Source organism: Lepisosteus platostomus, chromosome 2 (genome assembly GCF_059453375.1).
Source record: "Lepisosteus platostomus isolate fLepPlt1 chromosome 2, fLepPlt1.hap1, whole genome shotgun sequence".
Classification (NCBI taxonomy): domain Eukaryota; kingdom Metazoa; phylum Chordata; class Actinopteri; order Semionotiformes; family Lepisosteidae; genus Lepisosteus; species Lepisosteus platostomus.
The window spans coordinates 59,073,507-59,208,050 of record NC_142612.1 but is presented as its reverse complement, the minus strand read 5'-3'; the positions used below and the strand labels follow the sequence as shown (position 1 = coordinate 59,208,050).

At 35.7% G+C, this 134,544-nt stretch overlaps 1 protein-coding gene across 3 annotated transcripts; it reads left to right on the top strand.

Annotated features, from left to right (window-relative positions):
* Positions 1–27,024: 27,024 nt before the first annotated feature.
* frmpd4 (FERM and PDZ domain containing 4) lies at positions 27,025–134,272 on the top strand. 3 transcript variants are annotated; one of them, XM_088609800.1, is made up of 17 exons: positions 27,025–27,285; positions 92,051–92,167; positions 106,513–106,673; positions 108,771–108,873; positions 111,877–111,922; positions 114,718–114,822; positions 117,276–117,383; positions 119,292–119,423; positions 121,909–122,028; positions 123,391–123,527; positions 124,343–124,469; positions 126,445–126,534; positions 127,383–127,565; positions 127,668–127,806; positions 128,794–129,819; positions 130,189–131,463; positions 132,163–134,272. In XM_088609800.1, the coding sequence occupies exons 1-17, from the start codon at positions 27,242–27,244 to the stop codon at positions 133,500–133,502; spliced, it is 5,253 nt and encodes a 1,750-aa protein (XP_088465926.1). In that variant the 5' UTR covers positions 27,025–27,241; the 3' UTR covers positions 133,503–134,272. The 3 variants fall into 3 exon arrangements, with proteins under 3 accessions (XP_088465926.1, XP_088465937.1, XP_088465945.1); XM_088609811.1 differs by lacking the exon at positions 27,025–27,285 and adding an exon at positions 44,980–45,540; XM_088609819.1 differs by lacking the exons at positions 27,025–27,285; positions 92,051–92,167 and adding an exon at positions 92,265–92,552.
* The last annotated feature ends 272 nt before the right edge of the window (positions 134,273–134,544 follow it).

The window sequence follows — 134,544 nt, the reverse complement described above, 5'->3', positions numbered from 1 at the left end:
AGGTTGTAATAATTTCTCTGGGATAGTTTAGTCAACCCCGGTATGTTAGCAGTAGTATGCTTTTGCTCACATTTGTTTTAGGTGTTACATCTGGTTCATCAAGTTTATTGTCATTATACTCATATACAGGTATATGGTATAATGAATTGCTATTTAGATAGCTCTCAGATGGTAAGCAGTAAAAATAAAACAACAATACAATTGTATAAGAAAAGAAAGACAGAGACAGGCAATGTGCAAATGGGTAACACACTAGATTCTTATGGGATAGGAGGAGTCTTCACAAAATACATTGGGCCTCCTGAAGCTTTCAGTCATGGATGCTCTTTATTGAGACAACAGTATTTTTGATAATCCTGGTGCCTAGCTTTGCACTCTGTCTCAACAATTTAACCCTAACCTTAGCAGACATAGACAGCAGAGAAATCTTCACCTCTTGATTGGCTTCTCGCTCCTCCTCTCTCCCAGCCTTTGTTCTCCCACTACATTACCTTTGCTTACTGCCTTGTCTCTCTCACACCTGAAGAAGGCTCCATGGCCGAAACGTTGTGTTTTCTTTCTTCTTTTTTTCAGCATGGAATAAACCTATTACTTGTTCCTTTGCAGCCTACACATGCTGACGCAGCTACCCACCTGAACTACTACAGCAGAGACATCTGATTGGTAGACACGCAGAGAATTCCAAATTCACAACAGAAAATGTTACATGAATTCAACCAAAAAAATCAATCAAAATTGATCAGACATGTTTTATTTAAATCCTTTTTGTACGTGATTTATTATCGTCATTGACATAATACTTGATGTTTTAAACATTTTCTTTTCTCCTAAAATTCGTTGTCATTACTGTCGGGCCAAGACTGCCAATAACCCTCAATTTAAACCAAGATCTAAACCAAGATACATCTTAATTTAATCTAACTGTAGGTTAATCCAAATCCACAAACCTAACTCTTAACCAAACCGAACCCACTTTGCAGTTTTGGAGAGTATGCAGGTTATCCACACCCTAACCTCATTCTTAAGAATGAGCAGCTAGACAAGTTCTGAAAACTGTTTCTCCATCTGTTAAAAAGTTTGATTTCTAGACAGTCTGTGGACTTTGGTATTGTTTTAAGATGTAGACTTTATATTACATATGGCAGGCTGCTCATGATCTTGAGGAACTGGGACTGGTAGTCAAAGCTAATGTAATTTTAATGTCAGAGAAGACCTTAATCGAGCACTTAGAAACAGCCCTTGCTGGAAAGCAATACTTTACGGTATCAGATTTGTAGTAGGCAGAACTCTGAAATGCAGCTGGCCTCAATGTATTGATTTTGTTTGTCTTTATATCCATTTACCGTCGTTAACTTCAGAAGAAAGTCTTCTCTAGAATCCTAATTTCACCTTAGAAAGACAGACAGTCGGTTCGCTTTCTGCAGGGCTGAAGTGAAAAGCTGAACTCCTCAGTTTAATTTTGTTTATATCATGGAGTGGAATCAACGACAAGATGAAGACTTGGAATTAGACGGTAATCATCAAGCTCTGCAGGCAGCCTGGGATTTCAAGGTCATGGATGAGCTGTTTATAGACCAGCTGGAGTGAGTTTCTTTACATACTAAACACAATGCATACAAATCTATTGCTCTGATAAATGTGCGTTATACTGCATTTAAACAATTGGATGCTATTATTTTTTTCAGTTAGAAAAGTAATGGGGATTTCATATCTTTGTGTATTCCACTATGAGAAAGAAACAGATATTTAGATACTCGGCTGTTTTCATTGAAGGGGGTCTTTTCATAAATAAGATAGTATGTATTTTCCTTCTATTTTTACATCTTCAATTAATCTTCTGGGATTTGTTCCATATTTTTCATATTGACACTATGTAATCAAGTTCCAGTTTTTATTTTGCATTGTAATTAAGATTATTCAGTTAATAACTAATATAGTGATGAAATTGGGACTATATTGTATATTGATGTTATGTACAGTAACTGTGTATCGACTAGATAAACCAAAGAGGAGACACTATAAAGCACAAAGAATAACAATATATTTAAGTGTTACAGCATGTTCATTTTTGACTTCTCATTCTAACATTTAATTAACTGTGTCAAGGATATGTTTATTTTGAAATTTGATGTTTACTGAATATTGTATGTTTCATTTTTATTTGTATTTCATTTGGGGCTACAAAGAAAATGAATGCTATCACCTGTTCTTCAACAGATAAAGTTAAGTTCATATAATTGTTCACATATCTTTTCAAAAGGGTGATCTCTAATATAGTTTCTAGTATACATTATAAATTATTTCTTTCATTTATATATTTTACATATTAATCCTATTTTCTGGTTTGGCATTATTGGAAAGAAACAACACCTAAGGAGGTAATTTTGATCTATTTTCTGAAAAGGTATCAGCAGCTCCATTCCAGTAAAAATCTGAATTTACTAAATACACTCCAGGTTTGTCTAGCTTTTTTTCTTGGTGCATAAAAATTCCTAAATTACAAAATTAACATGTGCCTATGATTTTCAATATTCATTTACTCACCCTCAGTCACTGTAACGCACATTTCAAGAAGAATACAAATGCTTATATAGCACATAAATATCAAATTCAAGTTTTCAAATGTCCTAAAAATGAATAATGCATGTTATACGTTGGAGATAACCCTAACCCTAACCCTCACTGAAGGACAAGGCAAATGCATTTTCACTTGAATAAGACACTAAATTTTAAAATGGTACATGATTTTCATATACTTTACTTATCTCAGTTTATAGAGAAATGTAACAAATTTCTGGACTTTATAAAGCAAATGCGATGAAAAAAAAAGTTAAACATCAGACAGTCTGTCCTGCATTTTTAAGTGACAGAGATTGCGTTTTGGCCTTACAGACATACCATCAGAATATAGATTTTTTCCTGTGTTACAGATAATTGATGATTACAGCAAATTCAATCCTCCCTATGCTGCAGTGTATAGGGAGGCAATACATAGGAGTTAAGATATCGGGTGTCTAACATGAGGTACAGGGAAACCGTATATTTTCCAAATTAGTGCTGCAATCTATTGTACGTATCAGACACTGCAGAGCCCAGTGAAATGTTTATTCTAGGATGTCCTAGCAAAAGCTGGTATATTTCTCTAAAAATTACTTAGTGCTGATGCTACTAGAATTAAAAGATTTGAGTTACTATGTTTTCATTTCAATTGCATAAATACATAATACAAAAAATACATAAAAATGTATAACACTGAGACTAAAATCCAAGACTACACCTACCATTGCCACTCAGCATTATTTGCTTTTAAAAGTGAAAGACCTTAAAATAAAATGATCTTGGAAAGAACAGTATTAATCATTCATCTTTAGAAAACGTTATACCCTTAAACAAGAGTAATAAGTGAACCTAAGGCACAAAAGGGAAATGACTTCATTTACTGTAGGTAATTAAGTACTCATTCATTGACTTAATTGAAGATTTTATTTACTAATGAGATTAAACAACAGAACTCCCAATCACATAGGGCTGTTACAGTATACAGCATATTTTGGTTATATGCTGTTATATTCCCAGCATGTGAGAACATTTTTATCGAAAAAATCTTTTGATTTGACAGACTAATGTACAGTACGTATGACATACTGTATGTAAAGGGTGACCCAAACCCTTTTCTACCTCCATAACCTTTTTTCAGTCTAGAATTATAGACGACTGTTCACACAGCTTTGCAAAGTCATCACAATAGATCACACTACCTCTCATACTTACAGAATTCCATTTCTCATTCCCAAGTGGATTGTCTTAACTTTTTGTGTATATACTTGTCTCAAAGTATCTGCAAAGTAATGCATTCTCCGTTATCTGGCTTTTAAGGGGACACAATGTATACTACCTTAATCCTAAGTGGTTTCTCCTAGTACTTTGCTCTCTGCTCCACATTACAATGCAGGTCATGTTGCATTGTTCCTTAGGGCATTTTATATAAATCGCGACATGCTGTTCTGCTCCATGCTGACTTGGAGAAATTTCTCCTCAGACTGTATCTCAGGATACAGGATAGGATAGGATTTGTAGAATGCATTAGAAATGGCGATTGAAATAATAGTCATTTTACTGGTGTTTTTAAAAAAACTGCATGAAACTCAGTTTAGATACCATTTTCCTTGATCACTAGAAATGCTCCTGTTTTACTGTACATCTCCTACACTTTAAATTATTCTATTTTTATTCAACACTTCTTACTGGTTGTTTTATTTATATGGATGCAACATCATATAAATGCATGAGACTACATGATATTCAAGATATTAAAAATGATAGACAGAAAAATTGGTTAAAAACTAAATTATTTAAGGTGACTTTTAATTGTGTAATATTCATTAACATCATCAATGTTCATTTGTATGCTCTTCCCTGATGTTTGAATCAGAATATTTTTAGCCTCAGTCATACAAGTTTGTTGTTACTGTAAAAGGGCATTCATTTTTTCCTCAATAGTGTTATATTTAGATGTTTGCATCTGGTTATATTTTAAATTTTGTTTGTTGCATTTAACTATAGCACAATAGCAGCATGTTATTAGTTGACACTGCTTTTCCACCTCATGTTTTCTAAGGATCCATTTGTGGTTACCTGTACCTTCAGTACTATTCAGTAGAACTTAGAATACATCTTAGTATTTTAGTGTGTTAGATACAGCATATTGCAGGTTTCTGAAGTATTTAAAAGAAAGAAAAGTGAGATAAAATACCATAATTATTATTGCACAATTCAAGTTCCAATCATCAAAGAAAAAAAAGTGAGATAAAATACCATAATTATTATTGCACAATTCAAGTTCCAATCATTAAATGAACATTTTCTTATGGGATCTGCTGAAAGTTAATGCTTTTGGATCATTTGTTCCAACTGTTTTACAGAGCAAACTGGGTAAACAATGTTCTTAGTTGCATAGCTTTTTTGATAGGTGGTATAATACATAATGAATTATCTATATTACAAAGACAGAATATCTATGTATTATTTATGCTAATTCTTACTAAATATAATCTTAAAAAATGTGTAGTGTTAATCTTAAAGGTACAATATCCCATATGAGAGCACGGCACTGAAAATCTCCTATCATACATTATATCCAATATCCCCAAATGTTTGAATTATATCAATAAGTTTAAGCAAAAACAGTGATATAATGCAACATAGTAGAAGAGGGGATCACCAGGCATAATGAAGTTTGGATTCTGAAACAAATATGTAAATGTGAAGGTGTCTTACCATATTATCCTGGACTTCTAACTGTGTGCTGGGAAATCAAGGGAGCAGCACATTTGAGAAGTTCCCAGAAAAAAAAAACATTAAAGGTGAATATGTGACATGCATGCCTTAAAAGAAATGGGTGCGGATGAAATGTAATTCTCCACTGTACTTCCCTGCGCTGCTTAAAATGTCTCATTTCAGTTTTAAACTTACAGGTCAGCAGAATGGTTCAATCTTACGCTCTTTGATCCCCTAATATTATCAGATCTTTTTAAACCCAAAGATCCGCCCATTTCCAATAATTAATCCAAACCTGAAAGATAATGGGTGCAAGGCAGTTCATGCCCTGGACAGGAAAGCAGTGTATTACAGGGTACAGCTCAGACACAACAGTGAATGTACTGTAGGCATCATGTCTCTGGACTGCGAGGCAACTAGACAACCCAGAAAAACCCACATGGCCATGGCTGCCTCACCAAGGTCCCACTCGAGCTCAGGGATCCTTATCTGTAAGTGTGGCTGAGATGCAGCATTCGGCATCCTCAGTGCTCTCCCTGCAGACTGTGGAAACTGCTAGACTGCACTAGAAAGGTGACTTACCTGTTATAATCTTATTTGTTCCCTTCTTCCCACATTTTGGACTGTGATTGTATTGTCCTACACGCGCTGGTGCAAGTGCTTGAAGAACATGAAACAAGAAACAAGCATGTGACAGTCACATGAGTAATTAGACACTATGTCCAGATTATTTTAGGATGCATCTCTCATACAGATGTTTGACAAAAGGAAGGGGCAAATGATAAAATAGTTCCTTAAACATTTTTTCCATTTTTTTATTTTAAAACTATTGATAATCTACCAAGCCTATTCCCTGATTTGAACAGTGCTTTGTCTGTTGGACATTTGTCTGTCTTATCTGCTCATAAAGCAATAACAGAGATCTAACAGTGAGCTTTTTCACTTGACCTATTGCTGAAATTTTGTTTTTGAATATCATACAGCTTTGAAATGAGAGTGGGTAGGCATCCCAAATGCTCCTCTGGTCTAAATGTGGGTAGACTAGAATGTTCAGGTACTGTTTTATTACTGATCAAGAAACTGCATTACTGGAGGGATGCCCAGAAACAACTTCCATAACAGAGTGAGAGCACTTTCTGTATTGTCTTCCCAAGGAAGATATTTCTGCCTATACTGTAAGCTTTTAAGTCCACTTTACCGACCGTAAGGGCCAATTCAGAAGCTCCACTACTCCAACTCTGTACAGAAAATGCATCCCTTGAGGTGGAACAACTTGTCCATTATCTATAGAGCTGGATAGATTGATATAATTGTTCCTTACAAGCAAAACAGGGATATTTGCCTGATTTTGTATCAGTCTGTGAAAATCTTGTATTCTCCAAAGCACAGTCAGGAAAACATTTTTTCCCCTCAGCGCTGGCCTTTGCATGTCATAACCCCATTTTTTAGATTTATAGCTGTTAAAATACCAGCTGTGTTGATGTTACTGAGAGGGAGAATACATGGTCGAAAAATGTCCCCATGGGAAATATTCTTCCTAAGTGGTTGTTGCTGCAAATGAGCATTTATTGTATCTATATTTTATGTGGGTTACTGCTGTGGGATGGTTCTTTGAAATAATGGATGTAAAAATATCTAAAGGGGTTATCATCAAATATCACGTGGTACAGATTTTGGACAATCAACTCCTCACACCACACTCCACTGCACCGACTGTTCCTGGATTATTCAATTCATTGATACATGACCAATGACAATAAGTTTATATTTTGATGCTGTATTTAAATAGAAATGACCATTTTCATTGGCACTTAAAAATACAGGAAGCCATCATTTAGAAAACAGCTAGCAACCCTAGAACCTCTTCCATCATTTCTGCTTAGACATTTCTTTCTGCGTTTAATTCTTTGTGCTATCTCAAAGCATATGTTTTGTCATTATTGTATTATAGAAACATTTAAACGAAACAATCTGTTGAGCTCATCATATCTATCAGAATTAGATCAGGTACACACAGAAATAAATTAATGTAGGAAGTAAGGTAGATGTAGGATAACCCAAAACAACTGTGTAAGACAAATACTCATCTGAATGATTTAAAATTGTGTAAATAAGTAAAAGTGGTGCGTGTCAAATATGCTAGCGTATATGATGTTAGTGAATGAGACTGGAGCTTGAAAGGGTCAATGTGTCTTTTCTAAGTCCCTGTATTTCTATAAAATTATACTTTATCAAGATTTTGTAAAAGCCAGATCTTTATGATAGGCCTACCTCTCAAGAGGTGTCTCTCCAGGTCTGAGCACATGGAAAATCACAATAGACCACTAAGATACCATGCAAGAAGACATCATTTTAAGAAAGCTCTTCCCTACTGTATGTACACACAAACTACAGTACAAGTCTAAATTAATGTGAAAGTGTGGCTCTCAGGTCTTAACCAATTGATTAATCAATTAATGCACCACATGTGATTCTATACAAACAATATTGGCCTTAAGAACCTCTAGTGGCTGGTCATTTGAAACCATTATCCTCACTACTGCTTGCTGCCACAATCTGCTCTTCACAGACTCTGACTGAAATTGTGGATAACAGGCCTTTATCAGAGTTAAACAGGATTCGATTTAAAATAGGGTAAAAACTCTCTTGGCAAGATTCAATACATAACTGTATTAGCAAGAAAAAAATTATTGGAAATAAAAAAAAACTCAGGGACTCCAATATGGCCAGCAGCCATATCTCCCTGCAACTCACAACTGACAACCCACTGAAGCTAAGCAGGTGTGAGCCTGGTCAGTACCTGGATGAGAGACCTCCTGGGAAAAACTAAGGTTGCTGCTGAAAGAGGTGTTAGTGAGGACTGCAGGGGGCGCTCACCCTGGGGTTCATGTGTGTCCTAATGCCCCAGTAAAGTGACGGGGACACTATACTGTAAACAGGTTCTGTCCTTCGGATGAGACATAAAACCGAGGTACTGACTCTCTGTGGTCATTAAAAATCCATGGGCGTTTCTCGAAAAGAGTAGGGGTGTAACCCTGGCGTCCTGGCCAAACTTCCCATTGGCCCTTACCAATCATGGCCTCCTAATAATCCCCATCTATCAATTAGTTTCATTACTCTGTTCTCCTCCTCCACCACTCAATAGCTGAATGTGCACTATGGCGCACTATGGCTGCCTTCGCATCATCCAGGTGGATGCTTAGTGGTGGTGGAGGTTTACCTGTAAAGAGCTTTGAGTGGAGTGTCCAGAAAAGTGCTATATACTGTAAGAGTAGTCAATTATTATTATTATTATTATTAATAATAATATTAATATAGGTGCTCACTCAGAGCTCAGGTAAAGCCCTGTGGCCAAACTTTAGTGGGTAGAGTGTAGACAATCACTAGCTGACTGTGACCAGACACAGTTACAGTTGGCACTGGAATAAGATGAGCGTTAGTTGGACTAGGTCCTGTCAGGCACTGGTGAAACACTCAGCACTGTGACTTTCTGGGTGCCAGTAGTGCACAATAAGAGATGTGCAGCTCTCACAAATCTTGTGAACGTGTAAAGCATTGTGGAGCTTAAGGTGCATCAACAGACAGCTATGGCAAGAGGGTGTGTCAGATGAGTAAATCTCTGTGTGGCTTCAGAAGGTAATGCTGAAAACTTAACTGAAAGCTTCCAATTGGGGTAATACAATTAAACTATAAAATGTAAATATCAAATAAAAATGTGAAAGAAAAAAACATACAGACAGAAAAAGAAATATAATTGCAAGCTATGGTACAGAGGGTGAAATAATATGTTGAAATCTATCATGAATCTTTTTAACAAGATCACAGTTTTCTGCAGTTAAATAAAAAGCTTTATTCCATGGGTTCAAGAACAAAAGATTATGTTTTTTTCCCCTGTACATCGAACAGCAGTCTTATCCATATAACTGATCCAAAACTGAGGATTTTGAGGTTAGCAGCTGAAGCGTGGGTGTTCTGCAGTCCAGTATTAAACAACAATAAAGGCAGAATGATGAAGCAGTGAAGATGAGTTCCGAGTGCCGTTAAACCCTTTGTATTCAAACAACATCTTTCTTGACATGGAGTCTAGCTATGCAAATTATTCCCTATATGAACATGCTTTACATTTAAAGTATAGTATAATTGGTTATCTATGTTAAGCTTTATAAAGCTATTGATCAAATATAAATCTGAGAATATCCACTGTTAAAGTATGAATAGGAAGAAATTTTAAGTACAATACAATTGGATTTATAAGATAGCATCTTGCATGCTTCTGCAAATGAAATTGATTTCCTTAGGCAATATTAGATATTAGTAGCAAATGTGGTTGAGGATCAGATTTAATATGAAATGATAACTAGAAAGATTAAGATATTTAGTCATGCTATAGAAACACAAATGTCAGTCTACTTCAACAGAGTCAAGTGTGTATTAAAGAGTAAAACAATGACATGTTTGAACCTCTGTGCATAAGGTTTTTATGCGCTTTTATGCATGCAACAGGAGACAATACATATCGTATCAGTTTTGGATTTTGCAGAAGCTCAGTACTACTGCAGCTTGTCCATTTATTTTAAACATTTAAAATGTATAATTCATACTGATGGCTTTTCCAAAGGTGCTCATGAGATATTTTATTGCAATTAGATGTGTGCTTATTTCTCACAAACTAGTCTGACATTTTTTGGGGGAAATGCAGTTGCCAAACCTTGTTAATGCCTGAAGAAAAATGCCCCGAAAAAGCTGTTCTTTCTGACTTTATTGTAAACCATCCATCATGGACTCAGTATCCATTGATTAGAGAAATGTAGCTGGCAGAGGACCAGAGCTACCTGGGTGTTAGTCAGCTTGGTAGAGATGACCGTGGATGAGCAGGCTTCTGTGCAATTTTCTTTATTTAGATGACGCCGTTGCCAGGAAATTATGCTGGGGCTGTACAATGTTATTCATATAAGCTGAATGTTTTGCATTTCATCAATGGAGAAATTTCGACAAGCCACTTTCAAGTCAACAAAAGCTGATTTTGTATGTGCTTTGTTTTCATTACTTGCAGAACATGATGTCTCATATTGTAGGTCTGTGGAATTTTGCTTCATGAGGTCATGGTATTTGATAAATGAAATGAAAAAACAACCTTGTCACTGCAAGACCCTATGGACAGTGATTGGACTCATTACTCATTACTAGATGTAGAGTAGGAGTGAAAAACAGAGCATATGTATAAATATACATACAGTATAAATAAAAAGATCTGGAAACAAAAAAAATAAATCAAAAAGATATATTTTATTGGAGACTTTCATTTTCTCTTAATCATTTAATAGGACATATTTAAAAATATATGACGTGTTTTCATTTATTTCAATTTTTTTATTATTATTATCACATAGTTTTTTTTTAAAACCACTTTCCATATGCCCCAGTTAACAGAGTTCAGAGGTGTAATGATTAAAAAGGCTAGTCTATTGGGTTTCATATGTAAGGTTTAGTGACCATGCATATGTATATTTTATTTAACACCGCTAAATCATTAAACTAAATCCTATAAACAAGTCTGACAAAAATACTGTTGGTCGTTAAGGATAAAAACAATGGATAACAAGGATTTGCTCTATATTTTGTTTCCTTAATTGGATTCTAGCCTTTCAACCAGAAAACACATACAGTATAGTATGTAGTAGTATTTTAATGCAAGACAAGTGCAAGAGTTTGTATGTACAGTAGGTAGTAAAATATAAACAATAAATACAATATGGGAAACACAGAGGGAGAAATTAAACAGACTTGGGTATTTTCTGTATGTTGACATATCCTTTACATTTTCAAGACAATGTGGGGAAGTAATTAAAAAGTAAAAAAAAAAATTAGTTTATACAGTTAAAAACATTTAAATCAAGGAATGTTATTTTAAAACTAATGCATTAGTAAGGTCTCATTTAAAATAGTATAATTCACAGTGTTACAGAAGATATTTCTGCTCTCAAAGTTTCAGTCCAGAAAACAAAACCAGACACATTCCTAGCTCATTAATTCCTTTATCACAATCATATGTTTGAAGTATTAAAATTTCTCACTTTTTGTTTTGAAAATTTGCACAGATTTTTTAAATTCAGTGAAACATCTTTAATGCACAATATGTGCTTAAAACTAACTATTGCATGAATAGTGTACTGTAGGGAGAGAAATCTGATTTGGCAGAGGCCACCTGGATGAGGCTATCTTAACCCACATGCAATTGGCCTGAATTCAAGCTTCTAGTAAGGGCAATAAGTGGGTAGAGGGAGTGATACTAAACATTAAACCCTGGGAAAGGTGTTTTTTTAATTACCCGGAATTATATTCAGTTCGACATTCTAGAGGCTTAGCACTTTAGCCTAGAATGTCATCTACAAACTCTGTATAACTTAAATTCATGATTGTCAATTATGTAGGCTATTGAATATTTAATATTCTGGAAATGTGTTAATGAAAAGTTTATTAGCTTTAGTGGATATCCATGAATAAATAAAATATTCAAGAAAATGTGGATATTTCCTTGTTATGCTCAAGTACCCATGAACTAATTAGTGAGTTTTCCTAAGCGGATTATGTAAATGTTTTACTATTTCGTTTTCCCAGTGGTGAAGAGAGATGTGACTTATCCAGCTAAACACATACATGTACATATAAAGAGGGTCAGGTGGGGAACTGTCAGTGTCCACTGGTTGCAATGGAACAGGTAAAGGTTAATTCCTCACTGAAACATAGGACAATTTGGTTAGTTAGCCTTCTTCAGGTGTGACACCTGAAGACACCTGAACTACCCCTGTTTGTTCGTTGCATATCAACAGTATCCTTGCACAGTATTTAATTATACAGTACCATCATTATTGTTAAACATGAAGTTAAAATCAAATTCAAAATCTTTTGTGGTAATTCAAAAAATGTACTGTATAGCCATACTACAGTCAATTAAAACAAAACCATTTAAATGAAAACATGTACTTTTCTGAAACACACATATTTAACCGTTTATTTATGATGATAATTATTATGACAGGATGAATTGCTTTTTTTATTTTTTACAGGACATTAGTACTGTAAATGGGTTTGTTAATTATGTCTGTCTGGTATGTGCTCTGTAATTAAATGGACCTGCATAATGCTGCTGTCTACTCCTACAATGGACAGAGAAAGTGTACTGAATGTCGCCATGTATGTAAAATATATATATGTGGCTTGTAAATAAAATATTAGATTGTTGCTTTTGAGGTTTCTTGTGTTCTTCAAGAGATGTCTTATACAAGTAAATTAATCATTAATGTGGAAAAAAATAGAAAGATAAATACAGAATGCAAATGCACTTTTTGCAACACATAAATTGAACATTTCTAATTTAATATTAACATCACCGCATGTATACAGTAGTTTCTTACTTTCTAGGTGTATAAAATCTTTGCACATTTCTGACTTTCATGTAATGGACTGCTGTATCTTAAGACTTCTAAAAGACCTCTGTTCAAAACTTCAAAATGAAAAAAATATTTCATATCAACTGATTATTCAAATCGGGGTTCATACATCAAATATAAAACCACTTTCAAGAGAATGAGTAAAGATGAATGTGGTGTAATGTGGTATAGTAGCATATTTTATTTGTCTGAAGAATACTACTGTAAATACTATTTACATCAGAAAACTGATATAAATAAGCTAAATTTTCCTGAAGCTATTATTCATAGACTCTAATACTTTGACAATTAAATTAATATTTTTAAGAGAGCCAACAGGATTCCAGATCAATATAATTGATTTAAACTTCACATACTCTACACATATGGTACATGTATAATAATAAAAACACATTAAGTGAAATAAATCATTATTAATCAAGTGAAGTAAGTATTTTAAGCACATTATTTACATTACAGAAATACATTTCATGATAACAAAAATATTCTCAAGGTTTGCCTTTACAGTATCTAACCTCAGGAAAGTTATTTGTGGGTGATAGCTTTAATAATGTCTCTAAACTCACAACGAATAGACTATCAGTTATTGTATTTAATATTGGTGACATAGTGTATCACATTCATATTAAAATAAAAACCAAATACGTTTTTGAAAATAAAACAGGTGATTTTGATAGTGAAAGAAAAGAAGTCAAACCGAACATGGCAGAGAAAGGCATGCCAAAATCAACCATCTGGAATATGCTAATGTAAAAAAGATTTAAGGAAAACCTTAAAACAATTGAGAAAGTTTGCAAAGTGCAAGTGAATACATCAATTTGTTTCTAGAAGACTTATTCAGCTGAATAACAAAGGTCACCACACCACAAGATTAAAACCTCCCATCAGCCCTGAGAAGGGTTTTGCAATCATATACTAACTTCAGGTGGGTAGCTGCGTCAGCATGCATAGGCTGCAAAGGAACAATTAATAGGTTTATTCCATGCTGAAAAAAAGAAGAAAGAAAACACAACATTTGGGCCGTGGAGTCTTCTTCAGGTGTGAGAGAGACAGGGCTGTAGGCAAATGTAAAGTAGCGGGAGAACAAAGGCTGGGAGGGAGGAGGAGTGAGAGGCGGGAGCAGGGGACAGAAAGAGAGGCCAATCAAGAGGTGTGAAGTCTGAATGGGTGCAGAGAGGTGTGAAATGAAACTTCCAATGAATGGAGAAAATTTAAAAGAAGAGTAGTCTGTCGTTAAGAGAAAGGGGAATGTGTGATCCTAGCTGCAGGATAATTTTAGTTTCGGTGGTCTTTCTGATGTATGAGTTCGGAAAACCGTCTTTGAGAACACAGATGGAGAGATTAGAGTGGTCGTGGCCGACAGAGGTGAAATGAAAAACAATGGGCTTGGAGAGATCTTTAATCTTCACAGCCCTGACATGTTCTCTGAAGCGGTCTCCGAGTCCTTCCTGTTTCTCCAATGTAGATGGCTGGGCATTTACTGCAAGAGATTACTGCAAGAGATATACTAACTTCTACACTCTGAAATGTGCTTAAAGTGAATATGTTGTATCGTATGGGTACTTGCGAACATGAGGTTGAACACAAAGTATGTTTTTGCTCTAATAATATCAAATGAATGAATGGACCTACTGAATTATTAAATGTATATTATATTGTGCTTATAATGCCATTCATATTAGTCTCATGATTATAATTGCAAATTGCTTGACTATAAAACAAAAATAGGTTTACTGTCCCAACACTTTTTGAGGGCACTGTAGCTGTTGCTGTCCGTACAGCTAGGATGCTGTACATCCTCCTCATTTCTACTTGTCCTTGTTCCACTGCTGGTTCTGACTTTGTTTGCTTTGTCTGAGATTTTCAGGAGCTGAAATACTTGCTTCAATTAAAAACAATCTTCCGTGCAAACTTAATGAAAACTGAAGAGATTCGGCTCCATTCTTCCAGGTTCAGGCATTGCTTTACCTTCAAGAATTCACTTTGATGCTTTTCTTTGAACTGACTCCAGAGCAGGAACATCAAAGCAAATTGCGCAGGATGCTCTGTAATTGTTTGTCCACATTCTGTAGCCACATGTATGTTATGAGCTACACTGGGTAAGATGTGCAAGGTAGCAGCTTTCTAGTTAACAATTTAATTAATCTACTGTATACACTGTAGCTGACATGATTTAAAAATGCAAAGTAAAGACAAATGTACTGTAAGTGAGAAGAAAGGCTTAATGTTAGAGATTAGGTTTTGAACTCAAAGACTGCTCAGCAGTTATCTTTTTTTCTTCAATAGCGGTGTTGCTAGGGTGCTGGTTTTGAAAAGAATAAATAAAAAAACAGTGGTATTATTTATGTGCTGTCAAGGCAAAGTTTTCAACCCAGAATTCATTTCTCAGCTAGGCAGAGGTTGGCTAAAGTAAAGCTTGTGCTGTTTCCAGTCAGTGATAGCTGCTGATTATGTTTCTCTGGTGGAAAGGGACATACCTGTTCCTGTTAAGGGAATTTCACAGGAGACCAGTAAGTGGAGCATTACATTGGTAGGGACAGGAAGTGATTAAGGTTTAAAGCAGAATTTTGTCATCTGACAATGCGTTGACCAATATGTTTCATACATGGTGAGAGAAGTGCTGTTTTCATGCCTCGAATTTTAAACAAGGCCACATGAAAGCACACTATATCTTTTCATTTTCTGATAAATGTGCTAAATGTTTAGTTACAGTATTTACAATTCAAGTTCAAGATTATATACCATCTCTTTTTAATGTTTTAATGAGAGTAATACATTTTTGTTTATTGCTTGCTAATTAATGCTTACTAATATCCATTCCTTCCTGATTTTAGTATTTTTTATTATGTAGGTGCTTCAAATTAGCACAGCCTTGTTGGTTAGAATTTCAGAAAAAAAATATTCGGAAACGTTTTTAACACCTGAACTGTTTCCACAAGAAACCCCAACTGGCACTTTTTAATTAGAAGGAAAAGCATACCAAAAACTAATGTTCTATATATATTTCAGTGATATAGCATGTATGCATTTTCTGATAAATTATGAGTGTATTTAATAGATTTCTGACATTTTTTGAGGCTTTTATTTGAAACATCCACTTTTTATATTATAGAACTTAAAAAGCTTTGATGTTGAGGACACACTTACCTCGATATTTGGAATGTGTGACTCAAACAATTCAGTTTACCTCCTGCTATGAAGGCATTGGTCATATCTATTGCAGCTATGCACACTGTATAGCTCATATCAAAAACATGAAATCAACATAAAAAGGTTAGCATTGTAGTTTGAAGGCTCATGAAAAAGATTCTTGATGAAAATATGTTGCTCATTATAATTGAGTATCAAACTGAAAGTAATCTCTTTTATAAAATAAACTTTGTGCTTTTCTAGAATAGATTTTTTCTCCTGATCTTAAACTGAGAACTCATTACCAGTTTGTATAAAATTAAAATCAGCACACGCTTCATGTGCTTAATAATACATGCTGCACTAAGCATATTTACAAATTCTTGGTTACTAATGTTCTGCATGGAGCAATTTTCATCATTTTATGCAAATTTTCACAGCAGCTCTGTCTTGCATCATAAACTCTGGCATTCTCTAACTGCAAAAACTCCATGAACAGCAACATAAAATAATTTACATATAGAAATTATTACAAGACAATTTTTATGATAAGAAATTACACATCTTATTGAAGAGACATTAAGTTAAGTTTCATATTTACCTATTTGTTCCTAACACTCACATTTAAGAAATTGGTTGGATTTCTTTCTCAAAAAAGTAATATATTATAGCAGTTAATACAGTATGTATTATGCAGTTTTGTAGAAGACAAGTAAATATTTTGAATTCCTGTTTTTTCAGTGATTCACTTCAAAGTAGAATGTGAAAAAAAAATATTTAAATTCTATTTTCAGACTTCATATTGCCTCTTTGAAACTTTTTTGTGCTGATCTGCCTGCAGTGTGCACAGTCTAAATTGCACTACATATTTCTGTATTGCTGTTAAAATTTTTGCCTTGTGCTAAGTGGATATTCTCACAAACTCACCATTGAAATATTAATTGTATTGGAAACAATGTAAATTATTTCGTGAATCCTTATTACATTCTCAGTTTATTAGTTAGTTAATTTCTTGGTCTTTGACACAATTTATTGATTGAGAAGAAGCTTACTTTTTTTTCTGAAAGATGAGGGTGCCTTTTTAAAAAAAATGAAGTTACGATTCTTGTGTAAGTTTGTGGTTAATTTATACATTTTCTTACATATACAAATGTCACTACTGTTTTTCTTATTTTCTGTTTGCACCATGTAGCATTTTTGTGTATGAACAGAACACTATGTTAAAGGATGTTTAACAATGTGATTTAAAGGCATTCATGAAAAGTACTGTATCTGAAAAACTAAAAAATACAGTAACTCAAAAAATTACTAATTAGGAGCACTGTATCAACAATTTAATAATAATAATTCCTTACACTTACAGTATAGTGCTTTTCTGGACACTCTACTCAAAGCACTTTACAGGTAATGGGGACTCCCCTCCACCACCACCAATGTGCAGCCCCACCTGGATGATGTGACAGCAGCCATAGTGCGCCAGTGCTCTCACCACACATCACCTTTCAGTGGGGAGGAGAACACAGGGATGAAGGTAGTTCATAGATGAGGATTATTAGGAGGCCATGATTGATAAAGACCAATGGGAAACTTGTCCAGGATGCCGGGGTAACACCCCTACTCTTTTTGAGAAACACCCTGGGATTTTTAATGAATCAGAGTCAGGACTCCGGTTTTACGTCTCACCCGAAGGACGGTGTCTTTTTACAGTATAGTGTCCCTATACTGGGACATTAGGACACAAACAGACCATAGAGTGAGCGCCCCCTACTGGCCCCACTAATACCACTTCCAGCTGCAGCCTTAGTTTTTCCCAGGTCTCCCATCCAGGTACTGACTAGGCTCACATCTTAGCTTCAGTGGATTGCCAGTTGTGAGCACAGGGTGATACGGCTTTTTATACTTCAAACACTTTTTACTCAGAGAATTATTTGTGGAATGGATTATACTGGGACATATTGTGGATGCAAATAATCTGGTAACATTCAGAACATGGTTGAACTTTGTAATAAACTTGCTAGTTCTGATGTACAGGAAAATGGAAAACTAATTGATTCTGTTCTGTATAGCAACATTTCCACATACAGTATTTTCCTCATTTCTAAGTGTGTGTCTTTTCACATATTATACAGTATAATGACTTTGATCAGCAATCTCTATGATAAAAAAATACCCCAGAATTAAAACGGAATACCTCAAAATCATGAGTGGATATCACGAGTGAAAATATATTTCAGTCAGAACATAATATTTAAAAATTTGATTGAGAAAGCACTGTGTTCCACATAATTGGACTTGTTTTCTGTCATCCAAGAATTTATTATCTTTCCAAGCCAAAAAGGGAGGAAAGAAGCTTAAAATACAAAATTGTGTTTCATTAGAGACTCTAGAAACTGCAACATCGTAATTACATAACCAAAGCCTGCATAGTCTATTTTATTTATATAGTAAATAATTTTTCATTACATCAAGTGCTGTTAAGAAGATTTAAAATACTTGTGATGGGTATTATCTTGGGGAAGGCCAATTCCTTATACATTGCACTTATACATTTCGTTTTCATAGTGTTTAACAAATTGCTGGAAAAAGAATAATCTTTAAATTAAAGTAAATGCCTGATTATTCATGTCATGTAATATAAATTTGCATAATACTAAAATTTCCATATCAATTATCAGTTATTTCCTGACAAAAATAATAACTGAATTCTCAGATAGATTAGAAATATGCATTGTTTAAATGGATGTAAGACAAAATGCTATACCAGAGTCCCTAATGCATATTCCATCTTTTTGTAAACATTTCTTTTAATGAAAACAAATTTAATTAAAAATTAATTTAAGTGGATACTGCAGTGCAGTAGGTAGTAATGATGTATGTCATTTAAACACATCAAGGTGTAAGGATCAGGACTGAGTATAAATCTCATTATACCACATGGAACTATTGTCCTTGGTTTGAAACAGGTAGACTGGAGTCTTTAACATTCAGAAGGCTATCTTAGTGCAGCAGAGATAACTGCAAGCTCTCCCTTGTATGACATTTAAATTGTTTGCACAAAGCAGCATTTTTATCTTACATGATAGGACTTCATACCTCCTCAAACTTCTGTCTGAAGAATTAACTTCAACAAACAGATGTTCTTGAAGATTGTGGTAGTTTAAAAGATCCTGCAAATGTTCTATGAATTTTAGGTAACACATATTGTTCATTTGTTTTGCAGATTTTGATGAATAACTTCATGACTGTTGGCATGCTGAGTCACATGCTTGGACATTTACATAATACAGTATATGGGAGTTTCTTTAAGCATCACACATGTATGTACAGTATGTATTCCAGTAACAAAAAAACAGTTGAGACCATAGTCTTACTTATTAGGTTGAGCTAGCCTGTAGGGGGACTGGATTCCTGTCCTTAATTTAACATCTAGAAGAAATTGAAGTTAAAGTTGAAGTATTTTAATTATTTTTAATGTTTTCAGTTACTTTAACTTGAAAAATCAAAATATGAAAAGTTTACCCATCAGTGAAACACACAGGTTCTGAATACAATACAATGAAAAAAATGAAAGTTAAGCACAAAATCCTGCGTGAACCACATACAAAAATATCATAGTGTTTGTTGTGGTGCTTCCACAATGCGAACTTGTTCTTTGGGAATATTCTCGTCTCACAATGTTGTGAAAATGCACAAACCATCTGTGTGACCTCCAAGGCTAAATGGATGGTACAGAGTGGATGTTCTTCATTCAGCCTTTCAGAGATAGAACCTCTGTTGTATACAGTGCATAGCCAAAGGATACCTAATATTGCAGTACTGTGGTTATACTGTAGCTATAACTATCTAGTAGCAACTTGAATCTATTAATTAAATATGTTAGCTGTGTTTATATTTTTTCACACAATTTGTATTCCTATGAAATACATTTAGAAACCCTTTTCTAAATGTGATTGTCACTCCTTTTCCTTGTGGTGCACTTTTGATAAAATAAAAGATTAATATTTTAACTTTGGTATCCATTATATAAGTACATTATAAAACCAAAGCCCTTCCCATGTAGAATTTTTCATAGTGTCAAGACCTCAGAAAAAAAGTATTCTTTCCCTCTGTTGTTTTGACTAGTGGAAGAACAGTCCAGCAGATCAGTGCACTGCTTCCCAGCAGTTTCCCAGCAAATTTGTTTCATACTTCGCTGCTGTATTAGTCTCTTTGAAAAATTCATGATATACAGAGAGAGTAACAAACATCACTATGTATTGACCTGTCTTGCTGTTGGTTGCACAACTAAAGTATTTGAAGTATTTTGCACCTCAAGAAGAAAGAAAAGAGATTTAAATTATTCACTGTATTACATAGTTCATATTTAAGTCATGATAAATTGTTAATGTTTTTGTACCATACTCTGAATGCCATGATATACAGAAAGTTGTAGGTTATTCAACAAGGCCAATAACAAATTTTGTTCTTTGTAATAAGTGCTGTAGGAGTTTCTTGTACAAAGTTCATTTTCATTCTCAAAATGTTAATGTATGCAAGTATCTTTACAATTATTTTGATTGCATCTTATTAAAAAAATTATGCAAAGCAGACAGATGTGTTCATATTAGGACTTCATGTGGTGGAGTCCTTCAAGTTCTTGGACATTATGATCTCTAAGAATCTTAAATGGGAAATGAATATCACCTACTGTACATCACAAAGTAAAGCACAGCAGAGAATGTAACTTTTGCTCCTGGAAAATGTTGGTGTCTCTCAACCAATTCTGATACAGTTTTACAGCCATTGTTGAGAGCTTTCTGACTGCTTCTACAACTCTTTTGTTCAGCAACACATCTGCACACTCCAAATACGAACTATACTGCGTTGTTCTATCTGCAGAGAGGGTCATTGGCTGTCGTCTAATCTTGACGATTTGTACAATTGCAGAACAAAGAAGCAGGCAAGAAAGATTGCTGATTACCCCTCCCACCAAGGTTTCATAAACTATTTCAAAAACGTCCCTCACAAAGACACTACTGGTCTATAAAACCAGAACCACATGGTATCTAGACAGCTTCTTTGCTAGGGCTGTCTTTTTATTTTAACAGTATACCTACTTATATGTGTACTGTCTTAATGATGTACTGTATATTTAATTAAATTAACCTTTATTGTCTGAAAGGTTAATAGGACAACAGTACAATACCATAACACAAACCAACATTCAGCAACATCTCTCAATCAGAATTTGTCTTGTTTGTGTTCGATATATGTAGAATGTTTTTTTCCACCACCAGATATCCCAGAATTAAATGTCTTATACATGAAATAAAAGTGATTCTGATTAAATATGTACCTCTGCTGCTTAGTTTGTTTTAAACTGTACAACCATACATATGTACTGTACAGTATATAATTTATTTTTCCAGTTGTTTCAACAACATGTCCAGACAATAGCAAACAGAATAAAGATTCACAAGTCTGATTTAAGTCATTATGGTTAACAAAGGTTACAAAATATGAATACTTCACCTAAATCATGAACTAGTGAAAATGCAATGACAGAAAATTAAAAGATTTTAATGGAAAGTACTCTAAAATTAGCATCAGCAACATACAACATTATAAATAATATTATAAAATGGCTGTGTGAGTATTTCAGAGATTTAGGATACATTTGGCCCACTTGGAGCAGATATAAATCAGATCTGGCTGCCATTGCAAACGAGTTTGACACTACTGGTCTAGACCCCTTCACTTTTGAAGAATTAAATATCACAGCATGAGAAATTCTTCCTTTTTGAATGGATTAGGCTATTCTAGTTTTTCCACAGTCTCTCAGAATCTGTTACATTATCTCCGAGGTATTTGTTGAAATTAACATCACTCTCAAATAAAAGAGTAGGAACAGAGCATGGATGGAATTCCAATTGCGATTTATTAAAAGTTGATCTAGTCAGCAACTATTTCAACATCTTTGTTTATCTGAGATGTATATTAAAGATGCTGATGTTAATGCAAATGGTGCTTTAAATTGGTCCTCTGTGACTACGGTTTCGAAACTGTTAACAATATTAGTTATACACTAAACAATTCAGTAAAATAACTTCAGAAGAATATGCCATGGGAGTGCAATGGTAAAATTAGCTAGGACTTAATAAAGATTTCTTGAATAAAAATAGCTCTATATGTATACCTCACTCTTGGGTTACAACCAAAATTCCTAATTGCCCAATGTAGGTTACAGGTTAAGATTTGGGATTCATGACTGAAGGTTTCAAAAATTGCCTGATGTTTGGGCTATAATTGTGCAAAACAAGAAGTGCAAAACATCCTGTTGTAACTCAACTGACAGGTGGGCTTTCCTTTGCTGCTTCAGTTTCTGATAAATCTAACTCTGCCCTTAAGCAACCCTGGCTGTAGGTATACTTTAACACTTTTTTTTTTACCAAATAAAATCAAATGTTTTGCCAACTCCCAGTAGATGTGCAATGCAATCAATAAAAGGCAACAGTTATTAAACAGTTGAAATTTAATGTGGAAATTCAAGGCAGAATTCAGCATTTTATGCCTATTAATTTTGGTTAGAATACAAGAGCAAGTTATTATATTATATTTATAATTTATATTATATTTAGCAAGTTTTTCTTGTTACTATAAAGTGTAGACCATGGATTATTTTATCCAGCCATAAATTCTAATGACATCCTAAAGTATATAACACTGGAGGAGCTGAAGACAAGACCAAAGTGTTGAGAGGGCACTTATTTCCACACTATGAAACCTTTAGTTCTTGTAGGTCCCTTGTTGGCCACAGACATCCTTAATGGACAAGGTCACCCCTTTAATTTCATCAGCACAGTCCCACTGACACTCATTCCCAGCTCAACATGACAACATTATAATGGATGAATGACACAGCCTTTGTTTAGACTTGGATTTTTCAAAAAATAAGGCTTGGTGCTCTCTGTTTACTCCAGCTGTGTTTTTTAATTAATAAACTGCTGAGGCTCTATTATTTTTTTTCAGCACAGCTTAAGGCAAACTAGACATCTGACCACAACAATTGATTCCTGAATGTGTGGCATATGACTGGTTACATAAATCATTTGTTTCTAATAATGGACCAATTCCCTACGTTCTTTCCTGCTTCTCCTGAAGTTCCAGTCTGGTGGAACTGATGTACCTCTCAGCCAGCTTCTTAGCGCTAAGATACAATACTTATACAGCACTAATATGTCAATCCACCCCCTGACAGTTTTCCGTGGTACTTTCTATGGGTGTAAATGGGTGGAGTTTTCTAGTGAAGATTTTAAGACTGGATCTAGAACTTGCTGCAATCAAGATTCAAGCCAGACAGTCCTGTGGTGCACGATTGACTTAGTAGAACTTACTGAATATTTTAACTAGTTGAAATTCCATTTCAGCTGATTTTACACTACTTTGAGAAATAAAATGCAATTTTCTCCTTTTAAATTCCATCTTTCTCTGACAGTCTAAAAGCCTGAATCCCTTTAGTCTTGAACAGAGAAGACTACAAGGGGACTATATTCAAAGACTCTTATAGTATAAGGTTTACCCTGTGGACTGCTTCAAAATCAACAGTGAAACACAAATCAGAAGAAGCAAATGGAAACTAAGGGGAAGTGTTTTTTAACGCTGATAGCAGGAGGCACTGGGTGGTGGGACTATGGAGCAAGGTACTGTACCCAGCCATGTTGTCAAAGCCAATGTGATTGCTTCTTTTAAGAAACAGCTGTATAAAATCCTTGAATAATTGAGATATTAACAACAGATTAATTTAGATGTCTGAATGGCTACATCCCATTTGCAGGTAGCCAAAATAACTTTCCTTACAGATACTGTAGATGAGTTCACATGCTTAATCTTATTATAACAGCTACTTTAGTTAAATTTGTGTTGAATTTCTGTGATAGCTTAGCCAAGGACATTGTAGCTAACCAGAGAGGTTGACTTTGAGGTGTCTGTGAATAAACCCATTATTTGACAAAGGTGGTTTCTTTGTCTTGCACAAATATGCACCAATGTGCTGCCTACATCTTCTCAAACTCTTGTCATTCTAGATTCTAGTAGATTCCATTCCTACTATCTCCCTACTGGCAACTATCAGTCTCTGCCTCTCTCTTCTCTCTTTCACTTATCTCATTAAAGTAACCCTGACCTTTTCCATCCTCATCCTTTACACAATGTCTGTTTCTCCACTGTGTTCCCCCACCTGACTCTGCAGGCTTGGAAAGAATTATCCATTGAAATCTGTCCCTCCTACCCACTCCCTGACTACCTTTTGGCATCCCCTCAAGACTCCTCTGTTAAGAGATAACCTCTGATCTCTCTTATGCAGCCATGAATTATCACAGTCTGATATTGCACTGTGCTCACGGGCATGCCTCCTTTGCTCTAATCAAAAATGTCTTCCCTACATGTTGTTTACTGCTTGAAGAGCATTTTCAACCTGCTGTGTAATGCTCTCCTAACCCTAACCCTAAGACCACCCAGTCTTGAGGGTCACACCTGAAGACGGATCAACAGACAAAACATTGTTTCTTATTTCTGTTTTTCATATCTCACATCTCTGAATGTGAGATTGTGTGCTATAAATAGTGTAGTAACAAACAAATAAGTTCTGGAACCCAAGATGACATTTACATAACTGAGTTTATTGTATGCAAGGAAAAATAAGACCAAAGTATTGTTCAAAATATAGGTACAAAACGTCCAGTTTATACAGCAAATTTCAGTTGCTTCTGATGCAAATTGTTACCATAGTAATGGGGGCTCCCTATGTTTGGACATTCCCAAGACACTTTTGATGGTCGGTTTTATCTTTCCTTAGTTAGGGGGGTCTTTATCTTGCACTTGGAATTTCACATCAATTAACTCCCATAACTCAAAGGTTCCTAAGCATTGAATGTCTTGTGTTACAAGAAGTCTTTGTGCAGAAAGAAATCAGTTAACCCCTTTTTCACATCTTATATCTTTCTTCATTAGTCATAGTCATATTTTGTTTTACCAAAGGTCTTATCGCACTCTGTTTAAGAGGATATACTTTTTTTAATATAAGCTTTAAAATATACATGTTACTGTACATTTAGTTAGTGCAGCAGGTCAATTGTGCTACATGTGAGTACAGTTTCTATACAGAATGATAACCTAATACAAGCCCAGAACATTATTTTACCTGGTATGCTTTCACATAGAAAACTAATTCAATATAATTGATAAAGCCACACTAACCATTCTGGCCTTATGCTTTAAGCCAGGCTACATCTAAATCCTGAAACTCAGAAATACGAAAGACAGATGTATGCACTAAAGAGCTGGTGTTGTCAGGCTCCAGTGTCGATCTGAGATGCCAAATCTTGGGCATCACCCAGACAAAAAGTAAACCCCTGGCAAACAGGCAAATCTGCAGAACAAACAGACTAATCAGTCCAGGGAAACTCCAAAGCGTCATCACTTAATGTATTAATTTATAGATTGAACCTTATAACTCTGGAATTATTATTACTCTAAAGTAAACTTATTACTCTAAAACTCACTGAAATGTTGCAGAGTGAGCTTGATAGAAGAGAGAAAATAATCCTGCAGCTAGCATGAATTCACTACGGGGTATGACCAAAAAGACAGAAACAGACAAACATTCTTAACTGTGTGATAACCTGCCGATCTGCACATGTTAAAACTAACAAGATACAGTAGGACTGATTCCTGCACAATTTCATCTCATCCAGTGGTTTATAGTCATACAACTGTACAGTAGGCAGAAGTTATTTAATCTACTTATTGCACTGATAAACTGAACCAAACAATGTATTTGCAATTTGAACCTTCCTGGAGTCACAAAATGATTTCACTCAAGATACCGCAGTTTGATTGCCCCTCAGGATACTTGATAAAGAAAAAAAAATTGAAGGAAAATGGTAGCGGACCAGGTATTCAATTGCTTTTTCAGTTTTGAAGGTTAACTGTAAAATGATCACCTTTGATAGATTAAGCACTGTAGTTCAAATTGTATATTGTTTATCCTAATCTTAGCCACAAATCCTTAATTAAAAACCCAAACAAACAAGTAATTAAAGTTTATTATCAGATGGTTTTAAATTTGCTATATGAAAATCCAGTCCATCTGAAGAAACCTTCTGGGTTGCATTTTTCATAAAATACAATTAAGTGTGCAATTTTCAATGACTGCTCCCTTTGCTGTTTAGCTGTGAACATTATATTATAATGATAACAGGAACACTTAGTGAAACTCATGATAAAAATACGGGACCTTTTATATTTTAATTAAACCCCTAGTGCCCTAGGCAATCCACTCCATGGAGCTGTGTCAGCTGAAAATCCAGTCAATTGAACTTCAGTTATGTAATCTGTGTTCATTACACAAAGAAAACCTGCCCTACCTTCTCTGTAAAAGGGCAGTCAAATTCATTGTCGTTGTGGGAGTCGTGGAAATCTGTAAAAACTGCTCATGCAGTTTGCTGAATAAACACAGAGTGTCTCGGCTTCATCTCTGTACAGTAGCATGGGGTGTAGTCCACTGTTGGCGTTCCTGCCATGATTATGTAATTCTATTTTAAGGATTATTAACCTAACAAACATGGAACCTAAACATGTTATGACGTTGGCTGTGTAGTTTGTATACTTATACATACAGTACATTTATTATTTTCAAAGTACATGTTCTTATTAGAGAGAGTCAGTAGAAGTATGAGTTATCCTAACAATTATATTTTCAGTGTTGTTAGTCTTCAACAACCAAAAGACTAATTTAGAAAGACTCAGTGCTTGTTAAACTGTAATGGTTTTCATGCAGGACTCATCTCCTCTAATAAGGAATATACCCTGTAAACTCAAAGTAACTTTTTGCACATTAGAAACACATCCTATAATCATAAAAGTGTTTATGAGCAATTTACTTATTATACTCAATTGAATAGGGGTGAGATGGGGTGCAGGCAACTGGAGTAAATGCAGTTTTGCCATTTTCATTTTGTTCCATGTCGTAAGCTTTTAGTGCACTGGCTGTACCAGGCACTAGAGGACAGCTGTTCGTACATTGATCCCTCTCTTGCCTGATGATGCAGTGGCCTGGAATTTTATCTTGTTTCATTACTGAAGCAGAAGAAACTCGTTTGCTCCCCCCCCCCCCAGGGCAACAGCCACTGACTCTTCCCGGCAGCAGCCCTATGTGTTAATGCTCTTCCAGAGTTTATCCAGAGAAACGCAGATGCACTGGCTAAATCCAGAGCAAGAGCTGCACAGAGAATTCTAATCCAAAGCCAGAGGAAGAAGTGGCAAAAAAAGAAAAACATTTCCTTCCCGGGAACCGAGGAGTGACAGTCGTAATTAAGTCAAGACTTTGTGAGTGAATCTGTCACGTAATGGAGCTTTGCAGCAATCAACTGGGAGTCTTCACAGTCATTCAGTGAGTACTACATTGCAGTGACACTTTTGGGTCTCGGTTTTAAACAGCTCTTTGATGTAGCTGTTTTCCCTGGAATTCTAATGAAAAACCTATTCCAAAAATGCTAACATTGCCATTGATGCATGGAAATTTAATAAATAGGAATCTATATGTCTTTTGTTCATTTAATTCATTTGTTCCTGAATTGGCAGTAATCTGTAGTGCTGTGACAATACAAAAAAAGCAACTCCTTTTAAGTGCTTTCCACAGGTTCTTAAAAATAAAAACTGAATTAAATGTCCCTGGAATCTTCAAAATGTTGAAAGCTACCTGTGATGCTAAATTAGTTAAAGTTTTAAAGGAAGTGTATGTTTTTAATGTGTTGTATGCACGTTGTCTATTTTGTATGACAGTTTTCTTCAACACATACCTGTATACTATGAGAATGTTTTCTGATACATATCTGATTATTGCTGTGAAAGTGTCTTAGAAATTAAAGTGAACACCATTTCAGAAAACAGTACCTCTAGCAACTACAAATAATCTATTTTTTTTCCTTTTATTCATTGGAAGAGTGCCAAATTGACTTATATTCTGTCTGTGAAATTTGTTTTTCAAGGAACTTTTAAAGTCAACGGCTTTTGAAGTTATTCCCACTGTGAAAAGTTGGCATAAGCAGCTAGCAATCACTTTAGCATCTGTACAACATCTGACTCTCAACATTTCTTCCTGAGGTGGCTCTGCAGACGTTCAAATCACAGCTTCATACTGTCACACATTTTTTAAACAAAACTGCTCATCCTGACTTTTACCACTCTCTGTCCAATTTAAAATTCCAATACTTTTTGTAAAAGCTCATTTGATACACAGCAGTTTGATTCTCAGAAAATATGAGTTTTTTGTTTTATTTTTTTAAATAAAAAACAATGGGTTTTTATTCAATGCTGTTATGCTAAAATATTATAACAGTATTGGATATAAGAAAATATTCTGTATTTTTTGGCATTCTCTGTATTGAATGCCAAGATGTTCTGACTAGATTTCAATGAATAGAGGGGTGCTTAAAAGCATTAAAACACTTTTTTTTTCTGTGTGTATGTGATTTGGTACTGGGATTGGAATTAATACGATTGCAGATTTCTTTTCAGACCTGTTTAACAAACATATTGCACATCTTAATAATGAACCTGATGTATTCATGCAGAAAAGGACTTTTGCTGTAAGATCTTATCTTCTGAACAGGCCTTTGTCCTTCCCCTGTTAGTAAAGTTTCCCGCACTTTCAGACTGTACATAACATTTATTTTGTATATAAATTTGCTGTGTAAAATAAATTAAATACACACTCTCCTCTAAAGCTGTAGATCTCGAAACAAATTTGTTGTTTTGTATTTACTGTGCAACTAAGCCTTCTGTGAAATATGCAGCCTTTCAGGACAGCAATAACCAAGCCATGCTTGCTGAGAGGGAAGAAGTGAAATACTAATAGCTTCTGTCACTTTGTGTGCTGTGTAGAACACTACTGGCAGAAAATATTGATAACATACAAAAACGATTATGAAATGTTAAAATTAAAATTACTTTTCACAATTGTCATTTGCTTGGGCATTCCAGAAACAAATACATTTTTTTAAATTTTGCAGTTGTTTAATTTAGATGTAATTCTCACAGGAATTCATTAAGTACAATTCAGTTCCTGATTTGTCTATTATTGTATTCCCTCTCACTCAACCCAGGATAATGGGTGTTCATGTTCTGTATCTTATATTATATTGGTTATCAAAATGAATACCATATTATATATCACATCACTATTATTATTATAATAACTAATACAGGTGAAGCTATTATTATTGATACAACTACTATTACATCAACAATACCTTTTCGTCAAAAGAGAAATGGAAAATACCATCTCTGGATGTTCTTATTTTGTATAAAATAAAATTGATTATTGAACTGTTAATAAATTAAAAATTTTATAATTTGTTTAAGATTTCCATATACTGTATTTGGTAGGAATGACATGTCTGCTAATAATAACAGTTGTAACCAGGAAACATAGTTTCATGCCAGGTGAACCCTAGTTATAAAAGTGGATCTACTTCTACACCACATACAGTATGGGTGAATTTTAGGAAGGCCAGGATATAGACGTCCAAAGTGGAATTTAGAGAGGAGACATAGGTGACAAACACCTTCCTACTGCACAGTGTCCCTGGTCACTGGGGCACTGGTTTGGAAATTCTGGTCCAGTAGGCAGAGAGCCACCTTCTCTTCCTCCATCGCCACTTCCAGCAGTAGCTCATTATTCCCTGGAGATCTCCCATTCCAGTTCTGCCAAGACCCAGCCTTGCTTAGATACTCAGATCTGACATTATCAGACTACAAGGTGGTAACACTCTTGTTGCATAACTGTAGCAAACACATGAATTTATAAGCATTAAATAACACACCACACACTCTCATTCATGAGAAAATGTCCTTTGATTAACCCATAATATAAACACCATATGTATGGGATTTCTAGTAAATATATAGTAAAAAACAAAAAAAAATCATTTGAATTTACTGTGAATTTCTTAGAAAGTTAAATGTGAAACCCTTGTAACTAAAAACAAAATAACTACACACCTTATGTTACTGCTGAAAATGAAAAAATCAGATCCATTTAGTACGCGTTATGGTGCTTCAGATATGTTATTGTAATGTCTCAGATGTTACATGTCAGCATTCTATTCAAATGTATTTAACCAGTGAAAACGTAATTTGATTGTAATAACATACATCAGACTCTAAAGGCTGCCTAATGAAATTAGAAGCTATGTAGGTAATTTAAGTTGCATTTGACTAGAAGTCTTGGTACCTGTCTGCTGTAAACAGAAATTTATACAAATTAACTTGGTTAATGGAAACTGTTGACTTTTTAATTGACAGCTGTTTCATTTACATTGTGCCAAAGTAATATCTTCATTCATTACCCTCTTGCATTAGTTCTAAAATAAAAAACATTTATAAAATCCGTGTCTCTGCAAGACTCCAAGTGACTGAATTAAAATAAAAACTAACAGTCAGAAAAAATAAACTGTGGGGTCGCTTGCCCTTCTACTTGAGGCAAAAAACACTACCTGTTTACACTACCAAGATGATAGTAAAAATATGAATTGGAAGAGCCAAAATAAGAATTATTGAAGAAATGTTTGCTTTGAACAATATTTTGCATGAATGAAATCCGTTGACTTTTCAAGAAGTTGATAACTTATCAAAATAAATAAAAGCATCTCTGTGCAGATCTTCTAGTTCACATGATTTGATAAATTTGATACTGTATATTGCAATGAATTACAACATCCTAATTACAATGGCAAATCATAATAAAAGTTCAAAATGAGTATGCTGGATTTTTATTAACTGTAGAGCACTGAAGAAAATGATTGTTTGATTGCAAACTCCCGTTATCCTAAACATATCACATTAGGCAGTACTCAGTAAAGACACTTCTAGACTTAAGCATGATGTTGAGAGCTGAAAATGGCGAGAAAGTAATTTAATCACAGCTGGAGAACACTAGGAAGTACTGTACTCCTGTGTTATGTAAATCAGTACTGTTAACACATTTAGGTTTCTTGTCATGAAAACAAGGAGATCTGATAAATGAAACAAAATGCAAGCTCTCAAGAACAGCCATAAACTACTCTGGAAATCCAATGTGTTTTTAAGGAGGTGTGTGGGAAAGGGAGACAGGCTGTAGAAAAGTAACTCACGTCAGATCGCATAAATCTGCTCCGTTTGGTCAGCTAGGAAAGAACCTTAACCTGCTCAACTGCTTTGATCACCTGTTCACACATCTGACCACTGTACTGGACAGATCACTGAAGACTTGTATTTTACTTTTCGCCACTAAAAATACTGGTTTCAGACAAAAACCTAGAACTGGAGATTAATTATCGCCATTGTCCCATTTCAACAGACTTGTTATCCATAGTCTGCACAGCACACCTAAATGAGGGTGTCCAAAGTTATTGAAAAAATATATATCTGTTGCACTCATCACTGGTTGACATTGAATCCTGGCAAGTTTTTTTACTAGCAAACTGTATTTAGGAATTCCTAAATAACTGTGTGAAAGGTGTGGGCCTTTTTTACTGTAGTTACAAAACAGCTTAGTATTTGTGTTTTCCTTTTTGAAGAGGTGAGGTGTTTGATTGATTAATTCTTAGCAATGTATTTGGTCAAACTAGTTGCCTGTTCTGTGGTGCAAAAGAAATGTTATTAGAAATTGGACATGAACTGTGCTTATTATATAGGTGGTTACAATTTATTTTCAACTCGGTGAAGCACAGAAGAGTTTTTTATTAGCATTGTGATACTAGGTGTGTTCTGGTTTGCTCATTGTGATACTGTATGCGATGTATCATGACCCTGGTGTATTGTCTTGCCCCTTTAGTAGTGGGTGAAGCACGTTCAGACAGGAACAGCTGTTACTAACTTGCCAGTGGTTCAGAATAGTCCCCTTGCAGCATTTCATGTGTCTGAAATGACATAGCTTCTATCAATGTGACTTACCAAGATGGAACGGGGGGACAAAAACATATTTTACATTTATTAGACCTCTTTGCCATTACTATAATATATTGTAATAGTTTCTTTGAAAACCCAACAGATGAAAAGAGAAAGGGGTTTACAGAACAGGATAGTTTATTGATCTTCTTCCTCAGTGTGTGAATTCAGTGTGTGTTCCTCAGAATTTCACTTGGATTTAAAAATACACAGGTTTAATTGGGCTTTTCTGCAAGATTTATTTCTAAAGGACACTTTACAGTTGGCTAATTGCTTTTGGATTCCTATCCTCATGAAAAGAATGCAAATATCTAAAAAAAGACAGAAAAAAACATTCAAATGGTTTAGTTAGTAAAAGTGTGCAGCACACCTACAGTGACTACAAGCAACCCACCTGGATGTGGATGTAGAAGAGGAGAGTGGGTGACGCACAAATAAACAGCTGCTACTGTAGTTTAAACTTTACTGCAAGAAAACAAAGAGAGAAACCACATCTACCCAAGGAAAGGGAAAAATGTAATACCGTTTTAAATGCTGAACAAAACACTATATCTCTGTAATTATACTCCTAGTCAGCTGAATTATATCCAAAGTAGAAAAAAAAATCTCTCTCTCCTCCTAAATTATTTCCTGAAATTATAAAAAACTACGAACAATGTTAATGTAAATTGAACAGCAATGTATTTGAGCTGAATAGATTTATTTTGCTAATCCTTTCCAAAAACATTTTATTTACATTTGTAATGGTGTGATCAGGACCTGGCAGAGGCAGGATATTCGGCTGTTATCAGGAACGGACTGCTTAGTATTCATGCTATGCAATTGTTTTAGTCAGGCTGACGATTAGTCAGGCTGATTGTTTTGCATACCTCAAACAGCCCCATTAGTTATTCAGTAAAGGGGCATAAAGGCCTGACAGAAGTGTCAGAAAGAGTTTGATGGTACAAAAACTTACCATCTGCACAGCAATTTGTAAAATCTAAATGTTTTACCGCACTGTCTCATTATGCTATTCAAATTAGGTTTAGTGACAAGGATTCCGACAATGACAGATTAGATTTATACACACCGTTTTAGACAGTTAAATTAATTGATGTAAGCGGACTAAAACAATACCTGGGATTCCCATAACCAGTATATACAAAGACAAAAAGGTTAGTGTATTTTAAACTTTTTTTTTTCATATGAAGACTACAGTATGCACAGTTGTTAGCAGAGTCTCCTGTGTATTTGCAATTCAAAGTGGATTTATCGCCTTAAATTCATGAATATGGTTATGAATTCTCTGAAAGGCAACTGGTGAGAGCTGCTCCTGATGGGGCTGCTAAAGGACTCTTCTACACTCTCTGCATTGTGAGTGGCCATTGAAACCAAATAAAGAGAGTCCTCCCCAAGGGATAAATGTGGTTGCCAACTAGTGATGACAGGGAGAGATTGGACAGGGTAAGGAAATGCATAAAACAACACAATGTATCCCAGTTGACTAGTCTTCTCCTGCAATCCTTTAACATACATAATCTTTGAAGTTATAAAAACAGGAGCAGCACAAGCAACTTCAAGCTGCTTATATACAGTACATTTCAATGGTGTTTCTTGACAATTATACAATTTAAAGAGTATTTTGAGTTGTGTCATTGATTTTCATCATGAATACTAACATGTAATAAGAGAAACTTTACTATTATGTGTTTGTTTGCAGATCAGATTTTTTTTTCAGACACGTATTAATCAGAAAACTCATATAATCCTTTATAATCCCTTTATAATCCACAATACATGAAGAGAATATTAATACAGTATCAATAACCTGATAGTTACAGTACGTCTGCTAAAGATTTATTGCTGAAGTAAAATGTTTGTCATTTAGGAATACGTTATTAATGTCTACTTCAGTATTACAAATACTGTATGTCATGTAGTTATAAAATCTGATCTACACCCTCAAAATAAAGTGCTACCAAGAATTGTATGTAAATGCATGCTCAACTAGGAGCAAGCAATATATTTTATATTTCATTTTTTGGGTATTTAATATGAAGATTGCATTCCACAGATCTGTGCATTTTACTGTTCTTAATTACAGTCCAAGGAGAGTGAGTCTTAATGTATTGTCTTGGGGCGGAGCAGTGGCTCTGTGTTTAAGGATCTGCACCTGTGGCTGGAAGGTTGCCGGTTCAAATCCCGCAACTGGCAGAGGAATCCTACTCCATTGGGCTCCTGAGCAAGGCCCTTAACCCCAACTACTCCAGGGGTGCTGTACAATGGCAGACCCTGCGCTCTGACCCCTGACACACCTGTGTGTCTCATGGAGAGCAAGCTGGGGTATGCGAAAAGACAATTCCTAATGCAAGAAATTGTAAAGGGTTAATAAAGTGATGTTATTATTATTATTATTCATGGCCCTACCTATCCTCCTCTCACCTTACTGTTTAGCTATGGCAACCATTGGTTAGGAAGGTCTTTTGTCTCTTACCGCCTGCCTCCCAAATTTCAGCTGCAGCTTTCTAGGCTTTTTGTGTTGTGATCTGTGATTAGATAGCAGTTGCCTGCATTGATTTCCACCATTTCTGCCCTAGTAGCAGATTACCAGGGGGAAGAATTTATTTAGAATTCTTGATTTTATATTTCACAGCTTGTTGACTTTTGAGCACTTGGGGCTAACTTGATCATGAAAGGAGAGTGGAAGTGAGTGATAATGACCGTCTTCACACATGGTCAAAAAGAGGCAGCATGACACTTCTGCACTAGATCTCTGCAGACATACTCATTTTTACCTCAATGCATCTTGCCATTCAATACTGGCTGTGTGCCCAGTGGCACCAATGTGAATGCTGAAATACGCAGAGTGGAATAATTTAGTGATATGACCTGATCATTGTGTACTAAGCTGACGCAAACAAATTAATTTAACTTGTGATCCCAGCCAGGTTTACGTTATTTATCTGCTCAAAGGGTTTGTTTCAGTATTTTTCATGTTTTCAGTATTTATACAATTGCTTAACAATATAATAGCTGCCTTAATTTGAAATTCATATAAAGCACTCGGAGGGAAGTGGTGAAAGGCTGCATTTTGAGAGAGAATGAAACTGTATTTCTCAGTGTTGGTTGACTTTACTCTGCCATATGTCTTTGTACTTGGCTGATCTTCGGATTGATTTCACTGCTACTGAATCATAAGCAGAACGCAGTGTTCAATTTCCTCCACATAACCATAGTTTTGTCTTAACAGAAGGCTGAACATGAGGGACACTTGGAAGGTTGAATGTGCCTATTGGGGAAGAAAAGATAAATTGTTCTGGAGAAAAACAATGCAGATTATGTATGAACATAAAAACAGTTACAAACAGGAGGATGCCTTTGACCCATCTAGCTCATTTAGTAGCTAGCTGCTAAGTGAATTGATAATCTTATGTTGTTTCCTCCACAGGTATATGGTGATGTAATAAATAAGTGCATGTTGCATTATTTAAAGTTTTCCTAAACTAATAACTCATGAGAACAAGTGACTGCAATCACATCGTCAGTACTGAAGCCGACATATTGATTCTGTTGTACTGTTCACAAAATATTTAGGTTAAGTTCCACTGTGTCCGAACCTCTGACCTTCATCCAGGCAAAATAAACCCCTCATCTCTCATGCACAGTCAATTCTTTACCTTGCAGAACAGTTGAACATGTCCTTGCACCACTTTTTTATTAGTTTTCCTCATATAATGATTAGAATAATAATAATAATAATAGTAATAATAATTGCTTACACTTATATAGTGCTTTCCTGGACACTCCACTCAAAGCGCTTTACAGGTAGTGGGGACTCCTTTCCACCACCACCAATGTGCAGCATCCACCTGGATGATGTGACAGCAGCCATAGTGCGCCAGAACGCTCACCACACATCAGCTATCAGTGGGGAGGAGAGCAGACTAATGTAGCCAATTCATAGAGGGGGATTATTAGGAGGCCATGATTGGTGAGGGTCAATGGGAAATTTGGCCAGGACGCCGGGGTTACTCTTTTCGAGAAACGCCCTGGGATTTTTAATGACCACAGAGAGTCAAGACTCAGTTTTTTACGTCTCATCTGAGGGACGGCGCCTGTTTACAGTATAGTGTCCCTGTCACTATACTGGGGCATTAGGACGCACATGGACCGCAGGGTGAGCGCCCCCTGCTGGCCTCACTAACACCTCTTCCAGCAGCAACCTTAGTTTTTCCCAGGAGGTCTCCCATCCAGGTACACTTAGCTTCAGTGGGCTACCAGTTGTGAGTTGCAGGGTGATATAGCTGCTGGCTACAATGATCAGTCCATTTGTTTACAGTTTGATGATTAAAAAGTATGACCAAAGATTTAGAGCAAATCTTATTTTCATAGAGATTGATGTTACTGTATCAGCTTTCAACACTCAATTTAGCAAACAAAACACGAGACATGAGTACTATACTAATTTTGTTTCACCCTTAATGAATATAATTATGCCATAACTAGCTTAATAAATAAGAAAACTTGCCTATTAAGGTACCCAGCCAAAGTAACGGTTTTGAAATACATTCAATTTAAAGTTACAGGTTTAATAAAAAGGCTATTGTGGCTGTAGATGTCAGATATTAACAAAAACAAGCTATTTAAAAGATATTGCTGATTTGGTAATATCTATGTAAGCCTTCAATATATTGCACATTATTATTAACCACACAACACTCATAGTGAACCGTTGAAACAAATATTTTACTGAGAGATAATGGATTCCAGCAAAACAATGCTGCAACAATCAGTGGACCATTCATGTTTAATATCCTCACAGGAGAGAAATGAGCTATTGAGCTATTTTCGATGCCATTTGACCTATTAATCCCACAACAGCCATGCAAACGGCATGTCTGCTAATTATATTTCCAAAGCGAATTACTTGTAAAATATCTAGCTTTGACCATAGAACTCCTTCTTAAAAAGGATAATTTCTTAATTAATTTTTGGAATTATAATTAATCTAATCTAACACACCAGATTTCTATAACATTATTCTGTATTGCATATAGAATATAATTATTTTATTTTAACCTGCAGGATTTCCCTTCTGAAGCTGAACAAAGCTTTTTTTCACCACTTGATGTTTTTGCATAGCTTTTGGTCAATTATCTACGAAGAGTGCTGTAAATCTTTGTTCTGATGATACCAATACCCTTCATCAACTCAAATGATTTCCTTCTCTGTCAGTTCCTTTTATAATAGACTAATAATAGACTGGAACTTTTGTCTTTATGTGATTTTGTCTAATCAGGAGGATGAATGAGAACTTAAATAATTGCTTTAACTATTAAAGAAATGAATTGCAGCGGTTCAGAGGCCAAATTCTTGTAACCATAGAGTATTCAATATTTTAAGTATGTTACACTGCCATTTACTTAAGACAGCAGGAAACATAACATCTTTTTTTATTTTTTCCACATATCAAAGGAACTTTCATATATTTTTAAAATGTCTAATGAGCAGTGGCAATTTTATGTAGAAGTGCTAGTGACTAGAGAAACCGTTATAAATCATTGCTTTAACTTTATTGGAGTGAACTCCAGAGAATTCTTTCTGCATTTTGATGTTTAATGGTGCCATATGGAATTATTTTATTGATGAAGGAATTTACCATTCTGCCATCTTTTTAAACAGCCTTAGTGCATTAATACTTGAATTTCCCACTTTAATGACTTTATACAAGATGACAACTCCTTGCTTAAGCATAGGCATGTTGAAATGTTACTTACTGAGTGGTTTCCTTCAGCCATAATGAAGCACTTTTTCTATTTGCTTTAGATTAGAATACTGTAAGCCAACAAGAAATGTTGAAACTATTCAGCACATTCAGCATTTATATAGTAATTACTTTTAAGAAAAACAGTACTAAATCATGAGTCTGTTTGCTCTCATCTTTTCTGAACCAATGTGAAAATTGAATTATTTTATGTCACTGCCCTATCCAACATCTTTTTTTAAGATGTTACAGCATTCTTTCATGTAATTAATACAAATCCAGATAAATTGTCTCATTTAAATGGAAGAAATTATTTGTTTACATATTTTAATATATATATGGACAAAACTGGTAATATTGGTATATTATTATAATAATAATTGGTATCAAAATGACAGCATACATTTGGTAGCAAATTTGATGTTCTTTTAGTTTTCCATTGTGACCCAACAATCTTGTGTCACTATTAATTTCAAGAACATCTCTGTGTTGACATAAAATATGTATACTTAGAACACATTTCCTCTCAGAATCATATCTGTTGCTTTTTTAAACTGTAATGTATTTATGTGTTTAGGGTGACCAAACTGAACCCAATATTACAAATGAAGTATTTCTAATATCTTACAAAGCTGGACAATAACTCCCCTTGGTTAAGTTCCTCAATGTTTGCTGTATTTTATGCATCCATTTGCTGTTTTACTTTTTCGATGAATTTTCTTGAAAAGAACATGGAACATAAACATCAAGATTTCTTTCATGTCTAGCTTCCTGCAAATAAGGGTCACCTATTTGATACGTATACATTATGTTGCTACTAACAGTCTGGATCATTTTGCATCTACAGTACCTAATCCAGGAGACACTGAAGCATTGCGGCCTTACAGTGCTGAGGCCTCTGGGTTCAAAACTTACTGTATAATAATAATCTTTATTTTTGGTACTGAGGTGCCAAGTCATGTTAAACCCCAATGGGTGAGCATGAAGATCTTGAAGTCGACTTGCCACTCAATAGGAAGCCATTTTAAGGCTTCCTAGACAGGTGTAATGTGATCGCTTGCACATGACCTGGTCAGGATTTTGACTGCCAAATTCTGAACATATTGGAGCTTGTTTGGTGTTGTTTTGACTTACCCTAGTAAGCAAGGCCTTGCAGTAATAAATTCTAGGAAAAACTAATGTGTAGACAGGTTTTTCTGCAACAGTCAAAGACAGCATAGGACGCAGTCGGGCGATGTTTTCGAGATGGAAGAATTATGTTTTTCTGATATACGGTACATAAGGGTAAAAAGCTAGTATGGGTCAGGTTTAGTATGGATGTCAGTTTGAATATCATTGACATAGAAATGATAATTCAGACCATGTGATTTTAATATAGGACCAGTGGGGACATGTAGAGGCTAAATAACAGGGGCCTCAGTATTTACACCAATTTAAATAAATTATATAGACGTGTAAGAAGAACAGTCTAAAAATGGAACCCTGCACTTCACTTCTTATTGTATACAGTATGTTCCCATTCGTGTTTATACCTCCTAAGATAATGCGCTTTGTTAATCAGTTCTTGATCCAGAGATGTGGTGCAGACACTGTCTTGAATTTCAATGGCTTTTGATTCGAGAATCAACCAATATAGGAGACCTTATCAAAAGTGTTAATACTGTATGATACTGTAATTTAATGTTCTTGTTACATGTTTAAAGAATTCTACCAAGTTTGTTAAACAAGACATTCCCTTTCTAAATCCATGTCTAGTTCTTAAAATCAAATTAGATTGTAAGTATTTCTCTAGTTTAGTTCTACAGTATGTTATCATTTCTATAACTTTACCAGTAAAATAAGTAAGACTGATTTGGAGGACAGTTTTTATTATGTCCCCCCTTTTAAAATTCTCTAATCTGTGGGCTGACTATCACCACAATGGTGAGAATGTAACTACTGTATCAAACATCCTCATTTTTTACAAAGGATCGGGAAAATCCTTTCAAACCTGTTCAAGTGGATTATTTATATTACTTAGTTTAGTTAAATTAATTTAGATATAATTTAGGAATAACATCTGACTAGTCATCAAAGACTATAATTATGTTAATTCAAAAGATCATGTGCTTAATTCATCAGTTCATGGCAGGTGTTGCCTTTAGAAAGGTGACCTACAAGATTAACTGGAGCAGGGGGTCTGGGGACAAGGACTGGAGACCCCTGATATAAGGATTACCAAATGTTTCTTTACACTAGTATTTGATTTTTATATATTTTAAAAGAGCTCAAATCCTTTACTGTCAAGGAAATCAATGGTTATAAGCACATGAGCAGTCTTACAACCAGTCTTCAGAAACAAAATGACATTAAACACAGCAGACTTACAGTATGTAATGAAATAACATATTTATTTACATTACAAGCCTATTCATTGATCAGAAATATTTATTATGATCAATTAATATTTATTATTTATTATTTATTATTTATTAGTTGTGAGCCTGGTCAGTACCTGGATGGGAGACCTCCTGGGAAAAACTAAGGTTGCTGCTGGAAGAAGTGTTAGTGGGGCCAGCAGGGGGTGCTCACCCTGCGGTCCATGTGGGTCATAATGCCCCAGTATAGTGACGGGGACACTATACTGTAAACAGGCGCCGTCCTTCGGATGAGACGTAAAACCGAGGTCCTGACTCTCTGTGGTCATTAAAAATCCCAGGGCGTTTCTCGAAAAGAGTAACCCCGGCGTCCTGGCCAAATTTCCCATTGACCCTCACCAATCATGGCCTCCTAATAATCCCCCTCTATGAATTGGCTACATTAGTCTACACTCCTCCCCACTGATAGCTGATGTGCGTTAAGCGTTTGGTGCACTATGGCTGCCGTCGCATCATCCAGGTGGATGCTGCACATTGGTGGTGGTGGAGGGGAGTCCCCATTACCTGTAAAGCGCTTTGAGTGGAATGTCCAGAAAAGCGCTATATAAGTGTAAGCAATTATTATTATTATTATTATTATTATTATTATTATAAAAACAAAACTCTAGACACTCACAGACAACCACAGACACAGGAAGGTGATTGTGTTACTGCGAAAGAGCTAGAGAGCTCTGACTAAAGAGCACTCACTCATCAGCCACCCTGCACTTATCACAATAAAAGGAAAAGCAATACTGTTTATCAGAATCATCAAAAAGCACTTCACATCTTGTCACTTGAAGGTTAAGTTTTCCCTCTTGGACAAACAATAAGACAACACTCCAAACATGATAGCCAAAACATGTTAATTCATTTATTCATTTAATTTAAAGAATTAGTCGTGGATGGAGGTATTGGGAAAGAGAAATAATAATAACAATAACTTGACAGAAAAATATATGTCCACAAAATATAGTGTAAAACAAGCTGTTAAAAGGAGAGGTTAAATAAACTATTTTTTATGAACAATAGGATTATATAGTATGTACTGTGCCAAATACACATTGGGTTTTTTTCCACACGAATCTTTTATCAAATGAAGGATGTTTCTTTCGGAGGATTATATGCTTCCCAGAGAGGAGGGAAATTGTCATTTGGATTACTACAGATGGTGAAATCAAATCTATGATTGCGTTGTTTGGGGAGAAGAGAAGAATGCACTGTCTGCAATATTTGTCAAGCACCCTGAAGCTTTTTTTTACATTTGCTCAAAGGAAATAAAACCCAAGAACATAGAATTATGGTGTTGGCACTGCAGGATCCATTGAATCACTAATCCCAGTACCTTGAAATCTATCTCCACACATGATGCACATGCTCCATATATTTCAAAAGAAAGGCAATACAGGTACATGGGCATTACACAGTTACAGTGTTTCCTTTGTATGAGATTTATTAATTAAATATCGTTGACATACATTTCATGTACAAAAATAAACATTTTCGGTACTTTATGTTGTTATAACTGGCCTAACACCCAGTGACATCTAGTATAGACAAGGAGGAGTATGACACTCAGGTGGCAAAAACAAAAACTGTAGAGACAAAATGTGGTGAAACTTAAGTGTTGAGATGTCATTTGCAATGTACATTATCTAGTCAAAGTTGAGAATAAATGAGACAAACACATTAACAAGTTAACCTGGTTGAGAAAGTTGTGTTGTGGAACAAAACGATACTACTGCTCCAGAATCAGATCAGAGAATCAGCCACACTCCTGGGCTTAAACGAAAGACCTACACTGATAGGATAAAAGATTAAGAGAGGAAGACTAAGAGAGAACCTGATCCAAGTTCTCAAATCCTCAAAGGCACTGACAAAGTCAACATAGGGAACTTGTCCAGAATCAGCAGTTTAAAAAAAACAGGGGACACAGGTGGACAGCACCTAAAAGTGCATTCAAATTGAGACCTAGAGACACATTTTTACACAAGTAAAAAACTTGGGGAGTCTAGAACAAGACGTCCTGCCATGTTTTTGAAACTGATACTCTTTTAAGAAACAGCTAGATGAGATCATCAGATCAATTGGCTACTAACAATTAAACAGGCTACTGTAGATGGCAGAAAGCTCTCCTCTCAATGAAACATGGCTTATAGTCCTAATTTAATTGTTTTGTAAATGTACATTTTTGGTACACAATACTAACAGCTTGTGCCAAAAATCCATATCAACTACAAAAATATGTATCGATTCCTCTGTTAATACTGCCTGTACAATTACAATTCACACGGAGAGCAACTGTGTCCCTGGTCCATGATGCCTGCAGAAACCACTCACTGTGACTTTGACTCTAGTCATCAGTCATATTTACTGTATATGCTTTAAGATAATGTTTTTGGAACTGCCACTCCTTTAAATGTATATGAGTATTATAATACTATTATGCTGTCTACAAAGCAAGGTAGAAGTAGTAGTAAGAGCAACATATTTACAGTTTACTTTTACAGTTTCATCTGACTGGAAAACTAAATGCAATTTTAGCTATTTGTTAGTTTTATTTTTTGCCCAACTCATCAAGATTAAAAAAAAAACAACTTTGGTTTATTGTCTTATTTTACAAGCGCAGAGAATTCATTTGACCTAATTTGTAGATACCCTAGTAGATGTACCAGCCCTTGTACTCTATGGGGATTCCCAGGTTCTGAAGCAATTTGTACTAAATACAACCTTTTAACTTACCCTGTCTGTAAATCTGTATTCTATATCTAGATTGAATCCATATTGATCAAAGAGATTAGTTTGTTCTGAAAGTGGGAAACTTTAAATCCTGATATATTATGAACTCATTTTAGTGGAGAGGTCATCAATCTAAAATCAATCTTTTCAAATAATTCCAACCCTTAGTGCTACTGTGAGGAAAACACCTCAAAGTGAACCCATGGGGAGGTCACAAATGGCATAAAAACACCAACAAAAACAGCCTGTGCAAATAGGCTTTCTTTGTTTACTGAAAAAGTGTATAAAAAAGTAAAAATAACAGGTTATGTAAGGAGTAAACTGCAGTCTTTCAAGGAACGTTTCTACTATCTACTGAAAAAAATGAATTAGCAGCACCAGGCTGTGTTAGGCACACACAGAAAATTTAATGCAGAATTCACACTGAGTCTGAGTGCCAGGTTAAATACTTTTAGACTCACCCCATCTCCAGCTGAAGGATTGAAAGCCTCCACTTAATCCAGGGGTGATACAGGCTCTGTAATCTGACACAACATGGTGGAACATGTGCATCCACAATAGGTAAGGTCAATACAATACATCCCGCATATAGTGTAGATTCACTTATAATAATTACACCAAAATAAAAATACAAAGAAAGTGACCCATCCAACACACAAAACAATAGGTGAGCAAGTGAACCAAAAGCTTGGAATAGGCCTCAGAAGACGTCATGTGATGATGGTGTGCACTGGCACTTTGTCATAGCAACTCAAGAGGTAAAGCAATTAGAAGCCCTGTGTTTAAATGTGAAAATAAGTCAGAACTGATAGCTGGTTTTAAATTTCACCGACACCTATTGGAGACAATAACGCCTCTGGGGACAAACTCTTAATGCTTTATAAGCAGTCATCCTTATCTGTTGCTTTAAACTTTCATTCTGCTCATTTTCATTTTCTTAGAAGCTGCCATATCCAAAATGACCAATATCATCAGAAATTCCTTTCAATTAATGGTCCTGGGATGTAGAGTTGGAAATAAAGCTAAGTCAGAAGAAAGGCACATTACTTGATAGTGACACTTCCAGATCATCATAGAATTTTTAACAGTAGGTAGATGATACTTTTCATTAAGCATGCATAAAATTAAAAGTGTTGTCAGCCGTACATACATTTATGTACAGAAAAGGACCAAATTGAACAAACTTCATAAATTTATGAATTACAGTAGATAAACAAAGTTTGTGAAAACAATAAGCAAGGTGTATTTTTCATTGCACAGCGGTCAGCTCTGCTCCAAAGCTATCTGTAGAAAAATACTAGCACCGCAATTTAGATGTGATTTGTGCTGTAATGTGAGTGAGCCCCTGCCTTCCCAGGCAACCCTCTTTCACCTATTCAACCTTGCAGGGTGCAAGGGAAGAAACAAACCGGTTTGTTTTCTTTAGGAGTGTCTGTAATATTATTTTCATCTGTCTGTATGTTTTGTGGTACTGTATGTGCCCACAGGGATACTTTCGCACATGTCATTCATAACAGGTTCTCATTTTGAAGGATGTGACTTCACAGAATGTGGTACATTCAGTCTAGGCGAAGTCCTAACAGATTCCATCGAGAGGGTCAGTTCTGTCATGGCTGTGTCTATGCAGTGCACTTCTTTCCTCATCTAGACAAAGAGTGAGAGCAAAAGTGATTGGAACTGCAGTTCTCTTGGCTTCACAAGACATATGCCAAGACACATTTTCAAGAGATCCATTTGCATATGCCATGCTGAACAACGAACAGAATAAATGATAAAAATAAACAAATGAGACAACTGAAATGTACATAGTAATGCTGACATTCATAATTCAGTATTTTTTAGTCTATTGCAGGCAGCAATTATCCTCTGTGGTTTATTGTTATTTCTTTATCACCCCGAAAAGGCATTTGGTAAATAGCTCAAGATTGTCAGTTTAAGCATTGGCATTCATTGCAACAGTGAATCAGGTATGTTGCTATCGCAGAACAAAATTGTTTCTAATATAGATTAACTGGATAGAAATAAGTCTCTGCCTACATATGCAAAATCTGTAGTTACAGTTTAAATGGGTTTTCTATGCTTCAGTTAAAAGCTGTCTGCTGTGTGTGACTTGTCTTCCTATATGTAAACTGCATTGCTTACTTAGCAATACAAATAAATAGAATGACAGGGTATTTCTTGCCTGCAGCTATTCATTCTGCTAAAGCACGGCTCCAGCGCTCACCCACCCCACAGAGCAGCATCTTCCTTCCTCCCCCTCTCTCCTGCACATCGCGTCTTTCAGCACCTAATACTGTTCTGTCCCTGCTCCTCGTGGACGGTTGGGAGGCTTGAACATTTTCAAAGTACATAAAGGAGGAAAAGACATCAGTCTTCTCCCTACATTTCAGGGGGAAAAAAAGAAGGAAGCCCGGAGCATCCATCAGTAGTGATTTACCCCCCCCCCCTTCCTTTCCAGCCTCCAACCCCCTCCCTCTCTCTTCAAAGCTGTTGTTACCGCACGGCCTCTGCACATTATTCCACAGTGATGAAAACTAAATGAGGATGGCTTTATGCAGCTGATGGAGATGCTGTTTGAAGGATGTAGCATGAAAACATATGTTCAGAATCTTTTCGTAGCGGGTCTGGATTTCCATTGCTTACGCTGGGACACACCAGTTGTTCAGACATGCACAAATCCTGACAAGAGGGATATTCTACCTTCCTCTTGCTTCACCCTGCTTTGCTTTTGAGAAATTTAGACCATGAATCTGGAGTAAAAATAACAGAATAAAAAGAGACCACAGCCTGCTGCACGTATGGATGTGTTTAGCTTTGTGAAGATAGCAAAGCTGTCAGGGTAAGTGTGTGTTGTTGTTGTTGTTTTTTGCTGTGAATTACATTTTTTTTGTGCTTATTGACAGTGCATGCATGCTGTTTGGGTGATGAACAGCATTCAGTCTACCAGAAAGATAATGTGGGGGTTAAAGGAAAAAAAATGAAAAGGGGGAACTTGGCAGCAAACCCAAGCTATCACACTGACTGGAGAAGTGACAGCTGTAAAGATATGGAACATAATTTTTCAAAAACAGATAACTCACTTGTGACTAATATAATATAAGGTCTTCATTTTGGTGATGCATTGAGTTCATCTGGAATGGATAGCTTGGTAATAGAATGCAGTTTGAGATTGTGTGAAGAGAGAGAAATGCTGCATGACAAAGTGGGTTTTGTGCTAGATGGGAGGCACAATCAACACTATTAAACTTAATTAACTGTGTGGTGCGGGAATCTTCATCAGCAAGATAAACGGATTGTGCCTGTCTTGCAACACCTCAGCTATGGAATTATCAGGTGATACAGCAGAATGCCTATATTTCTGTGAAAGTAATTTATTTCATGTAATTAAAAGCAAAGTTGTGATCAGTAGAAAAAAAATGAGGGACAGTTGTAAACAGGAACATTTACATAAAATCTAGTGAGGATGGAGTTGCATCTGCTATTCACAAAGCTGCTAATTTGTATCTGCAGCAATGCTTTGGAAAGGTGCAAAATAACAGGTGCTAAAGAGCAGAGTAAAAGGCTTAAACTTCTAGCTTTAAGCATTCAATGCTGCTTAGTTTTAGAATTTTGGACTGTTTTTAATCAGTATTTTATGTCATTCATTCTTTCAGTTATATATTCATCTCTTCAATTCAAAATAAAGGACATAAATATGACAAATTCAGTAAAGTAGTAGAAGATTGAAGCATGCTGATTTATCAATTTATCATGTTTATTGGCATGTTAAGAGACAGAAATACTATGTGCTATAAAATTGTGAAAGCTGAAGTAGTAAAGCATTTCTACATCTTGCTAATCAAATTAAATACCATTTTGATGCTCGATACAGTAGCTCGATACAATATACAGTAGCAGGCTTTTAAATACGTATATCTCGGCTTCATTGAGGATTATACAGTACATGTTACACTGCATGAATACAGTATTTTGCAGAAATATAAATAGGAAGCATTCTGTCAGGCCTGAAGTTAGACTACAACATGACTTTTTGCCATTGTGTTTTTTTGTGTTTTTGCTGTTTCAAAGCTATGATTAGTGAAAGATGCAGGACAAATTTCTCATCTAATGATGCTGAATAAAAAAAAAAACTGCTTAAATTGCCGGATTTTCTTGATTTTGGTCCAGATAATCTGACTAAGGGATTTAGTTCAGAGAAGCTGAGGGAACAGCATTCCAGCGATTCAGTCAATGGCATATCAGCTGCCTTTGTCTTCAGACGACAAAATCCACAACGGAACATGGACTAGAACCTCATATTAATAAAGGTCAAGAGATTTAGAAAACAGGCTTTCACTCAAGATTGAGCCAGGGCGTAAAGCAGGGATGTAAGATATCTGACTGACACTCAAAATGTGTTTTGGTTTAAGTATCTATTATTTATTCATAATGCTTTTACTGAAATAACTTTACTTTAGCTTAAAGTAAGAACTCCAGGGTGTACTGTAAAATGTACTTGAAAGCCCAAGCTTCCATTTCTTTTTAAAGAATTAAAAAAGGTCCAAGTATAAAATTATGTACTGGTTTTATTCACAGCTTTGTAAATGCAGAAGTATGCATTCATCTGTAAACTATTTTTTGCTTAGCAAAGGTAGCATCAGCCACATCTAACAAAAACTTGATTGATTTTTTCACTAAATATATCTGAATTGTATTAATTATCCACAGCAATGAAACTTAGAACAGAACCAAATATGTGAGTACTATCAATATTTGCTATGTGTCTTGCATTCACACTGTGGATTGTGGAATTTCACAAGCATTAAATTATTTAAGAGAATCACAGGGAGTGGTGTTGGATTTTAGCTTCGAACTGTCATCACTTTGGCTTCTGAGAAGATCAATCAGGAAAGGTGCTCATTTACAATTAAAGGGGAACTGCAACATTATTTTTTATATTTCAGGGATGGAAACAATAAACATTGATGAGTTTATTTCAAACCACAATGAAAATAAAATGTACAGAAAAAGTTGTGCTCAATTTGGAATCTGTCAAATTTTGCTCTTATCAATGAATTTGTTTATTTTACCGAGATTTCATAACTGGTCTGAGAAATTGGGGCTGCAGTTCCCCTTTAAAGATGAGGTCAAGAGATGTTTTGTAATCTGGGCTATAGCATTAGCTAAATTTGATCACAATTCCCAAAGATAGGCTGGAATCATCGAGCCCTGGTTTCAATAGTACTGTAATTCCCTGTAGACTGTAATTGTAACAAAATAACAATAAATAATCACTTGCATTTGTTTAGTATTTTTTCATCATAAAGATCACAAAACGCTTCACAAACTGGAGGCAACCCACTTCTACATTGACCATTGATCTCCAGCACCCACCAATTGATTAATGACAGCATTTAGCCAGCATAACAGGTTTAACACCCCTATTCTTTTGATAAGCACCTTGGGGAATGAGTCCACCTCCATTTAATGTCTCACCCAAAGTATAGCCCCTTCTACAGCATAATTGGCATAATGGGGATTGACGTGGAAATTTGTTTGGACGAGTGTTGAACACAGGCATAGAACAAAATGGAAGTATTAGGGGTTATAAATACAATATTCAGTATTTGAACAATATTCTAGAGTATCCATTCAAGCATCCAAATGTATGTAAAGACATTGACAAAACCAGGACATTCTTAGTTTGCAGTATTGCAGGAGAGGACTGTTTTTAAAATAATAAACCAGGAAACTTACAAACACATAAAATCCATTAAAACCAAGAACTGGAGGCATTTCTTCACACTAACATTCTGTCTTTATTTAAGAGAAATCCTTGGATCATTTAGGTACTAATTACCAAATGGGCTGAATGTCCTGCTCTCATCTGTAACACATTTTAAAGATACAATTGCTTTGATCATTTTAAATGGGGCTACGTCATTCTTCACAGGGAAATGATATGCTTTATTGACATGATAATTGAAATAAAAACAGTGTAAAAGGCCACTTGCTCCTGAAATGTTTGGGAGCAGCCATATTCATAGTGGAAGGGTGTCAAACCTTCAAAGTATGTAAATGGGTGCACTGCGTTTTGGCAAAGTTTTATTTTCCATTTAGGTTTAGAAGACCGGAGGGCAGTTTTCAAGGAGTGGGTTGGCTCCATATGATTAGTTAATGGAAAACCAGGAGGACTGGAGCTCTCCCCATTAGTTAGGTCACAAATACTGTTGTTTTAATAATCATTCAGTATTTGATAGTGCGGTATCATCACTGAGTTCATCAAAGTTTTAAACAACCTTGAAGCTTGTTGTTAAGGAATCAAATTCCTTAACAAAAACATCCTGGTAGTGCAGAGCCCTGTTTAAGTGGCTATTCATCACTTTGCAGGAGGATTTATTATGAATGTCAGTGAATTTTCCAATTTTGATTATGCATTAAAGAATAAACAATTCATAGACCTTCCAAACTTGTTTTTTTTTGTGTAGTGTTGTGCCGCCAGATGGTTTAGGGCTGTGCCAGTTACTCTAATGGAACAAACTCAAAAGAAGATGGCGTAAGCTGAGCAATCTAGAATGTTTTAGTATGCACTGCTCTTAAATTCAAGTTACCAGATATCATCTGAAGTAGAATGAAATCCACAGTAGCTGTATTGTTTATGCAAATAAAAGATTGTTTTATTTTAATGTTTTCAGTGCCATCCAATGCCTGAAATGATTTCATAAAACCATTTTAAAGGAAAATAAAAAAACAACACAGAACAGGCCAAATATTTGAAGTGTATACTGGAACAGTATGCCATCATAGAGCTGGATGAACTGCAAATTGCTGATTACTGGTTACGTATGATAAATCATTATACTGTGAGTACCAGTAGAACTGATGAATTACCATGATTTAAGTGTTCCATAGTATAGGATCTATTAAGCCAAGAAAATTGATATTTTGGATTTTTTTTTTATGGAGATGGAGGTTTGGTGTGGAAGGAACAAGCAAATATTGTATCTGTACCAAACTCCACAGTGGTAGAATGAATTAAGGAACGGAACCTGCAGGGATTCTAAATTAAAATTAGAAGGGAAAATTCTCTTACTAATGATGCTAATGAAGCAACAATAAACCAATGCCCTGTCAATAAAATATCAGTGCATGAGCTATACAAAGACTGTCATTTTCTTGAAAACTCAGTGACCCTGTTTACTTACTGCATAAATGACGTTTCAGTGTTCAGTATAGTTAAATAATAGTTTAACTATAGACTAACCCTAGACCAAGCATTCGCTAATCACCTAATGCAAAATACAGATAAATTGTTGAGGCAGCTTCTACACATATGGGGGAGAAACACTCAGGTAACTTTGATCTTCCATTTTGCAATGACTTGGGAGTGTGACGCTTGCACTATTTATTTTGCATTATATCAGCTAGAGAACATCATCATGTGTCCCTGATTTTACTAATTGTGTTTTTTTATATGGTGATCCAACCACAGGCAATTGCACTGGTTTGTTCAGCTTTCAGCTTTTGAATGTTTTGCAGAGGAAATGTTGAAAAATAAAGATCTTGGCACAAGTGTAGATAAAATGTAGACAAATGGCAAAGAACTCTGAACTGGCAGTGGCATAAGATCCATCATGCAGATGGACCATAACTCCTGAAGCAAGGTTATAATCCCCTTTGCTTTAATATTGATTATCTGACCTCTAGAACATATGAGTTTTCGATCCTAGAGTACCTTGACTTTACCCCTGACCCTTCTGCCTCAGCTCCTCCATTTTGACTGCCTTTTGGGTTTTTCTCATTGGAATAATTCCTCAATAATCAGCCCAGAACAAGTTGCATTCTTTGCTATGAATGTACTACTCGCTTCTGATTTTTTCCAAGCTATTCTCTAGAGTCATTAATTCATACAGCTATCTACTGTATATACAGTATGTTGTAGTCCTTTAAATCTGGCATTTTAGGAATATTTTTATATCAATACGATATTAAGATTTGTCATGAATTCATGTGCCTCCCCAAAAGTTATAATATTTAAGATACTGTACTGTATGTACACTTAACAATGGGGGAATATTACAATTAACTTTGTCCCATTGCAACATAGATCAGTTAATGTCATGTCCATGTTTTCATATGTGAACAAAGATTTGAGATCAATGTGATCATTCAAAACAGCAAAGATTAACGAAATCAAATGCTGTGCGTCTATACAGCCACGACCCTGCTCATCAACAGCGTGGTCACCATGACAACCCTTTCTCTGGCCACTCGCAGCCCATGATTCACGGCTTCTAAGCTGTTGCGTTTTTGCTGGGTTAGCTTTGAAGGGTCTTCACCTACAGTACATACAGTACGATACTGTACTTGATGTTTAAAAGTTTTGTCCTGAGCTGTGAGTGCTTGGAATTTTGTTGAATCTCTGCTGAGAACTGGGTCCATTTGTATTGTATTTTTTATTTAAACATTTAAAAATGTGTGATTAGCTTGAAAGCAGCCCATTTACAGGGAGAAGAAAATAAAATCCCTTAGCCTTCCTTTACTATTTCTGCTTTTTTCAGCACTGAATTATTGTAAATATTGTATATTGTATATTTAGTTTGATTATGAGTGACAACAACATAGTGATTAAAAGAAAGCAAAATACTTGTAATAATAGCTAATAACTACTGTAATATTGATTTTAATAGAAAATATACTACAACACCAGGCTATAGATATGATGAAGGTGGAAATTTGTATTCACTGAGTTAAAATGAACGCTTACAAAATGATAGTACAAAAACTCAGATTGTTATATATATAACAGGTGATGTACAGAAATGTAATGTTTAAAAAAGGTAAAGCAGAAAATAATGGAATCAAAGAGAAAACATGAAAATAAAAAGATAACAAAGGTCAGATATTTTACTAACTACAACACATTTTTCTAATGCTTGTACAGGTAACATTTGAATTAAATAAATTTAAAATTAAAGTTTTTAAAGTATTCAGCATAAAATAATTATTAGTAATGTTTTGTTTTATTATAGGTAATTGATTAATTGAATATATTTACATCTGGGTACAAAATGAATGTGATGTTACTATGAAGAGAGCACAAAATATTAATAGTGGCTGCATATAATGGTATTATAATATTCAGTATTCTTTATGACTGTTTTCACAAATGACATAACAGTTACATAAGTCTTCATGCTAACACTAATCCAAACCTAAATTCTAACAAAATTGATAAATGTTATAAATTGGTGTGAATATAACCGTCTTATTTTATGGTGTAAAAATGTAGACTTTATACAGTAAATATGGCCTGGTGGCACCTGAAGATTGCCACCAAATCACATGGAAAATCCTAAAATAATAATTGTCTTCCTATTAATAGTTCTTTTGGTATTCAATGACTTTTTAAGTGAGCTCTCAGACTTGAAACCTGAAACAGGTTTTTTTAACCTTTTTTTTATTTAAAATTACAGAAGGAGCAATTTTATTTAAACAAAATAACTTTAATAATAACTTTATGGGATTGTACAGACTTGTGTGCAAGGAATGGTGTTAAAAATAAGTCCCCAACAAATAAAGATTAGGCACCTAATCCCTGGATTTGGAAGATTTAGTTCTTATAACCCAGATAGTAAAATTTTGTTCAGGCACTGAAGGAATTAAAAGCAACATCTAACATTATTTCATGAGTCTATAAATGCACAATGTATTCAGTAATCTATGCATAGAAGTGTATTTCTAAACAGAATGTGATTCACACACTATGTGATTTAAGCAAATGTAATAAATCCTAAATGTTCAAAGACACTTAAAACAATATGCACTGTTCAAGACAGATCACATATAATGATGACACTAAAGAATATTAAAGTACATGCAAGCAGCATAATCATAAGCAAAAATACAATATACAGTATTTATATATTAGGTGGAAAAGAAGCCATCAAAGAAACAAATTAAATGTCTATGCTGACATATCATTTTCTTGTTCAAGATAATGTGAGGAAACAATAAAAAAGGAAAACAGAAAGCTGTGATAATTGAAATAAAAGGATCTTAAGATTTAACTGTACAATGGACCTTATTTTGAATAAGTACAATTCTAGACACGGTGATGGACATGCTTTTCAAAATGACAGTGCTTTTACAGAATCAGTCCAGAGAAGAGTGACTAGATATATTCCCACATTTAAAGGAAATGTTGTCAAAGCACATACCCTGACTTCTTTTGTGAAACTAGCACCCAACACAACTAAATGGGCAGCCCAGCCAACTCTGGTCTGTAACCTTCAAGAACATAACATAAGAAAGGGTGCAATTTGTTTTTAATGTTCACTTTTATGTTCAAAAAACAAGTTTACTAACTCTACATACTGCTAAGAACATGCACTCCCCTATCCCCAGTGATGCAGTCACTGGATCCCCAATGCTGTATGTACAGTGTAGTGCATTAAGGACTTCAACATCTGTTATAGTGTTTTTTTTTTGCACATAAATATTTGATCCTAAAGGAACTAAAAAATATCACATGTTTATCCTCTTTTTCACAACAACTACAAAAAGTATACTTCACTTTTTAAAGCTTTTTAAAATATGATCATATAAATTTAAGTGTATCTGAGAAGATAGACATATATAGTTATTTATGGGTAATAGAGTACAGTCACAATCTTTATACATATACAGAAATATGCCCAGTTTCCTTGATGATCCTATGACATGCAAATATCTTCTGATGTTGTAAATGCTACAGAACAGGAACCAACTTGAAAAGCATCGACACGTCATTTGACAGACCTCGGTACATATACGTTTCTAAATATGTGCTAACAAGGCCATATTTCATTGTCTTTGGATACAACTTACATGACATTGCATGAAGACTCCTTTATTTCACTCATTGAATTCTTAGTCCCAAATGCAGTTTATAAACAGGTGACATTTTATACTGTTCCACAGGACACTGTTTTAACTTGATAAGCACTACAAGTAAAATGATAGGTCCCTGACCTTTATTTAGTCTTCACTAAATGACTTATAAATGCCACAGTACCCAGGTCAGGTCAGACTCCCGTGAAATGCCTTGTTAAAGACCCTATGCGTGATGGTGTTTGGAGAAGGACATCAGGGAAGACACAGCAGGACCAGGTCGGGTAGACAGACAGGGGATGGTGACTGCACTGATCCGGTGCTCGGGGAGCATGGCGTAGGCAAACAAGTCCATGGAAGTCTGTAGGGGTAATCAGGGCACAGTCCAAAATCCAACAAGCCAGGAGGTCCATCCATGACGGAGACAGTTAAAAGCAGGGAACAGGGAAGAGGAACCAGGTACATGGAAGATAAAAAAACATAACAGAACTGGGCGCTCCGAGCCCCGGACATCTGGGGAAAAGGCCTATGCCCTCGGGCTGCTCCTGAGCTCGGTGGTAGGCGGGCCTACCAGACATCCGTCTTCCATAGCTGAGCCCGGAACTGCGAAGACGCTGGGCTTAAATAACAAAAAGGGAGATAGACACAGGTAGGAGCGCCCTCTAGAAGAGGGATGACGACCTTAACGATAAAAACCTAGGTTTTGCCTGTTGCTCCATCAGTGCAATTGCTCATAAACTTCATTTCTTAAGTTATTTTATCATTTAGGCACATTCAAAATTTGTGCCTGCTGGATGCCTATTTATGTGATGTTTATACCCTTAATATGTCATTACCCAAACACAGATGCTCAGTGTCACTAAATTATTACGTGCTGTTAACATACAATTAGCACATCCTGATGCCACTTTTATATTTAGGTTTCTTGATATTTGGCAGTGAAAACTTAGAAATGGCTGATTGATTGAGATGTCTGTGTTTGGAATTTGTAACGTAACGAGGGGAAACTTTCAAAGGCACAGTACGTTTGATATAAATGTAGTGTGAGATTTAATTTTTGCCTGAACAAAAAAGCCTGTTTTTTAATTCTAAAAAACTGAAAAATAGTGTGAGGCAAACCTGCTTCTACATGACTCAAAAGCCCGAGGTTGGATTTCCCCCTAGGTGTCTGTATGTCTGTTTGGTCATTGCAGTGACCCTTGCCAAGATGCACAGCTTATTGATAAGAGATGGGCAAGTTAATAAGAATCCTAGAAGGATATCTTGCTCTGACAAATATTAAAAGTATTTCCCTTTTTTTTCAGTAATATTGCCTGGGCCTGGTGATCACACAATATAAATGTTCCATACATCAGACTTCACTATGAATGAACCCCTGTGTTAGAGTGCAAGTTTATTCACCTCATTATATACTGTTATTATATTATGATAACATTTCAAAGAATCAGCTTTTAGGAATAAATAATTTTAAATGCCTCATGTCTATTGTACTGTACTAGTGTTTACAAACATCATCCATTTGCACTTGGTGGAAACATCTGTACTTTGCTGGCTGGGATCTATTTGAAGGGATCTGTACAGGTAAACCGACACATCTCTGTAGGCTCGTACAGAGCCTGAAAATGTCAGAAATTATATCAAAGTAATGTAAGTGGTCCTGTGAGTTAAGTGGCATAATCTGTCAGCTCTTCCATCATATGAATATTGTTGTTTGGGAGTTATGTAAATACAGTAATTGAAGCCTTTGTGATCCCCTTGTACAGTGTAGCACAATTCATGTGTCAACAGGGCTGGCACAGTGCACTGAGTGACTTACAGAACTGATGTCACCCCCCTTGTGAAATGTAGAAAATGTAGAACTCTGCTCATGCAGAGGACCAAGTCTTGAGGCATGGTGCAGTTAGATATCTGCTGTCTAGAGAATGGAGCTTTGCGCGCTGGGAGCCCGTGCGTGATGGAGATCGAATCATGGCACAGGCAGGGAGAGCAGCCCTTGTCACACATGCAATGTGAAAAAAAATCAATCTGCTTTTGGAACACAAATATAGATTGCTGCGGTATATTCTGTGAACTAGTACAACTAGTACGATGCAGGTCATTTGCAAGTGCATCATGGTACCCTGACTCTGTGCGTAATGCCAAGAGTGTTTGATACCCCCAGTGTTCCCTCTTGTTTATTTTTATATATAGCATTGTCCTTATTCAAAATTTTAGAATGTGTGTATTTTGAAGGCTTGGTGAATCCCACCACGAGGTCTTGTGTTGAACTGTGACCCTGGAGTTATTTTGCTGTGATTCAAACCTAAATAACATCCCAGAGCATTACTTATTTCAGTTTATAATGCAATGGAGATGTGTCAATGAGCAACAGTAACAAAGAAAGTAAAAAGTAATTTTAAGACCTACACTATTCCCAGGTCTACAATTTAATAATGTATCATTAGACGAATGTTTCAGCTACTGTATATTTAATAATATAAAGACTTTAACATTTCTTTCCCTTAGATATTTTAGATTATCGATTTCATTTTAAACTTAAGTTTGACATCAATGCCTGCAATAAACGTTGATGTTCATAATCCATGATTTGAATTGTTCAAATTACATATTCAGTACTGACACACACTGATTTACTGTATGTATATGTTTATACTTGATGACAAAACTTGATATGGTGGGAATTACTCAGGATAGGATGAGTCAAGGATAGACAAAGGGAAATGAATTGCTACAAAGAATTTTTTCCAACAATTAAAATCTGTGGGTGAGCTCACAGAATGAAAGTATACTAGTCTATAGTTAATACAGTACCATATGGAAAATGTCAGAATTGTTTTCAGTTTATTTTTTTTACCGTAAACAATACAGGACTGCATAGGCTACCAAACCTATTCTTTATATTTTTGTTTTCTGTGTAACGATAACTCTCAGTTTGCTCATACCACATAATGCAACATTATAAAATAGAGATTTACATAGCATTCTGCTGTGCCTCAAAAAGATTTCTATACAATCAGACATGCTTCAAGTGAATGTATTACTTGACTAGATGAAGCAGTAAAAACGCGGAGGCAATAGGGAAATTCTATTGTGACCATAAAGCATTTGTGAATTTACAGCCATTTCAGAAGAAAAGAGGTTTAGGCTTTGAAATAAACTTTAATAATCAACCATTTAAACAAAATGAATATATATATATATAACAACACCTTTGTCATTGATAAGTCTGAACAAACACAAATTCTACTCAACAAACTTTGCGGGTGAACGTGAGCATGAATTTTCATCTATTTAAATATATCCTAAAAGCAAACATTACTATAGTAGACTTTAAATAGTAACAAGTTTGTATTAACTGAACACAGCCCTACCAGCAGCCCATATTATCCCACCTGCATTCCAAGGGACACCAGCACTCTAAATTCTTGTGACAGATACTGTAGGTTGGAGCTCTACCCATTCATTTTGATCTAATAACCTTTCAAATTGCCCATTTGTCTTGACAAAGAAGGAAATTCACAAGTTTTTCCTTATTTGGATTTACTCTACAGTAGTTGGTGCCCAGAAGAAAGTATGCAAAAAACATAAAGATAGTTCATCAACATAGGAAAGGTGGGGATTCTCATAAAAAAAGAATAGTTTGCTTTGATTCATTCAAAATAGTGTGTCTGATTTCTTGCACTGTGCTAAAATATTATTTCTATTGGGGATGTGTGACAACAAACATGTTTCTATTGCAGCTTTATTATAGTTATAAGAACAAATTATAATTATAACAAAACATAAACCCTCTGTTGGAAATAGCAAAACAATATTATATACTGTAGCTCTAAATAATATGATTCATTGATGCTTGGAAGCATATGAAATAATGTATCATATCTAGAGCAGAAAGTACTGGTAGCAATTCCTTGGGAAAAGAGGCTAAAAATAAGGAAACTATGATTTTTTTGGATTCATGCAATGATTCACACTTGGTCAAAAATTTCAGTTATGAAATCATATAATTCATATAAGACATATAAGACATATAAGACACTTGAATATAAAATTAAAGCAGCCTGTCATGGTTCATGTATCCAGTTTAGCATATATTCTTTTTTGACATATGTCTTGTCTGGGTTCTTTGTTACAAAACAGTCAGAATGTTTCACATTGTAGGGAGCCTGTCAGTGTTTGATACCATATTGAATGGTTCAGCTAGATTAAAATTGCTGGGAAACTAAACAGAAAGATAAAACATGCATCTTCTCTCTGTCAGGATAAGCAAGTCTGCAGCTTAATTACAGTATTTCTAGACAGCTGGATAAATTCTACAGTATATGTTGCATTCTCTCTGTTTTAATTGTCAATTTTGAAACATACCTGTACAGTACTGTAGCTTAAAGCGAGTGTCACAAAACACAATATAAAAATTCCTCCAAAATATGGTGATTACATTCAAAGTAATTTGTGCTTTATTTCGTGCATGAAATAAAGAGAGTTCTGACATCAAGTCCCTCCTTTTACTATCTTTACACAACCTGAGGCAATAGGACTACAATTTAGGGTCATGTGACTGGCTTATAATTTTGAGTTAAATTGCTCCGGATTCAAGACGCTGTTGTTTCACTATGTCAGTTTTTGCACTCTTTTCAGCATTTTTAATTGCAAGCTGCAAAACAGATCTTTAAAGACTATCACAATTTTGAAAATAAAAATACCTTTTCAATTTAAAGCTTAGACTGAACCTGAAGTTAAAGAAACCATGCCAAGGAGGCAACCTGAAGTTCAGCCACGACTGCCATCACTGGTCTGAGTCTGGGCTTGGCTACAGTATGTCTCCGGTTGGTGTATCTGTTTCGTTCAGTGCACTGAACAGTTCCCTGGGGTAGGGTGTTTCTGAGCTGCAAAGATCAGTTTAGCCTAGTGTCTAAAAGTGATTCCTGTGCCTTTGAGTGTGAGGATTTGTTAGTGATACTGTAGCTGCATCAGTCTCTATTGTGGGAACTCTGAAACACAGTATGGAAAAGTTGCATATGATTCTGACAAATGCATATCTGGGTAGAAACACTATATATTCTTCCACGTGTAATATAAGGGTCTTAGCGATCGAATGTAACTGTGTAACAACTGGGGAGTCCAACTCTGGGTTAAGAATATAAGACAGAAACAATTACCCTTTTCAGATGTAGCAAAAGTGAAAAAAATAAATCCTTTTCTAAACTTTAGATGGGAGAAGTTCAGTAGTGTACCAGTGTAGAATAAATTATTTCTGTACTACATCCCAATCCTGTTTAATATTTTACAAAAGAAACATTTGTTTAAAAAAATACCATTTTACAGATTGGAGACTGGTGCTTGTCAATATGCAAAACTGCTCAGAAGTACCGAGTTCAAAGCAATGCTCTGAAGGAGATTATCAGTCCCATATTATTATTCACGTTTCAAATTTGACTTCATGCAGAATCATTATGATCCATGCCTGCAGGTACCATATTAGTAAGAATGCCCAAGAGAAACAATTAAATGAACATTGATTAAATTGAGTGTATTACCACCATAGCCAGCTGAAAAGCCCATGTCATAAAGCTGTTGAAAATAAACAGATTTAAGTCAGCGCACCCAAAAACAAAAGATGATGTCTATAATGATGATAGAAGAACACAATACAATATTGAGTGTACACTTCCGAATCTCAGCTTCATAAAATTATTTATGCTGAATCACATGCATGCTTTTTGAACACGCAGGCAGAGGGAATGGGTAATTAGTTTGAGAAATGGCATGTCATGTGCATCTATTGCCCCTGATAGAAACTTCTCTGGAGTGGTTCTTTAAGAGTAAATTTCTTTTCACATTGTTATTGGGCTACTGGGGATTTGTTAAGTCTGAATTTTTCATCTAGAAAATTTGCTTTAGGGGAGGGGAGCGACAAGGGACTGGGGATGGATCAAGCTGTAGGCATATTTAAAATGTTACGCAATCTGTTTTGCTAATGAAAAAATGAATTGCTATTGGCAGAATCCATAAAACAACAGTACTATAATATCAATATTATAGTTTATCACCATACTGTTTGTTTACTTACGCTACTAGGAATATGGATGCCTTGACTAATATTAAAAAAATAACTCATGTAGCACAGTTTGAGTTGTCTTAGATTTGATATATTCTGTGTGTTCAGAATATTGCACATAAATCCATTGTTTCAAGGAATAATAAACTATAATGATATAATCCTGATATAAAATTCAATCTGTTGGGTGTTAAAGGAGAAAAATGCTTTAATGCTCTTAAGAAATAGTTAACTTGTTACTTCAATGAGCTCCACTGAACTTCAAAACTGGCTTAGTGTCTGAAGCTTTAATGTGAGCATTTGATCTATGAAAACCGCAGACCCCTAGCTGGGGCTGCAAACAGGCCTAGAGCTTTAGATACAAATACTGAATCTGTCAGCATGTTAAATTGCATGAAAAGCAGAATTCGAATCACTCTAGAAAATGCTCTATGCTCTAGAAAACCTTTTGTTTTAACATTTTCCCGTATTTTTGCACCAATCCTTAACCTACTGTACTGTATGTACAGTATGATAAAATATGCAGTCAAGATTCCAAATTCCAAATACTGTGAATTGATTTTGAAATATGCTTTTTTTATCAGTTCTTCTACAAATTACATAGAAAATATTTAGCATGCTTGTTTATATCTTGCTTGTATTTTATATCAGGGGCTGTACTGTGTACAGAGCCTAGCTCACTGTATCAGTTACACATCAGTAACACATGACTAAATGTTAAACGTTTGCGATGCTGATACGAACTTTTTTCAGTTGGAAAATGATGCAGCAGATTTTGTTGGATAGTCCTTGAAATGCTATGTGTAGGTCAAAATATTTAATAAATTATGCGAGTCTAAGATGGAGGTTAGATAGAGGTGGATTATTACTACATACACAGACAAGAAACCTGCAATGCAGGTTAAAAGCTGAAATGGCTTTTATTATGAAATCTGTTGCACTTTGAAGAAGACGTTTGAAAAGCCTGAAGAAGCATCTTTAATTTATAATTCCCGTAGGCTGCAGACAAGTATTTTTTAAATGGAGGCAAATCATATTGTGAGGCTTGGATTGCAGAAGTATATTGTTACTGCATTGTTGAATTTCTGGTTTGTGCCTTGCCAACATTAAAGCTTAACTGGACTTCTCTTGGATACGGTTAAGACTTAGCAAGATCAAGAATGGCATACCAGCATCTGACCGCTAGAAAAGGAAACTCAAAACTGAATCCACCATGCAGTTACTGTAACTAGTTTTCCACAGGCAGTTTGATTCAATTCAAGGACAAACAGTTTTGAAAATTAAACCTGCACACATATTTTTTATTATGTATTATATAGTATTAATCAAAATCCCTTATAAATCATTTCTTAAAGTTGGGAAAGTAGGGATCTAAAGTGCAGTATGTCAGGTTCCATCGGCTGCAAAAGAGCAAGTAAATATTAATTCCACACTGCAAAGAAGAAAGAAACAAAAGACACACTACCTGATGGAATAAACTTTTACTTATTTCCAAAAATGTTTTACAGTGTTTTTGCTCATTGATGTCTTGATGAACTGGACTTTGTTTCAGATTCTTTCAGCATACAGTGGTCCAGTACCTTGCAATGATTTTTTGTATCATTAACACCATTTGTGTAAATCCAGACTAATAAAGCTTAGATTATCTAAACCTGTTTAGGAAGATGTGTTTTGAATTATTCTAAAATATTTAAACATTCTATCTATGAAAATCAATCTTATTTAAAAGTATTTTGCTCCAGGTATAGCTTTCAATGGAACAGGAATCTACTTGTGTCAATGGTAACTATATACGATACTGTATTATAATATACTATACACTATACACTATAATGGGGCATTAGAACCCACATGGACTGCAGGGTGAGTGCCTCCTGCTGGCCCACCTAACACCCTTTCCAGCAGCAACCTTAGTTTTTCCCAGGAGGTCTCCCATCCTGGTACTGACCAGGCTCACACCTGCTTAACTTCAGTGGGTTGCCAGTTGTGAGTTGCAGGGTGATATGGCTGCTGCACACAGCTTTAATTTAGGTTTAATAATGTTTTTAGTTGGTGTCTTATTTTCTTGTAGCTTTGGGATTGGAAGGAATCCTCCTTTTATGTGTAAGGCAGACTTCAAAGAAGTATTTTCTCCATTAATTTGAAGTTTCATTTCACACCTCTCTACACCTATTCTGACTTCACACCTCTTGATTGCCCTCTCTTTCTGTCCCCTGCTCCCGCCTCTCGCTCCACCTTTGTTCTCCTGCTACATTACCTTTGCTTACTGTCTTGTCTGTCTCACACCTGAAGAAGGCTCCACGGCCGAAACGTTGTGTTTTCTTTCTTCTTTTTTTCAGCATGGAATAAACCTATTACTTGTTCCTTCCCAGACTTCAAAGAGTTTACCATTTTGTAGTATGTGTCTTCTCCTAAATGGGGAAGCTAATTTTCAGCTTTCTGAAGATTCAAATCTAGTGATTTGATTAGTTTAATTTACAGGAGGACAGCTATTTATAAAGTGTTTTATTAGGAACATTTTAAAATAATTACCTTATTCTGTCCCTGATAAAAATAGTGCACCATATTTAGAGGTGGAAATACTTTTTATAGAAACACATGACAGGTGAATGAGTTGGTGAGTTTGTTTTTAATACTGTCATCATGCGTGCTCAGAGGAAAAACTGAAGCTTCTAATGCTATCCCTACTCCAAAGTTTAATTGCAAGGAAATTATTCAAGGTGATCTTTGACAAATACAAATTCCTGCAGCCAAATTGTTGTATGTTGTTAAATTTTTCAAAAAGCAAGAATGTAGATCAGACTGGTGGTGATCAAGAAGTTTGCGATCCTCAAAAAAATGTGGGCTCAGTAATAATCAACTCACAGATAATCCAAAATATTAGCATACTTTTTTGTGTACTTATTAATTACTGATGTTCAAGCTTTTTCCAAAGGCCTGCAAGTGGTGCTATATACAGTATTTTAACAGTGGTGGCCAAGGAACTGATGTGACTTTGGAACTCTGCAGTAAACATTTTATATACTGTATATAATATTAATGGTTTAACACAGTAGTATATATAACATTAATACCAGTTATAATACCAGTAATATATAACATTAATATCAGTCTTCAGGAGGGGATCAGGATTGGTTTGGTCCCCTCTAAAGTATGTGTAGCTCCCTAAGGCTTAGACGATTCATTGATCTTGGTGAAATGGTCTTCTTGGGGAAAAGTAAATTATTTCTTTGTATTTTTTTTTGATCGCTGTTCCTTTTCCGAGGTTTCCATTAATAGCAGAATACAGTACCCCACACCACAGTACTTTTCTCAATCCCCTCTTTATAGATTCCCAGAGTTCAAATGACCAGGGATCACCTACTGTATCTGCTCATACTGTAGCATTCATATAGTCTAGTAGCAATCATGTGTTGACAATGTAATCCTCTTACATACTGTTTTGCTTTCTTCACATCCAGGTCATAGGATTCTTTTTTTCCCCTTTCTGGTATTAGATGTGGTATTCTGTCACTGTATTCTAAATGAACATCAAAATGCCACTCATTAACTAGTCTCAGATTTTTACAAACAGACAACTTCATTTTCACATAGAGATCTGCATTTTCACATGACAAAATTCTCCTTCTGCATGTTTGGAACTAAAAGAATCTTACGAAGCACGTACACAGTATGCTAAGGCAATTTTCCATTTCCTACAATTAACCCAATTTATTCCCAAAATACATCGCTCCATTGAACAGAGGGACATTTAAATGTGCAGTGCTTCACTTGCATCAATTATTCAGCTGTCTACCACAATAAATTAATTTAAAAGGCAGACAGAAAAGATTACAAAAATAAAAAAAAGATATGTAAATGTTTTTAAAAAAAAACACCTGAGAATGAGAAAAATTGTTTTACGAAGACAGATGTCAAGTTTAATTAAAAATAATTCATTCATGTTTTTAAAAGTAATTGTAGCACTTTCAAGTAACATTTTCCTTGAAAAATAATCCATACTCATCGACAATTTTAAGTCATTTCTTAAGTAGACAGGAGTGAATATGATTCTTTCTCTGTAAGTACAGTATGAATTATTATGTACTAAAATGCACTACCATTATTCATGGCTGTGGATTTATCAGATTCATCTCGTTTTGATCAATGTCAGGATAAATTCTGATATGTCAGATAAATAGACTGCATCTTTTCTCTCCATGTGTATCCTAGCAAAATGGTAGAACCCATTTGTAGTAGAAAAAAACAGTGGTTAATTCCACAAGGAAAGTAAAACAAAAGAATACAAAACAACATTTCAGCAATGGGGTGTTCTTCAGGTGTGCACAGGAATGAAAAAGAATGAAGGCTTGTGAAGCAAAGGAGAATTTAAGAAGAAATGTGAAATTGAGATATATTATTCTGTTCTCCAAAACTTAACATAATTAATACAATTAAGGCATTTCAATTAATTGTGGCATGTGAAGCCACTCTTCAGATGCATTCAGAGTATTGGTCTCCAGACCTTTAATGTAACAATAAAGAGGATATTGAAAATAATTCATCTGCAGACTAACTAAAAAGAGTCCTCATGCACCAGAAAACTGTTGCGGAGCTTTGTTGAGCACATTGTATCTGTCTATTTATCCGATTCAATGACAACTTTCGAATATTATGTGATTCGACAAGACAGCTGCATTGGTCTTTTTATATTATAAAAATGATTGACTCTTATTACACAATTGGCATTATGCAGAGCTCCATAAGAGATAATCCATTGTTTGTTTTGTCATGGCTGTATTTAAAAGAGAAAACATTTACATACAGGTATATGTGTCAGGACCTTCAGGAGGCTTTCAGTCAGCATTAGAGTGAAATGTACCTAATATAGCTTTATATGGACATCCATCTTATTCAATGGAGACTTTTGACTTTTTGGTTTCCCCTTCACTGGTCTTGTGAATTCACAGGGAGAGTTACCGACAGTGTGTGAGAGGAGATGTGTGTTGCTGCCAATACAGTAGTAGCATAGTCAGCAGGACAGGGGCATTGAACTCTTTGGAACTAACAACTGAACATTTGAGCATCTGTCGGAACATATTTAAAAGCGAATGTGCTTAAAACTAAAATTGAATGAAGAATAAAACTAGGTAGACCTTTGAGATGAGGAGTAATGTGCACCATATAGCAAAAGCAAGTGTGGAGTTATTGTTAATCAGAATTAGTTGCCCTTGCACCAGCTACACCAGCAAATTTCTCAGAGCTCCTCTATTTTTTTTCTAAAGATGAACAACTCAGATAATTTTATAGAAAGGTTGCAGATTTAATTGAAGAAGTTTGTTTTTCTCCCATGAGGTCAACAGTGATGCATATTGTTTCAACCTTTGACATACTGTATAGTTACTTATTCTAAATAAGAGTACTGGACCAAAATGTGACTTCATTATTTATCAAGAACAGACTCCTCTTAACAACTGGTTTGTTACCGGTGCAGTAATCATTCTTGGTCGATGCAGAAGTAATGACAGAGAGTGATTAGTATTTACAGCAGGGCGAGCAGTGCACTGTAATATCCCTGACTGCAGGAAGCTGACTCTCGGTTATGCAAGACAGTTATAAGATGGGAAGAACCAGCGAACTCCAAAGCAACAATCAATCACACTAGAGGCAGGAGCTTTCGCTGATCATACATTTCCATGATGCTGAAAAACTAATAAGGTGCTGTGTAGAATAAATCAGATAAAGTGAATTAAAAAAGAAAGAGGAATGTCTGGAAAAACTTTGTGGATATAGGTGATAATTCAGACAAGTACATTTACACCTGAAGATGTAAATTTAGGAGGCCCAATTAATATGGATTATCCCATCAAAATAAAAGAAAATCACCAGTTTAAGAAAAATATTTTATGAACGATGCAAGAAATGTCTGAAATGACAGTGGACAATAATGCAGAAATATTACTGTAAGTGCTTTCACTGAGAGCTACTGGTAGTGCCTTCAGAAAGCATAGAATTACATTGGGACTTTATGAAGGTTTGGAGCAAGGAACTACCGCAAAAGTACAGTTTGTACAGTAGAATACATGGCTAAATTACATAAATGACATATACAGCAGCCATATCACCCTGCAACTCACACCTGGCAACCCACTGACGCTAAGCAGGTGTGAGCCTGGTAAGTACATGGATGAGAGACCTCCTGGGAAAAACTAAGGCTGCTGGAGTGTGTGGGTCCTACTGCCCCAGTATAGTGATGGGGACACTATATTGTAAAACAAGTCGCCATCCTTCAGATGAGATGTAAAACCAAGGTCCCGACTCTTTGTGTTAATTAAAAATCACAGAGCGTTTCTCGAAAAGAGTAGGGGTGTAACAAATTTTCCATTGGCCCTTACCAATCATGGCTTCCTAATAACCCCCATCTCTGGATTGGCTTCATTACTCAGCTCTCCTCCCCACTTATAGCTGATGTGTGGTGAGTGTTCTGGCACATTATGGCTGCCATCGCATCATCCAGGTGGATGCTGCACATTGGTGGTGGTGCTGGAGGGGAGTCCCCATTACCTGTATAGCACTTTGAGTGGAAATAATCTTACCTTTTTTTACTAATTTATTTACTAATCTTAAGTAAATTAAAATAGCTTTCATCAACTTAAAGAAACAACAGTAATCACAAACTGATTAAATTAAACAAACTGAAACTTCCTCTGCATCCAGCGGATTCCTGCACTTTCTCTCTCTGCTTCCACTGTAAAGTAACAAGCAATAAAACTGTCAGTAAGCCTGTAAAGTCATCTCCTGTCATTCCCCATGCCGCTGACACAGAACCCGAGGTGTTTGTTACAATACAAAAACAAGACCACGTTGAGCTCTGGTTGTGGAGGTAGGAGGCAAGGCGAGGCTCACTCACTAGCTAGATTTGTCTCGTAAACATAGTCTGTTGTGCTGCTAATTTGCAAGTTATGCTTTACAACTTTTGGCTTGGTTTCATTCTGCTCTGCTCTTCTTTCATCCAAGACCCCGTCAGCCAGATTGAATTGCGAACAAACAAATTCAGATGGCATCATCTGATTGTAGTTTACATGCTTCTTAAAACTGAACAAAATCTTAACATTGAGATTTCTCTCAAAACATGCAGTGTTAATGAAGGGAGGATTCTCTCAGGAGAGCTCTGCTTTGTTATTTATTCATTTTATCTTGAGGTTTTGTATTGTTCAGTGTGATTGGCCAGCATGGAGGACTGGTGGTCAGCACTGCTGTATCATGACTCTTAGGTTCATTTATAGATGTGCATTTCACAGCCAGCAGCCATATCACCCTGCAACTCACAACTGGCAACACACTGAAGCTAAGCAGGTGTGAGCCTGGTCAGTACCTGGATGGGAGACCTCCTGGGAAAAACTAAGGTTGCTGCTGGAAGTTGGTTAGTTGGACCACCAGGAGGTGCTCACCCTGCAGTCCATGTGGGTCCTAATGCCCCAGTATAGTGATGGGGACACTATGCTGTAAACAGGTGCTGTCCTTCAGATGAGATGTAAAACCAAGATCCTGACTCTCTGTAGTCATTAAAAATCCCAGGGTGCCTCTCAAAAGGAGTAGGAGTGTAACCCCTGGCCAAATTTCCCATTGGCCCTTACCAATCATGGCCTCCTAATAATCCCCATCTATGAATTGGCTTCATTTCTCTGCTCTCCTCCCCAATGATAGCTGATGTGTGGTGAGTGTTCTGGCGCACTATGGCTGCCGTCGCATCAGGTGGATGCTGCACATTGGTGGTGGTGGAGGGGAGTCCCCATTACATGTAAAGCGCTTTGAGTAAGTGTAAGCAATTATTTTGATTATTTATAGAAGTGCATTCTCCCTGGAGTTTGTCTCCAGGTGCTCCAGTTTCCTCTCACCTTCCTAAGACATGCTGTCTGGGTTAATATGTGTCTCTGAATTGTTCTGTATCCTGGAGTCCCATCTAGAGCATAATGCATAGTCCCACCTTGTTCCTGTGCCTTTGGGACTGGCTCCAATTTGCCACAAGTCTTCCCAGAAATGAGTCGCTTTTTTAAAATGGCTGCATGTATCACCTGAATCCATGCAAAGAAGAGCTTTTTCGGGATAATGGATGCGTCTTGGAATCTGCTTTCTCAGCTGGTTAATGAATAGCTGGGAGATAAACAGGTGGCTGATTCATGGGTCTTGGTTAAGAAATGAGGAGATCAGCTCTGGCTCAACCCTAGTATCGAGCAGCTGAGGATGAAAGCCATGCGAGAGACAGGTTTGGACTTGACTAATGGAACAACAGCCTAGTTATGAAGGCAAGGATATTGCAACACCCCCCTCCCCCAACTAAGTTTAGTGAGCAGAAAAATTGCTGAAAGGGGGGTGAGAAGGAGGACAGAGGGATACTAGTGATGAATGCTGGGGAAGGGACATTTGATAATCAGACTAATAATGAGTTGGACATGGTGATCCCTCACCCTCAAATATCAATTCTAAACTCCATTTAATGTGCCAAAGTTTTGTGTTCAAAACAGAAAGAAAAAACAGTTTACTATAAAGATCACAATGAAACACAGTGGAAAGACTGCAAAATACAGTATATATTTTTACAGATCAAAAGCTTTCCCTAAATACTTGTATTTCATGAAACATGAAAAGCGGGCACATCTTCATTTTGTTTCACAAATGTTGCACTGTTGTGCAGGAAAGAAACTAACCTAATAAGAAAATTCAATAAATGCTAATGTTGCATCCTGCGGAGGAGCATCCTTTTTGACATAGCTCAATATTAGTGCTGAGAAATAATCTGCTTTAATTTATTCCATTTTTGCTTCTTTGTTTCTTTATTTTGTGAAACAAGACTTTCTTAGCTTTCATTGTATTGTGTAGCGGTCTAAAGTCTAATATTATAATAGCAATTGATTCATGATGTCTTTCTATTAAACACCACTTTAAAATTGTATCTACAAAAACAGGTCACAATTCAAGGAACCAAAATCATACAAGTATTCTATCACGGTTTGTACCTAGACGTGCCAGCATGCCTATCAGAGAGGTACTGTAACATTACATTTCATCTTAGCGATTAAGATAAATGTTTAAGATGTTGTTCATGTCTAAGCAATATTTTTTTCCTAATATTCTGTTCTGCTAATATTCTAGAGCAATGCTGTTTTTTTCTGTCCATTCAACTTACACAGTCCCGTTTGTGTATTTCCAAAACTGCAGGAGTTAATGCATTGCAGATAATAACAAGTAGGGATTGAATAAAGCCTGCTTGAGGCTGGCGAGTCAGCTTCTGTGTTAGAAATTCTCCTCAGGTTTCAGATAAATGTATCTTGCTCTCAGGAGAACATGAACAGTACATTGCTATGGCTCATTCACACTGAGCCTTGGTAAGCGAGACAAGAGAGGTAAGGAGAGAGTTATTTACAGAAAGGTTGTTTTGACATTTAAAAACAAAGATAAAGTTTAAATGCTTTTATATATAAGTGATAATTTGTTGTTATCAGCACAGAACAGGTTTCTCAGAAAGAAGATGGACGATTGGGTTTCTTCATTCCAGTAGGAAAACATGAATGTAAGAACTTGATAATTAATTTTGGAGCAACCGAGAACAGTTTTGTTTCAGTTGTTTCTTTCCATGGGACATCCGTGTGTCGGGCTGAAGGTTTTGCTGCAGCTCATGTTTCAGAAGGACTTACGGGATGCTGAACCTTAGACCTCAAATTTGAGTCAAAATGTGTTTTGAAGTAGAAATACCAAACATCCTGCTTTCTAGAACAGCTCAGGGGTTCAAAGCTAATACCTGTACTCTACAGGACTCTGTTTTCTGCAAATGTTGAAAATGAAAGGTCTGACTTGCTGCTCTATTACGATTATTAAACACAGTGAGTGATTGACAGTCAGACATACAGTAGGTGTGTTCATCATAGCCAGATGTACAGGGGGTTATTCTCATTTCACCACTGCCTCGTGTCTTGTCACTGGGGAATTTCAGCACTGGCTTAAGGGAAGACTCCAGAAGGTCAGTATTATAATTTGGCGCATTGAGGGCTGGTGATTTGATTTATTGGGTTCTCTGCATGTCAGTTTTAAATATGTGAGATTTTAGTATGCACTGCATATGTACAAAAGAAAAAAGATTTGCTGCACGATTGAGTTTGCTTTTCTGATATTTTAATTTTGAGCTTTAACGAAGAGTTAAAATGTGAATGAAGGTTGTTTGAAAATATCATATGCTTTAAAGAAAGAAACCTTTTTTTGAATTAACACATTTTGCTTGTTCAAGTTATAGCCACTTTGGCAATAACCTTAATGTCACTGAATAATTAGTGAAGAGCTTTACTGCAGTGACAAAGGCACTTCTTCGATAAATTGTCTTTCACTGCAGTTCATGTTTAAAACAGGGATAAATGGTACATTCTTGTCTTGCTTTTATACATAACATGAATCATATCAAAACACTGGGTTTAAAAACATTGTTTCTGAGTGAAAAACACATTTAGGTGTTTTTTTACATGCTCCAGAAGAATATTAATTACATTTTTGAATGCTTTATATTCTAGTTATATTCTTAAGTTTATAGGTGTGAGAAAACTCACTTTCCAGAATTACAAGAGGTGTATTACTATTTTAATAAATGACCTAAGACTAAAATACAAAAAAACATTGCTGCTAAAAAAGCAGAAAATTTTATCTATAAACACCCCTGGTTTATTTGATTAAAACAGAACCTCACCAATCATATAAACTGATTTGCCAGTGCTGCAGTACAGTACATGAATCAGTCACTGCAGAGCTGTACTAATAGCAAAGTTAAACAGGGAATGACATCAAAAAGCAGTAAAGTATGAATAGTGAATAATCTAACCACTTTATTCAATCCAGTGCTAATCGGGTTATTGTCTTAACCTAGGATATTGTACAGTATGTATTTTAAATGTACATTGCACTAAAAACTGAGATGTTCACTGAAATGCATTACAATAGCAATTGCATTTTAATTCATTCTATCATTTACTTTAATGGAACTTCAGCTGTTCTTTAGTTAAATAACTATTAAACATTTTGAAAGTCATTTTTGCATTTTGCTACTTAATTGGCAGATTAAGATGATTAGCAGATCTAGATGTTGACGAATATACACTTGACAAGAGTTTTTGGATCTGACATTGATTTTTTCAGTCAGATCAGGTGTTGCAACATATGATAAGAGAATATCTGTGACAAATGTCTGCATTTAATTCCAAAGCTTTTCACAGAAAGCTGGGTGCAGTATTTGCAGCTTTGTTCAATCTGCACTATACAGTACAAAGTATCATTCTTGGAGAACAATCTTTCGTTTTGTGGTCTAACACAGATTGGGCATGACCAACAAGTCTCTCTGGTCACCAGAGAATGAAGTTCAACATTCAGAACCAATGGGAGGGCATAAATCACTGGATCTAAGAGCTGAGATAGTGAATTGAATACAAATCTAATCATATATACTGTACAAGCATGTCCCACTGTAGTATAAACTGTCCCATGAATTAATTCCACACTGGAATTCTTGATGCACTGAAAGCAAAATTATTATTTCATAGCATAATTATTATTTCTTCAATTATGGTCTATGTTGCTAATAGACAAAACAAAACATCAAATCATTCCCAATAACTGAACATTTAAGAAAAATTGCTTTCTTTTGGATGACTAGGAAATTAAACTGCTTCGTATATAGTACACTGATATTTTGTGTTTGCTTTAAAGATACACACTATGATGCTGTGTAGTTAAATTATCCATGAACAATCAGTTTAGTTAACACAACCCATAGTTGTATCTTACAGACGCCCTTTCTTTCATTCAATCAGTGTACATGGAACTGAATATGTAATCATCAAGCAATGAATAAATTCAATTGCATGGTGCATATCACTGTTGTGCCTATACTCCATCTGGGGCAGGAATGGTGCAGGAGATATTTATTTATGACACAAATTATCTGGGTTTTGCCATAAACTTAAAACATTTTAATCTCCGTGAGATTTAAAACTATGGTCCTATAAAATTACTATACAGTATATAATGTCCTTTTCACAGTTATAAATTCCTCTGCAATATTACCCTCAACATATCTAGGAATAAAACCTACAATTCTGTGTAAGTTAAAAATGACTTCACTGCAGACTGGAACTCTCTCCTGCTCTGTACAAGAGCAACACACTGTCTTAACCACAGGACTGGGGATTGCAACTGAAATTAACTGTAATTGTAATATGAGAAAATTGAGATTAGCTGGATTTGACTAACCTGTATCAAATTTCACCAGCACATGTGCTGTATGCCAGGCAACATACAGTCACTAAGATTTACTTTAACTTAGTTTAAACACCTGAAACAACCCTGTCCTCCCCTCTTGGGGACAGTAAGAGATTAAATTAGATTTGATTACATGTATTCTGCCCAATAGTCCCTTCAGTACATTTGATAGTTGTGTCTGTGGTACTGAAAAAAGGATGTAGACACAGTTTAAATTGCGAATGACAGCTCAGGACACCAGTCCTTTAATTTTTTTTTAGCCAGAACTAATCCACTGCACCAAACGTAATAGTCCTAAAATGCACCATCCCAGCTGTTGTTAAGCACTGTCCTTGGGCACTGTTCTGTAAAATACTATTGCTGTTAACTTAAGGTTCTAGACTGGAACTGGGAACTAAACAGATTTTCAATATTCTGCCTACATTTTTTACATCAATAAACTCCCCAGCACCACGTGTATAAATGTACATACACTATATAGTCCTTTCTAAATATTAATAAATGTTCTTTCTAAATGTTGAATAGATACTTGCAGAATGGAAGAATTTTAAAACCAACAGCTATGAAGAGACCAATGAAATATGACAAATGTTTTAGTATATTTTGACTTTTAGCAAACTCCTTTTCAAAATTAATTCCTAGGAGGTGGCAACTCCAGTCTGGTATTCATTTCTTCGTTTAATTCCTAGAATGAACTATAATTTTAATTAGAAGTTGGATCAACTGTCTTAATTGTTTTTATGTCTTAATTATTTGTTAATTGAAAAGTACAAGAAAAATCCTTCAGAACTGGATTAGCCCTTCCCTGTTTCAGTGCATCTGTGCAGGATCACAGTGATATAAGGTGGTGTTGTGCAAAATATTTTACTGTTATTAATGCATTTTATTTAACACATATTTAATACATAGGAGGCACAATACCAAGCATAATATACAGAAGAATCAAAAGCTGCAGTAACTGGTTTCCTTATTTATTGCAGAGCCTCATTCGGATATTCTTAAACAGGATAGGTATTTACTGTATACCACAGTTGCAGGCATGTTGTAGGGGTCAGTGGACACTGTGTTATGGGATTTTGTTAATATTGCACTGCAATCTTATACCATAACTGACTTTAATTTGTCTTTTATAACTCTGCTTTGGAGATGAGTCTTCTTGTTCCTGAAATTAAGTCCTGTCACTTTTGTTATTTGTGTGGAGCAAGAGCATTAGGAAGCCCACCAGTTAACTGTTCTCTTTTTCTCTCTTGCATAAAAACGAGATGATTAGTTTCACTTCAGCTATTGTCATTTTTGCAAAGAATTCTATAAACTGTTGTTTTTGATTGACATTTTATCGTGATTAAACATTATTCACTTCAAGCCATTGAATCTGTGGATTGAGGAACTGACAATTCTTTTAAAAGCCTTTGCATTATTAATCTTAATTAGCTATGAAATCACTTCAGTGTATTCTGCAAGTGTCACTTCTTTTATTTGCTCTGATCCCAGTACAATATTTAATACAGTTAACTAAATGTTAATTGAATAAACGATTCTTAATTAGAACTCATGTTAGTTACAGCATGTGAGGCCCAAGCACAATTCAACAACTTCGTGGTGAGGTGAGACAGTTGTGCATTCAGTGTATAGCTGTGCATTCAACATAGTATAATTAGTATGTCTGTCATAATTTGTGGTCTGAATTGTGATATGTGTAGCAACTCCTGATCAGATTTACTAATTTTATTATATTTTCACATAATTGTATGTTAAATATTCTTAAATGTCTTTTGTTGGTTTTAATTTTTGAGGCAATATGTTAATTTTATTTTGTCATATTTTACAACTCCTAAGAAATTTGACTCAAAGTGGTGATATCTTGATCACAAAACCTAGTTGTAAAATATTATTTATCTAATATTATTACGTCTTAGTGAGAATTTCTATCCCTCTGTAGTTTACAGATACAGTATATATGCTGCAAGACTCTTCTATGTTATTTCTGATATACTAGCTTCTCCTAGTTTTATGTTGTTTGACAGTACATATCTGGTCTTATTTAGCTATTGTTAAGTAGAATCTAAACAGTGGTATTTTGTTTAATTTAATTTTTCACATTTGGATCATGTTCTGGATATCTCAGGGAATACGTTTCTTCACTTTTTCATATTTGATAGTATATGGATGTTCTCACATAATATGGTGAATCTATGTAAATCATAGTTTAGAAATGACATGTAAAGTACACACAGAGATATACAGGATATTTTGCCTGTGATAAATCACTCTTAAACGGTTTGAAACCACCACTCATTGCAAATTCAAAAGCTGAAATGAAATGAAATTTGTTGTTTAGAAACATCAAGGGTTTGACATCTGAGCATACAGTGTATTCTAAATCCAAACTAATGTAATAATAAAAGCTATAATAATAGTTTTGCCAGAATCTAGCAGTGATTGCAATGATTAGATTTTATTTTCTTATAGGTTTCTTAAAGGTGCATAGTTGATTTATGAAACTGTCCAAGTAAAGTAATATCAATTTTTTTGCCATAGTAATGATGATAAATATTATGTAAATATACAGTATTTCAGAATTACTTATAGAACTGGAAACAGGAATGATGCGTAACACTATACAAGTGCTTAGTGAACCAAGACTTATTTATTTTTCTGATGCATGTATTTTTACTCAGGTTTGTGGCGGAATGTGTATTGAGATTTATTAAGATTATTGCTCCAACAGTCCAAAAAGTTTTTATTATTTGTCTATCATTTTTTAAAGCACAATGGCTATATTAGACATCAGAGTAAATTAAAACATACTTGTCCGATAACCCTTATACAGCATACTGTATATATAAAGTATAAAAGTGAAGATTCTCTTCTTGCATCTGAATTCCAGCTGGATTTTTCTGTTTTTAGAAAGAACAGAATGCTTCCCTTAATAAATGCTCTGTATTGGGTATTAACTGTAAATTAGAATTAGAGAGCTCACAATCACAAGAATGACATCTTATCTTTCTGCAGGACCTTTCTTAACACCTGTTGTCTTTCTGCTGACTTTGGGGTTTATAATTTAAACATTTAATTGAACTAAAACTAAGCTTTTTGCTGTTCCCCAAGTTCTATAAAATACTTTTGTACATTTATTTGTTCATGAGCTGTTCATGCCCCATTAACTAGATATTTGTCAATATATTGACAAATGTTGGTCACAAACATCAAAATATGAAATTTTGTGAACAAAATTATAAACATTGTTTAACATAATCAGCAGCATCTGGATATATGCAGTTTAAAACATTTACAAATACATACTTTTCCTTGCATTTAACTGCATGTTCCGCCTACTATGTTTGCATGTGTGCTAAGAATCATCCAATTTAGTTCGAAGTATAGACAAATGGGATTCTGGGCATGTGCAAGGCACTGGGGGAAGGATGCCATTAGTTTGTATCACCCACTATTTTCACAAAGAGTATCAGAGTATCACTAGCAGAATTTGTGTTCTTTTCTAAATGCAGACCATTGTTCACAATAAGAGAAAGGGGTAAAGGTCAGAGTTTATGTCTGTCTGTAAATGGCCTCCTGTATCTATGTCAAATTTAAAAGTCACATTGACAGTATATCCCATAAATTCATACTGTATAATAATTGTGTTGCAATTATTCTTAATGTCTATTGCACAGTGTGTAGTACACATACAGCTATGGCTCCACAGGATCAAAGCTCTTATCATTAAACTTTAGTACTGAGCAAGTGATGGTGTCTCACTCAGAACTGTTTAAAAAATTAAATTGAATTTTAGAGTATAAATCGCATTCCAGATTTTAACATTCAGTATACACTCGAGATGCTGATTAAGATGATTTATGTTCCTGGATCTGATGGCCAAGACGGACATAGAACAAAGTGGATCTGTCACAAGAAAAACCATTCAATTATCTTAATTCCATGTAGAACTTGTGCTGAGAATTATTTCACATTATTCTATGAGGAGAGTAAGAGAGAAAATGACCTATCTTGGCCATAACATCCAGCCAACCAAGAGAGGAACAGCTGGTCTCACTGTTGCTTTCCTATTCTCACCTGTTTTGTTGTCAGTATGTCTTCATGTCAGCCAAGCATATATACTCTTATGAAGGTAGTCCACAATCCCATCGCAGAGGTAAGTGAAGTACATGTGGAACAATCCAGTACACAAAAATGGTTCCTCAGTTTTTGTCTTGTTCTTTTAGTGTACTTTGGAAAATGTTTGGATTTGAAAGATGTACTGTAATGCACCTACTGTAGAACAAGAACAACAACTTCTCTCTCAAAGACAAACAACTTAGCAATAAGTCACATATATTGTTTCAATAAAGAATAATGTTGGAGGTATTTTAGTGTAGAGACGATATAGAGTTATTGTTAAATAAAAAAGATAACATGACAGAAGAATAATATCTATTATGGAATGAAAGATAATATATGTTGTAGTTTTTGATAGTATATTAGGGCAAGCATGAGGTGTTTTGCTTTGTTAAAACTTGCAGAGGTTCAGAGCTGTCTTTGCCATTTGATTTTACTCAACATCCAGCAGAAGAGCTCTTCCACTATTTTGGCTTTCAGGCAAGAAGAGCTTAAACCGTTTCTATGGAAACTGATGCTATAGGGATGACAGGCTTTACTAATTGTAATAATATTCTTTGCCGACATTTTGCTAAATAGAATCTAAATAGAAACTGTGTGGTTCTTTCACATACATTTTAAGATGATGTTGTTTATGGTAAAGTTTGAATTTATTGAAGCTAACATAATTTTTATGAGTAGTAGTATTTATGTGAAGGGGAAAAGTACAAATTAAATGCTTCTGCGAAACAGAAATGGTAACAGCGATGCAATGAACATATTAGGCCAAATTGTCCTATAAATTGATTTCCTGCAGTTTTTTCCTCTACCGACCCCTGTTTTCAGTGTTATTACCATTGTTTAAAATTCACAAGTTAGGGAAAATGATATTTTTGACATATTATTGTAAAATTTTGGCAATTATTTGTTATATTAATAAGTGTGTGCAATTTATCCACTGTTTATTAATAGTATTTTCCTACAGATAATACTGCTTCGGCAAATACAGCTTTTCTCAGTATTGTCTGTTAGTGTAAAATCATATGCAGCTCCCTTGGGGGCAACTCAGGGTTCGGTTCCATATGTTCATCCTCTTTAGGATCTGTATAGGGATTTGACTTAAAAATCAATGTCTGCAAGCTTCAGATCAAGAATAATTCAAATATAACTCTGATTATGCACTTTAAAACATTTCAAATTTGCGGATCGAGACAAATGTCTCTTATCTTAATAAAACCTTTACGAAATAAAGGATTGGTTAATCTGTTGCATCATGTTGAAATGTGTTTAAGACTGATAGCCTCACATTTGTCAAAAAACACAATAGAGTGCATTTTTATGCAAATTGTTTAACAGTTCTCTGCACAGAAACAATGCTGTTAAATGAGTAGATCGTGAAAACAATTGTTTTGTGGCTGGTAAAAATATTACTATTTATTACGTCGTATTTAATGCATAATGTACATTTACAATGTATAATATAATCATATGAATACACTACTGTATAATACTACTGAAACTACTGTATAATAGTATTTTTGTTCCCATTCAGAGAAAATAGGCAAATATGCTGAATATAACCATTTAACAACAGTACTTATGACAATATTTAAAAAAAGGCTTAAAAAGAGAACTGCCTGATAGCAAAAAGACTACACTTTTGGCTCAGTCAATGGTTAATCATATTTAAGCACCATCATTTATTTGAGAGAATCACAAATTACCCAACAGCTTCAAAAAATTCACGAGTTACAAGTTCATTAATTCTGCAGAGTCGATACTATACTGGCACTCAATTATTTAGTTATGAATGTGACGGTATAGTCATCACTTATTGATGCCTGCTCCTGAGGTACAGTTTCATTGTCCTAAAGCGAAGACGGCTGGCACTGAAGAAACCATGATGACTGTGAGTCAGCAGGAACTCAGACTGGAATAAAACCTTGAAAATCATTCTGAGAAAAAAACAATAAATGAATGCTTCTCAACTGAATACCTAGAATGAAAATGGATTTTTTAAATCTGTCAGCATTTACAGGATCCACAGCTGAAGTCAAATCATCTGAACATGTAAGTGTAATATTCTTCTGATTGCAGTTGATGGCTGCAGTTAAGGATCAAGGCACGGAATCAATGACTAACTCTAGTTCTGTGTCTTTAGCTCTGGTGGGCCATGGAAAGATATCCAGGGCAAAGATGGGGCCTGGGAAATATCTTTTTTTCTATTGTTTGAATGTCTCATGTCTCAGAATAACTCATCACCATGGTGAGCAGCAGATTTTACATTGCAGTATAAATACATGAAATATATGTCCATGTATTTATAAATACATGTAATATATATGCAATATAAATATAATTAAACAAAGGCATAAAATAGCCCTATATTTATAAAATATTAGACTGTGAAAAAGTAACATTTTCGTTACTTACGATTGCTTGTGAAGGGGTTTGGTAAACACTGAATGTACAGTATATAGCCACAGCATACAGGCTCATTAGATCATTCTACCTCTTCTTATTATTTTGCACACAAACACACTTTTAAGATGCAAGAGATTTCTGATGTTTCAGATAGATCCCAAAATCACCCCTGGCACAAGATTTCTGCTTTTATTTATGATAAAATAAATGTAGCGCCTCCTTAAAATGCAATATACCTTTTCTTCTGACTTTAGCTACTAATTGCATTCTAGTTGTGTTGTAGAAATAAACTAGTAGAAGTATAAACTGTACAATGGGCCTCTTTTGTATGTGGACTTTTGTTTAATGATAGAAAAATCAAAATCAGATAATACCGTAATTCAACTATTCAAGTTCAGTACATGAAAAAATAATACATTTAGAAGCGAAAAATGCATCTATCAATCCAAACATCTATGAAAGGCTCGTCAACAAAATCATTTTAGATGGAGAGTACTTGAATTGATGGTTTTGAGTAACATCTCCCCTCCCCCAGTCCACTTCAACAATCTGGGATTTGTCCTGAGCTGCAGTTTTCAACATTATACTGCTAAATCCTCTTATCCCACAAAGTTTTTTGATTTTTTCAAGATTATAAGGATTAAGAGATAAAGTAGAGAGCTTTTGCCTGATTGTAGGTTGTCTGTATTACACTGTATATTATTCTCTAAAGACACAAAGGAGACCTGAATATTCCTTTTTTACAATTAAATAGTTTAAATTATTGTTTATAACAATATAAATAACATTTTCAAAATGTATTTTGTCCCCTGATTATTTCCTTAGGAATAGAGTTGCTTTCTGAAAGCAATAATTTTTCAATTCCTAATTTTCCAAATTGAAAATAAATTCTGTGGAAAACAGTTAAATTCTTATCACAATTAGTGTTTATGGTTATAGTGAACAGAGTTGGTAGAGATAATTATTGACGATTTGTGCATATATATTGAAACATCAGATAAACATGCTTCAAACAAGTGTCATTTTAGTTGCACACAAGATATGCTGAAATATGAATGAAAAAGATTAATTGCTGACTCCAAAATCTAAAATGCTAGGATATCTGCAGCAATGAATCAATAATTCAGTATAAAATGATTATGGGAGCAACTATTAGAATTAAATAAAAATTAATTCCTGAAAAGCAGCCATCACAGAGGGCCTTTGAAATTAGATGTAATAAAAGAAAAGTTCCAGTTTACCCCTCTCCTTACACTTGAACATTAAAAACAAATACTGTATAGGATCAAATTTCTCATCATTTCCCCAAAGAGACCTGTCACTTTGTTTTCTTTTAAAATCAATATTATTGAATAATCCTATATTTGGAACAAAAATTAGATCCAGCATCATCCAGATCCAGCTCCTATCTCCTAACTCCTAGCCACCTAATCAATACACACTTTAATAACTACTAGTCATGACCAGATATTTGAGGATAGAATGTGTCAGCATCATTCACCAGTCACCCATCCCATCAACACATAATGTTACAAAGCACAACATATACATTTTAAGCAATACGTAACGAACAGTTGTTTCCGGACCCTATGCGGACGACACAGTCCGACGGTGTGGGGAAACACTGGGGAAACGTCATGCAGGAAAACGGGGCTGAAGACAAGGGGGCGTGTCCAAGGTGCGCTGGTGCACGGGGGAGGTGTGGCCGAGGCGAACAATCCGAGAGTAATCCTTAGGGAAAATCCAAAACGCAAGGGTAAGTCCAAAACCAGGAGATCCATCAGAGGAAGGAATTAAAAACCACGAAGGCCGGGTCGGAACCGGCGGACGGGGAACAGGAACGGGAACGGGAACGGGAACGGGAACCGAGATAAAAACCTTAACGGGACCAGGCGCTTCCTGGTCCCGGACTCGCACGATATGGAAATCAGAGCAGAGCCCGGAAGAGCGTCAGCGCCTGGCTTTTAAGGTGGGCAGGGAATGGGAAACAGGTGCAGGGAATGAAGTCTTTAGTGAAAGGGCTGGAGCACCCTTAAGGAGGGGGGACTATAGTCGTGACACAATATTATTATTGCCAAACAATTAAAGTAGAATAAAAGTAGAAGATAACATAGGAACCTTATCCTTCTTTGTTTTTTAGTCTCATGAAGTCTGGAAGTACAGAATATTACATTTGAGTTCTACACTAATAACATACTGTAGTTATTAGATTTGCTTGAGTCTGAATAAACTGGTAAGCCTTTAACCATTATAAAGCTGTTTTTTAAGTAATAATGTAAACTGCTGAACAGTTCTAAAAATGTCTGTCATTTGAAATCAGAATAATATATTGTTATGAATATTACAGCAGCATTGTAAAAAATGTTACAATTTGGACATAATATTTAATGAAAATTCTTTTCTGCTTTATCTAATTAGAAGAGAGGACATTATTTTATAATCTTACAATAGATTTTGAGACATTACTTAAGACTTTATAATAGAAGAAGGGTAACATGAGGCAGGGACATGAGATAGCCTTTACCATATTTCTGTGCCATATTTTGTACTTACGTGAATTAACCCCTTCTATTGTTTTTTTCTTCTGATAATTTGTGGTGTCTTCAAGTTTATGAATTAATAATAAAAGTAATAATAATAAATGAGACCACAGCAATGTTTCGTAACAAATGGAGCCACACAGATTTCATTATATATTCTGCTGTGGTGCAGTATGTTTTCATGCGGTGTTGCCAATTTCTTATTTTAAGTAAAATTTTTGAATTTGTTCAAAGGGCAAATTGTTAATTACTCTAAAATACAAGTAATTTTGCTTTCACCCCTACTAAAGTACACTTCTTTTGTCTGGTATTATTTGTGTTGTCCCCTGGACTCCCAATTTCGACATAAATTGGCAGCCATCAAAATCGGTCAGCATTGCTACTGTCAGGTCAACGAAGCATGTTCTGCTTGTAATTTGTATGAAGGTGTGGCCTGGCTAACTTTTTCACTGTAATAGAGCACTTATGTTTATTCACTAGAGGGTGACAGTATTCTGTAGGCAGTTAGAAAGCGAACCGCTAAATTGTATAAATTGTTAGTTTAACAAACAGTGCACTTAATTCAAAATTTAATTGAATGCCAATTAAATATTTTAAGCACAATGCATTAATGTTTAAATTACTGTCTAGAATCAGTTGTTGAACAGGACTTTATGCAAGCTTCTGATTACATTTTCAACTTAGTGAATACACATTAAGAAATAACACAATGATAACTCCACATTATATATAAACTCTGAAGTATCTAATTTTCTTAAAATAAAATCATTTTATTCTAATTTTTAATATCTTATTTGAATAGGGGGGACAAAGAAAATTGAGAATTTGCTTCACCAGTTGAACTGAGAGAGAAAGTAGCCATAGCATCTTTAATGACCAATCAGTCAGGACCTTGGTTTAACAACTTGTCAGAACAGTGGCACCTTCAGCCCAGTGTCCCTGGTTACCATACAGGGACACTGACCTGGAATATGTGGTCCAATTGAAAAGTGGTTTTCCCCAGAGGTCACTCATCCCAGTCTCCCAGAAAGGCTCAGACATGTTTAGTTTCTGACACCTTATACAGTACGTTCAGATTGTGAGGTAATAAAGCATAAATAAACGTAATGTTATCCAATAACCCTTTTCTTGTTTACCTAACGTGCATCTATGATTGGAAGGCTTGTAACCTAACACAACATACTCTTTGTTTCAGAGACATCTGTTGTTGAGTGAAAATATTCACTGCTGCTGTAATCCCCCCAATCTTTTCTTAAAGAAAAGTGCTAAAATAATTAGAACATTTTACCAGCTTTGCTCTTCAGAGTGGCACTCAGATTATCAAACATGGTGTTTATAGTGTAGCAATTGAATTAGACTGGCTCATTGCCTCCATCTGTTAGCATCTTGGTCATGCGCTTTCACACAGGTCCAGCTGAGGCTCATATACTGGCTTCTTCCCATGTCAGCTGTTGAGAATGTGGATGCCTGTTGTTAAACAATCTGGCCTTTAGGAAGCACTTTGTGACATCCAAAGGGCCTACTTCCAAAAAGCTTACCATCTGCCTCTCCAGGTTCATGTAAAGTAGACTGTTCGGCAGTCTCTTCAACTATATATAAAATATCTAGGGAACCTACAGCAGATAAAATGTCCCTTATGTACAGTACAAAAAGCTCCAGAACTCCTTCCAATAGTGATCATGCTATAGGATCCCATAGAAAATTCTAGCCTATTTATTTTTTCTAATCTTCAATTATTTTATTTTTTTTAATGGCACTGCTTTTATTTATATATTCTTTGTTTTAATTCAGAAATTCAAAATTAATGGAAATGAAAGTTTGAAAATGAAGAACCAATTTTTACTGCATCCAAGCAGTAAATCAGGAATCATGATCTAGCGATCATGGCATAAATTCATGTTTCTCAAATATTTTCCTGTTGTGTCCCACTTTAAAGCTGACAATATTTATCCCCTCTACATTCCCACCCCTTATGGTTAAAATTTTGACCATCCTCTTGCAGTATTCCAACCCCCCAAATATTAATGAGTACCTGTTTCTTAACAAAAAGCTAGTTAAATGTGTATGCTTTGGTAATGTTGCTAATATGAGTGTCTTCTACTGAGAAACTAATCAACCCCTGACCTGTTTGTGCAGCATGCTAAATAATACCAACACATCCCCACTTACCAAATCAGCATGAGTAGAGTAACTACTTTTGCTGAGAGAGCTCTTGAATTAGTGATACCATTTTGGGAACAGAAAACTAACCCTGACTCACTGTCAAGAGTGATATTATAGAAAATTAAGAAAGACTGTTATAAATGGTAGTATCAGGTCACCCATTATATCACCCAGGAAAATGTTCTCACATACTGTACAATAAAAATCAGTTAAATTTCTGGTTTGTGACCCAATATTTTAAAATGTTGTTTATTGACAAATCAGTAAGATGTTCTTTTTTAATTGTTTACAACCATGTCGTTCTTCTAAGACAATTAAGAATGCACAATACATCCTTACCTGGACTACCTGTATATTATTAAATGCATCTTTGTGAAATACATTCCTGTTTATGTGCAAAGAAATTGTGTTCTCAATGTACCATTGATACTTTTCTATCTACTTTTCTATTTCCCAAATTATTTGTTTTTAATAATATAAATGTCACAAGTCAAGAAAATAGTTAAAAGATATACATTTTCTTGATATTTTTTCTGATGATATCTGTCATTGCATAGCATTTCTATCATGGTGTTAATGTTACTGAAGGTCAAATTCATAGGACAGCATGGACAGGATAGTTGAGATGGTATACTGCTGTAAGGGATACCATTGAAAATTGCACCCTGTGACATGTTTTGCTCTTATCATAACACCTAGGACAGTATCAGTTGTGTAAATTCCTGTCCATTCTTGTGGGTGGATTGAAACTGTGGTTAAGGTTGGAATAAACTAGTTGTTCATTATTATTTCAACAGATGTGTATAATTTCTCCACAAGATGAATATTTTACACTTTTAACCATGTGTCTGTCAGAAAATTACACCTACCATCACAAGACGGCAGTATACTTGAACCTTTCTGGTGCAAGAGGTGAAAAAGGTGAAAAGGACTTTAAATGAAAATAATAAGGATGCTGATAATGAGTTTACAGTCTTCATTTTCTCAGGTTACATTTTCTCTCCTCCAGCTCTTGTACAAATAAGAAGATATAATTGGAAATACCAAGCTTTCTGAGAATCCCTTTGATTTATTATTTGTGATGAAAAAACTCAGTTTGCTTTAAATGAGGAGTATGTGTTATACTGGTATGTGTGTAGTAGTTCCCTGATGGAGGTCCAAAAATTAAATGACTCAGTAAAAACACATTTTGGAAAATAATGGATGCACTGAATTTCTCTTGACCCATTTAATTAACATTTCAAACAACACAGTAGTATGAGTACATATTGGTTGCATAGCAACATAGAGATTCAGCTCTTTTTGTATGGCTATTTGTAAATATCTCTGAAACACCGACACATTGATTTAAAAAATGTAATCTAATCAAAGTAGTAACCAAAGTAGTACATTAGTAGACTTGTCTCAATATGTTCCTTAAACTACTGTGAAAAGGAGGGAAGATAGGCCTAAGATCTGTACAGTATAATAAGGAATAACCTTTTTTTACATAATTAATATTATACCAGTGCTTGATAAGGCTTTCAGTTCTAGCAGAACAGCCATAAATATAGAGAGTTATCATGCAATTAGAAGTACAGAGCCAGCATAAATATCACACAGTAGAAATCATGTAAACTGAAGGAGCTGGGACTCTACACTGAATAGATGAAATCTTACTATTGTTGGATATCTCCATAACATAATCCTGAGAGCTGCAAATCTCCTCAGCGAGTAAAGTCATTCAAACATCAGATCAAGGTAGAACTACCACACTATCTTCCAGGTATGGAGCACTTGCAGATTTGCTCATTATTTGATGTGTTTACATCTTTCACAATGAGGCAAAATTGAAATGTTGCGCCAAGTCTTGAAATGTCTCACCTAGAAACACTGAAGCATTAATAAACTCCAATTACAAGAATTAAGACATAATTATAATCTCTTCTTAACAGAGGGATTTGCTTTTTACTAAATATCGCAATATTGTTTTCTTCTTCTGTACTGTAGTTCTTGGCCCACCTTTTTTACCATTATGAGCTATATTACAGCATACCACCTATCCCTATTATTTGTTTTATACACAGAGTTTGCTTTCCCCTCACTGTGGTTGTCCCGGTGATGGATTTATTTCATTCATCCGAATCCTCCTTCTATCTAAAATACAAGATGCAATGTGATTCATCCAGAGCTAAGTCCATCATTTTTACTGCACTGCTGCTATGGACCTGGATGCTTTAATATTTTTACGCATTAATGCATTTTTTGAATATTTTGTCATTGTCATTTGAGGTGCCAGAAAACAAGTGTATCACGAAACCTTTCCTGTGATGTTTGTTATTTGGCTTTGACTTTGACGTCAGACTGAAAGTGGCAGAGGCTGAAAGAGGTTTGTAGTACTTGTGTACGAACTGAATGTACACCTTGAATGTAATTCAAGAATATCCATGAATGTACTGTAATAATTATTGAAAGAAGGTCTGTTCCACCTGGTACAGCTTGTATCACACGTTACAAAATTATTGTAACGTGTGATACACGTTAATTTTTTTGCACAGGTTCATCTGTCCTCTTCAGTTCTGTTCAAGAATTATAACATTGTCCCGTGCATGTGACAAAATGGTAAATTAGAAAAAAAAATGTATCCTTTTCTCCAAAAAGCTATAAAATGTTATAGTAGAACAATAATGTAAAATAAGAGTTTGATGATGCAACAAGAAAATATCCAGTATAATAAGGAAGGCTATGGGTACATTGTGGGTACAATTCTCACTATATTTGTGAGTTGCTGTGAATCAAAGTCATCAAAACCCATATTTATGAGTTATTCATCTTGTACTGATTACCCTGATATCACTACCACCATCCTTACAAAGCCAATGTTTGACTGATATGAGCCACTGCTATTTATAAGTGGCTCACAGACATACCCAATGACAGAAGTGCTTAATAATCTGGTGTATGAAAGTGTACGTGCTTCAGACTGATGTTAACTTGGTTAACTGACTTCTTCATTAGGCTGACAGCTTTGTCTTCTTCAATGTGTGCCAGGTAGGAGTGACTAAAATTTGCTATAGACAGCTACAATGCAAATAACAAGGGCCTTATTGAAAGAACAAAAATTATGAATGAAAAGGTGATTAAAAAAGGAAGTTGTTTTCTTACTGTGGTGTCACAGTGGCAGGTGCATCTCATGTCATTTAAAGGAAAACCATCTTGCCTAAGGGAAAATGGGTAAATGTGAGTACATTGCAATTCTGTAATTACAGTAACTTTAAAGATCAAAATATTCTTTAAAGATCATTTCCTTGGCCTTTTACTGTCTGGCATTTTTTTTTACTGTTCATTTTCACAAAAGCCATCACATATATTTTTTTTAACCCCAAAAAGGTTTCAAATTGACTTTATGAGGGTTCTATTAAAACAATAATTGTTTTTCTTGTAGATCTTTTATTTCTCAAGAGTCCCCTGATAAAATTATTTACACAGATTTCAAAACTACTTTGATTATAATACAATTTTATTTCCATCTGCTGGAATATTTTATATTATGCATATACAGTATTTAATATTATGCATTTAGAGTATACGAATGGGCCTTCAGTGGATCCTGTATTTGGATAGAGTACATAGTCAAACTATCTATTTGCTTGCTTGATCATCACTAATTTTCTGTTTATTCTTGGCCATGTACAGAAAATAAAAGACAGGTCCATAACAACATACAGTACATGTTTTTAAGAAAATTTTGGAAAATATTGTATCCATAAAAGTGTGGGAAAATAATGTTATATTTTCAGTTTACCCCCAGATAATAAGTCTAATGTAAAAATGTCTATGAGTTCAAGTGGCTGTTACAGCTTTAGGTTCTTATCTATAAATATGTTTAGCAGTGATGATTTCTGATATCCAGTAGGTGCCTTTTCTTAGAATGTACAGTAGCAAGTCAGAAGACTGTGAGACGTGCAATTTTAAGTCTTAAAGACTTCTACTTTTTCAGTCAAGAAAACTGTGCCGTCAGAAGTCTCTTTATGGGATTGCCTTCAACTTTATTAATGTTAAAGTTTCTTTCAAAATGTACTGTAAGGAAGCTGCTCTTTTAAATTAAAAGGCTTTTACAGTGAGGAATAAACATTCCAGTGAAGCCAATTAAGCAATTTTCTATTTCAGCAATTCGCCAATCCCTATACTTTGCATTTTATACTTATAATTTGGGGGATTTCATTCTGTTGGACCTAAAAGTCTTGGGAATATATTGTGGCACGAAGTGTGCAGACAACAAACAGAAAAAAATATTTTGCTTCAGTTAGCATCTGGAGTTTATGCTAGTGAGCCCTGAAAGAGAATAAAGAAATATTTTGAAAAATCTCCTGTGTTTATATCACCTGCTGCTTTCCAATATTATTCACTCTGTTCTTTGGGTACACAAAGTGTTACAGAAAAGCTGAGCCTATTGCTACTCATCTGGGTCTTAGTGGCTCCATGACTCACAAAATTTATGAAAATTCAGTGACTCAGCATTCATGCCATGACTTGGAGGCTTGTTCCATCCTCCCACAAATCTAGATTGTGTCAGTATTCTGTCACTGTATTCTAATACTGATAGAAGATTGGAATCTGGAGAAATGATTCACTTTGATTTGTCTGAAACACCAAGCCAGTGTAACTTTTTAGTGCTGCGGTATTACAGATCCCAGCTGGTGTAGAACAGTAGTTCTCAGGGGACCACCCTTACTTCTGGAAAAGTAATTTTAATTTTCTATACTAGGTGAAATTTTTAAATGTCCTTAAAAAAAAAAGTCTGAAGTTCGACATTAATATCAACCCTGTGCCCGTTATGCTGGGGTGAGCGAAGGCTCGCAGTCCTCAGTCTCCATGGCGACCAGCTGCATTCACACAAGTCGAACACCTCCCAGGGTTGTGAGGATTCAGTTGTGCCACTTGTCCCAGCCACCTGCCTCCAGTTAACAAGTCATAAATCAGGGATAGTCAGTTCAGGATATTTAAACCATGATCTGCTTAAGGACCATTGCTCTGCCATTGAGCTTCTGTATGGTTCTCGAACCTCGCTGCCACTTGGCACCCCCGCCACCCATTGTCACTACATCCCAGCACCAGAGGCATTGTGCCGAACCTCCTGGCTACCACCCTTGCTTGGTGGCACAGCCAACCTGCCCTGCTCTGCCCTACTCTGCTCTGTTAGTTGTACTCGCCTTCAGTTTTGAATCAGGCCAATATCGCCTATCCCAATCGGCTATCTCTGCCAGCTCTTGTAACTCCTCATGCCTTTGCTGGGCTCAAGCACTTGGATTCCTCAGCCTGTCCAGCAGTCGCGGCTCTTTCCATCTAACAGGCATGTCATAACAGTGCTACTTCCTGAGTTTCTGAACTCTCCTCATTCAGGTGTGTCAGCTGAAATATAATTAATTTGACTGAAGCAGAAGCTAAACAAACACTCACTGAGGGAGTGTCTGATACATTGTCAATCCCACCTGTGACGTCCCACCTATTAAGACCCGTTTAGAAATATATAAGGGATCTAAACCTTAATTACTGTGTTGAAGAGAGACTGGAGTTTTGTAGGCTGATGTTGATGGAAGTAATATACTTTAACAAGGGTATTTTGAAACCAAGGACTGAGAGCAGAAAAAAACTCTAAATGAGACAGCAGATCAATTACATGCATCAATTAGCACTGGTGATTAAAGGCCCAGTTGGAACAAAAACTAACAGACATGGCAGTCCCTCAATAATCACATTAGTAGAAAGTAAAAGTTACAGATATATGAAAAATGCATTTAAGAAAAATTAAATGGATTAATTGGAATTAAATGGAAAAAATAAATGGTTAAATGGATAACTAACAATGAATTTTGACATGTAATTTTGTATTGTTGTTTTAGTTTAAAATAAAGGACATAAATCGCCAACAGCATTCTGTCCTATATGTATATATTTACATACCTGTTCATATAGAATAGTTAATGTTTTTGGTCAAAATTATTGGAACACTGGTATATTGTATAGAACACCTACTGTACTCAGAATATTAATATTATAAAACCTGAAAAAAGGGTAGAGCACATGTATACAATAAGTGATTTACAGAGATTCCATGGAAAGGTATATAATGACTATTGTATGCACATTAAGGTATAAAATATGAACCTCTGAAAGAGGTAAATAGTGGCTTCATTGAAAAAATACTCCTTTTACTGACATATTGAGTTCTAAGGTCTGAGATGTTTTAACAGAAGATTACAAGAAGTGGGACACTCCACCAGTTAAAACAATTGTCAAAAAACACTAAATATACATTTAAAATTAAAATTGATCAAATGTGCAGTGCAGAAGATTTTGGTATTGTACAGCATGTTTGAACTTTCTCAGCATAGGATGAAAAGAAAAAGGAGGGTGATTGTCAGTAATCTGTGGTGACTTCTGCAAACACGGTCATAGTAATTTGAAGCTGTTTTGGCTGTGCTAAAATAGAGTAGCTGTGAATGTGGATTACATATATGTGCTGTGGAAAGTGATTAGGACTGAAATAGAAAACGGAACAGCTAAACAATTGAGATGGTTTGTCTTGAGCAGCTTTCAGACAAATGGAAATACAGTTCTGGGATGAGGAAGTCTGCAGACAGAGAAAAGAACTGAAATTAAAACGATTTTTATCATTGTTTTATGTAATAATGACCATTTTTGTGTTTATATGTACTGTACATGTTAGCAATTATTGTAAAATCTAAATAACCTTTAAAATGCGCAGTTGGGCCTTTATAGTTTATACCCTGTAACAAGAAAAAGATCACATTGTTATTGACAAGTGAAAGATATGATGTTGTGCAATATATTCATACTGTAAATAGTAAGCAGACAAAATAGCATTGTATTGCATTCTACTGAAAAAAAAAATGACTCGAAAGTAATCTTTTATTAAAATCCTATTTAAATACTGGACAGAATAGATTTATGTCCTGGCATTACGTATTGTTACATTTCATAATGATGATAACAAACAGATTTTACGAAATTGTGTTGATGCGAAGAAAAATAATGCAAAGGTCATTAAAGTCTGGTTACCAGTTTCACTGAATACTGTCACAGTCTTATAATACAATAAAATCAATCTTAATTAAGAAGATCATGAGTCTCACACAACCATGCTTGATGTTGACAGCAGTAACAAGAAATATCACTGATGTTCTTCACAAACTATAAACAGTAATGCAAAGTCTTTGTAGAATGCTGTCTTGTTTGGATTTAGGCTTAGAGCAAATAAAACATTAGGCCTCACCTCTAAACTATTTTTAAATCCAAAATTCATGGCACGATTTGTTTGACACCTCTTCCTTCTGCCCAAAGGAAATCTGCCATCAAGAGTTGGATTTTTACTTCATACATGGCTGGCATGTGGAACAAAGTTTTGATTTGATCTGCGGTTAATTGGTTAAATACTGTATGTGTAAACATCTTCATTTATTCTATTGGCTTTTCAGCATTTGCTGCTAGTAAATCTTGCAGCCCATTTTTCCAAATTAGAAGCTGTACAAACATTTTATAGTCTCATTGAGATGTGTTTATTTCAAGTACATGAACATTTAGTGGGTGATTCAGACATAAGCTTCATTGATCTGTTTTGAGTCTGTGAAAGATTTCATAAGGCATTTATTAGCATGCTTTTAATGCCATCATGTGAAGAAAACCGTGAAATTTGGGTCTTAATATTCTCATGCTTAGTAGTGGGCAGCATAGCAGTTTCCTTATGTGGTCCTGTGGTAACTTTATATACTGTATATATATTATTACATCTGATATTTTTCATGTAACCTTTAAAAATGCTCAGGAGTTTATAGTTTATAAATTTCTTTTACAGATCTATTTTCTTAGTTCAGCCCATAATATGCTTTGCCATACTGCAATTTCATTCACCCAGTCTACATAGACTACACTTCACCCTTGATATTTGAAAAACATTGCTTTTGACATATTGTGCATGTAAAGGCTAAATTCTTTTTTGTACTCCCTGGAAACCCATTAAAGAGCCATTAGGTTTATATAGCAATTTTTTTTCTCTTTCCCCAGTTGACTCTTAGATGCTTACCTATGAAATCCGTACAGAACAGAATTCACACCTATTCCCCATACAAAATCACTTTGGAAGCCCTCAAGCTGTTGCTAGTTCATGTCAAAAGTGGAAAAAGAAGTTATGTTAAAGTTGATCGGACTGATATTTTGTGAAGCAAAGGTCTAAATAATACATACTGTATAATAGAGCCTATCTTTAAATGACATATTTCAATGGAAGCAAAAACAAGAATCCTTAGTTGTGTTTAATGTTAGATTTATCACATTTTGTTAAAAAAATAAATCTTTACTTCCTGCCACGAGGTACTGTGCTACTTTTTTAGCACTTGATTTTTAAGTCATGTGTAGGATTGTGGTGTACTATATTTTTCCATTCAGAATTTCCTGTACCTGTACAATTATGTTGCCTGCCCTTGTTAAATGTCAGTATTTAGGCTTCATTGATTTGTAATATATATGTATATTGTTCATTTAAAAAGAAGAAAAAAAATAATTTGAGCAACGTATGTAACCTGAGCATTTTAAAAGTATTTTAAATCACATAAGCATCTGATCTACGTTTTATTGTCCAAATCCAGTTGTTTTAATTTTTTAGTCCCTTTTTTTGTCATGTCCTCGTCTAACTTTGAAATGCCTGCTGGGTGTCAGTTTAATGTCTTGTAAGCAGTTAGAGTACTAAGAGGAACTCAGACGAGATGATTGTATTTTGGACATCGTATGGGGTTTGTCCTTTTTGCCAGAGCAGTGTTGCGTTTCCAGAACTGTTTGGAAGAATAATTTAAGGCTGCAGGAGAGCCTATGTTTGGGAAACTCTTTTTCAATGGTCTTAACTTTGACCATTCTTTTCAGCTGACATTTCTCCTTTCACCTCGCAGCCACAGGACAAAATCGTCTGGCTGGCCCCCACCTTCAGGGACCTGGAGCTCCTCGCAAGGACCCCCCTATGGATGGGAGATGGCGACAAATAGAGAAGGCAGAGACTGTTACATCAAGTAAGTGGCAAAGATACAGAGAACCCAGATGTTTAGAAGCTTCTGCAGCATGTAATTATTCCTCACACGTCACTGCCTACCACTTGTGAGTCTCCTGCTGTGTATATAGCATACTGATGGCTTGCTTTGGCTGGCGAGGAAGGAAAAGCAAAAGAGAAAAAAAAAACATGTTTTCAAAGAATTGCATCAGTGTTAACATTGCAGGTAATTTCTAGAGCGCAAAGGCATAGGAACGGAATACAGCGACTATGTTCAAATCAGCAGGGCATGGCTGCCTTGATCTGATTAGAATCTGAAATAAAACTAAACCTGGAGATGGTCTGATTGTAGCCAAAGCCAGCAGAGGCTACAATTAAGAAATTTGGGATTTCTCAGAAAATTGCAGGTAAATAATTTATTTACACTTTGTTGTGTTAAATGTGTTTCATTTTTTTTGTAATATTTATTCATAAACAGTATTGTCAGATTTGAACTTCAACCATAATGTTCTGTGAAAATCATACAATGTTAAACAGATGGGACTTACAGTATATCTGCTTTTTCCATTCATGTACTGTATGTTGCTAGTATCTCCTTATACTGTAGTAACTATGTATTTTTCTAAAACTGTTGCAGTCCAGAAAAAGGTAATTATTTCTCATCAACAATATCAGATATTTTGGATACACTTTCACTACTTTCATTCAATCTTTTTTTTATTTTAATATTTCCTAAATTTATGGATAATAATTTTCTTGGTTTTCTATCACTAAAAGCCATACACTTTAAATCATGGAAAATTGTCCATCCAGTGAACAACTTCTGTTTCGGCTAGGTCTCTAAGGAAAATTTGGATTCTTGATTCTTGACATTTGGATTATAGTAGTATAAAATATTGTATGGGTTTTTGAAACAATGAGCTCATTATCACAGATGTTTTATTGTTTCTTTGTCTTGAAGGTTTGCTTAATTCTTTTTTATTCTGAACTTTGCATATGATATGTTGCAAATTTGTTTTTACACAGGTGTACTGTGACATCCAATGTCCAATAAAAAACATGCTGGCTATTCATAACTTCAGTGATGGCTTTCAATTAAATCAAATGAATTATTCAGATATACTGTACATCATTGGCATGTCAATGTGTGGTGTTATAAAGATCTTGCTCTGGGAATATGTAAAGTTTAAAGATGATCCTGTGAGTTCAATTACATATTGCTGATTACAGACCATTCCTGCTGCAGATTTTGACAGAGAATCTAATAAGGTGGATTTATTTTATCACAGGAAACAGGCAAAAATATTTGCAGCCAGTATGAATAATAATATCTCACCATTGACTGGGCTTTAAAAAGTTCACAGCAGCTATTCTGTCAAGGTATCATGTATGGTTTGGGTACTAGTTGCAGTTTTTTTAAGGTTGTGTTGGTTCTCTTCAACATACTGTAGAATAGTCTTTTTATACAGTATAGTCCATTTTCCAAAAATAAACATTCTGTACACATAGTGGCCAATACTTGTCTCAATGTGGGTTCTGGCACAGTGGGGTTCTGCTCCAGTCAGAGCAGTAAAGGTTTTTCATATCTCAGTCAGTTTCCTCCTACAATCTGTGGCATGCGTACGAAAACCAGTTTTCATTGAAAGAAAATGTGTGGTATGTGTAACCGTGCTGCTGAGCCCAGAGCCTATTCCATAAGGTGACGTCATCCCATTGGAACATAAAGGGGTGAAATCCCTGACAGCAGGACTTCCCTTTGAAGAGCAGAAATCCTTGCTGTCTGAGCAGTGGTGCTTTGGGCACCTAGACCCTTTGAGGGAGAAGAGCTGCGTTTCTCAGCTGGTTATATAAACACTGAAGACCTAACCTAACGTAACTGCGCATTATTTATGTTAGATAACATAGTTCTTGTAATGTATATTTGGATTTCTTACATTATTTTTACACCTCAAAAAGAGTCACACTAAGCTAAACAGTGCCCGTGGCATTTATTTCACTCACACATACTGTACTGTATGCTGCAGTATGCTACATAAGGTGAAATAAAGTAGTGTGATTTGAATGTCTGAGTAAATAACCCCCCATTCTTCCATATTGACAAATGTAAACTTATCACCCCTAAAGGAAAAGATTAAGAGGGGATGGATTTGTATCCTAGAGAATCATGCTACAGACTGATATTGAAGGAAGGATGCACACATTATTGTCTGTTGCTAGATGGGCCAAACAGCTTCATCTCATGTTTTTGAAAAACTGAATCTCAATAGTTTCTATATATATACAATCAATAGTTTATACTTGGCCGATTCCAAATGCCAGCAAATGCCAAATGGGAGACACTGCAGACTGGATGCATGTTCACTGGCAGTCCATCTGTTATTTTACATGCTGCAGACTAACAGCTCCAAAAAAGGAGAGTTAGTGCAGAACAGGATTTTGATTTCTGTAATGTGTTGGACAAAAATGATAGATAGATACTTTATTGATCCCGTGAGGAAAATTGCAGTGCAACAGCAGCTTAACACAGATGACACAGCCACAGTGTAACGAATGATACAATAATAATAATACAATACTGAACATACAATACAATCAGTACAGTGAGAAGTGCACTAAGAAGAGTTACTCACAGTCCAGAACACACAAAGAACAAACCAGAACAGAACAGTACACAAAAAAGTAATATTGCACAATATAAATATAAATGTATTGCACAGGTCCCTGGCATATATTGCACAAAAACGGTTGTAAACGGGAAAAGAAAAAGAACAGATATCGGGTCAAGCAGAAATCTTGCCATTAACTGTCAACTCAAAATTGCATTTAATTTGTCATACAGAGTTATAGTTAAATGTTATAGCGTCTTAACTTATTCACAGTTCTGTTTTTTTCGAGAATATTATTTATTCTAGAAAATATTTGAGACCATATGAATAACAATACAAGAGAATGCTCCCTAAGGCAGCTACATAGATCTGAGCACATAAAAACCCTAAAGAAAAACACTGTACAGTTCAGGAGACACTACAGAGTTTATGCCGGTCTTATATGAAAAAAACAAATTAAAAAGAGACAACCCTTTCTCTGTTACTACTAAAACCTAGAAGTCTCCCCAGAATAGTGTACTTCCTAAAACCCAAACACCACTAAAACGTTTGTCATGCTATAGGACTCAACACGACTTCTAGTCAGAAACCATGTCAAATTTAACTACTGCAGTTGCTGAATCTTACTGCCTTTTCTGTCCTAGAGAGCATCAAATTATACGACTAGGAATTGCAGGGGGTGACTTATTACACCATCCCCTCACAATTTCCTCCCCACTGATAGCTGATGTGTGGTGAGCATTCTGGCGCTCTATGGCTGCCGTCGCATCATCCAGGTGCGGCTGCACATTGGTGGTGGTGGAGGGGAGTCTGCATTACTTGTAAAGCGACTTTGAGTGGAGTTTCCAGAAAAGCGCTATATAAGTGTAAGCAATTATTATTATTATTATTATTATTATTATTATTATTATTATTATTATTATTATTATTATTATTCACGGTTCCAAATCTCGTATCGTGAGGTCGCCCCATTTTGGCAGCCAATCAACGTGGAGCACACTGGAATGTCATAATTTATTTTTTAAAACACTCGCTTTCCTTCTTTCCTTGCAGCCGCATTGTATATATTATTATACTTCCGGTTGAGCTCTCATTGGCTGTTGACCGAGCAGAGACAAGTGCCCCCCCCCCCACGTTTTGCGACTCGCTACGAATAAATCAAACCTGTTTGATTTTAATGATTGTAATGACAAAAGGGTCTCTGCTTAGAGTATGTCTCCATACAGGACATTATAACATAGTGTCTACAGAGGAGACATCAGAGACCGTTTCACCCAGAAGTCTTCTCAGAAATTTGATCAAAGTCTACAGAATATTGAAAGGTACCATCAAAGCAATTTCCAGTGATTAATCAGTCACAACAGGCAGAGGAATTAAAAAGGCATGCCAAGCATGAAAATATAGAAAGACATCAGCAGAAAAAAGAAGGCCTATTTTTGTAATGTTTGCTGGGTTTATGGAGAAACATAACAGATCACAATACAGGTAGAATTTTGAAGAAAAAATTGAATGATGCTCAAAAATGTACTTCCATTTGATTAAACAACCCGGACAAATGGCCTCATTGTTTTTAGATCAGTTCTTACATGCTCAATGACAAGAACCAAAACCATGGTAAAAATCAGCATGATGCACACATTGTTCATATGCAAAGGTGTCTCTGCATACTGGGAGCATCTGATTCAAGTTATTTTACAATTCTTTAAGTGGAAAAAAACCTTCCTGTCTTCTTCAGTAATGTATTTGCTGTTAGTTTCTCAACTTACAGTTGAAAACATAGTACATTTCCCAAGAGTATCTTATCTGGGTGCAAGTCAGTTCAGTTTGCCAATGTCAATGACTGGTACAGTCTGCAGACTGAACTGAAAAAGTCCACCTTTTTATCTGAGGTTGATTTAACATGTTTTCTGAAAGCATGAAAAATATCACAAAAATGTTTTTTAAAAATGTAAAGGCTAATTCTCATTAAAAGACTGAGCAATATATACAAACTTTACACAAAGCAGACAGAAGACCCTCTTTTAGTTCTTGGCCACGTTAAAAAGGCAGAGTCAGCACACTTACTAAATAGGCCTCAGTACAGTTATCTATGATAGTTTTCATAGATAACAAGAAACATCATAAACTGTACAGCAGGTTAGTCCATGGAGCATATGGACAATAAAGTGTTCATGTATGTATATAATGTGTGTATGAGACCAGGCTCTTCAGTGTGAGCAGTTCATATACACACTAAAGCCTCTATGTTCCTCTCTAAAAAAAGTAGAATAAAAATTACATTTAAAATACAGAAGTCATAGACAGCAGTCTGAGCAATGAAATCTCTTGATTTTGCTTGAAACAAGCAAAACAATTATTCTGATGTTATTCTTTTTTTTACCATATTTCGATACGTAGTGTTTATACTGATGCCAGATCATAACACTATGTATCTTAAAACTAAATTTTAAAAACAGAAGGATGTTAACAAAATGCAGCTACTGTATGGCTTTGAAGGTGGTGAGGTTTACGCAGTTCACGGTACAGTATGTTGATAATACTGAATGTCTTGGAAATATTCACTGTGACTGACATCTTGCCAAGAACATTGTGGAGTCCCCTTTCAAAAGGGCCTGAGAGGTTTGATCACAGTCAGTTTGAATGCATTTGTTTTTAGATTGGTAGAACCTGGGCCCAGCTGCCAGAAAGTGCAGAATCAGAAGAACCGGGACCCATTACAGAATAATGGTAGTGATTAGGCATGAACTGAGAAGGACTCATCACCACATAAGGAGGGTAGCCATTTATAGCAGGTGGCCAAGACTGTAAATTAAACACATCACTTCCTTTCTTCATTGGACCATATGTTTGTTACTAGACAAAATCTGTGGCACTGCAACAGATCACAGTGGGAAGCTGAATGCAGTAGAAATCTCCAGACAATAATGTGCTTACAGTGAATTCAAAAGATATATAATACATATATATTTCATATATAAATATCTACTATCATCGTTATATTTCCTGTTCTATATACTATATACACATGCTGTATTGTGCTAATTATGAGCAGACAGAAGCTAGCTTCTGACTGATGAATTGAACCATTTCAAGTAAAATGCCACCTGACCTAAATATACTGACGTGCTGTTTCTTTTGACAAAATCACCATACAAATAATAGCTGTCTACCAAACAAAGATAAAAAATTAAGACAACTGATTATCGGCATGCAGATAGGAATGTTTTTCTGCTTTTAGAATTTAAGCTATGACTTTCTACTGCAGACACATGGGAGAATCATCCTGTTTCGAATGTGTTCAGACTTAATTGCAGAACTGCCGTAGTGATAAAAAACAAATCCGCTTCCAGTTCCAGGAGGGAGAGAGATGGATGAAGCTGGCTGCGTTAAGTGTGCCTTGCATGCAAATGACAAAACACTCTGATAGAGCTGTATCAGAATCCTGGTTTCTCAATCAAATGCATCAGATTGCTGCTATTCAGAAGCTCTTTCCTTTGACTGCTAATGCAGAAAATATAGGTACTAAAGTAAATAAAAATCTAAGCAACAACATAATAAAAATAATACCTAATAATAACCTAATAATGATACAATCTGGAACTTGAAGGCTGAAAGGCATTGATATAAACATTTTCAATGAAGACATTTACTTAATTTTTCTAAAAAATAATTTCCTAATGCATTGTGGCTGTATTGCTATAATTTTAGTTTTTACATACAGTATACAGTCATCTTTAACCTATTGTACAATTGTGTAATTAGCAAAACTGTTTTTGAAGATCATTGTCAAACATTTAAAAGCAGTTATAGGAATATCACTGTTGTATAGAAACATATTTTTTGTTGCTGCTGTGCAACATTTAGGGTTGGTTTAAAAGTACCTGTCACAAAATGATAAACTGCACTTTTGCTACTGTGAAGTAATGATAAATAGAAATCCTCAAATATACAGTTTTTGCAAAATGTAGGCTCTGGAATACAGTAGATGAATAATGCTGGATAATATTGTCTTAACCTGTGTTTATCGCTGTCTCAGCACCAGATAAACAGGTATGATGTGTTTTTGTAAACAGTAGCACAACTGGGATGTCACATTTGGAAAAAAAAATAAGAGCATACAAGAATAGGATTTTTAGTATTGATTATTCTTATTTTCATTTTTAACATGAGTGCAGGGGCTGAATAGGTAATTTCACTGTAGAGCTGTCCATGTTGATTTTAATTCCTCTGCCTTCTGGAGCTGCTTTGAGGGTTTGATCAAACACATTGTGCTCTCCCGCACAGCCATGAAAGATTAATTGTTCCTTTTCACTTCTAGATGGAACATGCATCAGGATTAAGATGGCAAATTATATACTGCTTCCTTAGGCTGCTCAGCTTTAATTAGCCAACACAATGTTGGCAACGTGCAGATTCACATGCTAACTAAAAAGGATTTAAAAAAAAAACGATGATGGGGAGAAAAAAAAAAGACAAAGACAAAAAAAGAATTTAGATGGAGGAAGACTTTAAATTCATTGATTTTTTTTCCACTTCTCTTGTGCCAGACATCTTTAATCACCTGTATCCTTCTGTCATATTATGATCCAAAGGGGGAAAAGTGCTTGAGTCAATTTAAGGGATGGCTTCTTGCCAGTATTCAATAGAGCTGTAGGGCTGCAATGCTAAAAGAAAAGGGCTGACAGTTAAACTCAAAGAATGCATTTACCTGCAATGGCAGGAATTAATCAGAGGTACATTTTACCGAATTAAACTTGGTATTATGCGTTGAAACAGGGCGTACTAGATTGGAGTCAAATAATCACAGGAAGCAATGCCAGTTCATTAATGACAATATAAAGCCTTTTCTTGATATGGTGCTATTCTCTTTGGTAAGTGATTGGGTTCTCTGATGAAAACAGTATTGGTGAATGCAACACAGAAAGCCAGTAATATGTACCCAGCATTACTGCATAGAAATTGCATCTGTAATATGTAAATAAAAAGAAACTTAGTTTGGAAGAGGTACTTTTTGTAATTTTGAAAAACGTGGTAAAGAATATTGTCTTGAATGTACTGTATGCAGTAGGGTTTGTGTAACAGTTGTTTGAAGAGTAGTGATCAAATTAGAACCTTCTAAGTCCATTACATTTCAGTTTTTCAGAACTTCTAATATTTCTAAGGGATTGGATCATTTCTCTCTGATATACAGTGGATATAAAAAGTCTACACACCCTTATTGAAATTGCAGGGTTTTGTGATGTAAAGCCAGAAATCAAGATAAATCATGTCAGACATTTCTCAGTCTTTAATGTGATCTTGCAACCAACAAAATTCAAGAGAAAAACAAATAGATAATAATTAGGAAAAATAATTGAAATTACCAAACCTACAACATCCTGGTTGCATAAGTGTGCACACCCCCCAACTAATACTTTGCAGAAGCACTTTTGCATTTATTACAGCAGTAAGTCTTTGTGAATAAGTCTCTATCAACTTTGCACACCTGGACTGCAATTTTATCTCACTCTTCCTTGCAAAAAAGTTCAAGCTCCTTCATATTGCCAGGGGATCTCCTGTGCACAGCCCTCTTTAGGTCATTCCACAGGTTTTCTATGGGATTGAGGTCTGGGCTCTGACTGGGCCATTCCAAGACTTTGATCTTCCTTTTCTGAAGCCATTCCTTGGTTGACTTGGATGTGTGCTTTGGGTCGTTATCATGTTGGAAGGTGAAATTCCTCTTCATCTTCAGCTTTCTGACAGAGGCCAGCAGGTTTTGTGCCAAAATATCTTGATATTTGTAGCTAGTCATTATCCCATCTATCTTGACTAGAACCCCTGTCCCAGCTAAAGAGAAGCAGCCCCAAAGCATGATGCTGCCACCACCATGCTTCACAGTAGTCATGGTGTTCTTTAGATGATGTCTTTGCGACAAACATATCTTTTATAATTAAGGCCAAAAAGTTCAACCTTTGTCTCATCAGACCATAAGACATTTTCCCACATGGTTTGGGGTGATTGAATGTATTTGTTTGCTAAATTTAGAGGGGCTTGGATGTTCTTTTTTGTGAGAAATGGCTTCCGTCTTGCCACCCTACCCCATAGCCCAGACGTGCAAAATACAGTAGATTGTTGTCACATGCAAAGAGTGACCAGTACCTGCAAGAAATTCCTGCAGTTCCTTTAATGTTCCTGTAGGCCTCTTGGTAGCCTCCCTGATAAGTTTTCTCCTTGTCCTGTCATCAACTTTGGAGGGTCATCCTGATCTTGGCATTTTCTCCACTTATTGATGATAGTCTTCACAGTGCTCCATAGTACAGTACATCCAATGCCTTTGATATTCTTTTATACCCCTCTCCTGATCGGTACCTTTCAACAGTAAGATCCCGTAGATGTTTTGTCAGCTCCTTGCAGACCATGGCTATCCCAGTAGGATGCAACAGCGAAAGTTTCATGGAAATTCTACAGGAACAGCTGATTTTTATTTGGGGTTAATCACAATCACTTTCATTGATGGCAGGTGTATGCTACTTACTTTTGGACATGATTTTGAATGTGATTGGTTAACTCTGAACACAGCTACAGCCCCCATTATAAAAGGGTATGCACACTTAGCAACCAGGGTGTTGTACAGTAGGTTTTGTCATTTCAATTATTTTTCCTAATAATTATCTACGTGTTTTTCTCTTGAATTTTGTTGGTTGCAAGGTCACATTTAAGATGGAAAAATGTCTGACATGATTTATCTTGATTTCTGGCTTTACATCACAAAAACCTGCAATTCCAATAAGGATATGTACACGTTTTACATCCACTGTATACACTATTGCTGTATATAATGTTTTTGAATTAAAAAAAAATAGAAACTATGTTTGGTCACCTTAAGTTATCCACCGGAGCACAAAAATTGCTTTTAAGAAGTCTGGATTTATCGTCATGAATTATGCAACACATTGTCAGGTTTTTAGATTACAGTATATCCTATTAAGTACTGTATCTAATTTGCTTGTGTTCAGATTTCTTGACTCTCCCCACAGTATATTTGAACATTTTCAGGACCAGTTTATAGAAACCTAAAAGAAAAACAATTCACAGAGTCATTTTGTTGTGTAGTGACAATACAACAATGTTTATCTTGTGTTTTCTTAACTGAATATCCAATACATTGATTTGGTAAAAAACGTAAAGTAATCAAGAGTAGAAATGCTTTGGCATCATTATTTTGTAATTAGTGTAATTAGTGGCTAAAGAGGTATGGCAGTATTGCAACGCATGAGTCTGCAGTCCAGGAGGAGCATATTATTCCAGAATTCCTGGGGCACTTTGAGATAGGACGATGTTTTGTTTTTAAAAACAGCTGTCTTACATTTCCTGCAGCTGATTCGACTTAATGAATAGAAATAAAAAGCACATTTTATTTTTAAATTCACAAAAGGAAACAGTGACTTTCACATATTCTTACTGTATCTAAAGAAATCCCATATTAACCAAAGACACCAATGTGTCAAATTTGCCATTTATCCTGTGGTGGTTATCAAAGGCTTTCTAATCTGCATTTTCTTGCAAATCACAGGAAAAGTTAAATAGCTGATCAGATACCACATTTGCCACATGCTCTTTTATTAGACATCAGCATTCATCAGCATTCATTGAACGCCAGCAGCCATATCACCCTGCAACTCACAACTGGCAACCCACTGAAGCTAAGCAGGTGTGAGCCTGGTCAGTACCTGGATGGGAGACCTCCTGGGAAAAACTAAGGTTGCTGCTGGAAGAGGTGTTAGTGGGGCCAGCAGGGGGTGCTCACCCTGTGGTCCATGTGGGTCCTAATGCCCCAGTATAGTGATGGGGACACTATACTGTAAACAGGCGCTGTCCTTCGGATGAGACGTTAAACCGAGGTCCTGACTCTCTGTGGTCATTAAAAATCCCAGGGCGCTTCTCGAAAAGAGTAGGGGTGTAACCCCGGTGTCCTGGCCAAATTTCCAATTGGCCCTTACCAATCATGGCCTCCTAATAATCCCCTTCTATGAATTGGCTACATTACTCTGCTCTCCTCCCCACTGATAGCTGATGTGTGGTGAGCGTTCTGGCGCACTATGGCTGCCGTCGCATCATCCAGGTGGATGCTGCACATTGGTGGTGGTGGAGGGGAGTCCCCATTACCTGTAAAGCGCTTTGAGTGTAAGCAGAAAAGCCAGAAAAGCGCTATATAAGTGTAAGCTATTATTATTATTATTATTATCGTGGCAAATGTGCAATACTTAACCTGTTAATTTCTTCCAATTTAAAGGAATAGCTGATACCCTATTCTATCTCAAGTGTCTCAAATGGATTGTGAAGTAAGACAATCAGGCTACTTTTGATTCATACTGTGTGTAGAACTCAGAAAAATAGCATGTTGTATACTGGTAACTAAATGGAATAAACCCTTCTCCCTCGGGTTAGCTGGTGTGCTCCATATAACAAGTGTTGAGTGTTGAATGGCTCATAGCTAACGCAAGATATAGGATGTTCTGATGGGGCCTGTTGCTTATCTCAAGGATTGGAAGGAGTGGAAGGAGACTGTAGAGAATGTCACAACAAGCATGTAACTACAGCCCCACTGAGTGGGACAGCTGTGAGGGCATACAGTAGTTTCAGAGCATGTACTATATAACAAACCCTGAAAATATAGGATGTTCTGAAGAAGCCTGTTGTTCAGCTCAAGGATGAGCTTAACATTAGTGGAAGTAGAGAATATGACACCAAGCATGTAATTATAGCCCCACAGAGTGGGATAGCTATGTAGGAGTAGTATTAGAGCATGTAATGTATACCAAAGTCCTGAAGATTCATGTTTCAATCTCTGTGTAGGAAACCCTTACAACATCATAACAATCAGCTGAAAGTGTTCTTTTTTCATAGAATGGCATTCAATGTGCTTTCCCTTTGACTTCTGCCTTCTGTATTTATTATTTCTAATGCAAAGGTACCAAAGAAACCTGTGTCACCAGGATCTAACCTGCTTTGTCTGAGGGACAACTGCCTGCCCATATGGATGAGAAAGTTGGACATCTGCCTGCCTTCCGCCTCCTCCAATAAAGCAAAACTGTTGGGTTGGCAGTAGAGTTGAGGGATGGTAGAAGGGGGTTAGACTGAAGCACTGTGGGAAATAATCATAAGGCCTAAGAGCTGGTTTGGGCTGACAAGAATTGGATAGGGTCCTCCTCCTGTAGTTTTTTTAAGAGCTCCACTTGATTCATTCACCCTTAACAAACAATAAAGCTGTACTGTGTTTGTATGCCAAATTCTTCAGCTAATAACCAAAACAGAAACAAAACAACATTCATAAAAATCAATTTGCACTTGACAGTCACTGAAATCACAATTGTATTTCTAAACTGTGGTTTGTCTCTTTAGATTAACTCACTATTTAAGCACAATTACTCATTACCAGGCAGCTTACTAGACGGTAAAGGTCATAAAGTCTTATATATAATACAGGAATACCACTGAGGGCCAATTTCAACATCCTGCAGGGTAGAAAATAGGTTTTACTTGCACAATCATAGTTTATTTAGAAGTGTATATTAGTTGTATAATTACCTATTTCTGTACTTGCTACTGACAATAATTCAAGGCTGTCAGTAATTGACAGGAGAAAAGAATTCAAAAAACATTTTAAAAAGAAAATGCCATAAAAGAGTGATTATTACTGTGTCTTGTTGCTACCTCTTATTTAGCATGAATCACTGCAGGTTCTTTTAGAAGGAAAAAAAACATTTTAAATGATTTTTTTTAATCTGAAGAAACTTGTTTTTCTCCCATGTGTACCTGAAATTGTTTCTGAATAAAGAAGAAACATATGTGAATGTTAAAGTTCTTTTGTAGAATCATTTAATTAACTTAAAGTTCATAATAACACTTCCCATCAGTAAGTGGATTTATAGAGAATAAATAAGGGACTCTACCTTTTAGTTTCCCTGTATCTGCCATGTCAACATTCCTTCATCATCCATGCTACCACAGCCAGTACAACAAACCTTGTAGAGGGCTTCCTCTTCCTCTTCTATATGGTCTTTCCTTAAACCACACAGGGTAAATGACTCTGTATCACACCAATACAATAAGCACCTGTTAAAATTCAATGTTTTGACCAATCATTTGTACCAGATGAGATGATCAGTTCTGGTTTAACTTCAGACTATTGTTGCTGCTGTTGCCAATAAAGTTATAGATTTACCTCATTTTGTATGTGATTTTACAAATCGATCAACAAAGTGGTTGTCCCGGGGGACCGGACTCCGGAGGATTGGGATCCTATGCGAGGCTCTTCAGAAAGGAAGGTTTGGAGTAGAGATGGGATGCGAAGACATGGTCAAGTAGAAAAGCAGTAGAAAAGCAGGGTCCAAAATCCGAGAAGGCATCTAGGGTGCGTCGGTACCAAATCGGAAGGCGAAGGCGTAGTCGAAGAACAGTAGCTGGGTCCTGTAACAAAAGCGTTCTTTCAGGACCCTATGCAGGTGACACAATCCGGGAATGAGTGGGGAAACACTGGGAAAGTCATGCAGGATACGGGGATGAAAACAGGGGGCGTGTCCTTGGTGTGTTGGTGTGGCCAAGGCAAACAATCCAGGAAGAAGTCCAAGGGAGAATCCAAAAGGAGGCCAAAAGTCCTTAGCCGGGCAGTCCATCCTAGATAGACTAATTAAGAACAGATTAAAAACAGGAACTGGATCGGAACTGGCGGGGAACAGGAACAGAAAATTAAACCTTAACGGGACCAGGCACCTCCGGGTCCCGGACTCGCCTGGTGCAGAAACCAGAGCAGAGCCTGGATAAACGTCAGCGCCTGGCTTTTAAGGGGGGCTGGAAGGAGGCTAGAACAAGGGGCAGGTGCACAAAATCAAGTCAGAAGTGAAAGAGCCGGAGCACCCTTAAGGAGGAGGGACTACAATCGTGACAGGTCCAAAATCTGGGAAGGCGTCGAGGGTTCGGAGGTACCAACTCGAGAGGCGAAGACATAGTCGAGAACAAAAGCAGGGTCCAAAATCCGGGAAGGCATCTAGGGAGCTTCGGTACCAAGTCGGGAGGCGAAGGCGTAGTCATAGGGAAGCATAGAGTCGTATGACCGGGGATCTAACACTAGTAAATGGGGCTTGGGAATGTACAAGTACGGAGCTCAGGGAAGAGACCTCAATCGTGAGCAAGGAAAGGAAGACTAGTGAGGGTTTAAATAGTGCTGAGAAGATTGGTGCGTGAACGTTTGGGGAGAGAAGAACTCGTGGGAATGCAGGAGCGCTTACATGCGCGAGTGCGATTCGTGACAGTGGTAAATCTATACATTTATGGACTGGCCAAGTCTACAAATGAGCCAAAATCTACAAACTCAAATCATTTATTTTTCTGTCGAGTACTTTCTACTATACATTCTACTGTATGGTATGTGGTAGTACATTCTACAATTCAACGTGTACAGTGAAAATAGTTATCTTGTGTTGATCCTTGAAACATAGGCCACATGTATTCTACATTTTGTGAACTAGAGCGGACTAGCTATTCATGACAACAACTTGAGCACCCACAAACACTACATATCTGTAATCGGTTTTCAATGGAAGGGGTGAAGACAGATGTCTGTATGACTGTCTTCATTAAGTCCTCTATTGTGCCCATAACCAAGCTAGCTGATACCACCGTTCCTGTCTGCTGTTTCCTGGTTGGTATGATATCACACTTGCATTCTCTATGTTCCAGCCGCTAATCTCACAGGCACTCTACAACTCTTTCTCTCCTGCAGTCACGTGACTCAGACAGGCTCATTCGAAGACGTTCGTCTGGAAGGCCACCAGCCTGTCCCCCCAGCCCCTCGCAAGGTGGAGATGAGACGTGACCCTGTCTTGGGATTTGGGTTTGTGGCAGGCAGCGAGAAACCTGTGGTAGTCCGTTCTGTCACACCAGGTAGTGTATCCACATTACTGCTTTCCTCCAGGGTCCCCCAGGGCACAGTGTGGAAAATGCAGTGAAATATTAAGGGAACTTCTAATTAGAAAGGTTAAACACTAACTGCAATGCTATGTTTAAATTTCGGGGTTAGAAAAATTCAGCACTGATGAGTGCATTTCAAGCTACAATAAAAATAAATAAAACTCCAATTTACATCACAAAATAGAGAAAATTTCCTTGTATGGGCAGACCCATATTGCCTTCATTATCTTCAATTCATAACAAGGCAACAAAACATCTGGTGAAGTGAAGCGGCCCTATTACACTGTAAACATGCAGGCTTCTGAATACATCTCTTATAGTCCAATAGAAAAATTGCTCTCGACTTCAAGATCGTATCGCAGACAAATACAACTTGTTAACCCTGCAGGCACATTACATTGGAAAATTTCTGCTGTGAAATGTCTGCTGCATAAACTGTGCTTATTCGCTAGTGAGCAGGAAGGGTAGCTTCATGACTCAATTTGCACAAACTCTTACTTTTGCACGTGGTGAGAACAGTGGTTTGCGGCAAGAATGGGGCGCATACAGTACTTTGACAAAGTTAGCAATTTTGTGCTTAATTCGAGATTTGTAAAAAATGTTCTATGACGTCAATGAATTCATTTTGTTACCGAGATTTAAAAGCCAGTCTGAGAAATTTGGACTGCAGTTCTCCTTTTAAAAATGACAATGGAAATTTATAAAAAAAACAATTTTGACATTTATCTTAGTGTTCTGACAGAAAATAACTTTTCATATATTTCAATACTCAGCTAATTTGTGTCCAGAAAACAGAGGAAAGTCTTTTGATATTTTTAAAGAATAATCAATCAGGGATATGAGCTGTCTGTGTAACCATTATCACAAGAACAAAGCTGCTTTCCAGTTGCTAAACATTTTTGTGTAGGGGGTCTTTCTACCTGTCACACAAAAATCTTTGTAGGTTATTTCCCTTATTTCTGAGACTAATTGTCTTGCATTGGATAGATACCGTATATGGTCGTTTGGCCTTAGGTGGCAGTGAAAAGAGACTGTTGTTGGTGTGGATTACTCCTCTATAGTTTCATCATTTGTTTTATATCAAACACACCTTTGCTGTGGCTTGAGCACTGTGCCTTGTGTTCAGTCTTCATTGTAAAATGAAGAAAAATAATTTCAACAGTACATCTAGATGTGCCTATGCGGAATTGGAATTTTTTCAAATTGATTTGAAAGTGGATTAAATTTGATTTGTTTTATTTCAAGGGGTAAAAAGCAAAGAAACAAACTCCATAAAGTATTAAATGCTCAAAAAACTGCCTTGTATTTTGACATTGTACTCAAGATTTATCCCACATAAAGAATATTATTTTGCCAGAATGCCTTTGCCCTTGGCGCCAATTTGCATGATTCCTGTAGTAGAGCTAACAAATTAATTTGACTAGTGTACCTTTAACAACAGCGACTGTACAGTATATCTGTCGCCTCTAGACTCCCCACTTCTACACTCTTGTAACAGATATGTACAGAAGGGATTTTGCCATATAACTTTGCATTCATTTAAAATGTTGCTATTAAAAAGATGCCTGCAGCATTCAGATGCTCAGCCCAAACAGCAGGAGACACAAAGGCATAAATAAAAGATTTTTCACAAAGGCACAGACCCAAATAACCAGAAATCTGAGGAAATCGTTTTAGAAAGAAAACAGAGGAAAAAAACAACATTACAATAAAAAAGAATATGATGTCTCTTAATGTTCAAAACTAGTTCTCTAGACACCATGTTCCCCAGAAGGTAATTTCATTAAAGCAAACAAAGTCACTGTTCATGGTGAATCGATAAGAATTCTTACTTGTGAGTTTCAAAGATACCTGTGACTCTTTTGAAGTCTTTTGGAAAATGTTCATTTTTGCCACTGACAAAAAAACATTTGGAGAAGTCTCTAATTTGAAATTAAATATTTGAATATCTGTTTTTTTAAACAATCGACAGACTTAGCCTTGGTTTTGATCTTTAAGTTCTTTCTGGTCTGACAAGGAAGATTAATTGCAGTCATTCCTGTTTTTTCTTCTTGTTTTTTTTTTCCACAGGGGGTCCGTCAGAAGGCAAACTTATTCCTGGAGACCAGATCATAATGATAAATGATGAGCCTGTTAGTACAGCTCCCAGGGAGAGAGTCATTGACCTTGTCAGGTAACCACTCCAGATTCCCCTTATTCAGTTGACAGGCTCAGAAGAGATCTCACCGATTAAATAAACTGAAGATTCATTTTAGAGTATATAAAGGTGAAGAAAGATTTTTTAGCCAAATTTGGGGTTATTTGTATTCTTAAAATATATCCACCACTATAAATTATACACCATATACTGAGTTTGAACTGGGAGCTAGTTTTTCATTTCTTCTAATTTTGTATTTCTAGATGCATATATAATATCATGAATTGATAATCATGTATTGGTATTTAAATGTTGAAAAGTTTTAATAAACTCCTTTGACAGTTGCCACTTGTGTTATATAATAAATGAGTTTAAAACATATGATGTAAGTTAAAGTTTCTATTATTCACTTTATGTCTAAAATACTAAGAAGAAAAAGGATTGAGAGTTTTGACAGCTGAAAGATATGAACTGTCATCCACTGCCAAGTCAGAAATGCAGAATGAGTTTCAAGAGGTCCCTTTGATTCTATTTTGGCTCCCTTCCCTTTGATGAATTCTGTTTAAAGTATCCTTCAGTGTTCGGTCTGAAATTTCTGTTTATCCAAATAGAACTACATGATTCAAGTTCTGACTTTAAAGACAGAAACACAGCAAAGTTTCAGTGTTTGCTTCTGATGGTGAAAAAAACACACGTTATATAAATACCGTCATCAAGAATTAGTACTAACATTAAATGATTTATTTTTAGAGGAACTGATACGTAAAAATAACATTGTATATGAGAACAAGGCCAAAGACAGTTTAATACCTATTGAAAAATGTCATCTATTGAAACACATTTTAAATGAAATATTGCAGGTTTCATAAGAATGAATGGTACTGTACTGTATATACATGCAGTATTGGAGGAAACAGATTATTATGTAGGATGTGTTTGGTGAATTTCTCATACATATCTTGTTGAGTATTGAATTTTAATGCATGACCTTGGAATGACAAACAGTCCTGAGTACAGTAAGTGAGTTGTTCACGCATACAAATGATCACCTTGAAATGATTATTTAATTTCTGCATGTTGCAGAAAGTGAAACTGAAGTGTGTGAATAACTGTACACATTGATTCATAAAATATTACATTTTGGTGGGGATTATAAAATGAGACACAGAAAGAAGGAATTTGAGTACAAAGCTGACACCCGTAGGAGTAGTAGAGATTAAGAAGGCAGTGTGAAAAAGTGATGGAGGTTAAGAGGAGGAGAGAGAGAAATGACACAGGTGGTTTCATCTTTAGTTGCTTTTTAAATATTTTAATGTTACCAGTAACTTTTTACTGTATGCTTTTGCTTCCATGCCCACCTCATCATATCTAACATATTGCAAAGGATAAACATATCTAATATCTCCCTTTTAATAAACAGGCATGCAATACACACATTAAAAAAAACCTCTCTGTAGATTACTGCTGCCATTAACATCAAAGCATATTTCCAGTTAAAAGAGAAAATGAAGACCCTAAAGATTGTTACATAAGTGATATGTGCCATATTTAAGCATGTAATTAGTAGCTGCATGACTTCAGCGCACGCAAATCTTCAGAACTACCTTTCCACTTAGTTCAGCCTGGAGAGAAATAAAGCAGTGTCAATATGAAGATTTGGGGTGATTTCTTATGGATTTGTTTTGCTTTTTTAAATTGTCTCATGCAATTGGGTTGAACACCTTAAAACATAAGAGGTTAGGCTTCAAATTGTTTCTGAAGGATTAGAATTTAAGCATTATAGTAACTTTTTATAGTACCAATGTCTTAAAAGGATAGAAATATTTGCTTTATTTATTACATGCAACTGTGGGTCATAATATTTCACTGAAGCATCAAGATAAGTGATTTATTTTGTTTATAGAATAGAGTTTTAATATTTTGAGTGTGTGGTGTGTGGTGTGTTACTTGATGCTTCTTCCTTAAATTAGACAAAAAGAGCCTCTGTTGGTTTAGGCTAGATTCATCCATTTGTTTTCCAGTAATACAAACAGCTCCTGACTTTTAAATGCATATTATTTTGTCAAGTAATACATACTACTATTCACCTATTTTGGAATACCCTAAAAAAACAAAAAAGCAGACTGACTGTACAGTATATCACTTTACAAGACACTCCAAAAATGTGTTCTAATGCACAGCTGTTGATTTAGTTTTCCCCAAGAGGATTGTATAAGAATTTATTATTTAAGGATATTTACAATGGAGGGCATGTTGGCATAATGGTCAGCATTTCTGCCTTGCAGCACTGGGGCCCTGGGTTCAATTCCAATATTAGTGGAGTTTGTACAGTATGTTTTCCCCATGTGGGAGTGAGTTTCCGCTACATGCTCTGGTTTTCTCTAAAAAACAAATGTCTAAAAACATACTGGTTGGTTAACTGGCTTCTGGAAAAACTGGCCCTGGTGTGAGTGTGTGTGTGTCCTGCCATGGATTGATGTTCCATCAAGGGTGTACCCTGCCTTGCGTCCCTTGTTTGCTGGGATAGGCTCCGGCTCTCCTGCAAGCCTGAATTAGGCTCCCACTTAATTTGCAGCCTTTATACATGGTGTGATAAAAGATGTATGAAAGATTGAAACACTGGTCAATATGGAGGGGAAATGTACCAGTATATTCACAACTATTTCCAATATTTGTTGGAGATTAGCAGCATTCCTCTAGGGTACCTCTTTTATTATTTATTTTATTTTCTATAACTGCAGTGGAGTACTAGTACCAGAAAGCACACACCGTGCAATTTGTCGATTTCAGTATTCTGCCATGGTCACAATCAGCTGCCCCTTCCCAGTGTTACCCCATTTTTACCACGAATGAGCATTCATGAGGCTCAGTAAATAACGACATCAACAAGGAGATACTATGACATTTCTTTTCACTTGAAAAAATATATATATATATCATACAACCTGATTTGAAACCTAAAGAACAGACATGAATTTATTACAATGTATGTTGTTGCTTTCATTATTTTCTGTTCTTTGTTGTTTTTTCTATCTCTAGAAGCTGCAAGGAATCGATTGTGTTGACAGTGGTTCAGCCTTACCCAGTGAGTATTCCCATTCAAACAAACTGGTCTTGTTCCCCATGCATGCTGCTCTCCTTCCAGACAGAAACTGCTTTGTCTGAAGGGGAATGGTATGTGAGAGCTGCATAGCGAGGCCCCGGTTTATCAATACTGCAAGTATACTGCAATGCTGCATTATATTCTAAACATAGAAGCACAGAGTCCAAATATTGTGTCTCTTCATTTGAGCCATTGTTACCTTTAGATTTCGAGCAGTTTGGATTATGTGTGGATCTGGCCTGTACCAGTTCCAGTGCGCCTTAATCCAAACTAGGTGAAATCCTTCCAAATATACTGCACCCTCATTATAAAACTGTCTGTTAAAACATAATCCCCTGACATGAGACCCCATTAAACCCCATTGAAAACGGCCTTCATTGAAACACACAACTCTTTACAACACACAAGGTGGCTGAATCTCTTGGAGAGAGTTATAATAAGGATGGAGTGTAATCAGAAAAAAATGTTGGTGTGATTACCGTATGTAAGATTACACTAATTTATATGAATTATATAAATATAAATTATATGAATTAATTAGATATTGGATATGCAAAGATAATGAATTTAGTAGAATAAGCAACATTTACAGGATTGCCTAGTTCAATGTAGACTGACAAATGCTGAATTTTTATGCAGCAGTTAATATATTTAAATAATCTGATCATTGCAAAGTAAAACAGAATGCTTTTTTATCAAATGCTTGATCATGGTCTTGATTTTGACTGCCAGAAGAGGAAGCCTGTTGCACACACATTAATTTTGACTGAGAAGGCCAGTCTGAACTCATTCATTTGTACTACTTTACTTGAATTCTTGTACAATTTTAATGCATAACTAATGATCAGCTCTTTAAATTAGCCAGTTTTATTAACATTCATTTGCACTAATGATGTTTCCCACTGTCCTGGGACCCAGGTCTGAATGCATGTGCATTTCCCTGTTCTTGCTGAAATTGCTTTTGCCAAAGAAATGATTCAGACTCAAAGCGCTGTGACTCCTTAAAGCTGGGCCGCTGTGTCCCACCAGATTTAGAACAAGCATGATCTCCAGCTTCATAATTAGGATTCTAATTGTTCTCATTTATCACATAGTTCACAACTGACGTAGAGTTATTGGCTATTAACATTGCCAGTGGGAGGTTACTGCTCTTCATACATGTATCAGGCAAAGGATTCCAGCAGCATTAATTACACAGATCCTTAAACCTGATCTCCATCCTAATTCAGATTCAGAGCCAGTCCTTCTGAAAGTAGCAATGAAGCAAAAAAATAATCATCTTGGACTCTCCTCGGACAACACACAGAAACATGGCCTTGTACACTGGAGTCATCAAAGCTTTCTCACAGATATGTCATTCCAAATATTTTCAGAGAAAAATATTTTTGAATGTTAATTTGAAGCTTGTTTTTCAAAACACGCAAAATGTGTTTTTGAGAACTTTGCATTTCTAAATGGAATATCTAATTAATCAATTGGAAAACAAAATAAAGCCATATAGAATTCATGCCACTGAACAGAATTATATTGACTATCACCTGGATCATTGTGTGCTGATTTCTTTTTCAGTTGGTTTTCAGTTACAGTATACCAATCAATATCAACTTTTAATTCTTGCAGGTTTCCAAGTATACTTTAGTTTTAGAAAACTAGTACTCAGAAATGTTACAATAAGCACAAAAACAGAAATCACCATCTACTTCAAGAAGCCAAATACTACCACTAAACATCATTTTGTTGTAAGCAGCTTTTCTGGAAAATCAGGTATTATAGCTAAAGGATAAGAACGCATTAACTTTCATAGTGAGTGATAAAATAATCTCCTGCATTATACACTGCGTGATATCTAGGTTTTCCTGAACCATTTGACATATATATAAACAATATATGGCTAAAACACTGGCGTTTTAACATTAAAAGTCTCCTACTCAATTACAGCACAACACTACCTAAGAGCAAAAAAAAAGAGGCATTTTACAACAACAAAAGGAGCATGAACTAAAGTATTAGAGTTGGTTAGATCTCTTCGTTATTTGATAACTGCAAGACACATTTAGGCACATATGTTTCACATCACGTGATTGTGAAGGGGGAAATAAGCATTTGCATTTAATTTTGAGAAGAGAAGACATATTAGAAATGTCATGTGGTAGAATTATTCTTGTACTAAATTTAAGATTGTTGTAATACCCTGACAAGAGAATTTCTTTTAATCACATGTGTACTTTCTTCCCGATCCTGTAACATTAAAATATACAGTATATATAATTTTGTAATTTATTTTGTACTGTGTTACATTTAACATTTTTCATGCTATTGGCCAATTGAACAGCCCAAATGAAGATACATTAATATTAAAACTCTTCTTTAAATGATGGTGGTTCATTTACTGTAAATAAAGTCAACTGTAGCCCATGATATTTAAAGTTATCATTTAACAGCACAGAAGGTTCAATATGTCAAATGTTGTTTTGTGCCATATTGTGAAATTATGTAGCATATTGTAACAGGAAACTAGAATATCTGGCACTTGATATCAGTCATGCAGCTCTCTTCTCATGACCCGTTGCTATCACCACACTAATTTAGCTGCCCAAGAATGCATGTCGGTTTTATTTTTAACTTGGAGATCTGATTCCAAAGCTACCAGATTAAAGCATTAAATACACTAAACGCAAAAAAAGATATGTACTAAGCTGAACAGACTGATTAGAAATGGTCATGAACACCCTACTAGGACAAATCGGCTGCAAACTGGTTCTTTATGTTCTTTTCAGTCTCCCAAATCTGCTTTCATCAGTGCTGCAAAAAAGGCCAGGTTAAAGTCAAATCCAGTCAAAGTGCGCTTCTCTGAGGAGGTCATTATAAACGGTCAGGTTCCAGTAAGTAGAAACCATGCATCTATATTTAATGATTTGCATGAAAATGTATGATATAAAGCTTTTTATAGCTTTGCAAAGAATAAAGCCTGATATCTCATTGCACCATCTGTAGAGTACTCGTAAAGATTATGCATATAAAAGGGAAGAAAAATGACTTATTAAACTGTTCAAAGCATATTATTTATATAGTTTATTACCCTAGTGTAATTAATAGTTTATTAGATTTAATTGACATGCAGTGCTTAGGGATTTAAAAATAGTTTGCATATTAATGTGTTTTTGAATAGCCCTTCTGCAAACTCACTTTAAAACATGTGATTTATTAAGACCATTGAAGGGCAAACTGGAATCTAATTAAAAAAAAATAGAATACATACAGTTATATCTCAATATATTCCTGGTTCGGTTGCACAATTTACATGTGCAGCTTTGTTTTTTTTAGAAAATCTCATGATCAGTATCATGCTTCATTTAGTCACGTTTATTTTCAGGCTAAAGAAACATGATCTTCTGATGTAACACAAGTACATTTTAAATTTACCAATATTTATGTTTCCCTAAAAAAGACTGTAATTTGTTAGCAGCAATCCTGCAATTTTAAGATACTTGAAGTCCTGTATTTTAACAATTAATGTTCTAATTATATGATGAAATCGGTTTTTAAGCAACTTTGAAACTTTGAAAAGGCATTGTCACATTATAAGGCCGTGAACTATAGTACAGTATGTTGGTTCATATGAAAAATGATATTCAGTCAAGCATGGTATTATGTATTGATCATGGCTCACTGTTTCACAAAAATGGGATTGCAATACATTTTCTGTTAACAATGAAACATAATTAGTTCATTACTGCAAATCATGTGACATGCTGTTTGTATCATTTGTTAAGTTAGTTGATTGCATAATATTGAAATGTAATTTTTGAAACTTGCATACAATTAACACATAGTATTTGGTATCTAAAATGAAAATATAATTTTCATAACCTAATTTATGTGTTTGTGATGCAGTTGTGATGCAGTTCACCAGAGAAACAGCATCGGAAACACAGGCTACTGTAGCAAAGTTGCAATAACCCCAGTTCCATGATTTCCCTGTGAGAATCCGAAGAATGTGGCTCTTCTGAATAAAATGACTCCACCCCTTGATGACTCACGTGTGCTTCTGACTGCAGCTTTGCTACAGTTACCTAGGAATTATATTTTTTTCTAGAACGTTCTACACAAAATATACCGTATGACGTTTTTTCCTTATTCCTTTTAAACTATATTCTATAAACCTGTTTTGTGCTCTGTGGCTTTGTTACTGTTTTTTATTTGCAATGGAGTGTCAGAAGCCATAGTCATGGACTGTAGATGTACAAATAATGTTACAGGACATTCACATTTTAATGTAAATGCAGCGATTAAAAAAAGCACAAAGTGTCCTTGCATAATTTGCTAAATGTGGTTTGCTTAAAGTGGTGGGATTGCTGTTAGCGATACTTCTGTATATCTGAAATTTGCACATACAGTACCTGAACAAACTCTTGCAGATTGTACCAGCAGTTCAGGAATTTCCCAGCTTTTTCTCAAACTTTATCTGTCATTTGTGTTATCATTGATTAGATTCCAATGTGCCTGATTCCAATGTTTCACAGAACATATACAAAATAATAATTATTATCTGAGTTTGCAGTCAGACAAAAACATATTTTAGCTTTGTAAGAAACAAATTATCTAGTCAAGTGGAATTAATCTCATAATTGATTACAAAACACTACATGTTACTAAACTCTGTATTGAGGTGTACTGAGAATAATATATTACAAAGGAAGTGTTGAAATATGGAGGTCATGTTGTGTGTCATGCTGTGATGTGATGTCTGTCATACATACCTCATACCTCTTCATGGGGTTTCCCTCAACCCCCTCAACCTCTTGGTGAGTGTATGATTCATACAAACATGGCAGGCCGAGCAAAAAATAGGTATTATAAATTGATATTTATGTTACTTAATGAACAAAATTCTGATAAAACTACTAGATTACTGAACAAGTAATTATTTAAAATTACTTGTTCAGCATTGAGAAAGAAATTATCACTTCATTCATGCTAGTGAACCCAAACACTCGAATTTCAAAGTATCAACCACGGCAGTCTCTTTTGTCATCGATTGCTTGAACTCTTAAGTTTTAAAGTTTACAAAAGGAAATCCTCATTAAACTATCTAAAGGGAATATTTTCCATCTGCCTAGGGAATTTCCGGGCAATGTGAAATGTTAGAAAAGTACAAGTAGAGATAAAATTGTTTGAGAATGTAATGAGGGTATTGGGTTCTATTGCACATGGTATAATATATACAGTAATTAGGATTCTAACATTTTGAAAATTAAATGAGTGAAAATATTTTTTACATCATATCCTATTGTTTCTTTTTAAAAATGACTATTGACTAACTTTCATTTTCTAGGACACTGTCAAGGATAATTCTCTTCTTTTCATGCCAAATGTTCTGAAGGTGTATCTTGAGAATGGACAGACTAAGTCTTTTAGATTTGACAACAACACTTCAATCAAGGTATGTGAGTTATTTAGGGAAGTTCTTTAAAGACTAACCCCTGGCAACCTAAATGCACTGGGTTTTTTGTTGTTGTTTTTTTCCACACTACAGAGCAGAGCAGCACGGTTCCAATCTTTAAGACTGCATTAGCATAATGACAATGATACAGCACGGTCAAATATTCATGACTCAGGGGTGTGGGGTAGATGTGTCTGTACCCTGGCTTAGCCTTTGTTGGGACACCAGTAGCAGAGGAATGGCTCTTGCCACCAGCACAGTTGCCTCTAGTGGACTTTTTGCTGTTTTGCGATCCCCTCCCTGCAAGTAACTTGAAACACATAAAAGAAGTGAGGTGAATATTTTTCTAAAGATTGGGAAAGTGTCCTTGTCACCCCCCGACCCACAGTCACAACCAGGCCGGACATTTATCTTTCTGTTTTCACAGTCACATCTAGATTCTAGAATACAAGAATTAAAGCTGATATTTAATTTCACAAACTCCTGTAAACGCTTGGGTATGAACTTAACTGTGCTTTGCCTTCTGTGATATAGCGCACAGCTTCCAAAAAAACAAAAAACAACTCTGAAATTTCTTGAAAAGATTGTGAATGAACCTTGGTCTAATTTTAAAACAGGGTCATTAAGGGCAAATGTCTCTTATAAAGGGAGCTTTGTACCTTGTATAACCGTTCTTGGGAGGACCGCAGTTCTAGTTTTGGCAGGAATGAAAAGAACTACAAATCCCATAGAGGGGTGAGAAATAAGCTACAAATCCCAGGAAGCTGAGGAACTGCTAGCCTTGCCATTGAAGTTTACAAAGTAACAAATAAAGGTTCACTCCACAACGAAAATTAAGAATAAAGAGTAAAATACAGCCTTTCAGCTTTCGTCTTTCTCAGGTGACTAAAAGGGAAACAGTCACAGCCAAAACATTGTTTTTAATACTTTTGTTTTACTTTTCAGTATGGAACTCACCTCTGCCTGCTCTGTTGTATCTTTCACACTGATGCAGCACTTTGCTGTTTTGTCATGCTTTGGAGGGAGTGAAGCAAACAGTTTCCACATACTTTGTAAACACTTTTTTGTAAAAACACAGAGATTGAGAAAGGTCTTTCTGTGGGTTTTTTTTCAGGAGGATATGTGGACTAGCCACTCCTCCTTTCTGATATTGTTAAATGTGTAGAGATTTAGTGCACCAAAGAAGAATTTAGACCTTTGTTTTGATTTGCTATTCATGAACTTTATTGGACCGAGTAAATAGAGACTGAGGTCCTTTATCCTGGCCAAACTTTGGTTTAGTTTATAAGCTGTCCCTCTAATCAAGACATGGAGCTTTTAATTAATTATGTAGAATAATCAAACAACTGGCAAAAAAATTAAGGACACAGAGGTGTAACCCACTCACATCTAGTTTGGTTTTAGCTTAATTATGCTGTAGGACAGGAAAAGTTAAACAAGACAGCTTGACATAGTGCCATTTTTACAATCCACACACAACTATACTACACAGTATACAAAATCTATTAATGTAAGCATTCACCTATGTTTAAAGAAATATTTAAATGTAGAAAGTGTTAATTACCTATATTGAGCGAATTTTCAGCTTGTAGTGGTGTCTGAAACGTGCACTACCCAGACTGTACCCGGGCTCAGCCTTTGGTGGGGCCCCAGGTGCAGAGGAATGTAGTGAATGTAGTGAATATAGTGAACTATAACAATATGTTTGGCAGTATAAGTACTGTGTTTGTTTAAACCTAGACAAGCAACTTTATTTTATGTTGTGTACAGAGTGCACAGATAGTGCTTTATTTGTGTTCCTGGATGCACTGTTTTTTTTTTTCATTGCACACACGATGGTTAAAAAAAAGAAATCCCATTCTTGCCTCAGAAGTGTTTTATATTAACAAATGTTTCCTTTTTTATCAGGACGTTATATTGACTCTGCAAGAGAAGTTGTCCATCAAGTGTATTGAACATTTTTCTCTGATGTTAGAGCAACGGACTGAAGGGTCTGGCAGCAAACTTCTTTTACTTCATGAGCAAGAAATGTTAACCCAGGTAAGCGCTGCAATACAGTGCATTGTTACTAGTGCCTGGATTCATCCTGCACTTGTATGATGCTTTCTTTTGTCTCTGTGAAACCTAAAGCTAAGCTTTATCATTTTTTTACAGGATCAACACCAGTGTTCGTGATCATCCAGTTGTATTTAATAATCAATAATTGTTTAAATCTCAACAAAGCACCTTAGTCAGGTTGTAGCTAATCTGCATTTCATGACTTTTGGACTCAAAACATTGTTTTGTAGTTTGTTTTTTGCTTAGATGTTTAAAAAGCACAACTTTCATGTAGTTGGTTCCTAACGTTATCTAGGGAGTGCTCCTGTTGCATTCACTCAAGGAAAGAAAGGTTTGAAAGCCTTTTGCCAGGGTTGGTTGTGAGTGATTCTGCTTTCATTAGGATTGGCATACTTCAGACTTTTTTATGGTGGACTGGTCATCCAGTCCACCACCATCCAGAATTCAGTAGTATAGTGCAACCTGGAAAACCTCTTGTAGGAACATTGAACTGCATCTGAACCATTTTCCCATTAATTATCTCTCTTTTCTACAAATATGCATCAAATTTAATTGTTGCAAAAAACAACAGTATACAAACAGAATTCATCATACTTTGTGTTGTTTGTGTTATGCTCTTAAAAACGTATATGTTTAATATATATATACCTAATGTAATAAAAGATCAAATATATGTATACTGTATATATTTCCTTGAAAGATTCTGATAATAACTTTATTGATTTCTTTCCAGAATTTTAATTGTTAGAATTAAGAGGTACTTAACATGTCTAAACAAGGCACTATTTGTAACTGAATAAATTTAAATATTGATTTAAAAAAAGAAATTGCATAGACCATGGTATATATATTCTGCTGCTATTTTAAGTTTATATGAAAAAGATATAGATCCTTACTTAGAAATCCTATTTAAGGAATCTCACAACTCACATTGACAACATCGCCCCCTGTGGTCAGTCTTGATAACATTTTCTTCTGCTGTAATTGATTTTTTTTTTTTTTACAAAACAAATGTATTTAGTAAACTGCTGTATCTTGGTAAAAAATGGATACACACATGACAGTTTCTCAGCACTACGGGAAGCAAGTTTCATGATATTATCTCCAAAAGAATATAAGAATGGATACAAATGAGAATGCCAAACTGCCCATCTCCCTTATTTGGTTTTCAAAAGCTCTACTAACTATTCATCCTAATAAACCAGTATGTTTGAAGAATGTCTGTTTGTTTGTTAATGCTGTTATTCTGAAAAGAGAATTATATAACTGACAAAGTGAAACCCCCAGCTACATAAACAAAATTTTAAATTCCAGGTGTTGATTCTTAAAAGCAATATTTTAGCGAACACTTTGAAGGTATAAAGTATGTTTCGCATAGTCATATGTTATTTTTATTAGTTCTTAGAGAGCTTTTCTTTACAGATAACGTTTATAAAAGAGGAGAAAGTTTCAATGGAAATCATATTTTCTTCTTTGTTTGAGGGGGGTGGAGGGTGCTTTTATCATTACTGTTACTGTCACACATTTTTCACAATCAGTGCTTGAAAAACGTCCAGACACACATGTATCTAAAGTCTTCGATACATGAAATTGAAAGGTGCCTGAGTGTAAGAGATACACTAAACCGAAAGAAAATAATCATCGACATAAAAGAGAAAGTGGTGTGAACGTCTAGTAGAATTTGTCAGTATGACCATCTTCATGGTTTGGAGCCCAGTGAAATCTTTCTTCCTCAGCACAAACACTTCCAAGATCTTCCTTCTAACCTTGTGGTTGCAGGCAAGGATGACAAATTCCCTGCTCAGTATTCATGCAATCTTTCAAGAAGACACCTAAGGGTTTTATTTATTATATTCAGCAACAAGGTTAAAACCTGTCATTATTTACCATTTTATTTTATTTACCACTTTGGTTATAATCCATATAAGGACTCTGCATTAACAGATACTGTACAGTACATCGTTGTATACTGTATAATATTTCAATATTCTATGTGGCAGCTTGAATTTCTGTTGAAAGTATGTTTTAACATGTGGCAATAAAATTGCAGTTATTTCCAAAGGCAGGTTCTCGTTTAAAATTATATGCACCCTGATAACATGCCACTAATTAAAGCACAGAGAGTATGTTCTCTTAAATGTGCTTATGCTCTTTTGAGCTTCATTTAAAACTGTTAAAAAGGCTAACTCTAATTTTCAGTTTTAGAATTACAGTAATGTGAAAGTACAGCTTAGGGTTGTTTATTAACCTAGTAATGGGTTTAAGGAATTTGAGTCTGTGCATTAGAAATTAGTTAATTGAAAACTTTATGTTCTGTGACATCTCATTCCTGAACTGTTCGTTTCAAGATGTGTCTTTATTCATAGCTTGAAATAAAGCCGTGAAAAAATAGCTCAAAATTCCTTTTTAAGGCATTTGTCTGTTTTGATGTGTTTTGTAATAATTCGTTATGATTCTCTCCCACCAGGTGACACAAAGGCCAGGGTCACACAAAATGAAATGCTTTTTCAGAATTAGCTTTGTTCCTAAAGACCCAATTGACTTGCTCAGAAGAGATGCTGTGGCATTTGAGTATCTCTATGTCCAGGTATGTCAGAAAATGGGGAAAAAAAACAATATTTTATAAAAAAAATCTATATTTAATATTATCACAAACATTTCTACCAGAGCTGGAAAATATGTCATTAATTTTAATACTAGTAATACTATACCTACAGTATGTGGGTCCGTTAGTGCATTATTTGCTTAGTTACCATTAATTTTCTTTAAAAACAGTGAAGCTGCTAGAATTATCCCTCATTCCCGAACCTTTATGCTTACTTCACATTGAAGCTACTCTGCCATACCATTCCCCCCCAAAAAAATAGCATCTTATTTTTTGGTTATGCAATTTAGTGTTTAGTGTTTGAGTAGCCATAAGTGTTACCTAGTGTAAAAGTACAAAGGTACAAAAACATTCGCCACTGATTACATACAGTATAAAATGTATTTGAAAGGCAAGGATGGGGGGTAGTGGCAAATTAAGTTATACTTCTCATTTTCAATCCACTGTTGTAATATTGTATCAATTTACATTTTTTTCTTGTAACTATTGTACTTTTTATTATTGAAATAATTTGTAGCTTTCTTCTCACCTATTATTATTGGCAGAAACAGTTAAGAACATGGATCTGCCATAACAGAATCCTCAAGATTGATTTCACAGCTTTTGCAAACCTTTGCAACCCAAATTGTTCTTTTCTAAAATTATCTCAACAAAAAAGTAGTTTGAAGTAATGGTACTAAAACATTGCAGAATTTGAAATTACTTTCAAAACTATTAAATTATCTGTCTGTAGCACCATACAATTTAATTGCTTAAAAAGCATGGTACAGTATGGAGTGTTTTTGAGGGAATTTTCAGACCTTTTTATAAATTTTAATATACTGTATATAGAATTAATTTTCTCCTACAAGATATCTTAGGATTTTGTTCTTTAAATGCTGACCATCCCTTGAAGATGCCTCACATTTAGTATTGTTTTGTTAAATCAGCACCCCGTGATTTTGGGTTTGTGTTTTGTCTTTTAATGTTGTTCATGCTTAATCAAACAACTGAGGTTCAATATTTTAAAAATATGCAAAAGCTGAAACCAGCAACCAACCTCACCTGATTGTGAATGTTGGCCACACACTTACACCTTGAATCACTCTAAAAAATGAGTTCAAATAACCATACTATTATTTTTTTGTTCAAAGACGTACGCAGCTGAACTACACCAAAATCGGCATATACTATACAGTAGATTACTTCTTTTGTGCAGTTCATTTTTTCATGCCTCCTTGTAATTTCTGTTTCCTGCTGTTACAATAATACAGTATAACTATAATCTGGACCACACTGAAATAACCAACTTTGGTTGGCAAGGGAATTCTCTTCTTATTCCTATGATTTTTATCTTTTTGGCAGAGCTGTAATGATGTGGTACAGGAGAGATTTGGCTCAGAGCTGAAGTATGACACTGCATTAAGGCTTGCCGCTCTACAGATGTACATTTTAACAATCACCACCAAGCAGACGCAGAAGGTCTCCCTCAAGTACATTGAGTGAGTGTTCAGCCCTTCAACTGTGGTTATACCTGTAAAATGGCTGTTTTCATTGTTTCTGCCCTGTGGAAACTGTAGTTATGCAATTTTATCTCTGAGAAGTGCTTTACGGGCTTTACAAAAGTTTTCAGAATAGACCTGAATCACTTACATACAGTAGCAGTCATCTTGGACATATTCACAAAACTATACTGTATATATAGGAATTAATATCTAGTTAAAACAAAAGGCTAATATTCCTATAAATTTGTGGCTCCCCTCCCCTCAAACTAAATACTATATTTATTTATAATATTACTTAATTTTGGCTTCTAAAATCTTTCTTCCTTTTATTATATATTTTGTATTAATGTAAATTTGACTGCATAATCTCCCCCAACACCCACCTTTACACCTGAGATTAAGGGTGTACTCTAGGAAGGCCAAAAGAGATGGAAAACTACTAAAATATGTGCTAATTAATTAATCCAATTATACTTAACGGCATCTACTTTTCTGACAGTTATATAATTTGGGTCTGTGGTATAACAGGGATTTTTTCATATTTAGATATTCATTAATTTAATAAATGATAATGTTTCTAATGTTTGATGATTCTGGATTGCTCACCAATAATGTAAGGACAACAAACCTTGCAGAAAGATTACTGGCCTACAGTTAATGTGTATGCACTCATTAACATTTAAGTTTCATCTCTGTTGTCTGAAAAATCTCATATAAACAATGCGTAGGGCCTTTCATTAATTTCTTTTTGTGCTTTCAAACCCATTTTAAAAGTGCCACTCTTGTATAACACCAGTGTTCTTCACCCACAGGAAAGAGTGGGGATGGGCCAATTTCCTCCCTCCAGCAGTCTTATCCAGTATGAAGGAGAAGAACATAAAAAAAGCACTCACCCACATTCTGAAAACAAATCAAAATTTAGTTCCTCCAGGCAAGAAGGTATTTATCTTCTGTTCTATGTACAATCCATACTGCAAGATTAACATGAAAAATATTGCCCTTATTAAAGCAGTACAACCAGATCTATTTATAGTTTATGTTTTTACTATATGCATGTAGAACCTTGCACTTGTCTACATTAAACATCATCTGCCAGGTGTTTGCCCAGTCTTGAAGTTTATGTTAATTTTTTTAAAATCCTTAAACTGATTCTTCAGTGTTTGCTTATCCTTCTAATTTGCCATCTGCAAACTTGACTGATTTTCTAACTATACCAGATCATTGATGTTAATTATGAAGAGCAGTGGTCGCTGCACTAATTACATCACCTAAACATTAACAAAACACACGTAAGATTTGTCATCTTAAAAATACCACTGTTAAAATAAGTCTGTGTTTGCCAAATTGCATCTTCACAGGAATGATAAGCAATTTATTTTGATTGACGTTGTTATTATCTAGATGTCAAATACTGTGCCTGTATTTAGACTGTCTGTAAAGTAACCAAACAGGTCTGTTCTTTGTTTTCGTAGTTCGTTAAAAGTAGTACATTGAAAATGGCTTCTCTCGATTTAAAAGCTTGAAAAGGTATTGAGAGTATGTTTGGGATGTTATGTTTTTTCTCCAGCTAGCTAATTTAAACAAATTACTGTACCATAGTTCATGCAAAACATTAGCTTTACTCAAATAAACAGCACAGGAAATCTCCCTATCTTGGCAGCAGTCAGAGAGGTTAAGTGTTGTTTAAACAGCATCGTTTTGTGATATACAGTAATGTCATTTTAAAAGTCTAGTGTAAGAAGTATAAAAGAAAAGCAAAACACACACAAACAGAAAAACAGAATTGCCAACATTTTCAACCCTTAACGAAAGAAAACTTTGGTATACAGCATGTGTTCTTACTGCATTACTGCATTTTTCATAATGAAACGATCATAGGACATATCTACAGTATCTACCGTGTGGAGTTACTCTTTATCATTTGCAAGGCGGCAATGCACACGCACTGTTGATGATATCACTAATTGGAAGACTGCAGCCCTTTCCTCACTTCTACTCAAGAAATTATTTTCTTAGGTGAAGGTTACATTTAATATTGTCACAGTCAAGCCACCAGTACTCAGAAACATCAGTATTGTTGATCAGTATGGTGACAGTTTTGTAAACAGGTCCACCACCAGGCCCTGTTGAAGCTGACTGACTGGAAGTGTGTGGGTAGATATTTGCTGTCATTTTTTTCTGAACCAAATTCCAAGGTGAAAATTGATTATTCTGTCAGTTTTGAGTTGTGAGTTGCCTTCTCCAGTCTCCTTTCTGAAGTTTAAAGCTGTGCCTTAAAACTAATCCCAAAAGGAACGGTTGTTAAGGGTTTGATTTGAATTGCACTTGAGAGAAATGCAAATTAATGCGATAAGTAGTCCTTAGTGTCAGGATTTTATTGGTTTATTTTAAAAGAACTAAAGGATATACTGTAGTTACTGAGCCACAACGGTATGAGGCGCTAAGAGAAATTTTGCATCTGGTTCCAAAACTTTTAAAATGTACTTAAAAATTTTATTTAAATAATAATGAGCTGATGTAACCTCTTTTATTGGTCAAATAAAAGATAGGAGAACCTGAGTTATGTCTTTTCAGTGAGCTGCCTTCCAGCTTCTTATGATAAAACGTTGACTTTACATAAGCAATTACTACCCATACTGTATACTGTATATTGTACATGTAGTGCTGTTCAATCAGAAACATATATGCTTTACAGCTGTTGCATATAAAGACAGCACCCCTATATACATTTATACTGTAGAACGTTTCTTTGATTATTAATACCTGCCTTTGAATTGCATGGGAATTATTGTACTCAGCATATCTCATGTAATTTAAGATGAAGAATGTCCTTTTTTATGCCCTTTCCCTTTTGCGGTTGTTTTTTTCCCCTCTTTCTGGTTTACTTTTTTAATCATTCTATTATTATTTTCAGTTATCTGCTCTGCAAGCAAAGGTCCATTACCTGAAGTATTTGAGTGATTTACGCTTGTATGGAGGAAGGGTGTTCAAATCAACACTAGTGGTATTTACTATTTCCTTTTCCTTTCACTTTCACAAAAGTCAAAACTATAACTACTATCGTGTATAAGGAAATCCAAAGGGTTAGGAATTTTGTGCTCTGAGAAAAGAACAACGGGTTCTGTTCTCATAACTATCCTTAGCCTTGGTGAGTAGCTGGCTGATAGCTGCAATCGCTCACGACTCTCTTTTATCAGGTAGCAGACATTCCGTTGGGAAACTAAACATTCTCATAGTACACAAACAACTGAAACTGCCTAAGAAAATATCTTGTAGATGTCCATGATATCCAGCAGTACAGATAAACAGCTTTTCAGGTCAAAACAGCAGAACTCCATAATAGTCTATTCATCATACCAGCATTTTGTGGGATTATTGTGTGTAAACCAGCCCATTGTGAGAAAATAATAATAATAATAATAATAATAATAATAATAATAATAATAATAATAATAATAACAATAATAATAATAATAATAATAATAATAATCAGCACATATTACCTAAGGCTGCATATTGGTTCTAAAGTAGGAAAAGGTGTATGAATGTGTTTTAAATATGTTTAAACAAAAAACACAAAGGAGACTTTCTCATTCTAAGGTTTCTCAGTCTTTTCTTTATGTTAATCGATTTTTCTAAGAACTTTAGATTATCCTGTTCTTGTTTCTATGAACAACAATGTCCAATAGGATTCTTCACACATAAAAAAACGTGAATTTTTAAAACCTTATTATAAAATGTATAATTAACAACATCTCCTGTAGAGTGCTTTCTGTGAAACATAATCACATTAATGCTGACAAATTTTACTGTTTAATAAATTGTTTTTTTCTCTTCATTTTGTTACAACAGCAAGGTGAAAAACACACAGAAGTGACTTTGCTCGTGGGCCCTAGATATGGAATAAGTCACGTGATCAACACCAAAACCAACCTGGTAGCCCTCTTGGCAGATTTCAGCCATGTTAACAAAATAGAAATGTTCACAGAAGATGAAACAAATGTCCGAGTTGAGCTTCACGTGTTGGATGTGAAGGTAATGTGTTTTATGATCTTTGTGTTCATCCTTGTTTATTTCTGTGCTTTGATCAGCATGTGATGTGCTAATGCTCCTTAACTATTTCTGGGACTTTTGCAGCCTATCACCCTTCTCATGGAATCCAGTAATGCCATGAATCTTGCATGTTTGACAGCTGGGTACTATAGGCTGCTGGTTGACTCAAGACGCTCCATCTTTAACATGGCAAGCAGCAAGAATGCAAGTGCAGTGGAAGCAGGTGTGTGCAAAGACTTCGAACTAGAATGTGGTGTCAGCTGGGCGTGATATCTTTTCATCACACCAGTTATATAACATCATCTGCTTGTTCTCAAACTCCACTTCATTCCATCAAGCACAAGACGGTTATAGATTCCCTCAGGCAAGTTTCCAGCGTTGTTAGCATAACACTGATTCTACACATTCAAATACAGCCATTTAGAAAGTTAGCCACTCTATTCGAATGACTGCATGGTGAAAATTGTGTACTGTGGACCACCTTTACCAGCATTTGTGTCCTGCTGAGCCTCCACAGTCTTCCGTTATACATTTTAGTTACACAATTATACTTTATAAAAACATTACAACTAACTTTATATAAGGCCTTTTGTTAAGTGCAGCTACTAAGGAAATAAATAATAAAAATAGACCCTGCCATTCTTAACCAGATAAGTCAATTAAGAACAAATCCTCATTTGTACTGACAAATAACATGCTGTACAGTATAATTAATTGTAATAATTAATTGTGATTTTACACAATAATCAGTGTATTTGAATAACATATACTGTATGCTGCCGTATATCACTGATCACAAGTGAGCAGTGTGAATGTATTATTTGAGCCCATTGTGTTATGCTTGATATATATTGTAGCTTTACACATACATTATGTGACTGTTAAGGGATATGCATTAAATCACGTAAGCTGTGAAAAAAATGAAAAAAATCAAATAAAAAGTCCTATGGAATATGTAATGTAATTACATTTTGGATTATTACATTGTTGTAAGATTATGATCTTTTATGGTGAAAATACATACTGTATATTCACAGTGCAATACACTGGGAAATGAGGTAAAAGTGCTTTTTCTATTGAAAATATTTCTCCCATCAATTCAAAAAACCTTAATTAAACATAATAGAATGGAAAATAAAGGAAAACTTAGTGCTTTGATCATTTCCACATAAAAACCTAATGAACCTTGTCATTTCCATTTCTGTTACAGGCCAGGATCACAAGGGGAAGTTTAACTTCCACGCTGCTGAATGGACTTACAGCACGTCCTTTACCACAGGAGAAGACCCCAATGTTCAAATATGTATTAAAGACACAAAGGACAAAGACTCTGAATACACAGAGAGTGCAGAACACGAAAAAGATGTCACTCCCATTTATATCACTGAGGTTCTGAACTGTGGATACAGTCCAAAAACAGTGGACATTCCTGGGGAAGGCATCGAAATTGGGAGTGAAAGCAAACACGCACAATCATTTCTATCTGTGCCAGGAAATAAAGCACAGGACTCTCCAAGAAGCGCCAAGGTGTCCTTTATATTTGGAGATCATAATTTAGAAAGCATAAACCCCCAAAACCTGGGATATGAAAGACTTATGGATGAAAGCCCAGAAATGTTAGATGAAAGATCGATGTTTCTGCAAAACGATGATGACTTTAAAAGCATGGATGCATCCGCAGATGCTGAGGCATTTCAATATGCTCCCCATGCAGTTTACGCAAACATTAATGAAGCTAAAATATTTGGAAACACAGAAGGCATTGAGGAGCCCCTTCTGCGCGATATCTGCTACGCAGAAAACACGGATGATGCAGAGGATGAAGATGACGCAAGCTGTGAGGAGGACATTGTGGTTGGGGAAATGGATAAGACTATGCTCCTTAAGCTTTCAGGCTCTAGCGATGACATTATTGACCTGACCTCGCTGCCCCCACCGGAGGGTGATGATGATGAAGATAATGACTTTCTCCTCCACTCCCTCAATCTAGCCATCGCTGCACCTCCGCCAGGTTTCAGGGACAGCTCTGACGAAGAAGAGTTACAGAGAAGCACAGACGATAAAGGCCAAAGCAACACTGATGACATTCCTGTGTCACTGATTGATGCTGTCCCCACACAGACGGAAAGCAGCACTGAGAAAGCTCTGGATGATGCTGTCGTTTCTACTTTACAAGCACTGGAGGCCTTGGCTGCATCGGAAGACCAGAATGTTCCACAGTCAGATGATAGTTCAGGTTCTTACACAATTGTAACATTTATTCATTGATAGCATTAATGTTTAACATATGCACAGCTGTTTAGTTTTGGATTCAAAACCAAATTCTTCACTGTTTTTTTTTGTTTTTTTTTCGTTTGTCATTGCTTCATACATTTGTAACATTTTTTTTTTACATTTTGATGTTGTTTTGATGATTTAGACTCTACCATTCCATTGTGTGTGTCTTTGTTTAATCATTTGTTTGATTTTTATGTCAAATAGTGCATTTCAAATCAGTCTTCCCATTATTTTTTTGTTTAAATAAAACTTTTCTTATTTAAAAGTGTATACAAAAGTGCCTCGGATGTATTCATTAATTAGCTGTTTATCTTTCTGTGACATACAGGTGTAGCAATATCACGGGCCTATAGTCCCGAGTCATCTTCAGATTCTGGGAATGAAACAAACTCTTCTGAAATGACTGAAAACTCCGAGCTGGCCGCAGCACAGAAGCTCTCCGAAAACTCCATGCGTCTGTTCGTTGCTACTGCTGAAGGGTACCAGACACTTGTGGAAGAGAAAACTGAATTCCCCATCTCTCCTTGTGAAGGTGACTCAACTGCAAAGACAGCACTACAGAGTCATCAGGAAGCAGACCCGCAGACCAAAGCTGTGCCTTCCAAACAGATTCTTCATTCAGATGACATTGAAATGGAGCCAGAGACAATGGAAACCAAATCAGTCACAGATTACTTCAGTAAAGTGCACATGGGGACACTTGTGTATTCCTGTACGAACAAGAGAAAAGTTAAACAAGCAGACACTGACGCCAGAATTCAATTTGAAACTAATACTACCATTAAAAGACAGCAGGCAAAGAAGGCAGATTCTATTAATGAAGAACCAAACTTGGTTGCAAAATACAATACTTTCACCACCAGAGAAGCTCAGCGTCTGAGCCACTATGATCTCGAGCGAACATCATTTCGTGAAAAAAGTCAAAGGTGGCACCATGTTTCTGAAAATAAGCTGGGAGAAAAACATATCCCTGGGGCAACTGCTGGCAAAAACCTGATGAAAGGCTCTAATGCTTGTCGGACTGAATTTGAGGGAAAGGCAGCTGAACCAGACGGAGATGACCACAGTACATCAGGGTTGGGGCGCGAAGAAAGCTTCCAATCAGATGCCACCTACATCTCCTCAGCCAAAGAGTCTAACGATTCTGAACAAACAAACTTCTCCGCAGATGAGCAGCAGGTGAAGCACCCGCCGCCAGAGCAGAATGTCTCCCGCCTTTGTGAATACCACTTGGCAAAAAGGATGTCCTCTCTGCAAAGTGAAGGTCATTATTCACTCCAGAGCTCACAATGTTCATCCCTTGATGCGGGTTGCAGCACCGGGAGCAGCAGCTCTGCAACCCCTCTGGATTCCCCTCTTTGCACCTCTGAGAACAAGCACATGCTTACAGACTCTTCCCTGAAAAGTCTGGGTTATGTGGCAGCTGAGGAAAAAATCCATTCAACTCCGAGCCATGGGCCTCAGAGCAAGGACCTCCATCAAGGCGAAGGGACATTCCACAGGAAGACACTGTCTAATTTGCATGCAGCATCTGGTTCTGAACCAATTTTTGGTACCTTACGAGACGGGTGTCATCGGATGCCCAAGATTAAAGAAACCACAGGTACAGCAAAAAGGAATAATATTTTTGCCGATTTTTATGTGAATCAGGGATCTGGTAAAAATAGTTCAAAAGGAGGGAATTACAGTGATGCTTATAGACAGTTGCTAAATTATATAACTATATCTCAGATGCATCGGGGTGGAAAATTACAAGGTTCAGGCTTAGGGGGAAGCTGGAGGAGTAACAAGGGCAGAAAAGATGGTAAGAAGCATGCAAGTAATGATCCAATATGTCTAGAACTTGTTAGAAGTAAAAGTAACACCATTTCAAGATCTCCCTGCATGCCATCCTCAGTCACACACCTTGAAAGTCAAAGAGTAGCCCAGCCTGATCCAGCTGCCTCAGATGACAGCAAGGGTCCTAAACATTTCCTCTCTACTACCTTACCAAGTAAATTGAAGACAAGCCCTGATTTGCATGCACAGAAATCCGTTAACAGTCTTGAAGTAAAACGTGTAAAAGAAAGGAGAAGCTCATTTTCCAGCCTTGAAGGCAAATTAGAGCAGACTATTGATAAAGAACAGTTTTTCTATCTGTGTAAGAGGAGTTCACATGGAAGTGGCGTCAGGCCCTCTGGAAGGGTTCATGACAATCAGCCTGCTGATGACGATGAACAGTTCAAGGCTGATTGTAGAACCAAGCATGTTGTCAGGGAGATGCTTAATGATTCTCTCTGTTTTTCTACTACCCCTAGTGTAGCTTGCACAGAGCTCGAGAAGGCAAGAAGAGGAGGCATGACTCCAGCTTATTCTAAACAGGTCAAAGCCAACGCCATTCCACTGCCATCAAATATTTGCACAGATTCTAATGTGCCAAACCAGGAGACCACTCACATCCCTAAACAAAACCATGTCAAAGCAGCACCCTTAAACTCAAGACCCTGTGATCTTAGTTCAGGGAGCATCAAGTATCCCCAAAAAAGTAAAATGCTGAGGAGAAGCAGTAGCTGTGTGACTGCACGAACTGGGAGCATTGAAACGCTCTTTGAGAAAACCAAAGCCACAATAGGTGGCAAGTGCTTGCAATCTCCTGAATCTCCCGAGTCCAATTCACAAAAAAGAGCTGACCAGCCTGCAGGTAAGAAGCTGTCCAAAAGCTATTCTCAGGGCTCTGTCGCCACACACTCCACCAGCTGGCCCACTGCGAGTGGCAACAAGGAGAGCAGGAGGGCTTCAGTTGTGCTTCCAGTGCCCAAGGACTCAAAGCAGTTCAGGACTTTGCCAAAACTGGACACAAGCACCTGGAAGTGCCGAGGTCCCTTCAGCTACTGTTTCCTCAAAAAAGGAAACAATGCTGAGGAGGATGAAGAAGACGGAGATAAGCTCTCAAGACTTTACACTTCACAGTTGCCTACAGAGTCGCAGGGGTCAACGGGACTTTTGTCTCCTACTGACATCAAAGGAGAAACACTGGACCTGCCAAATGCCGCTGCCCTGAATGCTTCCACCATGAATCTTACCTCAGAAAGGCTAAATATGGTCGCTAATCTGAATGACATGGACTTCAGTGCTCGAATTGCCAGGATTAATACTCTGAAAGATAAGGTTTATTCTTTCCCAACTGGGTTTTCAGCTGCACAAAGGGATGCAAGCGAATTGATTGCTTTAGTACGTTCAAGCGTGGGTAAGAGAGAGAACATGCAGCCCGAGGTCCATGAAAACGTGCTTTCCCAGTACAAGCAACTGCTGTCCATCGAGTCCAAGGAGCTTGGGAGTGCCTGCAGGAAAATAGCAACGGCAGACAAAAGTGCAGAAGAAATGCTTTTGGCAATGACATCTAGTTTCCAAGTGCTCTGTTCCCTAACAGAAGCCTGCATGTGTTTAGTGAAAGGAATGAGTGCAGAGACTCAACAACGGGAAGTCGTATCTAAAATAGATGAAGTCGTCATGAACTATATTTGTCTACTAAAAGCAGCGGAGGCAGTGTCAAGCACCCCTCCTAGTGACAGCAGCGTTAAAGCATTAGTACGACATTCGACTTCCATGTCCGCTATTGTAAGCACACTAACACGGTCACTTAAAACACTTCTTAACAAATGAGTACTATCCTTCTCTTCTAATGTACTTTTGCAAAGCCATACATAGAAATGTGGGATCCCCACTGTGTGAACTGATGTAACAAACTTTACCCTCTGTACAGTTTGTTTTATATGTAAAAAATAAGAGATTATGTACAACACTATAGAAATTTGGATATATGATGAGGGCATTGCTCCCTTCAGAGCGCAAACTGAAAAGGTGAAAAATTGTCTTGTTTATCGCTTCTACATTACAATTCTATTACCTGCAATGTCAAAAACAAAACAAAAAAATCTAATAAGATTTACCTAGCAGATGGTACTGCACTATTTAAGCATATAATATTGCTGCGCATTGTACATTTTCCATTTATTCAAGGTTTTAAATCATGATTTTTAACCAAATGAAAATTATATAAATATTATATATATATAAATATGGCACTCAAACTTGGACTATAATAAATTATTAGAAATATATAATAATAAAACATTTTATTCATTATAAAGTTGTTTTTAATATTGTTTCTTTTTCCCAATGTTCAAAAAACTAGTTAATTTAAGACTTGTTAACAAGTTAATTAGAAAGAGACACTACGTTTTTTCCTAATGTTTTTTTTCTAATGCTGGTTACCTCAATTACACCATTAACCAGACCAACAAACAAAATCCCAAGTTTATTACTAATTTACACCCAAAGCCCACACATAAAAGTGCCCCAAAATTCCTGTACCTTTTACAGACCATGTTTTTCACCATTATTTAAACACATTAAAATACTTAAAAATTGCAGTTTGTGGTTCATTTGTCTTTTGTTGAAGAAATCTTCCAACAGAGTTTATGATTAGAAAATAGAAAATGTAGATCGCAACTCAGGTTCATGACTGTTGATTCTGAAAGACTTGATAGAAAACTGAAATGATTCAAATAACCATGATATTTATTTATTCTGCTATTAAAAATTGGTCTGCAAATTTCATTTTCTTACCAAAATTCAAAAGCTTTTCAACACTGAAATTCCAGTAATTATTTAAGGACAGAAGGGTGTCTTCCTCTGATACAGT

What these genes read in the sequence shown, in the direction of transcription:
- frmpd4 (XM_088609800.1), top strand. Translation starts at nt 27,242, where the DNA reads ATGGAGCTTTGCAGCAATCAACTGGGAGTCTTCACAGTCATTCA. An exon ending in CAGTGGTTCAGCCTTACCCA is followed by an intron (nt 111,923 to 114,717) that starts GTGAGTATTCCC and finishes TGTTCTTTTCAG; the next exon opens with TCTCCCAAATCTGCTTTCAT. An exon ending in ACAGTCAGATGATAGTTCAG is followed by an intron (nt 129,820 to 130,188) that starts GTTCTTACACAA and finishes TGTGACATACAG; the next exon opens with GTGTAGCAATATCACGGGCC.